General features: G+C 33.9%; 10 protein-coding genes across 13 annotated transcripts; 7 read left to right on the top strand and 3 right to left on the bottom strand.

Annotated features, from left to right (window-relative positions):
- The first annotated feature begins 1,835 nt into the window (after window positions 1–1,835).
- Window positions 1,836–4,948, top strand: LOC112779481 (F-box/FBD/LRR-repeat protein At4g26340). Of its 4 annotated transcripts, none has more exons than XM_072227804.1 (5): window positions 1,838–1,935; window positions 2,160–3,103; window positions 3,223–3,372; window positions 3,455–3,747; window positions 4,693–4,948. In XM_072227804.1, exons 2-5 carry the CDS (start codon window positions 2,828–2,830, stop codon window positions 4,730–4,732), a joined length of 759 nt encoding a protein of 252 aa, XP_072083905.1. In that variant the 5' UTR covers window positions 1,838–1,935; window positions 2,160–2,827; the 3' UTR covers window positions 4,733–4,948. The 4 variants fall into 4 exon arrangements, with proteins under 4 accessions (XP_025679557.1, XP_072083905.1, XP_029151843.1 ...); XM_029296010.2 differs by having other exon boundaries at window positions 4,688–4,948; XM_025823772.2 differs by having other exon boundaries at window positions 1,836–1,935; window positions 3,455–4,948.
- A 1,774-nt stretch (window positions 4,949–6,722) lies between these two features.
- Window positions 6,723–13,355, top strand: LOC112777339 (uncharacterized). The gene is made up of 6 exons (XM_025821693.3): window positions 6,723–7,259; window positions 7,851–9,392; window positions 9,513–9,697; window positions 9,801–9,971; window positions 12,212–12,664; window positions 12,758–13,355. Exons 2-6 carry the CDS (start codon window positions 7,889–7,891, stop codon window positions 13,196–13,198), a joined length of 2,754 nt encoding a protein of 917 aa, XP_025677478.1. The 5' UTR covers window positions 6,723–7,259; window positions 7,851–7,888; the 3' UTR covers window positions 13,199–13,355.
- Window positions 13,356–22,213: 8,858 nt separating this feature from the next.
- Window positions 22,214–28,057, top strand: LOC112777410 (hexokinase-2). The gene is made up of 9 exons (XM_025821777.3): window positions 22,214–22,728; window positions 23,632–23,782; window positions 23,877–24,059; window positions 24,652–24,726; window positions 24,868–25,023; window positions 25,135–25,233; window positions 25,319–25,449; window positions 26,641–26,722; window positions 27,509–28,057. Exons 1-9 carry the CDS (start codon window positions 22,457–22,459, stop codon window positions 27,845–27,847), a joined length of 1,488 nt encoding a protein of 495 aa, XP_025677562.1. The 5' UTR covers window positions 22,214–22,456; the 3' UTR covers window positions 27,848–28,057.
- Window positions 28,058–30,698: 2,641 nt separating this feature from the next.
- Window positions 30,699–37,210, top strand: LOC112777485 (auxin-responsive protein IAA26). Its single transcript, XM_025821868.2, has 6 exons — window positions 30,699–30,977; window positions 31,098–31,608; window positions 33,563–33,888; window positions 34,934–35,096; window positions 36,249–36,313; window positions 36,957–37,210. Exons 2-6 carry the CDS (start codon window positions 31,169–31,171, stop codon window positions 36,992–36,994), a joined length of 1,032 nt encoding a protein of 343 aa, XP_025677653.1. The 5' UTR covers window positions 30,699–30,977; window positions 31,098–31,168; the 3' UTR covers window positions 36,995–37,210.
- Window positions 37,211–57,765: 20,555 nt separating this feature from the next.
- LOC112775990 (lysM domain receptor-like kinase 3) lies at window positions 57,766–63,997 on the top strand. The gene is made up of 11 exons (XM_025819933.3): window positions 57,766–58,865; window positions 59,573–59,650; window positions 60,272–60,574; window positions 61,131–61,276; window positions 61,364–61,453; window positions 61,555–61,660; window positions 62,116–62,267; window positions 62,353–62,450; window positions 62,541–62,688; window positions 63,006–63,113; window positions 63,424–63,997. The coding sequence occupies exons 1-11, from the start codon at window positions 58,265–58,267 to the stop codon at window positions 63,586–63,588; spliced, it is 1,995 nt and encodes a 664-aa protein (XP_025675718.1). The 5' UTR covers window positions 57,766–58,264; the 3' UTR covers window positions 63,589–63,997.
- A 1,225-nt stretch (window positions 63,998–65,222) lies between these two features.
- Window positions 65,223–67,606, top strand: LOC112779611 (uncharacterized). Its single transcript, XM_025823940.3, has 3 exons — window positions 65,223–65,542; window positions 66,069–66,179; window positions 66,271–67,606. Exons 1-3 carry the CDS (start codon window positions 65,327–65,329, stop codon window positions 67,381–67,383), a joined length of 1,440 nt encoding a protein of 479 aa, XP_025679725.1. The 5' UTR covers window positions 65,223–65,326; the 3' UTR covers window positions 67,384–67,606.
- Window positions 67,607–69,661: 2,055 nt separating this feature from the next.
- Window positions 69,662–71,818, top strand: LOC112777732 (protein FAR1-RELATED SEQUENCE 5-like). The gene has a single exon (XM_025822123.1). It carries the CDS (start codon window positions 69,662–69,664, stop codon window positions 71,816–71,818), a length of 2,157 nt encoding a protein of 718 aa, XP_025677908.1.
- A 1,727-nt stretch (window positions 71,819–73,545) lies between these two features.
- Window positions 73,546–75,160, bottom strand: LOC112777317 (uncharacterized). The gene is made up of 6 exons (XM_025821663.3): window positions 75,050–75,160; window positions 74,791–74,964; window positions 74,570–74,707; window positions 74,324–74,448; window positions 74,168–74,243; window positions 73,546–74,086 (listed from the first exon to the last, which is right to left on the bottom strand). Exons 1-6 carry the CDS (start codon window positions 75,128–75,130, stop codon window positions 73,958–73,960), a joined length of 723 nt encoding a protein of 240 aa, XP_025677448.1. The 5' UTR covers window positions 75,131–75,160; the 3' UTR covers window positions 73,546–73,957.
- A 20,930-nt stretch (window positions 75,161–96,090) lies between these two features.
- Window positions 96,091–101,623, bottom strand: LOC112775539 (protein PAF1 homolog). The gene is made up of 12 exons (XM_025819236.3): window positions 100,078–101,623; window positions 99,768–99,836; window positions 98,840–98,947; window positions 98,570–98,750; window positions 98,418–98,494; window positions 98,178–98,297; window positions 97,906–98,011; window positions 97,433–97,519; window positions 97,263–97,331; window positions 97,049–97,120; window positions 96,822–96,965; window positions 96,091–96,734 (listed from the first exon to the last, which is right to left on the bottom strand). The coding sequence occupies exons 1-12, from the start codon at window positions 100,959–100,961 to the stop codon at window positions 96,612–96,614; spliced, it is 2,040 nt and encodes a 679-aa protein (XP_025675021.1). The 5' UTR covers window positions 100,962–101,623; the 3' UTR covers window positions 96,091–96,611.
- Window positions 101,624–104,067: 2,444 nt separating this feature from the next.
- On the bottom strand, window positions 104,068–106,324 carry LOC112776548 (histidine-containing phosphotransfer protein 4). The gene is made up of 6 exons (XM_025820747.2): window positions 106,167–106,324; window positions 105,593–105,723; window positions 105,365–105,436; window positions 104,933–105,004; window positions 104,674–104,746; window positions 104,068–104,510 (listed from the first exon to the last, which is right to left on the bottom strand). The coding sequence occupies exons 1-6, from the start codon at window positions 106,224–106,226 to the stop codon at window positions 104,463–104,465; spliced, it is 456 nt and encodes a 151-aa protein (XP_025676532.1). The 5' UTR covers window positions 106,227–106,324; the 3' UTR covers window positions 104,068–104,462.
- Between the last annotated feature and the right edge of the window lie 12,441 nt (window positions 106,325–118,765).

Here is a 118,765-nt window from a genome sequence, read left to right as displayed (position 1 = left end):
TTCGAGTAGGGGTGATGATAAATTCAGATTTCGATCAACCTGAAAATTTGATCCCGAATGGGTGGTAGTTAGATCAAATTACAAGGAAAGTTACAAACTCGTGAATATGATCTAACTAGATTAAGACTCACATCATGCATAGAGATAAATTATTTATATTATTTATATAATATAAATTTAGAAGTTAATTTGTAAAATTTATTGTATGATATATTTATTTAATTTGTCAATTTATATGATTCAATAATATTATTATTCAATACAAAAATATACAAAAAAAAAAAACCTTTTTAATATGGATAATTGTGTTTAATGGTTATTTTATAATTTAATTGAATAATAATGAATTAAATTTAATTGATTAAGACGTTTAAAATTTTGTCTAGCAATATATCAAAATTAATTTAAATTTTATAACGGTTGATGATAAATGATAATTTAAAATAAAAAAATTAATTTAAAATTTAATAATTATAAAAAGTAAAATTATATTATAAATAATAAAAATATTCAATTAAAATTTATTCTCTTAATTATATATATATATATATATATATATATATATATATATATATATTATTTTTAAATAGTTATTTTTGTTTATTTTTGTTATGTGATATTTAAATACTATGGTCAAGTGATGTTAGTTAAAATATAAGTATAGATATTATTAATGTTTTGATAATTAAAAACGACATTTAATTTTTTAATTTTATTTTGCATGAATCATGACAACATGTATTTTTAATAATATTGTTACAACTAAATAATATTAAAAAAATATAAATTGTTGAAAGAAAAAGAAGTGATATATAGACGACAAATACACTATATAACTTATAAATACAACTACACAAAAAAATAGAAAAATTAATGAATACAATCACATAATACATACGTTTAGCAAATTTTAAAAAAATTATTGTCATCAACTAAATTCTAGTTGTGTAAAAAATTAGCAAGAATGGAGAAGGAGAAAGAGAAAGTGGTATGAAATTATGTGAGAAGAGATAAAAAAAATGTGTAAAGTAAATGCTGATTTATATAATAAATATAAGAATGAGTGATGGGTATGAAATGAGAAGAGAAGGAATTATATTTTAATTAAATTTTTACATGTTAAAAAGAATTAACATTAACATTAAAAACAATAGTGTAACCTACATAAAAATAAAGGGTAAAAGAATATGAAAAGTTAAAGCTTAAAGAAAATCCTATAATATTATAAAAAGATAAGTTATTACGAGGAGATAAAAGTACCATAACAAACCTATGACATAATGCAAAAATAGAAGTTTATGACACCTAGGAAAAAAAATCTTATGTGATAATATAGAGTAAAATCAAATGTCTAAAAATGATTGTGAAATTATCTTGTGCTTTCTTTTAATATATTATAATAAATAATAAAAAATCAATTAAAGTTTATTCATTTGATTTTGTATAATTATTTTTTATTTTAATTTTTTAAATAGTTATTTTTTTTATTTTTTAATTTATATTTAAATATTATAGTACAATGATAAATCTATTAGATAACATACAAGAATGAATATTATTAATGTTTTGATAATTAAAAATAATATTTAATTTTTTAATTTTATTTTTCATGAATCATAATTTTTAATAATGTTATTACAACTAAATGATATTAAAAATATATAAATTGTTAAAAAAAAAGTGATATATATTTTTGGTTCCTAAAAAAGTGATATATATAAAGTGACAAAGATAATATATAACTTACGAATACAATTAGATAAAAAAATAAAAAAACTAATGAATACAATCGTAGAATCATATAAAAGAGGGCCCAAAGGCCCAAAGAAATGCTAAATCCTACTGAGAAAGTAAGAATTATACACTGTTGTAACTCGTGAGTAGCTGCATGACCGAGCAAGTAGCAAGACTCAACCCACACGGCATGATATGCAGGTTCTATCTTTTGTATTTGAGATGTTGATTTTGAATTTGTTTCTTTATTTATCCACTTAATTTTGCATGTTCGGTTCATGTACATTGATTCACGTAGATTGATTACCATTCACACATTTACTTATATGTACACAATGTTAGACTTATGCTGTGCATGAAAAGGTTTTCAATCCCAAACAAATCCAGCTCAATCGGTTCATTGATTCCTTCATTTACATTTTCAGTAGTGTCGTCAAAATTGACAATGCCGAAAGGGAAGCAAAGAAAAGTAGAAGAGGAGGAATCAACAAGAACAGGAACCCCCAAAATAGACCTAATCAGTAGCTTACCGGATTCCCTGCTTTGCCACATTCTCTTGTTCCTCCCAACAAGATGTGCCATGGCCACCAGCATCCTCGCTCTGGAAGGATCTTCTAGTGTTGGACTTAAACAATAGTGAAGAGAATCCTTATTATCTGCCTGGTGGGACACATCGATTCATTGCTTTCGTCAATGCAGTTTTCGCTCAAGGCAAGGCTCCCCATGTCAAGAAGCTTCGCCTCGCTTGTGTTATACCTAGAGGTGAAAAGAAAACCATCAAAACATGGATTCATACTGTTGTTGGACCCCACCTCCAAGAACTATTCCCCTTTCAATGAGTTTGGAAATCAACGTATCAATTGCCTGAAGAGGTATTAACCAGTGCATCACTCGAGTCTCTTGTTTTGAAAGGCCATGTGTTTTTGACTGTTTACGATGGATTGTTGATTTGCCATCCCTCAAGAACCTAGAGTTGGATCTCAACTATGTGGACCCAGACTTTGTTTTACTTGGTTGCCCGGCTCTTGAAAATCTCGAGCTCATTTTACAGGAATCGTTCCCACTTAATGCGAGCCAACCTCCTGAAATCCACATGCCTGATTCCTTGAAGCGGTTAACCTTAATGCAAGATATATTCGGAGAAGATATTAATGATATTGAGGATCTTGTGATAGACACCCCGTTACTCGAATACCTAAGTATCAAATTATGGGCAAGATGCCTGCAGGTTTCAATTAGCGATTATCCCAACATGGTGGAAGCTCATCTTGATATTGATCAAGACCAAGAGCTGGTTGGTTGGGTGCTTCAGCTTCTCAAGGCACTCCGCCAAACTAAACTGTTGGACTTGAGACTTTCCACTATGAAGGTAATATTCTTATTGTAATTCTGTTGTCCATTAAACGGATTACTCGATGTACTTATTCCAGTTTTTGGTGAATTTTAGTTATGTGTTGTGTTTATTATCTTCTTATCTTCTACACACAGTGCTTGCTTCGTGCTCCTGCTTTTGAGTTGCCAGAATTTTCCCGTTTACATAATCTAGAGCTTCAAATTCCATATTTCAACTCCGGATATCTGATAAAATTGCTTCATAACTGCCATATGCTTCAAGTTCTCACTCTTCATAATCGGGAGGTATGATCACTTCTCTAGTTTAGCTGTGTCTATTTATGTTCATTACTTGCATATTTTGATAAGTTTTGTTTATTGTTGCCAGAAATTTTCCACAGTGGAACCTGAGGAACCTAATTGTTGGACACTGCCAATGAAGGATCCTGATTGTGTTATATCACATCTCAAGATTTTTGAATTTAATGGATATCAAGACTCTGCAGATGAATACGCATTTGTTGCATATCTTTTAGAGAGAGGACCTATTTTGAAGACATTGAAAATCTATGCTCATCGAAATCTTGGCCTAAAGTATAAACATTGCATCCGCCAGGCATTATCTACCATACCGAGGAGCTCCAAAACATGCAAATTAAAAGTAGCCATCGGTTACATATGGTACAATCTCTCACCATCTCTATTCTCTCTTCGTGTTTTGCCTTAAAAATAGTATTAAATGAAAGACTGCATCTTTGGTCCAATTTATGCGTCAATATGACTTGTGTTCCTCAAATATTTGTTGAAGCTTTTGATTACTTTTTATAAGGATTAATTTGTCTGGTCTTGTTCCTTGGGCATGGAAAAATGAGCTCTTCAAATCATTGCTAGGGTTTGGTTTGGTTTGGTGGTTCTGGAATTTGCTTGTACCTTCTCCCTCAATGTCATAGAATATCTTTGACTTCTTTGGTGTTTGTTTCGCAAAACATACAGAAATTTTGCCCATTAGAATATGCATAATTTTCACAATTCAATATTTTTTACTTTTTTGGTGGTTGTTTCACAAAACATACAGGCCGTTTTTTATGAATATATTAGCAATGCAGTAAAATGGTTTATTGTTTATTAATTGTGAGTATTTTAGCCCCAAAGTTATGTTCTCCACTACATAATATTTTTCCCCTTTGATATATACTCTGCTGTTTAATTATGTTATTTACTTTTAACATGTAGAGCTTTATATACAAAAAAAACATATATTGTTTGGATGTAAATAGTTATTCAAACTCTAAATGTCATGGTTTGTAATAAATGGGTTCTCTAACTGGGAATTGAATTTATAGTAACTCTTTATGGAAGAATTTCATAGCACAATATTGCAGCCTATATTATTATGCATTTGCCAGTTTTGTTTTAGTCTTCCCCATATCAACATGCCCGTGGTGCAGTCCTTTTCATCATTAATAGAAATTTATCTCGCTGCCTGGTTTGCAATGCAACAAGTCTATGGTCAAAAGATTGTTGTTTAGTTAATCGTATGCTTTTAATTTCAATAGAAATGACATTCAAGAGGCAATAATTATTGTTTAATCTAACTATTTCGGTGGTGAGAATATTGAAGATCAGGTACACAAGCTTCCCTCCTCTTTTGGTTCGGGAAGGGTAGATGCATCAACCTTTCCCCTACAATGCTCAAATCACCATATGTATTTAACACTTTTGAGTAGATGACAGCTTCCTTGCCTTGTAGTAATGTGTAACTAACTATTGCTATAATGAACAATTGGAAATAGATGTAATGGGATTAGAGGAACTTCCACCATATGTTTTGATACATATGAATGATATGATGTATAGTATTAATGCATGCTTTTCAAAACTATGATTATCCATGTCATATAAAACTTAGGAAGAGTTTCAAGTGTACTGGAAATACCGGTGTTCTAGTTGTTTTAACCGTTGAGCTGAATTATAAAAAATATATATAATATATATTAATTAAAATCATTCTCTCTCTTTGCCGAGTTTGCTCTCATTTTATTCCTTTTATTTTTTTCCCTCCGCGTGTGTTTAATTTCAATATGAATAAAATGAACATCACTCATACTATCCAGAATAACCATTTGGGTACCGGGATAATAAACATCTCATGTCATGAAACCACTCATCCCAAAAGCTTAAACTGATAGGAAAAGGTAACACTAATGGTTATATCTCTAATATTGAATCGAACATCTCTAAACCCCCATTGTACACATTGTACAAATATTGAGTTGAAACTCATTTTGGCCCCTGAAATTTTCGACTGGCCTCAATTTCGACCTCCAAATTTATAGTTACCCAATTAACACTCCTAAATATTGGATTGTGCTCCACACTTGCCCCCGTAGCTATCTCCGTTAACGGAGATCTGATATGACACGTTCCACGTGGCACCCAACTTGCTAGAATGGATGTGTGATGAGTGAATGATGTGGCAAAAGTTGAATGAACTCATAGGTTCGAGACTTTGCTTAGGTTCGAGACTTTGCTGGAGAGATTGAGTTCATTCAACTTTTGCCACCTCAATCACTCATCACACATCCATTCTGCCATGTCACGTGGATACACACATTGTTAACTTAACGTGTCATATCAGATATCCGTTAACGGAAATAGCTATAGAGACAAACCTGGGATACAATCTAATATTTGAGGGTGTTAATTGGGTAGCTATAAATTTGAGGGTCAAAATTGAGGCCGGTCGAAAATTTCAGGGGCCAAAATGGGTTTCAACTCTACAAATATTTCATTGGACTACCTAACTTTGCAAAATTGTTTTGGCTTTTTTTTTTGCCGAATGAGATTTAAATCTAAGAATTTATACATATTAGTATATTACTCAATTTTTCACTATTAGATTATTTCAAATGGACTTACAAAATCAAATTTACCACACTCAAATAACGTATCATTAATTACTAATGTTTGCAACGATCACTGGAATCAATATTTCACAAGTGGTGTTGTGTGTATTCGGGAGGGAATTAAAAATTGATTTACGTGGAATAATGGTTTAATAAATTTGAAGACCTTTGTAATTTTACTCAGCATTTATTTGCATTTCTGTAATATAAAAGTTTTTAATCAGTCTTTTATAGCGTCCAAATTTACTTATTTTTTGGTGATTATATACGATACATATTTTAATCATGATACATGTATATTTAAAATTAGTCACTAATTAATTACTGTATATAAAAATATATATATATCTAACATTTCATAAAAAAGTTTTATTATACTATTGTAAACATAGTAAATTTGGTTATTTTAATAGTTGATTATTTAATTAAAAAATATGTAAATTAATATATATAAATATATAAGTATATAATAACTGATTTCATGATTAATTTATGATGTGCATATAATATTTTTATATAATTTATTTTTTATAGATATTAAAAAATAATTATAAAATACAAACATCATAGATTTATATATATTTTTATATGTTTTGTTCTAAATATTTTTAATATATATTTTATATCTTAATATTATTTTATATGAATAATTGATTTTTTTTATGTTAATAAAATATGATAATGTTCAAGTCTCTTTCTATACATACACAATAATTCAATATACAATAGATTCCTAAATTAATCAGCCTCAAAGAAGAAATTGAAATTAAAAAATTAATTTAATCTCATCATGAAACGATATGATGTACCCATTTTACCCTTGTTGTTTTCGGTCTTAGCTTGATAGCTTCCCCAGTGCTTAGCCATTCTTGCACATTCTCGGTGGAGTTGTCACTGTTGATGATGGTTCTGAAAACCGACCGGTTCCTTTAAACGACGCCGTTTTGCTATTTCATCAAAAGGGTTTCTGAATTCAAACCCAGAAACCAGTCTCTCCCCTTTCACTCTCACGCTGTCACCGAGAAACCACTAGCCTCCATAGTTCCATCTCAGCTCTTCCTTGAAAACCCTAGCCTCCATAGCGCCGCCGTTCATCTCACCGTCGCCGCCTGGTTCGTGGTGGTCGTTCGCCAATCCTCCTGGTTCGTTGTTCTCGAAGGCCCTCCCCTCGTTCGCCCAACGCCAGTGTCTCCAGGTCCTGCTCCGCATCTCTTCGCTCGTCGTCCGTCCATCGTGTTCGTCGTCCGGCGATCTCCCTCAAATCTCTGCTCCCTGCCCTCGCCGAAGGTAATGCCAGGATGCACTAGAATTGTTCAGTGCTTTGTTCTTGGTTGATTGGCTTTGCTCACTGCTTGATAATAAATTTTAACTCTGTTACTGGCTTGTTCTTGCGTGTTCTTAGTTGATTAATCTTGTTACTGACTTACTGCTTGATGATAAATTGATACTGATTCGCTGTTCATCCTTGTTTGTTCTTGGTTGATTTAGCTTTGCTCACTGCTTGAAAATAAATTTTAGTTCTGTTACTGACTTGTTCTTGGTTGATTAACTCTTGTTATTGTGCTGAGCTTGTTAAAATTGGGTTGAAAACTTTATTAATCTTTGTTAAAGCATGTTAATTTTTGTGTTGACCTTGTTAAAATTGTTTTGAAAACTTTGTTAATCTTAGTTAACAAAATTATTTTGATATGGATTATATTAAGTCTTAAAATTATGTTAATCTTAATGGCATCCAAAAAATACTGATGGATTACATTAAGTCTTAAAATTATATATGGTAAAAATTATTTTCATAAAAACTATGCAATTTTTATTTTTGCACAGTCGTTACTAGTCTACATCTTCTCATCACACTTTTTCTGCTGCTGCTGTTCTTAGATTGATAAGCTTCCGTATCCGAATTCTCCTCCGCCGTGATGCCTTCATCATCGTCAATTTCTCAGGACCTGTACCCTTCCCAAGACGACCTTCTGTACGAGGAAGAGATTCTCCGAAACCCTTTCAGCCTCAAGCTATGGTGGCGATACCTAATTGCTCGTTCCGAATCTCCCTTCAAGAAACGTTTCGTCATTTACGAACGCGCTCTCAAAGCCCTTCCAGGTTCCTACAAGCTCTGGCACGCTTACCTCCGCGAGCGCCTCGATCTCGTTCGAAACCTCCCAATCACTCACTCTCAATACGACACACTCAACAACACTTTCGAGCGTGCTCTCGTCACTATGCACAAGATGCCTCGAATCTGGATCATGTACCTCCAAACCCTAACCCACCAGAAGCTTCTTACAAGAACCAGGAGAACCTTCGATCGAGCTCTTTGCGCTTTGCCGGTCACTCAGCATGATAGGATCTGGGAACCCTATTTGGTTTTCGTGAGTCAGAGGGGTGTGCCCATAGAGACTTCTCTTCGGGTTTATCGTAGGTACTTGAAGTATGATCCTTCCCATATTGAGGATTTTATTGAGTTTTTGGTGAATTCTTGCTTGTGGCAGGAGGCTGCTGAAAGGTTGGCTTCGGTTTTGAATGATGGCACGTTTTTCTCGATTAAGGGGAAGACTAGGCATAGATTGTGGTTGGAGTTGTGTGAATTGCTCACTAGGCATGCTAATGAGGTCTCGGGGTTAAATGTAGATGCCATAATTAGGGGCGGGATTAGGAAGTTCACTGATGAGGTTGGCAGGTTGTGGACTTCGTTGGCCGAGTATTATATTAGGAGGGGTTTGCACGAGAAGGCGAGGGATGTGTTCGAAGAAGGGATGTCAACTGTTGTGACTGTTAGGGATTTCGGTGTGATTTTCGATTCGTATTCACAGTTTGAGGAGAGCATGCTTGCTTACAAGATGGAGGAGATGGGAATGAGTGACGAGGAGGAAGAAGATAATGGTGAAGAAAACGGTTTTGGGGATGGGGAAGAGGAGGATGTTCGGTTTAAAGGGGAGGATTTTGAGAGGAAGATCTTACGTGGGTTTTGGTTGAATGACAAGAATGACATAGACTTGAGGTTGGCACGTTTTGATTACCTTATGGAAAGGAGGCCGGAGTTGGCTAACAGTGTGCTATTGCGCCAGAATCCTCACAATGTGGAGCAGTGGCATCGGAGGGTGAAGCTTTTTGAGGGTAATCCTACGAGGCAGATACTGACTTATACCGAGGCTGTCAGGACAATTGATCCCATGAAGGCAGTGGGAAAGCCTCATACTTTGTGGGTTGCCTTCGCCAAGCTGTATGAACATCATAAAGATCTTGCCAATGCCCGGGTCATATTTGACAAGGCGGTACAAGTGAATTATAAAACTGTGGATAATCTGGCTAGTGTCTGGTGTGAGTGGGCAGAAATGGAGTTGAGACATAAGAATTTTAAAGGAGCACTTGATCTTATGAGGCGGGCTACAGCAGAACCATCAGTTGAAGTCAAACGAAGAGGTATTCTTGAATTGATGTTGCTTAATACATTGTACTTCCATTCTAGTAGTTTGATATCAATTGTGTTTGTTGAGGGAAATGAACTAAGTTCTATGTTTTTTCCTTATGTTTTACTTTTAGTGGCTGCTGATGGGAATGAACCAGTTCAGATGAAGTTGCATAAATCTTTGAGATTGTGGACCTTTTACGTCGATTTGGAGGAGAGTCTAGGTACTTTGGAGTCTACCCGGGCTGTTTATGAGCGGATATTAGATTTACGAATAGCCACACCACAAATAATTATTAATTATGCCTACTTTCTGGAGGTATGGAGCAAAGACTGTGTTTAATACTTATTTTCTTATTTATTTTCCATGATTTCTAGTGATTTGGGTTGATATTGATAGTTTGTTACACTGATGCATACAGGAACATAAATACTTTGAAGATGCTTTTAAAGTGTATGAAAGAGGGGTGAAGATATTCAAGTATCCACATGTGAAAGACATATGGGTCACATATCTGTCTAAATTTGTGAAGAGATATGGAAAGACAAAATTGGAGAGAGCAAGAGAGCTGTTTGAGAATGCAGTTGAAACGGTAAGTAAATTATTTTTTTTGTGGAAGCCAAGTGTTGTTAAATTATTTGTTCTTTACAAGTTTTATGATGATGATATGGGAACTGGATTATGTTCCAAATTTATCAAAAATACAAAAAACCTCTTTACTTGTTTCCTTAAATGGCCCACTATTAGTTGTCTGCTTAAGTTAGTATTTCTTTGAATTCTGTATGCCTATAATTTACATTATGCAACTTGAATGCATAGAATGTTGGTTACTTCTACATGAAACGCTCAAGTTGTCATGTTGATGTAGATTAATTGTCGGTTAGTTATTTGGTTGGAGCACTGTTCACATGTTCAATGATAGATTTTTTAGCCAAATTTTATGGGATAAGATTAGCTGTTTTACTTTTATTTGGGGTAAAAGGTTAAAAATAGTGTAGATTAAAGCTAAGATGTATGTGCTATGAACTTTCAAGTTGTCATGTTGATGCAGATTAATTGTAGGTTAGTTATTTGGTTGGAGCACTATTCACACGTTCAATGATAGATTTTTTAGACAAGTTTTATGTGATAAGACTAGATGTTTTACTTTTATTTGGTGTAGAAGGTTAATAATAGTGTAGATTAATGCTAATATGTGTGTGCTATGTGTTTTTTATTATAAAAGGGTACTAAGTAATGTGATTAAGCTTGTATGATACTTATAATTAAGGTTTACTGTGCAAGAATATACTCAATATAGTCATCCTCCAAGCAGAAAGAGTGAATTTTGATGGTGTAGGGTCACTTGGTGATTTACTCTTTTAGGGTTTTAATGGTCATTCTACCATTTGGGATACAACTACTCTTTACCTGATCAGTTATACTTCTCGTTCTGCTTAGGTTAAAACGACTTTAAACCATATTTTGGCCTATATACGTAAAATAAAGGACATTAGGAATTTAGGATTCAAGTTTCTATGTTTGAGGTGTTGGACTTGTCTATTATGAAATCTTAGAGGTTGATAGGAACCAAGGAGAATTATTAAGAGAATGTGTGTGCCCAATGAGCTTTGTCATAAAAATGGGGATAAGAAAGATATTAGGGAGGCATTCCTTTGGTGATAGGCTTCAGCATGGATCTCTTTTAAATTTTTGATGGTTTGATTATTTCTTAGTTTATGATAGGGCATTATGTAATATATGTAGCTGGCTCCATTTAGTGCGAGAAGACTAGTTGTAGTCTTGTGATATTTGAAGTTGTGCTTGTTGAAAGTTTGATATTTATATTTATTATAGCAGTACAATTGCGGCCTTAGACTTTAGCTTATGTAGAACAGGGCCTATTGTCTATAAATTTGGAGGCCCCATGGTGTTATACTACCTATAAGTCTTTGGTTTCCTTGAAGGTACTGTCTAAAGGGCCCTTGCTTCTGATTCTGGGAGGACCATTGGATGTTTATTTTTCCTTTTTTTTGGGTTTACTTTTCGTTATTTTTATCAGTTATCCCTCTTTACATAATTCCCCTATCCAGGATTTTTGTGTTAGCGTTCCAATGTATGCAGTAGCATCTCACTTTCTGGTATTTAGACAGATTTTTAGACAAAGATGTTTTTCTAGAGGACTTTCTATCTCTGATATGTTGAGAGATTAGAAAGCCACACACTATTGATATTCATCCTTTTTTTTTTTCTTGTACAGAAAATCTGTTATCCTCCTAGCTTTCTGTAATTATCAATCTTCTCAATATAATTTCTATTTTACCATAATGAGAGTAGGTAGAATTAGGAGGTTAAGCTCAGGATTATGTAGATTCCCTGGAGAATCGCTGGTGTCTATAAAGTATAAACCTTATCATTGCAGAAAGTATTGCTTCTATATACTTATTCAAGCAGTTAGTTCATTTTTTATCTGAGATATTGATAACCGCTTATGTGGGAGATTCTCAGACGGGAAATTTGTTTAGAAAGTCAATCTTCCCTGCATATACAATACTATTATGTACTGCAACCTATTTATGCAATTTATGTTTATATAGTATTATACTATTATTGTATCTAAATGTTTAATGGATTAGAGTAACTTTTACCATTAGCTTGTGTTGTCTTCACATTAGTTGTACGGAAGTTGTTTCTAGTTTGTCAAGGATCATTGTTACTAATCTTCTTTTAATTTCATTATTCAATGTTTTATTCTAATAATCTGTTTGTTTTTGTCAAATATGGCTGTTTAATGCCGAGTACAATATATATGATGGCAAGCTAATCCAAATTTGGGTGCATGTTACCTAACAGGCTCCAGCTGATCAAGTGAAGCCTCTTTACCTGCAATATGCTAAGCTGGAGGAGGACTATGGACTAGCCAAGCGAGCCATGAAAGTGTACGATGAAGCAACTAAGGCTGTTCCTAATGATGAGAAGTTAAGCATGTATGAAATATACATTGCTCGTGCATCTGAGATATTTGGTGTACCCAAAACTAGGCAGATCTATGAGCTGGCAATTCAATCTGGTCTTCCGGACAAAGATGTCAAAACTATGTGCCTAAAGTTTGCTGAGCTGGAGAAAAGCTTGGGAGAAATAGATCGAGCACGTGCAATATATGGACATGCCTCTCAGTTTGCCAATCCACGATCAGATCCGGAATTCTGGGAAAAGTGGCATGAATTTGAAGTTCAGCATGGAAACGAAGATACCTTCAGAGAGATGCTTCGCATTAAACGAAGTGTCTCTGCAAGCTACAGCCAGGTAACCTAGTCTTTTTCCTTTTGGCTTACCATGTAAGTCTGTAACATTGTATGTTTTATTTTTTGTTAACCATTACTTCTATTGTTTCTGCAGACACATTTCATATTGCCAGAGTATCTGATGCAAAAGGATCAGACTGTGAATCTTGATGAAGCCAAAGACAAGTTGAAACAGGCTGGGGTCCCTGAGGATGAAATGGCTGCTTTAGAAAGGCAACTAGCCCCAGCAACAAACGATACAGCGACCAAAGAGAGAAAAGTAGGGTTTGTGAGTGCTGGAGTTGAATCACAGACTGATGGAGGGTTAAGAGTCAGTGCGAATCACGAGGATATTGAGTTACCAGAAGAAAGTGACTCTGATGATGAGGAAAAGGTTGAAATTGCACAAAAAGATGTTCCTTCTGCTGTTTTTGGCAGTTTGGTTCGAGGTAGAGACGAGGGTGGAATGAATGGAGAAGCGGATGGTACTAAAGATCAAGATAATGAGAGTCGGCTTGGTGCCCTTGAGAGAATAAAGAGGCAAAAAACAAAATGAAATGCCTGATCACAAATTTTGTATACCAGTAAAAATATTTGAATCTTTTTTTATGGTTTGTAACTTAGTAATACTAACTAACATCAATCTAACCTCAGTTGTTTAACTGTATTTCAGACGTCTTGTGCATCTTGCAGTAAATTGAGTTGTAGCACAATGCTTTTGTTCTTTTTAAGGTTTCTGAGTTGCAGCAACATTCCATCGTTCTGTCTGATATAGCATCCAGCAGGAGCTGAAAATTTGTGCATGTTTTCTTCAAGATATGTATTTTGTATTCATCTATTATTTTTATAAGTTATGGAAGGGCAATCTCTCCTTAATAGAGTTAGTTCCTACATCCACAGAGAGTGATTAGTATTAGACTGTTAGCCATTAACAAACTCCTAAGTCCTAACCAATCTAGACAAAAGATTGAGGGGTTTCACCTTTCGTCTGGGGACAAGCTTCTCTCTTATTTTTGCCTCCAAGCTCCAAGACAAACCAAATTCATGTTTTATTTTTTGTTTTTCTTTTATCACCTCACTCATTAGTCATTACTTCTTGGACATGTCAACATCACCCAACATTTTCCTATGGACTCCATTTTATTTTCTTAAGTAATCATTTAACCTTCAATTAACACACTGATTTGTGAATTCTTTACAAGATCTCCTAACCACTCAAAGTTCCTCTAAGTCTAACAACAATTTCATTAAACCGGGTCAACCAAGACTTAACCTTGAGCTAGATATTACAAGAAAAGTATTATCGTTTTTTTTTTCTTTTTTTCAATTAAGAAGTAAAATTAAATGTAAAAAAAAAAAATCTAACAACTTATAGCTTTCATCTAGAAAAAATTAAAAAGAACTATTTAATATTTTTAAGCATGAATATAAATAAATTATAAAGAAAATACATTAAAAAATTACACTCTTAATTAACATATTTCTTGATTAATGTTAACTATCACTTAAATTTATACATAATTAAAGAAATCCAAAATAAATGAATAGAAAAAGTGACTAATTTTATAAAGACTAGCAAGATACTCGCGCCATGCGCAGGCAAGATAAATAAAGACTATAATGCGTAAATATAAAATATATTTGAGATATTATTTGGTGTAAAAAATAAAGGAGCATTGATATTGTTTGAAAAAAATATGAACATATTTAAGCAAACAGAAAAAATTGCTATTAAAAAAAAATGCTATGGAGTATTATGTTATGTTGTTATTCATAAGTGATGCTGTCAAAATATAAATGATGTTCTAAATTCTCTGCTAATTAGAAATTAAAATCAGGCATGCTACACATACAAATCTTTTTGGCTTACAAGCTATACAAGTTGCTCCAAGTCCAAGAAAAAAACACGCGCACTACTCTTTTAGAATCAAGCGTCCAACGCACGCGCCTTAATCACCTTTCCACAATACCTTCACTCTTCCTCTTCTTTCTCAATCAAAACGCAAACCGTCAAGATTCAAAGGACATTCGAAACAAACTACGATTCTGCAGAAACGTTCCAACTTCTCGCAAAAAGTAGAAGAAATCAAGAAAAGATACAAATCTCTATAAAAAATCACCAGAAAAAATAAAGAAACATTATTCAAGGTACTGTTTTACTGTTCTTCTAGGTTTTTCTTCTAGATTGTCTCTGCCATGTGCCTCATCCTTAACCAGCAAAACATTAAAAAATTTCAAGAAGAAATATGCTTTAGCAAATCATAGATTATATTAAAGATTAAACTAAACTAAATAAAATACAATAAATAAGCTCAAACAAATATGATTTAGCAAAACATAAATTAACTACACTGAATAAATGATCAAGACTCTGGTATTCATATCCTCCATTCTTCTCAAAGTTCGAGTCATCAGGGGATTAATTCTTCTTGTACAACCTTTTCTTTTTTTCTTGTTTAAAGTATTGGCAGCTTGCTTCTTGCTTCTTGCTTCTGCAGATTCATATATGAATCAAATGATTCACCATTAATCCCAATGATTGGTTTTTGAGATGCCTTCTTACCTGCAGATCCTATCATAATTTTGTTGAAGTGTTAAATTTGAAGCCACCAAATTTTTTTGTTGGTTTGATAGTAAAATTTCTTTAAACAATTTATTTAATTTTTGTGTTTGTTTTTTCTGAATTGGAAAAGTGTGTGTAATTGAATTTGGTTGAGACAATGGTTTGGTGCTGATGAAAATTTTCTTGGGAGCAATGGGAATCGATTGTGATAAGGGCATGTTGATAGTGGGCTGTGGTGTAGGTTGTAGTATGGGCTGTCTGTGGTGTGGGTTGGGTATGAGTTCAGATAACTTGGTATTTGGATGCACAATTGGCTCACTAGGTGGTGTTGGAGTCTCTTGCTCAGTAAAGATACACAGTTGACTTAGAATTATGTTGATTTTCTTAACACAATTGTATTGTTTTAAGTCATTCTTGTCACCTTCTCTACCAATACATTCATCATCATCAGACAGTTCCATATAATCTATAAACAGGGGTGTACATGGTTTGGTTAATCCAAAAATCAAACCAGTTTTTTGGTTAACCAAAAGTTTAATCTTAGTTAATTAATCAAATTGGTTTTACATGATAAAACTGATTATTAACCGGTTAGCAAATTTTAAAATCAAATTTTAATTGGTTATTAAAATAAAAAATGATTTTAAAAAAATAACTGGTTTTTAGTGTAATGTTGCAGAAACACAGAGCATAATGCAGTAGCCAGAACAACAATTCTCCATTCAATGAGACAGATAATTAGAACAACAATTCTCCATTTAATTCATATAAATTAATTAAGTCCTAACCAATCAAAAAGTGAACCACAGTGAAAAAGAAACTTACAACAGGATCCATTGAAATGAAGAGTTCAATAATGAGAGATTTTAAAATCTATGCATTTTCAATCCATTGAAATGAAGAAGTCAAAAGCATACTAATGAAGGAACAAAATATAACAATCAACAAAATAGAAAAAAAAACCCAAATAACAAACTCAGGATAAAACTCAGAAGGAGGAGGCTTACCTCAATTGATGAGCTCCGGTGAGCCACCGACAAAAGAAGAAGAGAGCCGAAAAAGAGAGATACTCCGATGAATCAAAGTGAAGACAGAGTCGCGAATGAGAGGTCGAGGTAGAGAGACAGAGTCGCGAATCAAAGTGAATACTCAAAGAGGTAGAATTCCGACAAACCACCGGCGAGTTCTAGCAAGAGGCAGAGGAGAAGAACTAGAACTGTTGACGGTGGCAAAGAGTGAATTTGGTTTTGTTGAAGAGGTTTTGTCGTTTTGAAATTAGGTTTTGATTTTAATTTGGTTTTGGTTAACCAAATCGAAAAGATATAGTTATGGATTTTAAAATTGTTTTATTAAACTGGTTAATCAAAATGTGGTTATGATTTTTTAACCGGTTAACCATATTTTAATTTTTTTTATGAACACTCCTATTTATAAATTCAGGGATAGAGGGACCATGTTTAAAATAGATTTGGATGACATTATGGCTTTGGCAACAGAGACTAACCATATACCTTAGATCCTGGTCCAGCTTCAACCCCCTCAAACCGTATTCTAAACCATTTTAGGGTCCAAGTACCAACAAGCATCAGCTTTATCATAGCCTAACTCCTTGTAGTAACCAATTATGGCCTAACTCCTTCTTGCCAGCAAATCTTGTCACATATTTTCTAAGTGACTTTGTTGAAGTGTTAAATTTGAAGCGACCAAAAATTTTTGTTGGTTTGGTGGTAAAATTTTTATAAACAGTTTGTGTAATTTTTGTGTGTGTGTGTGTTTTTTTTTTTTTTGAGTTGGGAGAGTGCGTGTAATCGAATTTGGTTGAGACAATGACTTGGTGCTGATAGAATTTTTCTTGGGAGCAATGAGAATCAGTTGTGACAAGGGCATGTTGATAGTGGGCTGTGGAGTGGGCTATGGTATGGGCTGTAGTATGGGCTGTGGTGTGGGATGTGGTATGAGTTAGGATATGAGTCCAGATGACTTGGTATTTGGTTGCACAATTGGCTCACTAGGTGGTGTTGGATCTCATACTCAGTAAAGACACACAATTGACTTAAAATTATGTTGATTTTCTTAATACAATTGTATTGTTCTAAGTCATTCTTGTCACCTCCTCCACCAACACATTCATCATCATCAGACAGTTCCATATAATCTATAAACTCAGGAACAGAGGGACCATCTTCGAAATAGATATGGATGACATTATCGTTTTGGCGGCAGAGGCTAACCATACCCCTTAGATCCTGGTCTAGCTTCAACCTCCTCAAACCGTATTCTAAACCATCTTAGGGTCCAAGTACCAGCAAGCATCAGCTTTATCATAGGCCAACTCCTTATAGTAATCAATTATGGCAAAAACATCCAGGTAATCTGCATCAACTCTAAACCATTCATCAGCGCGATTTGATGTGTATACAAATATTCCATCAGAAATTTGGGTCTCAAACCTCCCTCCATAGTGAAAAATGAGCCTCGACCGATCACTCATCTGAAGAAACACAACAAAATATACAAGAGTTCACCATTACAGAAATTTTTAATTTTCAAAAAATGTTAAACACTCACATACTAACAAACCATTAATTAACAAACCATTAGCTACACACTATCACATATATTTAACTTTGCAAGGCAAAATATCACCACAAGAAATTAGCACTATGGCCAAAATAGAAACTCTAGACCCTAGAACACAACCACAAAAAAAAATGAATAATAGAAAATATTCAAAAATGTTAAATGTAAGTATCAGAATTACAACATACCATGGTAATCACTTAACTAACATCAACAGAGTAAAACAAATAAAAATAAAAAACCTAAACCCTTACTGTTCACCGGAGAAAATGTTTGTGGCTGATGATGTTGATAGAGATGAAAAGTTTCGCTGATCAAATGAGGGGATCGCGGACGACCGCCAATGAGCCGCGACAACGCTGACTTGAGGAAGACGAAAAGGTGATGAGGATGACGAGAACGTATTGCAATTTTTGATAGGAAAGAAACTTTAGGTAATAAGAGGACCATTTGAGAGTTTTTTAATTGGGGAGGATAAATTATGGGGACAAATCGGCATTGTTTTGCTGTAATTGGAGGATCACCACTAAACAATGTCATTTAGTTAAGTACCAACTTGACACTTTACTGTACACTTCAATGCTGTTAAAACGTCTCTTAACTTTTGGACCAATGAAAATTTACGATTTTGAATGTGAAGGACTTATTTAATTATTTTAAAAAATGAAAAATTAATCTAAAGCGAGTTAAAAATTTCAAAGACCAAATTAACCATTTCGTCTTTATTTAAATAAAAAATTCCCTTAAAAATAGTATTAAATGAAAGACTGCATCTTTGGTCCAATTTTTTTTGTCAAGTGTCCATTTACTTGCATATGTGCGTTGTACCGAATTGAGGTATGCAACTTTAATTTTTTAAATTCGTTTCTATTTTTATAATTTAAAAAAGAATTTTGTTATTGTATGTTAGGACATAGGTTAAGTATATAATAAAAAAATATTTTAATGTTATTTTTTGTAAAAATAAATGTTTTACATTTTTAATACATAGAAATAATAAATAATATTAAATTTTTTTTATAGTATGTTTAATCTATGTTCTTAGGACACATGATAACAAAATTCTTTAAAAAAATAAAAATAAAACAAAAATGTCGTTTTCTATTTTCATAATTTAAAAAGTATATAAAAATAATTTAGTATTTTAGTAATTTTCAAGATTTAAAGAAATATTTTTAATGAAAAATTAATTTACAAAATATTTTAGATTGTGAAAAAAAAATTATTACAAAGTAAAACTCACATGAAACCAAATATTCTAGTGTAACACACATAAAAAATTATAGCAAAAAAGCTCACTTGAAACCAAATAACCTAATGTAACACACCTCTTCAACGAATATTAAAAAAGAGTCTAATTATGTACATAAAATCCTAACAAATACCGTTCTATCTTTTTTAATTTATCTTTTAAAATACCACTAATGCTTTTTCCATGAGGCTTTGCCTTTTAATCTAAAATCCTAGAAAAAAGATGATTTAAAATGTTTTTTTTTTTTGAAGTAGAGAAGCTTAACACAACAAGGTGGAGCGTAGAATCTATCAATACTACTGACTATTCAAAATAAAATCACTCCTAGTTATCTTCGGCATAGCCATCAACAACCAAAGAGTTCACCACCATTCCACTCATCAGATAACGTAAATAACCTGGTTATGATGTCCCCCACGCTTGAGCCTTGATCCCTGAAGATCCTCTCATTCCGCTCTAACTAAATTGTCCAGATAACAGCAAAAAAGCCAATCAACCACCTCTTCCTCTCATCCTTTCTTGCTGCGACATTCGTCCAACTTTCGAAATGTTGCTTTAATGTACCTGGCATGGACCATGTCCTTCCAAGAACGAATAGCCATGCACACCACACCTGCCAAGCAACCTCACAACCAACAAACAAATGAAAAACAGACTCCACAGACTTACAACATAAGACGCACTAACAATCATTTTGGTTAATCACACCTAATCTACATAATCTTTCCTTCGTATTCACCCTCCCCACCAATACAAACCAAGAAAACAATTCAATCCTTGGTGGTACGAAACCCCTCCAAATAGCACTCGTGAAACTATAACTTGTTATTTCTTCCGGAAGAACTACTTCTTGCACCTCCTGCACAAACGAGTTAGTGGAATAAACACCAGATCTATCAAATTTCCAGACCACTCTATCCTCCCGCTCAGTTGTTATTTTCACTGACTGTAAGACCACGTGTAGTTGGTTTACGAGTTCCAACTCCCATTGAAATAACTCTCTCTGCCATTGGAAACTCCAAATCCACTCGAGCTCATCCCAAAACTCGCAATCCCCTATAACAGATCCTTTAAGGGTTGAGACCGAGAAAAGTCTTGGAAACAACTCTTTCAGAGAACCATTAGGTAACCAAATATCCTCCAAAATCGGACTGTTCTGGCATTCCCTATATCCATAGACAAGCCTCTGATCATATTCTGTCGGACTTGTGGGTCTCTGATTTGTAGCTGACAAATGTCCTTCCATGGGCCCCCTCTTGTAGGAACACGCTGACCACACAGCATCTCAGAAGGGTTCATGTTATTACATGAGCACACTACTTTCTTCCATAAGGGACAGTCCTCTTTCGAAAACCTCTACCACCACTTAAAAAACAAAGCTGCATTTCGAATCACTGCATCACCAACTCCCAACCCACCTGCCTTTTTTGGAGCCATCACTACCTCCCATTTTACTAGTGACACCCCATGCCTCCCATCCTCTGTACTCCACAAGAAACGTCTTTGGAGAGAGATCAACTTTTTCGCTACTGTCTTTGGCAACTTGTATAAGCTGAGATAGTAAACAGGCAGGCTATTCAGAACATATTTAATAAGGACCAGCTTACCCGCTTTGTTGAGCGACTTAGCTTTCCACAGACTTAGCCTTTCTTCCACCTTGTCAATCACTGGTTTCCATGTCTTCACCAGCCTCGGATTTGCTCCCAATGAGATACCTAGATAACGTACTGGTAAGGATGCCTCCTTACACCCCAGCAACTGACACATCTTACGCGCCCAACGCTGATCACTATTAACCGGAATGAAGCTGGACTTCTCAAAATTAATATTTAACCCAGACATCAGCTCAAAGCAACGCAACAACCGCTTGTAGTTCCTGATAGTCTCTTCCTCCGTAGGACAGAAGAGGATAATATCATCTGCAAATTGTAAGTGTGACAACTCGATGTTATTCCGTCCAACCAAAAGCGGAGAGATACGTCCATTACTCGCTGCCTCCCAATCATCCTATGTAAAATATCAACAACTAGCACAAATAAAAAAGGAGATAATGAATCTCTTTGTCGTAGGCCCCTTTTTATTTATTTTTGTATGATCAATACATACACAAAATCCAATTTCAATAGAACTGTTTTGTTAGGATTTTATGTACATAATTACATAATTTTTATTATATATATATATATATTAGAATGATTGTGATAGTGTTGATATTAGGTGAGATATATGCAATCCTTCTTTCACATGAATTAAGAGATGAATGTTTGGTAAAAATTTATTGATAATGCAAATATGTATGAATCGCAAATCGATATAATGTAAATTGGAATTATAAATGTTGATGACATGCAAAATTAAATTTTAAATCATGGTCAAAAAAGTGCTTAAACGGAGCCTTATTTCTTGCGATAGGAGTGTTGATCAACCTGCCCCATTTGCATTACGAATCACACACATGATATAAATATTGTTTTCTAATAGTTTTTCCTTAATCTGTCTTTTCTTTTTACGTTTAAGAAGGGTGGATTACGTGAAGTATAAGAAGCCTTTACATTGTGCTTTTGTTCTATGCAACCTTTAATCTAAGCAATTAAATTAGTTATAATTTAGAGTCTAGAATTTAAGATAAATAATTCTTACTATATTCTGAATTTTTATATTTATTTGAGTTGAATTAGTTATATTTTTTTTTATAAAAACAGGATATTAAGATAGAAACATAGAGACATAAAATCGTGTTTGATAGATGAAATATAAATAGAGACATTAAATTGGTGTATTTTGTGTTCATCCTGATAAGAAAGATACATAGACACGACTTATTTTTTTATTATTCTTGTTAATTTTTCATAATTATATTTTTTTATTATTATATTTTTCTTTTCAAATTTTTTGAATGAAAAAAAATACGAATAAATTGAATTTTTATAATTTGTTCTAATTTATCACCAAACAAAATGTAAGAACACACAATTTTGTATCTCTATTCGTTGTATTTTGTTCTCGTCTTGTCTTGTTTTATCTTCAAAAACAAAACCTAATAGAATAATAATATTATTTGTTATATTTGAAAAAGAAAATAAAAGGTTATTTTAATAATAACTCTTCTTAACAAGTACAAAAAGTAAGTAAAATATGGATGGTTACAACTTACAACTTAGAAGAGTTCATAACCTAACACAAGTATTTATTTACATTATTATCCATTTTGAATAAAAAACCTCATTTTTTTTTGTTTCATTCTTAGCCATCTTTTATAGGAGATGCATTTTTTTCTTAGCCATTGCCACTTGTAATAAGACGTATAAATAAATCTCAACACGAAAACACTCTCGATCATGGCGATCACATCATATGGCATGTAATTAGACACCACACACAATCTTCCAAATTCGCAGCGATTCTTTCAAGTAGTAGCTATGGGTCGAGTGGTGGTGGTCGCGGCGGTGATTGGGGTGGCGACGGCGGTGGCTGTAGCAGCAGTGGTAGGTCGCCGGTTTGTGAGAAAATGGCGTCGTAGGGCGAAGGCATTGGCGATAGTGAAGGAGGTTGAGGAGAAGTGCGCAACCCCTATCGCCAAGCTGAGACAGGTGGCGGATGCCATGACCGTTGAGATGCACGCCGGTCTCGCATCTGAGGGTGGCAGTAAGCTCAAGATGCTCATCACTTACGTCGATAATCTCCCCACTGGGTAGTAACAACTCTCTCTTCTCTAATCTCATGTTTCTTTTTCAATTTCTTTGATCCGATTAATCTATCTATCTATCTGCATTGATCTTAATCTGAGTCCTATGCTGCATGAATATGAATATGAATATCAATACTGTTGTTGGATACAATGCTGTTTGATAAGCGTTCCTTTTGCTTTTGAATTCCTCGAGAAATTAATGTATTTGGATCTCGAGGAACATATAGAGTGGAAGAGGCATTTGTTTTGGAAAGATGGGAGTGCAAGGCAATGTAATGTTGGATGAAAATATAAGGTTTCAAAATAGCTGTCAATTTGAAAACTTGGTCTATTAGTGTGTTTAATGTATTTGGATGCAATTTACATTATTTTACATTGAGTTATGAATGTATAAGATTTTCAAAGTGATAATAGATGTTTTGGAACGGAAGTTTTGTACTTTTTTGTGTGTCACAGTGGCATTTTGGCATTGGTTTGAGGATTAATGAAGAGTGATAGAGAGAGAAATGGAAGGCAATGTAATATGAAACATATATTTCTATAAGGCAATGTAACATTAACAATGCAATGTATATGGATAAAACTTTACACCAATATTACATGGACTATAAATGTAACAGATTTTCTAAGTCATTCAAACTGAGAGATGTTTTTGAATGGAGGGTCTGTTTTATATACAAATATGATACGCATACATTTTTGACTGTTTTTTGTTCATGGACTAGACGGAAACACATTTTTTATTTTTCTTTGTTTTGAGTTCTTGTTCTTTTGATGAATGTAAATCCATTTGCATTGTCAAAATTTTCCTTTTTTTCCCCCTTTCTTTTTTAGTTGTTCTTCAACATTTTAAAACTATGGAGACAGCGAATGAGCACTGATTTGATGCATCCCTCCCTTTTTTAGGGATGAGGAAGGACTATTTTATGCATTGGACCTTGGAGGAACTAACTTTCGTGTATTACGTGTGCAACTCGGGGGAAAGGAAGGTGGTATTGTTAGTCAAGAATTTACTGAGGTGTCAATTCCGCCTAAGTTGATGGTTGGATCATCAAGTGTGAGTCCTTTGTGTTACCTTAACAATTGTTAATTTCTTTGTGCAAGTCTTTTGAGAAACAATGACTAAAAAGTTTAAACAAACTCTGATGCAGGCACTATTTGAATTTATTGCATCAAAACTTGCGAAATTTGTTGCCGAAGAAGGACCAGATTTTCAAATTCCTACTGGTAGACAGAGGGAACTAGGTTTCACCTTTTCCTTCCCTGTCATGCAAACATCAATTGATTCTGGGAACCTTATAAAGTGGACAAAAGGCTTCTCCATAGATGATACAGTTAATACCGCATCCTGATTCCTTTTCTTTCATTTACTTCATTTCAAGTCGAATCTTCTTGCTGTATATTATGGCACTTTGTGGATATGATTTATTAATGATTAGGTTCTAAATCCTCAATTCTGACTCCCCAACTTTGAATTTACAGTTACATCACAAGTTGATATAATAAATTATTGTTAATAATAATCATCATATTATCTTACTACATTACATAAGTTACTGAGGATATGTTCATGAGGGCCCAAAATTTATTTCCTTCTTGTTCTAAATGTCATAAAGTGTCAGTTCATCTATCAAAAGTAGTTAGTTTGATCACTTCTCTGTTTAAGTCTTGTATTTCTTTCCACTTATTTCTTAAAGAAGTGGCTGAAAGTTTACATTGCCCATGTATAGTCTGTGACTTTTCCATGTATAGGGTATCTTATTGTTAAAAACGTGTTAGAATCCCCTCCTTAGGTGGTTCAAGGTGTAGAGTAACTTGTTTATGTGGAGTAACTCATGCTTAGTGCATAAAGGCATTAGGAGATTTTATTGAGGGACATAGCTTATCTCTGCATTTATACTTTTTTTTTTTGTGTTGTTTGAATAGGTTGGTAAGGATATTGTGGCAGAATTGACAAAAGCCATGGAGAAGCAAGGCCTTGATATGCGTGTAACAGCTCTGGTAATTGAAGTTTTGGACTCTCTAATGACATTCATTCTCAAGAGTTTTGTTTATTCTGAAAATTTTTAGTGTTCCAAAGTCAAATTTCTGTTTGTGGCATTTTTTTTTTCAGTATGTACTTATTTTCGTTGTATATACTAGGTCAATGATACAGTTGGAACATTAGCTGGAGGTCGATACACAGACAAAGATGTCATTGCTGCTGTTATTTTAGGTACTGGAACAAATGCAGCATATGTAGAGCGTGCTCAAGCAATACCAAAATGGCATGGTCTTTTGCCCAAGTCCGGAGAAATGGTAACCAGTTTCTGTCTTACTTTTCTTTAGTGTAAGATGGCTACAGATTATCTGATATGAACGGTAGAATAAACATTCCAACCTCTCTGAATTCATATGAGATGGCTGCAGGTTATTAACATGGAGTGGGGAAATTTCCGGTCTTCACATCTTCCCTTAACTGAGTTTGATCATGCATTAGATATGGAGAGTTTAAACCCGGGTGAACAGGTGAATTCATGTTCTTTCTAGATTCCATAATATCTGCCTTGATAAAGGGGGTTATATGACTTGTCTGTTCATTTCTAATTTCCAGGTTTATGAGAAGATAATTTCTGGTATGTATTTGGGAGATATTGTTCGAAGAGTGCTATGTAAAATGGCTGAAGAAGCTTCCTTTTTCGGGGACACGGTTCCTCCAAAATTGAAAGTTCCGTTCACATTAAGGTTTAAAATTAGCCTTTCTATTACTGGGATCCAGTTTATCCAATTAATTTTCTTTCTGTTGTGTCCCTTTTCCTTTTCTCTCCACCTGCTCAAATAATATTCACCTTGAAACTTGCTTCTGATATCAATAGTTGAATTTGAGCAAATAGACACTTATTGCATGCTTTGTTTATAATGAACAATGAACGTTTGAAAGTATAATAGGAAGGAATAGAATATGTGGTTTCTCATTATTTATTCTGAAATTGCTGTTGCGGGTAAGCATTTAGCCATTAAAGCAACGATCTCTGACTCACTTTGGAAGAGAGTGATTGCGTTTTTTAATGAAATAGGAAATGTGCAAAAGAATGTTTTTGTCGTGTCTACTGGATATAGAAGGATCCTTCTAGGTTTAGTACTTTCTTAATAATAAAATAGGAAATGTGGCTAGATGAGAGATCTTTACAGTTAGTTGTAAAGCTTATGGAGAGATTTTCAAGTTTTCATAGCCATCATAATAGAAACTAAGAGGGGAACCTTATGCACTGACATTCATCCATTCTCATCTGGAGTAGGATTCTTGGTAGTTTGTTGCTGGTGATTTTTAGTGTATCTTCAGTCTGAGAGAGTTTTTGTTAATACACGTATCAAAGGTTTTCTCATGAGAGTAATAACTATCTAAATGACAGCTTTCATTTCCCATGTTTAGTGATCAGAGTCCATTATCAGATTACCACCTGGCACTCATGCAGAGGGATTGCATAATTATGTTTTACCAATGCTTTTTTATATGTCTTATGGTATGTTTGAAGGCTCCAACTTCTGTGGGGCATTAAGAAAGTAGACCTTGGATAGTCCAGGCCTTGAATCCCTAATGAAAGTCTCCAATACTCAGTACAATTTTCATATGAAAACTGTGATTAGTTAGTTAACTACAGGTGTTTATAGTTAATATACTGCTCACTATTGGTTTGTCTTAGGTATCCATTAATAATTATATGGGCTTAATTGTAATTGGGAATTATGTGAAGAGTGCGGGATGCGTGGCATGGGTAAAGTGTGCTGTAACTAAAGGGAATAATATAACTGAATGGAAGAGAATGGGGGGTTTTTAGGGTTTAGGGATTTTACATTATGCTTTAATACAAATCTGAAATTCTACTATTGTTGGGACAAACTTTTATGTCATGACCATGAGTGTTGGATGTGCAGGACACCTGACATGTCTGCAATGCATCATGACACATCTGCTGATCTCAGTGTAGTTGGGAACAAACTAAAGACCATTTTTGAGGTATATAAAATTCTCTATACAGTTTAATATTTATAGGAAAGCTTCTTCTGCATATGTTATGCAAGTTATTTCAACCTTTGGTGATATCAAGGTTATCTATACTCTTATAATTAGGGTACAAAATTCACATATTGAAGAGTTTAATTTGATACATTGTTCAGTGTAATATTTTCTTTTTTTTTGTTTCTTCTTTTACATTGTGATTTGATTAGACCTTGGCACACTGCTGAACGCATGTTAGTTTCTCATTTGAAAACCTTCACACAATGGTTTATTTAGGCAAGGATTTCTCACAGATTTTTGTCTAAACATGGTTTGATATTTTAAACAGAAATCCAAAGATATTCTAAGGGTATAACTATTTACAAAATTTATGTAAAGGGTCAAGCAGCAAGTAATATGTGATTATTTGACAGTACTAAACTCTTAAACTGAAAGTTTATCAATACTAAACTGCATACTGAATACCTTTATTACATTTTCAATATTTTAGTTCTATCTGAACTTGTGATTCATGTTGCAACTTCTAGCTTTTAAAAGTTGTCAGTTCCATTTACACATGGGTAAACTACATTGACCTCCCATATAATTAGGCAATATTATATATAACCTCCCCCCATTTATTGAAGTTTATACTAACCTTTTCGAGATTTAGGTTACATAATACTCAGCACTTATATTTTGCAAAATGTGACACTAACTTCCTCTATAAACATAGCACTGAAGTGTATTTTTCCCATGATACTTTTATTGACTTTACTAATTTTCTCCTTGTACAATATTTAGATACAAGATAGTTCATTGGAATCAAGGAAGGTGGTTATTGAGCTCTGCAACATTATTGCTACACGCGGCGCTCGTCTTGCCGCTGCCGGCATGTTGGGTATCCTGAAGAAGCTGGGGAAAGACACCATCAATGACGGTGAGGGTCAAAGGTTTGTGATAGCCATGGATGGTGGATTGTATGAGCATTATGATGCATACAGCAAGTGCCTAGAGGATACCATGGCTGAGTTGCTTGGTGAAGTTGTCTCACAAAACATTGTCATAAAGCACTCCATGGATGGTTCTGGAATTGGTGCTGCTCTTCTTGCTGCTTCTCATTCTCAGTACCTTGAAGGCTAAGTTACCACTTATATTATTATTTTTTGTGTTTGTATCAATTTTTTTGGAGGTCATTTTTCCCGGCTTGATCCTCTACAGAGTTGACTCTTACACTTCTTGTTTTAAGGCAAATTTTGCTCTTTAAACTTATTGTTTAAGGCAACGTTTCCTTGGCACCATTCCTATACATTCATATATTTAATTCATTCAGAACAATTCTTTACTTTTTTACTTCTTGTATTTGTCTTAACCACATTCTCATCCCACTGTATTTTAGTTATGTGAACAAATTTTGCAGTGCCACAATTAAATTGAAATAGTTTCTTTAAGCAAATTAGTCTCCTTTAAACTTAATTGGCCATCTCATTATAACAAGTGAACTACTCAATTCTTTGCCAATAACAAATTGGTACAGTGATAGGCAAATTTGAAATTGAGTAAGGTGAGGAAATTAATAAACACAAGCAAGGACCCAATCAATTCAATTTTATGACCTGATAACAAGGTAAGCAATATGTTTTTATTTCGTTTCTCTTAATACCTCAAAAGATGTTTAGATCTTGTCTCATACGACCAACTTAACCTGCACTTTACTACTTTGTTTTTGACATTTAACATTAATAAAGATCATTAACTAAAGGCAACAACCTTTACTTTGCCTCCATTTGTGCCATCAAGGACTTGAGTGTACCAAGTGTCTTCCTGTTAATGAAGACTTTGAAGTGTTAACCAAAATTGTTCACGTTGACTCTAAAAAAAGATGAAACAGAAACACCGTTTTAAGAAACAAAACAAGAAAGATATATCTTTATTTAAGAGTCATTAATATATTAGTAGTAGTTTCTTGAGGAAGTGTTTACTTTTTTGTACCTAGTGATGGACACCCAACTTGGTATTTGATAATTACAATCAAAACAAGTTCATACTATTTCAATTGTTATTTAGTGCTGAATGCAAGTTTAGTTAAAGTGGATCTACCCTATTATTGAATACAAATTTCTGATTTGATATTTTCCAGATCCATAATTAATTACATGCCGAATTGGATACCTGAATTATGATATTTAAATCAACTATGCTACGTGTACACCAAAATCAGTCACGAGTATAAAATATATATTGGAATACAAATACACATTAAAAATAAATTAAATCACACATGTATTTATATATAAATACATTGGTGGATAATTTTAGTGGCTGATTTTGGTGTATAAATAACATTTTTGTATTTAAATTAACAACTAAAATGTGTCCATTTATCGACTATGCTAGGTAAACACCAAAATCAGCCACTAGTATTAAATACATGTTGGAATATAAATACACATTGAAAATAAATTAAATCACACGTATTTATACACAAATACATTGGTGGTTGATTTTAGTGTACAAATAACATTTTTAGTCTATTTATATATCAAAGAATAAGACTATAGGCCAATGAGCTATAGCTCAAAGACATAGTCTCCCCATTCTCACTGAGAGATCTCGGATTTGAATCTCATTTCTAACTTAAAAAAAAAAAAAAAACTATACTATGCAACGGTACGTAGTTAAATTGGTATAGATACAAAATACGAAAATTTAGGTCTTCATAAATTATTTCAACAATAAAATTGTATTTTCTCTAAGTAAAAGTGTAAAACAAGACAGAATTTAACTACCAAGTGTGTTTTGAGGGGCATGTAGAGTATAATATTTGGTGTTAGTAGTTAGTAGGCAAAGGCATTATTTGTCAAACGTTTTCAATTGTGAGAGGCAATGTAAGTATCTTTGATGAGAGGTCCTTGCAACTTGCTTTTACTTCTTTGCCAAACAACCTGCTGCCTAACGTTATTATTTTAGGGGCTCTAAGGTTGCGTGTGTAATAATTCCCTTCAATCATGTTTTAGATTTTTGGACATTACTATTTTTGGTATTCATCTACGAACTTAGTCTGAATTCTAGTTCAAGAGAAATTTAGACTTTCTAATAATGAACCATCATTTCTTATTGCCAACATAAAGTACCAGAAATGTTATGTATACAGCAATAAAGTTTTAATACACAGTTGTAATTGTTAGCAATATATATATATATAACTATTTATGTCTTTTTCATATTAAGTCAAATTTTTTAAATAAGTGATTTTATAATATAGTATTAAAAATTTTATGATAAAAAAGTTAGAGTTCGATCCTTGTTAGTCCAAAAAAAATTAGTATAAGATAAATAAATAAAAATTGAAAAAAATGTAAAATTTATGCAAATTCAAAAAAAATTATATAAAAAAATGTATTAGAGATATAATATCAATAATTATTAATTATAGTTACTGTATAACGTGTTTATTAATACACCCTTTTATAAAATTAATACCAAACTCTTTATAATAAAAGATAGTTATGTATATAACTATGCGTATCATAAAATTTTATTGTTTATGAAAAAAAAAATTATGCAGCCTATTGTATTACGTAAATAAAAGAAAAAAACATGCAATTTTAAAATACCATGCATTTTTTTTTGTCCGGCTTCTTGGTTATCTACGAGGATTTGAATTCTCTAAAATTTGAATTTCACTTTAGAGAGTAAAGTGTGATTTTCTATTCTTGAATAGTTTCTCTTTTATATTTATTTTTGGTCCCACCTATGAAATCGAGAGATTACTTTTTATTCTCTAAAGTGAAATTCAAACTTTAGAGTATCCAAATCCGTCTACGGTATCTTTTAGTTCGACAGACTAAGAATTAGTCCGTTACAGATCTAAACTCTATTAAAGGTCTAACCAATAAGTTGCTGCATACACAATACGCGATTTGAAACCAACACTTACGAGTGATTGGTTGCCTTCCTCTCTTCAAAAAGGTGGAAACTGGAAAGACACACTAAAAAGAACCCAAACAAACGTGTGGGAATAAAATATTTGCAAATATAAAATCTAGTCAACAATTTCATGCTATTATATTACATTCCTTTGCTTTTAGTTTGTGTTCTTTTTTTTCTTTGGTAGGGATCTTAATTTGTTGACCTGTGATAATTATTATTTGTGATCAAATTCTTAGTACTAGGCCTTCCAAGGTTAATTACCTTGGCTACAAAAGTTGTTCATATATCAAAGTCTTTCAATTACTTCATCCAAGTTCATTTTAGAAAGAAATTGATTAGGGTATGTGCACTACTACTTACTATTTTGTTGTGTGAGATTTGTATTATTTATCTTAATTCTTATCTTTGTGTTTCTCAATTGTATTGACACTTTTTTTGGGGCCATTGTTGCATGAACCAGTGTGCTGTGTTGTTGCATGAAGGGCAATTCTATTTCCTTGCACACAAAGTGTTTGTTTTAATGCGTAAAAGATGGATGATAGTAGAAGAAGGAGAAGAAGCAGCCACAACAAGTTTTCAGAGGAAAAGGAACTAGAACTAAGACTTGGTCCACCTGGTGAAGAAGAAGATGAAGAAGATGAAGAAAAAGATGAAGATTATTGGTCTCATCACAATGAAAACAAAAGAGAAAGAAACAGTGATGAATCAGATCAATCACCACTCTCTCTTGGTTACTTCTCATCCCAGAGAATTTACAACTACCACCAGGACCAGGCTACTAAGGCTAAAGCTTCATCATTTCTTCAGAACATGTCAATGGTGGGAAAGGAATCAAAGGATGCAATATCATCATCACAACCATGTCGTTCTGAAGTGATAGAGTTTCATAATGGTGCAGTCTGTGCAGAGAAGAAAGCATTATCATCACCTTCTTCTGCAAATACAGCTGCCCCCAACAGCTCTCAGAAAAGGTACTCCAGCTTTTCTCCCTTCTTTCCATATATTGTGTCTTTCTTGAACTTTTAGACATGGAATCATAATTCATAAACATTATGGTAAATTACAATTACTTCCCCTGAAACTTACGTAATATTATGTTAATGTCATAATCTATAAAATATAAAATATACACTTCTAACTGTGACTGAAAAAAATTAATATGGAAGAATTTCAAATGTATATGTCAAAAAATAGCCTTAATTGTGTGATTAACATGTATATGGAAGCAAGTAGTTCGGAAAAAAATTTCTTTTCAGTAGGGTGAAAAGCACAAGTCAATAGTAGAAGAGTTAACGAGTTTTTTGCTCTCAGCAAAATTGCTTTTCCCCTCTAACAAATTCTCGCTGTCCATATTTTTGTATTACACTATTTTGGTCCACCTTTATGTAAAACACTACTTTTACATCCATTTAAAAAATAAAGTGTTTGAGTGTTGTATTATAACATAAATAACAAGAGAGGTTAGTATATATTTTATGAATAGAAGAGTATCGAAAATACAATTTAGTCTAAATACTATTATAGTGTTGTTTGATCAATATAAGTGATCTCACTGATAAAAAGAACAAAGTTTAGTTGCTTTTGATGTTAAACTTTTAGAGAGAATCTTTGCCAGCCGGGTCAGATTTGATATTGTTTGTGGTCCATTGTACTTTTTAGTGCAAGAACCAATTATGAAGATTCCAGCATTAATTGCAAAATGATTTTGGCATATTTGCACAGTACTCATCCTAAAAAGAAGGGCAACTTTAGCTATGAAATCTTTGTGATATTCATTATATATATTGGCTGTTCTTTTCTGTATTGTTACACACACTTTCCATGCGATGCTTTAGTGATGTCTGCATCTGATTGCTGTTTGCTGATACTATCTGTCATCAATTATGTGCCTTCCTTATCTTTTCTTGAAATTTGATATTGTCTTTGCCATGTGAATGCCTGAACCTCTGTCTTGTGTTTTTATTCTTAGTTTCACTCACTCACCAATTTCATTCAGCATAAGCAAATGCTATTTGAACATTTAAAAAATTGATTCAATTAAACTTCTAAGCACCTAACATGACTCAAAATTGGAATTAGACTATTGTAAGCTTATGCTGAGGAAGATTGATATCCTCATGCTATTTTTTTCTAATGATTAATTCTTATTCTGATCAAATTAATGTATATGACATACATGAGTTCAGAAATTTCTGCATTGTTAACTATGTATAATATAATAGATGCTATTCACCAGAAATTTGTATATATTCAGTATAAAGGTTGTAGAAAAATCAGCTTAGGAGAAATATTTTCTGTTTGAACTTTGATGGTGTTACTTCCTCTAACTAAGTTTTCCTTTTAAGGAGACACCATGCCGATTCATTTATGATCTACTATGATCAATTGTTGGATATAGAGTGTGGATTACATTGAATTCAATCCAACAGTAAATGATGGATGATAAAGTCATCACAGCTCTTAATCATAACATAGAGCTTCATTATCTATGAACTGCAGATACTTTCATTTTGGACACGAAGTTCATTTCTTCGGGAGATACACTTAGATACACTCAAATACAATTACATGTTGGTGTATCTAACCTTTGTTCATTCTTAATTTATATTTTTAAAATGAATTAAAAAATGATATGTATTATTAATTAATAATTAAAAAATATCTAAAACTATTTATATAATTAAAAAAGCATTAAATATCAACATATGATTATAATTTATCCAAAAAATTCTTTATATTGTACATGTATGTCATATTTCTGATAATTTTTAGAATCAGTGTGTCGCTGTATCCAGCGATGTGTCGTATTCCGTGTTTGTGTCAATCAATGTGTATCATAGGTCATGTACATGTAGTGCTTAACTACTAACGTATCCTGTTGGTTCTCATGATTAAACTTTGTACATGGAACCACCTCAAAAACAGAAGTGCAGCTGGTCCAGTAGTGGGTTGGCCTCCAATTCGTTCATTCAGGAAGAACAATGCAAGTGGAAGCACTTTTTCTAAGCCCCCTCTTGGGTCCCACCACAACCATCATCATAATCTTAATCTTAATGTTGAAGACAAGGTTGCTAATAATACTACTAATAAGGAACATGTTAACAACATTAGTGGTACCCCTAATAAAGGCATGTTTGTGAAGATCAATATGGATGGAATTCCAATTGGGAGAAAAGTGGATATTAATGCTTATGGCAGCTATGACAAACTTTCCTCTGTTGTTGACCACCTCTTTAGAGACCTCCTTTCAGGTAACGTTATTTTGTTTGTGGACCTTTTTTTTTTCTTTTAGGCAATTTAATCAAAATTGTTTGTTCATCATTTAATATAAGGTGGATACTTTTATAAAAATATTTTCATGTAAAGATTATATTATGAATCGTTAGATGATTTGATATGTTTGACTAAACCATCGTCTAACCGTTCAAAATATAATTTTAACATAAAGATATCTTTACAGAAGTAGCCACCGTAATACTCTTCACAGGGTATTATATTCTCTTGTTTAGTTGTTTTGTTAAGATTGATAAAAAAAAATCAGCAATTTCTTTGGTTTAGTGGATGAGTTCTTGTTTTCTTTAATAAATAAGCTCTTCTATTTAAATTTTATGGATGAAAAAAAATTAGTGATAAAAAAGCTTTATCCTTATAATGAGTTAGACTTAATTAAACCCATAATTAATTAAAATAAGTTGAAGTTTACTTGATGAACTTTGAATACCGATAAATTTAGGCGAAAAAAGATTGACAATAAGACAGACCAAAAGTGAATGAGTATATCGAACTTGTCTTTCTTTTATTATGGGTAAAGTATACTTTTTGTCTCTAAAATTTGACAAAAATTTTAAAAATATCTGTAAGTTTTATTTTGTTTCAATTTTGTTTCAAAAGTTTTCGATTTGCATCAAACATACTCTTGACGGCTAATTTTTCAAAAAATTTAAGATCAATTCAACAACAATTTCATAAGAAAAACCCTCAATACAAACAAATCAAGCATAATTTTCTTGTATTATTGTTAGATTGGTCTTAAATTTTTTGAAGATTTACCGGCAAGGATATATTTGATGCAAATCAAAAACTTTTAAGACAAAATTGAAACAAAATAAAATTTAGGAGGTATTTTTAAAACTTTTGTCAAACTTTAGTGACAAAAAATATACTTTACCCTTTTATTATTTATTTATTATTACTTTTTCTTTGTTTTATAACATCACTTCAAGGTGAGAATTCAGATACAACTGAAACTTGATTCAGAGAGAAATAAATCTTATTTTTGTTTTTGTTGTTGATCAGCTCAAAGAAGAGATTCCTGTGGTGGTGGAAGTATTAAAAAGCAAAAGCAAGAGGAAGAGAAAACAATGATAACAACGGGTGTATTAGATGGAAGTGGGGAATATACTCTTATTTATGAAGATAATGAAGGAGACAAGATGCTTCTTGGGGATGTCCCATGGCAGTAACCATCTATCTCTTCTCTCTCTCTCTCTTCATCTTAATTTTTTATTTTAAAGAGTTACATAAAGATGTTTTTATGTAAAAACAATAACTAAAAATAGTTAAATAATTTAATAAATTTAATTAAATTATTTAATATAATACGTGTTAGTATTTTAATTGTTATTCTTTTTTTAGATGAAAAGATCAAAATAGTCTGTTTTATTTTTATCTATCCTCCTACTATTCAAATTATATTATTCAGTTTTTTTGTGGCAATCTTTGTGTAATGTAGGTGCTTCTTTTAAACACGGGCTTATTTAAAAAGTTAGATGTTTTTCAAAAACTACAATATATATATATATATTTCTCTAGGATAAAGTATATTTTTTGTTTTAAAAATTTGTTAAAAAATTTAAAATACTTTTAAATTTTATTTTTTTTAATTTTGTCCCAAAAAATTTTCGATTTGCATCATATTTTTAAAAAATTTAGGACTAATTCAGCAATAATTTTACAAGAACAATCTTCAATACAAGTAAATTAGACATAGTTGTCATGCATCATTTCTGGATTAGTCCTAAGCTTCTTGAAAATTTAGTTTTTAGAAATATATTTAATGTAAATCGAAAATTTTTGAGACAAAATTGAAATAAAATAAAAGTTAAGAATATTTTAAATTTTTTAACAAATTTCAGAGACAAAAAATATATTTTATCTTTAATCTAAATTATCTATTATTATAAGTTGTATAGTGGAATAATGGGATGAAAATGTCAAAATATAATAAAAAATATTTTTAAAAAAATTATAAGTGTTGTCCAAACAGCCTCTAAATAAATGTATCTTTCTTAACAATCTCTCTCTATTATTTTACTATAGTTTGATGTCCAATGCTTAATTAACATAGAACTAAACAATTATCTCCCTCTATACTTTGTGTCTCTAAAAGTATATGAGCACTATTTATTTATGTCTCTTTCTAATAACTATATACACATAAAATTAAGGTGTCTCTTTCTCACGTGAAAATTTGCATGACTGTCCCTGGCCAATACAATAAACTATAGATCACTTTGCAATAATTGGGTTTCAACATTATTAATTACTAGAAAAATGTTATTGGAAGCTATGATTGTTATTACTATATATGTTATATGATTCCTTTTGGCAGCATGTTTGTATCAACAGTGAAGAGATTGCGAGTGTTGAAGAAATCTGATCTTGCAGCTCTTTCACGTGAGTTTGAATTGATATCTTGATTAATTAATTAATTGGACAATGCTATCATGATTCCCATGCATAGATTTTAATCCTTGGATTATTTTTTAGTTAGTGCATGCATGATGTACTAATTTTAATTAAAATCCTTTCATGTTTAAAATAAATATGACCTTTAATTTATTGTCATATTCATATTTCAAACATTTTTTAAGTAAATATAAGAAAGTTACGAATTACTAATTCCTAGATGATATAATTCTTAATTAAATAATGTCAATGGTACCATGCTGTGATACTCAAGCACTAAAGTAAATTTTTTTTAATCATTCATGCACTAAATAAATAACTTGTTCATGTTTAAAATAAATATAATAATATGACCTTGTTATGTTCATATTTTAACCATTAATTATTTACCCTTTTAGATTTATTTTTATTTTACTCATGTAACCAATATTGATTAATATTTAATGGTGAAGCCAAGATCTTGTCGTCATGTTCTTTTTGAACATTAAAAAAGCAAAATCCAAATTCACTAAATTTAATTTAACGTTGACAACTTAATTATGAAATTTTGTTAATTACTATATTCCCTCTCCCCCTAGTTTGTTTTTATTGCATCAATATGATTAAAAAAACTCTCTTGTTTAATTTTCAGTTGGTGGTAAGCAAGGCCACATACACCACTCAAAATGAAGGTTGAGGCTATGAATTCTTGTTCCATGCTTAAAGCTGAAGAGACTTTGTATTACACATTTTTGTTAAAATGCATCAAGGAATGAAATTTTCTACTTCTAATGTCTATGAATGTATCAAGGAAAAACTTAAACGGATATGCATGTATTCATAATTTCACTAACTTGTTTTGGCTTGTATTATTAATTAATTAAGTCCCTTTTGTAGGGTTGCTCATTTTCTACATGATTTTTTTATGGTCATTTTAAAAGCATGTCTATGATTATTATTGCATTTTTTTTATACCCAATTTATGATCTTATGAAGTGGAAGCTGCATTGCCAAATTGGTTTGGATAATTGGTAAGAATGGATTCGAATTTTACAAAGGCTCGAGTTGAATTTTTGCTACTATTTCAATAAGAGAACCGCTCAGATAAAGATATCTAAAATGTCTTTTTTTTTTAAGATGTTTTCTAATAATTAAAATTTAACATATATAATCGATTAAACCGTATTATTTTTGTTAAAATTAAGCCTGACAAATTAATTTGACTGAAAAAATAGTGAATCAAATATTAAACTGGTCTAAATTAATATTATTTTTTTATAAAAAATGACTACAATATCTTTATTATAGAAAATGACTAAAATACTCTTATTATATATTTTTTGAGAACTCTAAATTCTAGCTCTTTACTTCTCTCTAGTTATAGGGTTAGGATTTAGAGTTTTCAATATATATATATATAATAGGGATATTTTAGTTATTTTTTATAAAAATGTTAATTTAGACCGGTTCAAAATTTAATTTATTGATTTTTTGGTTAAACTAATTTATTCGATCTAATTTTAATAAAAATAACACAATTTAATTGATTATATGTGTTAAATTTTAATTATTAAAAATCACCTTTAAAAAAATACATTTTTGACATCTTTATTTGAGCGGCTCCCTTCCAACAAATATGAGATATATAAATATATAATATTGATCTTTTCGAGAGTAAACTACCAATTTTGTAAAAGATTTTATCATCCTCAATTTTAATTATAAAATGTGTAAGTTAACTTAATATCCATAAAAAAAATAAATTAGTACAATAAAGTTATCTAAAACGTTTGATAATATTACCCAACAAACTACTTCTTTGAAAAATTTTCCACATACAAGCGTTTTTTTATACAAGTCTTTACAAGTCATTTATATTAACGCGCTTCGAACCGTTACTGTACGTTTTCACTGCACCTTATTCTTCTTCTTGCTGCACGTTCTTCTTCCTCTTCCTCTTCTTCTTCTTTTCTTTCGTTTCTTGCCTTCTATTTCTCCTTCTTCATTTACGTGCTTTTCTCTCTGTTTTCTTTCTTTGTTATTCTCGATTTCCATTGTTTTTTGACATCAAACTCTGAAATCGTTTTTGAAGAAGAAGAAGCAGCAGAAGATGAGGAGGAGAAAAAAAAAGAGTTCTGAATTATGCATAAGGTGTACTTCAACGAATTTTTGGTGTATTTCTTAAATCCTTTGAGTGTAGTTTTGTAATCCTTTGGGTGTATTTCTGTAATTATTTGGGTGTATTTCTATAATCCTTTGGGTGAATTTCTGTAATTGTTTGGGTGTATTTCTGAAGTTCCATTATCTTCAAATTTGGCAAGAAACTCATTTTCATGGAAGAAGAAGAAGAAGAGTTGTTCATAATGTATAGTGAATAGCACGCTTTAGAAACAGGAAGTGGTTGAATAAGGTGCGTTTATTTACTCTTGAATGTGGGAATGTAATGCGTGTATTTTGTTGGACTTGTGCCAACTTGTAAGATTTATAAGCCAAAAAGACTTGTATATATAGCAGGCCTCTACTTCTTTTGGATAATTTGTCGAACTAATTAATCAAACTATTGATGTGCATCAAGTTAGTTTATATATTTCATAGTTAGAATTATCAACATTCAAATCTTTCTAGTTAGAAATAAATCAAATAATATATAGTTTACTCACTTTCTAATGCTAAATATACTCCTATGGTTATGTCTAGCTTAGAAAAGACGGATTCAACAATCAAACAAGTAAGTGATTTTTTTTTTCTTTTATTTCTCCTTTTAATCCGCAACCATATTTGTTTTGTTTTGCAAAGTTGAGATACGAGTTGGACTATGATATAAAAACAAATATAGGGTAATAACTAATAAGGATTAGTGATGTATGTATAAATGATGGTTTTCTTTCTTTTTTGAACGCGATAGACACTTGAAAAAATATCACAAATAAAGGTTCACGGGTCATTGTATCCACCCATGTTCTTAGAGATTGTAATGGTGCCTCCAACAAATGGAAAAAGCTGGCTTAGAAAATCAGAAGGAGGCTTAGCTAATGTCTCCAATAGAAAATATATTAAAAAAAAAAAAAGTAAATATCTTGGTATAAGTTTTAAGTTATCGAATTATTTTTTTCTGCTTTTATCCGGAGGCGGAGCCTCATAGTGAGGAAGAGGCAATGCCCCCCTAAATTTTTATTTTTTTTATATAAATTATATACAAATTTTAATTTAATTCTTCTTAAAATTTTTATTTGTCTTATTTTATTATGAGGTTAATTTTTGGCTCCTTTCTATTATTCCATCTAGTTTGGTCCCTGCTTTTATCACCACTATTACTAGTTTTTGGTAAAGTTAAAATCATTGTATTTAATTTTTCGTTTTGCTAAAAAAATCAACTAAGAGTGAACTCAACTCTAGTTAATTAGTTGAAAAATAAGTTATTATTTTAATTTGTCAAATTTCAAAATAAAAAAATAAAATAGAATTAATTTAATTGGTTTATATTGTAGTTCATCTCCTAGATTTTTTCTTAATTTTTTTCTTTTCAAATAGCTTTGTGTCTTTTAAAATTCAGTATTTTTTATTCAAAAACAATTAGGGTTAAATACGATTTTGGTCCCTATGGCTTAGGCCGAAAATATTATTCGTCCCCAAACTTTTTTTTTGTATTTAAATTTATCCCTAAGGTTCAACTTGATTTTAAAATCGTCATTTGGACCAAAATACCCTTCTCTAACCACCCTTCTCCAGCAACCTTCTTCACCAAAATACTAAGTTTTTCTTCTTCTTTGTCTAACAAAAAACACCAACAGCGACAATAATAATTTTAAATCAGAAGCAGGAATAAACAAAAAATACCAAAAGCACAACAACAAGGTAGCAACAAATAATGTAAAAAAGAAAACAGAAGCAGAAATTAGTACTAAAGAATCAACAAATCTGCATTACAAATATCAAAGAATCACCAAAATAAAAAAAAAAATTGGAACCTTAACAGCAGCGAGCACACGAGGAGCAACGGCGAGCGGCGAGCGAGCGAGGAGCAGCAGTGGCAAGGAGCAGCGATAACCAGGCAAGCAGTGAGCGAGCGATAAGCAAGCGATGAGCAGCGATAAGCAAGCGATGAGCAGAAATGGCGACGCCACACGCGACATCCTCCTTCGCCGATCTGCTACCGTCTGTACCCACTCATGGAAACATTGATACGGGAGTAGAAACGGCGACAGCAGCACGCAACGTCTTCCCTTGCCGGCGTCGTCAGTCGCCACCTTCCTCTTCCCCCTTCTTCTTCTTTCCTTCCCCCTTCTTCTTCCCTGTGGTTCTTTCTCTCCCTTAACTTCAAACACTCTCTTTCTCTTATTTTTTTTTATTTTATAATTTTTTGTTAGGAGTAATTTGGTCTAAAATTTTAATATTTAAGTAAAAAAGAACAATTTTAAAATAAAGTTAAACTTTAAGGACGAATGTGAATGCAAAAAAATGTTGGAAACCAATAAAATTTTCAACTTACACCTTAGGGATCAAAATCGTTCTTAATCTAAAACAATTACATAGGTTTTTTATTTTTATTTATTTGGAGCCAAACCAAACATGGAATTAAACCCCAAAGTCGTCTCTGAGATTCACAGATTGCACCAATTTAATCCCTGCCTTACCGATTGCACTGTTTTTGTTCCCGAATTTATAAAAAATGCATCTAGTTAATCCCTTACCTTATTTCCGCCCAATTATCCTGCCGCTGGCCGGTGACATGACAAATGAGTGCCACGTTGTACACCATAAAATGACATCATATGGTTTTTGGCGCTAAAACGCACTAGAACGATATTGTTTGACAAATTTAGAGAAATAAACCCCAACATTGCTGATCACTTCATTTTCTTCTTCTTCTTCTGAACTCAAACGTTTAGCGCCATGAAATTCTCGCGCCTGTAATTGGTGCCTAAGGTTTGAACGGTGAAACTATTCGATTTGGTGGAGTCTGCTTACACTTTGAGCTTTGTCCGTGATCGTAGTCATTGAGCTCGGAAGGAGAAAAAGTTCTTCGCGAAACACAGAGGTAAGTTTGTACTGGATGAAAAAAAATTTATAGCCTTTTGATTTAGGAATGCGTCATTGTGTCTGTTTAGTCAAAATTTTGTGTAGGTTGATGAAAATTTTTCGCTGCTCATTATTTGCTAGGATTTATGTGTCTTTTGTGGGTAATAAAATTTTTTTTCTATGTTCTATTTTCACATAGAGAAGATGGATATTTTTTTCAATACAACTTTATTTGGATTGATTGATGGCTATTTCTAAAATTTTTGTTTGTGTGTGAGTACCATAGTTTATTGTTGTATGTGTGAGTGCATGGCTATTTAGAGTTTAGTTGATCGCATAGAATTTTTATGATGTTGACTTGCACATCTAATCATAATTCTGCTTTTAATTTTAAACAAAAAAAAAAAAAAAAAAAAAGAGGAAGAGGAAAGAACGATGGTGAAAAAAAAGAAAAGAAAGAAGTAGGGGTGTTCATGGTTCGGATCCGATCCGTAAGGGTTTCGGATCGGATCCACACACTAATCGATTGGATTGCGGATTTTGTGTTGGTATCCGCATATCCGATCTGCATATCCGCGTATCCGCAAAAATAAAGAAATAAATAAGTAAAATATTCTTTTTATGTTTTATTTTAACTAATAATTATCATATATGTTAAATTATTTTAATTTATTATTCAAGAAAAGTATGTTTAATATTATTTCAAGAGTAAACATATTTAAAAGAATAGAAAAAAAAAAATTTTATTGATATTTTTTTAATAAAAATAAGCTTTTAAAAATATTTTTGTGTTTTGCGGATATATCTGATATCCGATCTGATCCGATCCGCAAACGTATAGATCGGATCGGATCGGATCCAACCTTAAAAACTGCGGATATTGGATCCGATCCGATCCGATATTTTAGTGCGGATCGGATCGAAATTTCGGTCATATCCGATCCGATCCGATCCGTAGACACCCCTAGAAAGAAGAACAATAGAGGAGTTATACTAAAATTAGAGTTAAAAATTGATAGAAAGACTATATTATTGGATCAACTAGTTTTAAGCTTAGCTAGCTATTATGTACTCCATTATAGCGTGTCAGTATTATGTCATTGGCCCGCGACAGACTAATTGGTTGGTAATAGGATGAGAGACTAAGTGTATTTTTTACAAATTTAAAAATATAAATAATACAATCAATAAATTAAAGGCTAAATTAATATAATTCGTAAATTTTAGAAATCACTTGAAGGTTTAACTCAAAGAGTCATGAAGTATGCAATAAGTCAATAATTATGATAAGATTATTAGGACACAATTTTTTTTTTTTTTGGTCAGAGGACACAAATTTAACTAAACTTTTAACCAAATACAATAAATGGTCTTTTTATTTTGTCAATATTTTACATGGTCTAATAAAGTAATAATGCGCACCAGCAAGGTTTGAAGGTTTTTTTTTTTTTTTGTGGTATTACCGTATTAGCAAGGTTTGAACTTTGAAGCAATATTAGTTTTGGTCGACTCCAATATTCAGTCACAGGCTTGGGCTTGATATTGGGCTTTGTTACACTTTGGAGCATATATTTGTTGAAATTACCTTTTATATTTTAATTTAAGTCCACCAAGTTTCAGGCCCAACCGAGAAAAAAAGAAAATCAGAGCACTAGGGTAATGTCGAAAATCATTAAAAAAAAAAAAAGAAAACATGGATTGTTTATTATTAATAAAAAATTTTAAATATTTTCATTTAATGAATACAAATCAAATATATTAAAAACTTTAATTTTTTATATTTTTAATAAAAAAATTTTAATTTATAAATTTAATATATGTCTTTAGGACATAAAATAGATAAACTCAGAAAATATTATGATTGTCTTTGTTTCTGAAAACAGGATAAGATAAGACACTGAGAACAAGACATAAAGGACATAGACACAGAATTTAATATTCTTGTATTTTGTTTGATGATAAAGTAGAACAAATTATAAAAATTTAATTTATTTTTATTTTTTTATTCAAAAAATTTGAAAAAAAATATAATAATAAAAGATATAATTATAAAAAATTAACAAGAATAATGAAAAAAATAAAAAATAAGTTGTGTTCCTGGTTAGTATCTTTGTATTCTTTCTGTTAGGATGGATAAAAAATACACTAATTCAGTGTTTCTAGACACAATGTCTATTTCCATATCTCATCTGTCAAATACGATTTCATCTCTTTGTAACAAACATAGCCTATGTGATGAGTGTATATTTAATATTTAATAAGTAAGTCTGTCCAAAATTAATTTGGATTGTTGAGTAGTCAGCTCACTTATCCACTTAATTAGAGATCGATAACTTGAATTTTGTCTTGTATATGTAATAATTTATTGACCAATAACATTAGCAATAAATTAATCTTTAACACGAATGATTATAAAATATTATAGAAGACTAAAAAAAAAAAAGTAAGACTGTCCGAGCAAAGAATCTAAAAAATAGAATTTGGATTCTCTAAATTTTAAATTTTTATTTTAGAGGATAAAGTCTTATTTCTTACTTTTGAATAGTTTCTCTCTTATATTTTTTTTTGTCCCCACCTATAAAATAAATGATGAGAAATCATATTTTACCTTCTAAAATAAAATTCAAAATTTAGAGCAAATTTTTAAAAATAAGCTGACCAAATGTATCAAAAAAAAAAAAGTTACCTGAACGAAAAACAAAAAAGGATCTAATAAATAAAAAAGAATGTACATTTAAGATTGTTAGAAATGGACTTAAATGATTTATATCTGTATCTCTAAGACTATAATAACACCAAACCTAAATGAAAGTACTTCATATTTATTTATTATTGAATGTCAACATCTAATGTATGTATTCTAGTTTGGAATAATCAATAATGGTTGGTCCCAACCATGTTAAAAAGGTTAGTTATTATTCATGGTAAGTGGCGCGAGTTGTTCATTATTTGATTGTGATCACATTCCCATGTTATTAATATAATAATAATTTGCTAAATTATTACGTCAATGTCAATCCTTATTTGGCATTAAAAGTACTAAAAACATGCCATGGAAGAGGAAGATGGAACCATGGTCATGAATATGCATTACTCACCACTTTGAAATTCACCAATACCTATTACTCTCTGTGTAATCAATATCCTTAATTATTATTTATAAACTAACCTACCACAACGGCTTGATAGGTATCCTTTTTTCATTATTCTATACATAGAGTTTTATTTTACTTTTAGTATCCTACTCTTCTCAAAGCATATAAGGTATAGTTTCAATTTTTTTTCCCTAACATTGTAATCAAGATTAATTTTGATTAATTGTTACTATGATGGATCAGAATGGTTCTACATATCACTCAATTACATAAATTATTTGTTAGACTTTTAAAACAATAAATATATTAATTATTAAGAGTAAAAAACTTTTACTAATAAGATATTAGATATATATTATTACCGAGTAAATAGTCAATTTGATCTCTGAAAGATCACCCGCTTTCTAAATTAATTCTCAAAAGATTAAATTAATCAAAGTCATTCTCAAAAAATTTAAAAATAATTACGTTAGTCCCTCCATCCATTCTGTCACTAAAGACGTTAAATTTTACTGACGTGGCACGTTAGCTTGACAACTCAACCCGAACCCGGATTATATCCGCATCAAGTCAAACCCAAACCCAGCAAGGAATAGGATTTCCTTCTTCCCACATTCAGCAGCTTCTTCGTCTTCTACCTGAAGCTCCACCACGCCGCCGCCCTACAAGGTGTTCTACGTCGCCGTCAGTCCCTGCACATTCCTCTACCATGACGCCGCCGGTCCTTGTCCGCAGTTCCTCTCTGTCGTGAATAAGTAGATGCTGCTTCACTGAACACCCTCCGCCCAATGTCGTAGAGATCGTTGTTGCTGCGCCGTCCAACTCCTCTCCGTCCTCTTCCTCAGTGACCACCGCTGGCTTCTGGTGGAGCTGTGTGGGTTGATTTCTGATTTTTTATTATCTTGTTTGTTATCGCCGAATTCCTTCCCCAAAAAATATAGTATTTATCTATATTCGCGCAACAATTAAAATCGAATCCAATCGAATCTTGCCAAATCAAGGGCACACCGCCATTAAGTTAATAAATTTATAAACTTTAGCATTCATTGTTGTTGAACAAAATCCTCGATCGCTCACCAAAAAATTCATCATTTACAGGACTCAAGAAACAAGAATAGCAACAACAAGAACAACAGAAAGCTTTCTTGTGGTTTCTGGGAAGCATTAAAGAGAACTGTATATTAATGTTGACATTGGTGCTATCTACCTACTCCATGAGAAATAATCAAATTTTGATCGGTGGGTGATTCCATTTGTTAGTTGTTCCTATTGCTGGGATATGAATTGAAGTCTGAGTTTGATTGGGAGGAGTTACTTCAGGTCTTGCTCATCTTCTTCTGACATATTTGAGATAATTGACCATGTGATCATGGTAGCGGCTTCTGATTTTTCCAAGGACTTCAGGTTGAGAAGGGACTGTATTGCTGAGATGTTCTTCTCTTGCAAGCAAACAAGATGCATGGGTTGTGACAGGGTTGAGCTCTCTTTTTCTGGTGATGACGTGATGGTGCTGATGGCGGTGGTGCTCGTGGTGGTGGTGATGATGATGGTGCCTACAAGATTAGTGGCTTTCAACTTTTCATCACAATCGGAATGGTGTTGTTGAGTTTGAAGTTGGGGCAAGCAAGGAGAACAAGGTGAATAGCTCAAGGGATGATATCGATGATCATGGTGACATGGATGTGAATAGAATCCTTAGCAATTATAGTTTTGGTGAAGCTGAGACGACATTGACTGATGAAATGGAAGACCAGTAAGATGCAGTATTGTTTGAATCACTGAGGAGGCTGCAACTGATGGAGGCAGCAGTTGTTGGAACCGGCATGGAGGCTAAGACGCGTAGAGGAGAAGGAGAGTATGTGACTGCCGGGTCGAATTGTTGGGTTATGCTCCGATTTTCTATTGGTTTTGGCCTGTCTGTGGGTTTGAATCCTAACAAAAAAAAATTAACGTATCACATCAGCAAAACTTAATGTTATTAGTGACAGAATAGATAAAAGGACTAACGTGATTAATTTTAAATTTTTCGAAGACAATTTTAATTAGTTTAATTTTTCGGAATCAATTTAGGAATCAGATAATCTTTTAAGAACTAATTTGGCTACTCACTCTATTACTATCTGATTGAATGGTAAAGAATCTTCTTTCTCTTAGTTTACCAAATTATATTCATTATAATTTCTTATTGAAAATGTTATTTATTTGTATACGTAATAGTTTCATAATAAATGTGATACAATAATTAATAATATATCGAGAAATTCTTTCACTATGCAAATTAAATTATAGAATTAGCATTACTCATTACAAACTACTAATAATAATATGTCAATGCCAATGCTAATGTTATAGTACTCTTGCCACTATATATATGACATTAAATTTCATCATTAAAACTTACCAAAAGTCATAATAAGGACTCCCGTTTTAAGAGATGCGGCATTGGCAGACAAGATCCAAGTGATGTTATATATATACTCAGTAACAGATCTAAAAATATTATCATGAGGGCCAATAATATATATAATATTAAAAATTATGTAAAAATTTATATAATATAAAATATATTACAAAAATATTTTGATATAGAATATATTTTAAAGTACAAAAATGTGTGTACTTTTTACTAATAAAGTAGTCTGATTTTTCGTATTATAAAATTCATCGATAATAGAGTTTGTGTTGAATTTTTCAGCAATTTTCTTTTCAATCTAAATAAAAGACAATTAGCAAGAAATTCATCTTTCATTTTGTTTCTAAGTTATTTTTTACAATATTAATAGTTGAAAAAGATCTCTTAGTTATAGCAGTTGAAACAGAAAAAATTAATATCAAATAAATAAAAAAAAGTCATAAAAAGAAAAAAAATTCACTTTATGAAATTTAAAAAATTTTATTTAATTAAAAAATATTAGTAATAATATCTTTTTCAGATTTTTTTAATATTGTTACTTACTTTTTAGATACTAAAAATTATTAATATTTAAATTGGACTGAACTTTTATTTATACTAGACTAAATATTAAATAATTTTTTTTTAAATTAAATTATACATAATAACTTATTACTATTAATTTGTTTAAAAAAAAGTTGGCTATTCGCTTTTCTTACATCCATCCTTATATATACTATTTTAAATTTTGATAGAACGATGTTTTAATATTTTAACCGTAGATTTCAATTACAAATTAAAATCTACAATTAAAATTATTAAATACGAGTATTTTTAGAAATATTTGACATTTTTTAGTATTTGATAATAGAATGCACATATTAAGGAATCATAGTATTTTATTTACTTATAGAAAAAAATAAATATTTTTAAAATATCAATATTTCAATAAATTTAACTGTTGATTTTAATTAATATATTATATATTTTTTATAATTCAGATCAACCGCTAAAATTACTGGAGCACCGAAATTTTGAAAATACATAAAAATCTTTCCTATCTATATATATGTATACATGTATCACATTTACATTCTGGATGAGGATGCATGATTACTAAATACAAAAACAAAACAACAAAATATATTAGAAAAAATTATGAAAAAATAACAAAGGAAAAACATTAATTTTATAGAAAAGAGGACAAACAAAAATAAAAGAGAATTTAAAGAAATAGAAAATAACAAAAAATTTCATTGTCTTTTGCTGCCCAATACATTAATTAAGAATTCTATAACATGAATAATAATTAGCTGGAGTAAGATGATGATGATGATTCTTGTGACACATGCTGATAGCTTGTGATGGAGGACAATGATTTATGCTTGAAGGGGCTTCCAGCTCAAAATGCACATGCAACCAACGTAAGTGTTGGGTCCCCCAATTATAACTTTTCTTGGATAAAGCTTAATTTGGTTATTATATGTTCCACGTATCAGGTTGATTAGGTATTATAAAATATATCTTGGAGACATAATAACCCTAATAAGTTTCTTCTTTCTCCTCGTTTAAATAAAGCATAATATGTACTTAATTATTATTAGCTTCAAAAGATGATTCCCTTTTATTATTGCAAAATACTTGTCTCATTTTAAAATTCAATCTATTTATCTTTTTATTTAAAAAATTTTAGTATATAATAATTAAAAATCAAACTCTAAATATTTTGATGATATATAATATAATTTTGTGGCAGTTTAAAACCGTTGCTATTACTAAAATAAACTGTCATTATTCGACACATTTGTTGTAGTGTATTACCAAAATTAAAATTATTGTTTTTTGTGTACCTTTTTTTTTTTCAAAATATCCTTCATCTTTAATTAATTGTTTTTTATAAAAAATTTTATTCTAAAAATTAAATCAATTAAATAAAAATGTATATAAATATAAAATAGTAATGTATCTTAACATCTCATCACATTTCTTATTAAATCTGACCTTAATAATCATATATATACTGTAAACATAAACCTATGCACAAATTATTTGTGAAAAGTGAATAATATATGGCAAATGTTTACTATAGATGCTTGTACCTTTTTTTTTCTTTTAATGTAGATGTGATATTTCATTATTATATATTGACTATATGCAACTAGTCTTGGAAACACTTAATTGATTGAATATCTTTTTCATAGAGATACAGCTGAAAAGTGTATGTGGAAATTTATTGATCTCATTTCTTCTTTTTTTTCCCCTTATTTTTTATCAAGCTTATTATTCACAAAAAGTATTTATAGTTTAACACAAGAGATGATAATAATCTCAAACATTTTGATACTATTAGAAAATCATTACGACTTTGCAATGAAAGTAGTTAACTTTATTTATCCACTTCTATGCTTTTTTTTTTTTAGAGAAAATTATTACAAAAGAATGTTAAGAGATCTTAATTTAAAAAAGGATTGACTGAAATTGCTAAAATAGGCTAATTATTATATATTAAAGCTATATAGGAAAAATAGGGGCGAAGCTACATACATAAAAAGAAAGGCAATGGTCTCCCTAATTTTAATTTTTTACATATAAATTATATATAAATTTTAATTTAGCTCCTTAAAATTTTATTTTAATCTTATTTTATTGTATAAATATTTTTGGCCCCTCTAATATTTCATCTAGCTCCGTCTTTGCGAAAAAAGACCATACAAAATTTAACAAGTGAATAATAATATCCTTATCTCTTTCAATCTTAATTGTTCATTTAAGAACATTAATAATTTTATTGGCATCTAACATTTCATATTCTAAAATTTTTCCTTTTTCACAATTTTAATATGATTATAACAGTCATTATTCATTATACTAATTTTTCTATTTTTTTTAAATATTTTACATTTCTTTAGCTTTAGAATAAAATGACAAATAAACTCCTAAAAATTTATATTTTGGATAGACCAATCCTCCCAAAAAAAATATCAAAAAATTTTGTTTAGTTTCCCACAATATCCTCCAATCCGACAAGTCAAGAACTAATCCGTTGCAGATCGAAACTTCATTTAAGGATTTGTCGTCGGGCCAATTGATTAATACATGCACAAGACGAAATTCGAATACCGATATTTACTTAAGTGGACTAATGAGCTAACTATTAGATTAATCTAACTTAGTTGTACCAATAAAATCTTTCATGATAATAAACGTGAACAAATTAATTTAAATTAAGACCTTCTACCATAATTATAAAGGTAACATATTTACATCTATTATTTTAAAAATTAATATATTCAAAATATAAATTTTTTAAAATTTATTTATCAATTTACTCTTAGGGGTGAGCACGGGTCGGTTTGGTTTTGGTTTATGCTAAAATTAGAACCGAACTCATCAAAATATAATTGGTTCGGTTTGGTTTGGATTTGTATTTTTTTGTACATGTACCTGAACCAAACCAAACCAATTAAGAACGGATTGGTTCGATTTGGGTAATTGGGTACTCGAAGACTTTGAAATTTATAAAAAAAAATCAAATTTTTATCTTAAAAATTCAACAAGTACAATAAACATGTAACATCAATAGAAATAATCCAAACATGTTAAACACCAAATATATTAAAAACTAAACTCACGAAAATCCAAACATATTAATAATGAATAATCATTGTCTAATGGAAAAATCATATATATTTTTTTATTTTTTTTATTTAATTAATATATGATCGGGTTCGCGGGTTGGCTCGGGTTCCACACCCCAAAATCGATACACAAACCAATCACTAACAAAAGCTATCGGTTTGGTTTGAGTTGGACTCAATTATCCATTAATTTCAGAACTAATTTAATTGGTTCAGTTCAGGTTCGAACGGGTAATCAGGTATCCGCTACCCGTGCTCACCCCTATTTACTCTTAGTTTTATTATTATTATATTGTTTTGTGAAGTCATTAGATTGATGCAGGCTAAGATCTGGGTGCTGTTTAAACGACAACGTATATTTTACAGTTGTCTTCTGTCCACGTGCGGGCCTACACAACCTAAGCTCTTCCATCAAAATTTGATTATTTTTAAATTTTTTATTTTTTAAAAAATAATGAATAATTTGGATTTTTATTGTTATACTAAAATTAAGTTGCTGTTAATAAGTACTTATTTAGATGCGACAAAAAAAAGGTTGACATTGATAGTAAATATTTAATTAGAATACATTTCATAAAAACACATATTCAAATCTCTTTTAATGGTTGAAAAAATTCTTATAGTAATCGTCTATAACTATACTATAAGTAATTTTATAAAGGCTCATTAAATAAGAAAATATATCTTATTTTTAGTTGGTTAATAAATATCGAGTCCATCTAAACTTTATATTATTGAAAAAATATTTCACATTCTTTTAATAAAATAATTTCATTGCAAGTAAATGAATTATGAAAATAATCGTCAAAATTTACAACAAATGTGAGATTTTCTAACAAATTAAATAAATAAAATAAATATTTCCAATTCTTTTTATATAAAACACTAGTAATATGATAAATATGAATATTATATAAAAATAAATGGTAAAAATTCACGTACAGTTTGTTTTTATATGAGATTGTTAGTTGAAAATCGTTAGATAATTATTTTGTCAAATATATTAAATTATTTAATAATTTTTAACTAACAACTTTATATAAAGATAAATGTATGAGTTTTTGTCAAAATAAATAGCTGCCTGCTACATTGTTATACACTTACACCTATTACAATATATAATACATTTGTTGCACAATATTTTATATACTTTTTAGGATAAAGTATTAAATTAGTCTTTTACGTTTGGGTCTAATCCTATTTTAATCCTTAATATTTAAATTGTCCTATTAGAATCTAAAAAAGTTTCATTTAATCCTGCCGTGAAGTTAATGTTAAATAATTAACATCACCATTCCATCAAACCTTAATGTCCTTTTCTAAAGAAGAGATACAAACTCGAAAAACACAGGATCAACGAATACATCACCACAAGCCATTGACCTTGATTCAAGCACATAGAGAATATTTTCAAAAACTCACTTTTTGTAGATAAGTTTGTCGGTGGCAACGAAGACAAAGCCATCGTCACTTCTACTGCAAGAAACTCTCCTCAGTAACCAAAGAGTTTAGTTATATAAGTTTCTATATTTGAAAACTGAATTTTGTTAATTATTTAATATTAGTTTCACGGCAGAACTATATTAAAACTAATAAAAAAATTTTAGATTCAAATAAGATATTTTAAACCTTATAAACAAAAGCAAAATTAAGTCCAAAGATAAGAGATTAATTTAATATTTTATTTTACTTTTTATTATATATCCGCAAAATTTTATTATTTTAACTAATTTTGTATTTGCAAGTGAAAATGCAGTTGTATTCTGTTATGGTAATGGGAAAAAGTCACAAAAAAAATGGTAAAAGAGGATCTCCTCTTTACTTATGTCGGTTTTCGAAAGTCAAAGAGAAAGAAGGTCAACGATTTATTGACTGGGATCTTCGATATTTTGACAATTTATCGGCGAGTTTTTTGTATGGACCCCATTGACTAAACTGTCTTTTTCCTTTGCCAGCTCTTTCCTCTTTGTATGCCTTCTCTTTTCCGTCACTTTTTTCATTTCCCATTTTTACCCCTCACACCCAAAAATATCTCATATTCTCATTGCCATACACAATTAATATTTCTCAATATATTGCAATAAAAGAAAAAATCTTCTAACATGTACATATTCGATTGACCTTTGAATCAAATTAAATGATCTTTATTAGTGAATTAATGAGCTGAATTAGTACTTTGAAAGTACAAATTATATTGTATTAAATGAATTGATAGCCAAAGAAATTATCTGGATCGCAATTTAGAAAACAAATAAATTATTTTCTTATTGTCATTTTCGTGGCCTTTAGCGAAACTTAACGTCAATATTTTTCATCGTTTTGTACTTTGATTATAAGGAATGGACGAATGGTGGTACAGTCAAAGGGTGTTATAGATAAACGAGATGTAAGATTAAATAATATCTTTAATCTTATGCTAATTGAATTTACATTTCCTTTATATTTTGAATATATAAAATAATTAGCATAATCAATAGTTCAATACTAAAAGAATCATGTGCTCGCCAACGAGTAATAGCTCAAATGACATAGTCTTTCCATACTCAATTAAGAGATTGCGGGTTCGAGTCTTATATCTTTGATAAAAAAAAAAATCATGTGCTCTGAACCTCTGGTTTACATAATGTTTGCATATTTCACCAGGCAAGTTCTATGGTGCTTTTTATTATGATTTCTAAATTGTCTATTTTTTTTTAAATAAAAAATAAAATATTTAAAATTTATTAAATATTATCTATTTTCCTTTTTTAGTAAATTAGACACAATCTCAAAGATACCATAGCATTCACTATTTCACAAATCATGACTTATATATGTCTTATACTTAAAATAAGATTATAGCAAAAATAAAAAAATAACTATATTTCTCAAAAAGAAAAGTATAGGTAAACAATGAAAATAATAAATAATATAAATAATGGATATATCGGATGTTCATTTTACTAGGTGTGTGGATGATTATTCTAATATTAAGATTTATGTGGATAATTTAAAAATATTGTGTTTTTATTTTATTGGTGGTTATTCATATTATTCAAAAAAGTTATTAGTTATCTAGCATAATCCTTTTCAAAAAGACCAAACAAAAAACATAACAAATTATTAAAATATAATTTCATGTGTTTAGTATTTTTTTAGGTGACTAGTCACATTATTTATTGGGCAATTTACGCATCTAAATTGTTTGATCCCCAATATTACGCAAATACATTGTTTCAGTTTTTAATACGCAAATGCATTGTTTTTATATTTTATGTAAACCGCTACTGGCAGTAGCGGTTTACGTGTGAGTGTGTGTGTAAACCGCTGCTGGCAGCAGCAGTTTACGTGAGTGTGTGCGTGTGTGTAAACCGCTACTGGCAGTAGCGGTTTACGTGTGTGTGTCTGAATGGGGCTGCCTATATAAACCATAGAGGGACCAAATGTGGAGAAGTAGAGTGTTATTCACAAATGGAGGGGGAGGATAGTTTTGTGGCTCTGGTTCACTGCTCTGGAAAAATTCAAAAGAGCAAAAGGCATGGTGTAAAATTCACAGATAGAGAACCGCTTAGTGTTTTTATCCGATCTTCGAATACGTTGGCGGAGATTAAGCAAAGCATATTACGGAAGCTCGGTGTGTGTGGGACGAAGTTGGTAAAAAAATTGTTTTACAAGATTCCCATTGATGTTGTCTCAACTGGTGTGAGATATGAGACCTTCGTGATCGGGTCGGATGAAGACTTGCATGTCTTGTTTCACTGCAGGAGTAGTTTTCCGGAGGTGAGAGTAACTGAGCTGTTTGCAAAGTTGGAAGATGGTGTGGATAGCTCAGGGGCATCGGCCCCTAATCCTCAGTCAACCCCAGCCGGTGGTGCCTCAACATCGATGCCTGTGGTAGCAGTGGCAGTTCCGAATCCGGAACCCGAACGTGCTGGGGCTGTTCATGCATATGTTGGTCCTGTTGTTCCTGATTTTGAATGCGATGCCGGACCGGATCGGGTTGAGAATGCACTGTTTGACGATGATTTGGATGAGGAGCCTGTCGATATTGGTGGGGACAGTGATGATGATATTCCAAGAGGCGGACGTTCAGCCCATGGATGTTCCGGTTCTGCAACACAGGAGTACCCTCCCCACCTCTCTTCTTTGAACTTGGAAGCCATCGGCCAACAGCAGAATGCTGATGCAACATTCGACGGGCAGGGGATGCATGATGGGACAAATATGTCTGAATTTCAGATTGGCCAATCCTTCCAGAGTAAAGAGGAAGCCGTGTTGAGTGTGAAGGATTACAGTATTCGGCGTGGAGTTGAGTACAAGGTTATGGAGTCCGACAACCTGAAATACCAAGGGAGATGCAAGGAGTTTGGTAACGGGTGCACATGGTTGATTCGGATAGTCATGCGGAAAAGGAAGAGCACATGGGAGGTTAGGAGGTACAGCGGTCCGCACACGTGTATGGCCACATCGATATCTAGCGACCACAAGCAGCTTGATTATCATGTTATCTGTGCGAGAATCTATCCATTGGTTCGAGCTGATGCGTCGGTGTCTATTAAGGTGTTGCAAGAGGCAACGGAGGCGACTTATGGATTCATGCCTAGTTATCGGAAGGTGTGGTTGGCGAAGCAGAAGGCAGTAGCGCAAATATATGGCGATTGGGAGGAGTCATATGCTTATCTACCTCGGTGGATCCTTGGGGTCACATGCACGATGGAAGGTTCGATTGCTCTATTAAAGACGTCCCCGGTTAGGGTGGGTGACCAAGTTGACGAGGATAGAGTCTTCTTTCATCGGATGTTCTGGACGTTTCCTCCGTGTATTGAGGCTTTCCGCCACTGTAAGCCGCTAATAAGCATCGACGGCACACACCTGTATGGAAAATATGGCGGGACGTTGTTGTTGGCGATCGCACAGGATGGTAACTCGAACATTTTGCCTGTTGGGTTTGCACTCGTGGAGGGAGAGAACGCAGATTCTTGGTCGTACTTTCTTTCGAACCTTAGAAGGCATGTCATTCCACAGCAAGGTATCCTCGTGATCTCTGACAGACACAACGGCATCAAGGCTGCATTAGAGAGCCCCGATAGTGGTTGGCTACCCCCCATGCTTATCGGGCATTTTGTATTCGGCATGTTGCTGCAAATTTTGCCCTCACTTTCAAGGGGCAGGATGCGCGGAGGTGGCTGGTAAATGCCGCATATGCGAAGACGGAAGCAGAATTTGACTATTGGTTTGATATAATGAGGACGGAGAACCCGGCCATGTGCGAATGGGCAAACAGAATGCAGTATGAGAGGTGGACACAGCATAAGGATGGTGGGAGAAGATACGGTCACATGACGACCAACATCTCTGAGTGTGTGAACTCTGTCTTGAAGGGCACAACCCCAGCTATACCTCCCCATGCCATCAAGGTTTGCCACAAATGGTAACCATCGTATATGAACCCGGTTCGCACTCTTGTCCCCAAATAACTGAGTCGATAACAGCATCATGATGTAGGCCCGTGCGTAGATGCGGACAGTCTCCTCACTCGTATCTGGTGGTAGCACCCTAAACCTCTCGTGGAACCATGTAAAGTGTACTGTCATCTGCTTGACCTTATTCGGTGGGGGCCGCTCACCGAATAGGTCCTCAAACCACTCCCAAGCTGGTCGGCCACCCTCCATGTATTTCTCAAACTCACCAAGGCAACCACTCACAGCCTCCCCATCCACAGGAAGCCCTAGCTGAAATGCCACGTCCTGCAATGTCACTATGCATTCTCCGAAAAGCATGTGGAACGTATGCGTCTCAGGACGCCACCTCTCAACGAACGCACTAACGAGTGGCTCATCCAACCAGAACCATTGGCTATTTAGCCTAGCCAAATGGTACAATCCAGCCCGCTCTAAATACGGGATGATCCTATCATGCATGGGCATATTCTGTTGCCGTCTCACACTGTATATACACCTATTGGGCTGCACAGAACAACAAATGAAAACAGAGTCCAATTAAATTCTCCTAACCTTAAACAAATTTCCATATCTAACCGAATACGAATACCTTAAACCATCAGCAAATTCTCCTATATAATATTTAATAAAAAGTTCCTACTCACGATAGGGTAAATAACAACACAAATAATTTACTTATTAACATCCAGAAATTTTAAAATATTGTAAAGATTTAAAATTTAAAACTTCATATCATACAAATATCCTAAACAAACTATAATAATTCAGGTAACTAGGCATATCTATAACTAACCAAGAAAAACTAAAAACACTAAACCAAGATTAGTGAACTAACATCCTAGCATGCGAACCCTAAATTCAAACTACAACGATTAATCTATAAATTCTAATTCGTCTACCTAACCTACCGTTTTTCTGACTAAGATATGCAAAGACTAGAAAAAAATAAATATTAACTAACATCGTCACCAATAGAACCGGCAATATGCGCAACGCCGTTCAGTCGGTACAGGTTCTTGCCGGCCATGATAACTCGCTAGAAGTTGCCGCTGAGGAACCTCGGGCCCGCTCACAACTTGCTCTGACTTCTCTCTACAATTTCCTCTCTCTAGAAAACTCCTCAAACCTTCTAAACACATAATCCGCGGCTGCAACCACGGTTTATATAGGCAAAGCATCACACGTAAACCGCTACTGGCTGTAGCGGTTTACACACACGCACACACACACGTAAACCGCTACTGCCAGTAGCGGTTTACACACACGCACACACTCACACGTAAACCGCTACTGCCAGTAGCGGTTTACACACACACACTCACACGTAAACCGCTACTGGCAGTAGCGGTTTACATAAAATATAAAAACAATGCATTTGCGTATTAAAAACTGAAACAATGTATTTGCGTAATATTGGAGATCAAACAATTTAGATGCGTAAATTGCCCTTATTTATTAGATAATTTAGATAAAAATTTCACGTACCGTTATTTTCATAACATATTAACATATTTAATAATTTTTAATTATTAATTTTACATAAAAACAATTATATATAAAATGTCATCAATAATTTAATATATTTAATTTTAGTTAAGTAACTAGTTTAAGTATCAGGATTTTAATTATTTTTTGTATATATAATATTTTATTAGCTAATTTTTATTTTAGATAATGTAATATTATATAATTATATATATATTTATAAATACAGAAATATTTAAAAAAAATCTAAATCAACCAAAAATTATCTTATTTATATCTTTTAATTATTTTAAAATAAATATAATAAATATATAATTTTAAATATTATTTATAATATTTAAAAAAAATTAAAAAGTATTATATATAAATATTATTTGAGAGTAGTGGAGACATGACACAGGACAGAAGTGGTAATAATATTTAGTGTAGCGTGTCGACCAGGTGGGTGTTTTCTGAAAGATTTTGATGTCGTTTTCTTCTTTTTACTGTTGTGGTTTTTCAGTAACACTAAGCAGTTTCCTCTCTAAAATACTCAAATGCTATTATTATGTTTTCACTCTCTTCATTCCTTTCTTCTTCTTCTTCTTCTTCAGAGCACTCTTATTTATTGCTTTGTTCCTACTATTTCTGCTTAATATATGGATTATTTTTATTCTCTCTTTCTCTTGGTTGATTTTTTTCTGTTCTAGTTTTACTATTGTCAATGATTTTGCTTCAAACTTAGATAAAGTTGTCTCTTTTAGTTTGAGCTAAGTTTTATTCTTGGATCAAGCTCTTTTTTATTTTTTATTTTTTGCATCCCCTTGATTTCACTTTGATTCTAGTTTCTTGCTATATTCTGTGACCCTTTTGCCCAAAGTTCCAGTCTTTGATTTGCTAAAAAGCAAAGTATGGTTCTTGTACGGATACCCCATTTGAGGTTCTTTCTGTTTCTGCTTCTTCATATTCACTGCATCAGCTGCTACAACACCACAACAACACCATTGGGCTGTACGGACACAGGCCGTGTCTGCACCTCTTTCTTGGCCTTTAAGCCTCAGAACCAAAGCTTAGCTGTGATTCAAAGCATGTTTGATGTGTTACCCGGTGACATCACTGTTGAGGATAGTGGTTGGGACTATGTGTTCATAAGGAAGAACTGTTCTTGTGCCTATGGCCTCAGGAAGTATGTGTCTAACACCACTTTTACTGTGAAATCCAATCAAGGGTATGTGTATGATTTGGTTATGGATGCTTATGATGGTCTTGCTTTGCCTCCAAACACAACAAGGAGGGCTAAGAATGGTGCTGTTGTGTCTTTGAGGTTGTTCTGTGGCTGCTCTAGTGGCTTGTGGAACTATCTGATGAGTTATGTTATGAGAGATGGTGACAGTGTTGAATCATTGGCAAGTAGATTTGGGGTTAGTATGGATAACATTGAGAGTGTGAATGGCATTGGTAATCCTGATAATGTCACGGTTGGTTCGGTTTATTATATACCTCTTGATTCAGGTTAGTCTGTTGAATCCTATTCAAATCCCTTACTGCTTTTTAAGGTGATTGTGTATTGCAGCATATTTATGTATGTGAATATCTGTTTGAGATTGGTGTTTGGTTCTATATTGCATTATGCAGATAGAATATGAAAGTAGGGCTTCTTTAAATGAAGCCATAGATGGGAGTTTAATAATTGGGATTTGGGAATACTAATTCAATTGTAGTGACTTAGTGCTTTTAGAGAAAGGGATTTCAACCACAGAGGCCTAGCATAGTTGGTTGTTAGGTGGGAAGGATCTCATGGCCAATGGTTTAACGGTTTACCCCGTTAGAGGAGCTGCCATTTCGAAAGGATTGATTACTGTTATTAGTAGTAGGATTAATTACTGATTTCAAGACAGGTCATGCAACCACCAGCAGATGAGATGTGTTAACTTTGAAGTTTATGTGTCTATGTAACAAATTGATTGTTAAATAAGAGCAACTTCATTTGGAGTGGGGTGGGGTGGGGGATTAACATTGTGGTGGGAATTTTCTTGGATGAATTTGATGTGTAAAATTACATGGACCTTATGTCCTTATCCACTTCATCTTTGTCCAATAACTGCCAAACATACCCTTAGTGTTAGTAATGAACCAATGTCGAATTGCATATACGAAATGCAATAAAATTATGCAATCCTAATCCTGACTGCATTTTGAACTGTTTGATTGAATTGCAGCTCCAGGTGATCCCTATCCCATTAACAATACTGCTCCTCCAGCTCCTGTTCCCGCCCCATCTGTTGAGAATATCTCAGGTATGGATTAGCACATACTATGACAAGGAAAATTGTTCTTTTTTCCTTTTAACTTAAGCTAGGATTTCACAGTCTATTTGTCATTTGTCTTATGGATTCTTAAACCGATAGAGATGTTAAACTTAAGGTTTCATTTGCAGGCATACTGTTTGCTGTCTTGTGCTTTTTTAGTTTACATTGATACCCAATCTTTCTGTTTAAACTTCAAAATTGTGGAAGGAAAATTTAATCATGTGGATGCATATGCCTAGTTATAAGTCACTTTGCTTCAAATAAAATAAATCTATCTTAATGGCTTCATTGTCTAAATCTAACACGAAGTTTAGGTCTTGTGAGGGATTCTACATAAGTTCTGGTGGGTTTGGTTATTTGGATAGTGGTTTTGAGTAAGTTGAGATGCCATAAGCCTTGTGTAGAATCTTATCACAAAAATTAAATGATAAATAAAATAAGTACAAAAAGTGTCTTGTACTAATTTGGTGAGAAGTACTTTTCCTCCAATCTCTAATTTTATTTTTTATTGCCTTTCTTTTCCTTGTAAATTCTCAACTTAGTTGCAATATTTCAGCTACTCGTGCAGTAATAAAATATGCATCTCTTTCCCTTAAAAAATTATTACAGGTGATCAAGTCGGTCGTAAGGCTCATGTACCTTACGGATGGATCATTGGGGGTTCAGGGGTTGGTCTTTTTATGGTGTTATTAGGCATAGTTCTCTGTGTTTCTCTGAAGTCATCAAATTGTCGCTCTGAAGCCAGAAGTAATGAAAAAGATGCTGAGGGGAAGATATCTCATAAGTTCCATATTCTTAGAAATCCAAGTTTTTTCTGTGGTTCTGGGAGGTATATATGTGGCAAAACTGTAGAACAGAAGCAAACTGATGCCGAATCCAGTAATCACACGATTACCGTTCCCAAAGTTTCAAGTAACCATATCTTCTAACTAAAGTTTTATATTGTACCTAAGATTGCAGCTTCATGTACTCTTTTTTCATGTACTGCTTAGTGAGCTTGAATATGCATAGTTTCTGTTTCAAGTACCTACATGTACATGCACACACTCCACAAGTATAATTAAAATAAAATGAAATGCTGAATACGAGGATGCATGTTTATCCGAATGCCTGGAAGCTCTAGGTATGAAAAAGCTCATTTCTTCAGGGTGTTGTATAATTAGCATGCATGCTTATTCAGTCATTCTGGCTGGTAGTTAAATTTGCATTGTTTTGATAAAGCTCAAAGTTAACTTGCACTGTTATTCAACTTATAAAAGCAACACCTTATTTTTCAGTTTTCATTATTTGATGAACTTGCATTTTTGGCTTCCAACACTGTTAACTTCCAAAATGCAAGCAATCCTTTGAGCTTGGATGCGTCACCTTTGGTTTTCTCATAACTTGGTTCTTCATTATATGTGTATGCCAAAATGAATTATTTGTTGTTTAAAAATAGAATTTATAGATTCACCCTTTTCGATTGCAGCTCTTGGCCCTGATGTGTTTGACATGGATAAGCCTGTAGTTTTTACATATGAAGAGATTTTCGCCACAACTGATTGTTTCTCTGATTCAAATCTGCTTGGTCATGGAACCTATGGTTCTGTTTACTATAGCCTTCTTCGGGATCAGGTTCGCGGTTGTACAAGTCAATTATAATTATAGAATGAGACTAGTATCTTACTCATACTATATCTATATGTACTTGAATTCTTATAGGAAGTTGCTATCAAAAGAATGACTGCTATGAAAACAAAAGAATTCATGTCAGAGATGAAAGTTCTATGCAAGGTCCATCATGCTAATCTGGTAATATTTTCTAACCCAAATAAATGCATGCTTTAATTTTGGAATCAATTGCTTGGTTTATTCCAAAAGTTTGAGTTGGATCTTTGGTTAATTTTGTCAAGGTAGAATTGATCGGCTATGCGGCTAGTCAGGATGAGCTTTTCCTTGTTTATGAATATGCTCAAAAGGGTTCACTTAGAAGTCATTTGCATGATCCTCAAAATAAGGGTAAGATTAAGATTATGCATCTATGTTTTGGCGTGTGATTCTTCTTCGGAGTAATTTTGGAACCTTGCTAATTACAGCAATTGTCTGTTTCATTGTGATGATTGATGAGATGCAATGGCATTGGAAGTTTTCCAAATAGGTTAATGTGTTGAACTAATGCTAATTTTTGAATGCACTCTTTTGAATCCTAAAATTATTTGTTTGTCCTATTGTTCATCTTGTTCTGTCTTTGTCTCATTTGATCTTATGGAGTAATAATGTGAGAAAGTTGAAAGGGAAAGATTGACATATTATGTTGAAGTGGTTGAATGAAATTCCTACTTTTGTTATTATTCAGAGAAACATACTGCATTTTTCAAAATATGAGGCTTAAAATTGGTGTCAAGATTGCCAAGTTGGCATGCTTTGTATCATTCGTTCAAGATGGTGGTTGTGATCATTTTTTGTTTTGCTAGGTCATTCCCCACTTTCTTGGATCATGAGGGTCCAAATTGCTCTTGATGCCGCTCGGGGACTTGAATACATACATGAACACACTAAGACTCATTATGTCCACCGGGACATCAAGACGAGCAACATTTTGCTCGATGCTTCCTTTAGAGCAAAGGTACCAACCGTTTTTAGACATCCTTCCATCATTTCTGAATTACTTGCATTTGTTGATAGTCTCATATCACTCCCTTTTTCTTTAGATTTCGGATTTCGGGTTAGCAAAACTTGTTGGGAAAACAAATGATGGCGAAGTTTCAACAACCAAAGTTGTTGGTACTTATGGATATCTTGCACCAGAGTAAGTATTTTTCCCTAACAATTTTTCCAATTTACACCTGTAGGGTAAGAGAACTAAAAGAAAAACGTTTTGTTTAAAAAATTTCTGCAGATACTTGAGTGATGGCCTTGCAACAACAAAGAGTGATGTCTATGCATTTGGTGTTGTCCTTTTCGAGATCATATCGGGGAGGGAGGCCATTATTCGAACAGAAGGAACGATGTCCAAAAATCCGGATAGGCGTTCATTGGCGTCTGTGGTAAGTGCAGCTTATAAGGCATCTTTGTGACTTATAGTTTAACATGCATATTAAACTACACATGTATTTATAGATAAATACACGGTCGATGACTTTTTTTGTGCCCATAGCATTTTTGATGGTCAGGCCTCGATTTTTGGAAAATTTTATTAAGAGTACTCATGATTATGACCTCATCATATAGTCATGTATTGCATTTTATATTCAAATTTTGGCTGCAATGTACTTTATGCATTTGAATTATGAAAGCATGCTATCATATTTACACTGCCGCAGCATTTCGTTGGACTTTCGCCTTAACATTGGTCAAATTGCAGATGTTGGCAGTCCTTAGGAACTCGCCGGATTCCGTGAGCATGTCAAACATGAGAGATTATATTGACCCAAATATGATGGATCTGTATCCCCATGATTGTGTATTTAAGGTTAGTTAGTTTATCCTTCACATATTATGAATATGGTTTAGGATATTTTGATATTTTAACCAAGAAAAATATATAGGACATTATTCAATTAGGCTCTTTTAGCTTTAAATATTTATAATCAAATCCTTGTACTGTATCGATGTTTTTCAATCTAGTCCCTCTAGTGTTGAAAAATGTTTATACAGTATAAGGTGACTTAACTAGAATTGTTTAAATTACAAGGACTTAATAAAAAATTGTACAACAAAAAAGGACCCTTTAGAGTTTAGACTCATTCTTTTCTTGTTCTTTTGGGGTGTGTGTGTGCTAGATGGCCATGCTGGCGAAGCAATGCGTGGATGACGATCCGGTCTTACGGCCGGACATGAAACAAGTTGTGATATCTCTCTCACAGATTCTTCTTTCTTCAATTGAATGGGAAGCAACTCTGGCAGGGAATAGCCAAGTATTTAGTGGCCTTGTTCAGGGAAGATAGATAGTTTACACACTCAACATATCTCACTCTTTCACTCACCATTTCTCAACAGGATTTCTGTTTTTTTTTAATCTTTATCCTGCCCTATACTCCTTCTTATTTTGTTTTATTTTATTTTATATATTTTTGGTTGATAATTATGTGTCCATAGTAGATACCTACCTGTGATTATGGACCTATAGTGGGTCAATATCTTATTTTTGGCCATTTATTTTTCATGAATGTCTTAGCTTAAGCTATATACAATTATACATATATATATCATGGTTTCCAATATTTAGAAAATTTTGGATGTAACTAAGGATATATTATGATGATAATGTTAAGGAAGGAAAATATTAATCTTGGGTTTGTAATGATACTGGAAGTTGTAATTTGACATTAATCTATGCATGTTTATATTCTTTGATCCCTTGCATTTTTTCTTCTCTAGTAGTGTTTACTTTTGCTTTCATTTTGTGAAGATGAAAATTATCTTAGTAACTGGAAATTTAAAGTAATGAGATTTAAATAAAGGTTAATGGTATTATCAAAAATGTTGGTTGTCTAAAATACTTCAAAATCCATATAAAAAAAAAAATAAACAAACATTTGGGTATAGAAAAAATTAATTATTTGTATAAAATATACGTTAAAAATATATAAAATAATATATGTATCTATATATAAATATATAAAAATTGATTTGATAACTAATTTCTTATATATACATAATATTTTTTATATACACAAAATATATAAAACAACACATGTGAATACGTACCATTTTGGTAACCCAACAAGCAATAAAAAAAAGTAAGTTCTTTAAAAAACTGCAACAAATATATAAGTCTTTAAAGAAAATAAAGTATAAAGTAAATTCATGAAAATAATTTGTAAAGAACTTGAAACTTAAAGGTCTTAACAAAGAAAGTATCAAATTAATCTATAAAAATTACATTACACATGGTTTCTATTTTGTTAATGACTTGTTTATAGGTTGCATTGGTTACAGATACGGGATACTCAAACACAAATACAGAGCTATAAAATTATATTTGACAGATAAGACATGAACAGATATTGTATCCAGAGCAGTGGCGGAGCCACACTATAAGGAAGGGGGCAATGCCCTCCCAAATTAATAAGTTGTATGTATAAGTCTCTAATTTTTTAATTTAGTTCTCTTTTAATTTTTAAATTTTTTTTCTTCTTAACTTATATTTTTTATGTTGGCCCCTACCAAAAAAATTTCTAGCTCTGCCCCTAATTCCAGAGATATTAAAATAATGTATTTTGTGTCCATCTTAATAGAAAAGATACAGAGACACAATTTATTTTTTATTTTTTATCATTATTTTTGTTAATTTTTTATAATTATATTTTTTATTATTATATTTTTTTCTCAAAATTTTTTAATAAAAAAATAAAAATAAATTAAACTTTTATAATTTATCTTAATTTATTACCTTTGTGTTTTGTCTTGTCCTTTTTGCATAACCAAAGATAGCGCTCGCAAAATTTGTTCAAATGCTTCATAAAGTACATTGCAAAATTTGCCTTTATTTTTGTCTTAAAAATCTATAGATCAATTACAAAATATTTAAGGGCAAAATAGTAGATAACAAAAAAAGACAATTGATAACAGATGACGAAATGGAGTGAAGGGCAAAATAGTAAAAAGGGGGAATGAGTTTCATGAATTGAAAGCCGCGTTGGCCGTTGGTGAAAATTCAAAAAAGAGAGAACGAAGAAGACAATGATGAAGTCCAGGAACCCTCTCACTGATTTATCGAACAATCATAATCGCACTGCACCACCACCAACAACTACTATGAAGATGAAGATGAAGAAGAAGAATAAGAAGATGGAATCCGAGAATGCGAATGGCGGTGAATCGTTGAAAGATGAACAGGACAACGCTCTCGATCACTTGCTTCTGGTTCAGTCCAATCTCTCTTCACTTCTCCATCAGGTACCTACCATTTCCCCTAATTCAATTCATTTCACAACTCCTTTCGCTTTGTGCTGTAACATTCTATGCTTTTTGCTTAGTAGCTTTAGGAAATGGTAGAGTTTACTTAATCCCTCTTAATTAGTTTGATTTGAATCTGTTAATTGTTGTAATATGCCGACATTGGCTTGTTCGAATGAATCATAGGCAAGATTGTTCCCTTTTTAGTGGTTTTGACTTTTGAGTTTGAGCCCTAGGGATGAAGGGGAAAAATTCAGTTCGTTACACAAAAAAATTGAGTTTAGTTATAGTCTAAATGCTCTTTTCGATGTTAACTTTTGCTATTCACAAAACGTATGGAACCGTATGATTGAGTATACTAACTTTCCGAGGAGTTTCAAAGCTGATTTTTATTTTGTCCTGCTCAATTTGATAGGAACACAGTTCATCTATCCAAGTGATTTGTTTATTTAATTACAATTTGGCATTTTATGCTTGGTTACAGTAGAACAACACATGAATCAATGGGTTGAATTTGGATTGGCAGGTTGATGAGCTTGTTGTTCAAGCATTCAAAGTCAAGAATTTAAGCAATGAGGGGAGAAAAGAAATCAAGTCTTTCTCCGATTTCTTGTCTGATATGCATTCATCTTTGAAGGTCAAAGCTCTATCTTCTGTTGCACTTTATACTCTTGTTTCTGTTCATATTTCAAAACTGAATGCTAGGGGTTTGTTGTTTCCAAATGCAGCCTTGGGTGATCAGGTTTGAAAATGTGCTTTCTTCGCCCTCTGTAGAGCTCAAAAGTAAACCGCATCAAGCTTTGAAGGGTAATTCAGTTTCTTCCGATGATAGCGATGAGAGCAATGTCAGTGACAGTCTCGAAGAGCCCACAATGGACTCTCTGATCTCTCCTTCTCCCCTTGTTTCATGGCATGCCAACTGTACTATTCAAAGAGGTAGACAAATGTTCATGCTCACACCCCTTCCGATATCAAAGAAATTATCATCTAAATTCCGGGAACCATCAAAATCGGAGTTCAATAAATTGGCTTCCACCAATGATGTTGGGACATCAACCTTTTTAGCCGTCTCTAGAAATATGAATGATTTGCTGGACAGTGTTGTAGTGAAGTCAACTCCAGCTAAGCCTGCCCCTTCTCTTGCAAATGAAGAAGCAAATAATCAAGAGCCCAAAAGGGATAGCTCCATACTTGTTATGATGACTCCCCGTTTTAAAATGTCACCTCCAAAATCTTGCGTCTTGCTTGAACCTATATCTGAAATCCATCATCTTGGTGACATAAAGTCTCGCAAGTCCACTCCATTTCCTATCGGGATTCATTACAGTGATTCAGAGGATTCTGAGTCTCCTAGTAGTGGTAATGATGCTTTACAGGGTTTGGCATTAAAATCTACAGAGCTCAAAGAAACACAGAAGATTCCTAAGTCAGGAATTGGAAAGAAAATAATAGAAGCATCACCATGCTGGCTTACCTCACCCCCGAAATCCTGTGTTTTGCTGGAGCCACTTGATGAGAAATCAATGGACATGGAGAATGCTGATAATGAGTCATCTATTCAGATATCTGACTTGGTTCTTAGCCATCAAATAAGCAAATTGAAAGATGAGGTTGGTCACGGCCTATCACGTATTGAGAACACTCCGATGTGGCGCGAACCTCAAAGCACTTTCCGAACAGGTAAACGTCCTGGTGAAAATACTTTGAAGAAGGAACTATGGACTAAGTTTGAGGCAGCATCAAGTTATGGGTTTCAACCCAAGTTGCCGGCAGTTGAAAAGGATGCTCCAAAAGGGTTCCTTGACCTGCTGGAAGAAGCTTCTGGTGATGAATTGAAATGAAATATGAAAATGTCAAAGATCTAAGTAAACAAATAAGTTCTCTCATTAGAAAAATTTTGATATGTACTTTCTGGTTTATATTGGCATCCAATTCGTCTAATGGGACAAAAGCACAAATGTATACTTGGGGGGAATGCTTGCTAAAAACCTGCATTGGCTTCTAATGTTGTATTTTATGAATTATGTTTTGCCTTTATCATATAGATATTGATATTACACTTTCCCCCTTTCTTCTCTAGCTAGTATGCTGTGAGCCTGTGACAGAGTCATGAGTTCAAATTTAAGAAACAATCCTAAAGCTACTTTTAAGAATAAGGCTGTGTCCACACCTAATCAAGTGTGAGCTTACTTTAAGTAGATGTTTGATATTAGAATAACATATTTTAAAATTATCCATATTATATTTCAAGTGGTCATCATCACACCTCTATGAAAATTGAAAACTATAAAACTATCAGAATGACCATCTAACCGGTAAATTTTCAAATATTACATTAAAGTCTATAAATTATAGGAAAGTTTTCAAGTGGTCCAGACCACTTTTCTGGATCTCTGATGATCCATGTACGGCCGGTAACGTTTTTTTAGTTTGTCCTGTAGCGGTTTGTGAAATTACGTTAATGTCCCTGAAGAAAGGCAAAAATGACGACAGGAGGAGTGCTCAGCTCAAAGGAAAAGTGAAGCCGAGTAGCCCCTCAGCAAGCTGGCGTAAGAGGTAGAGTGCTTGGGCTGTAATACGCTGTCGTTTTGGAAAACCCCATATGCCCTAATCTGATAGTGTGGTCTCACCCATGGAGGCTTCGAGGTCGTCTTCATCCGTCATCGTTTGTGTTGTTTGTGTATGTAGTTAAAGTGACGGTGGCCTTCGACTTGTGGATCGGTGATAACGGCGGAGATTGGAATGTAAGTAAATGGCTATCGCAGCGGAGGCGTTGTTTATCTCACCCGCCCGATTGCACGAGTTCTCACCATAGATCGCGGGTCGTGTTAATTAAAGGCGGTGGAGATCGCGCAATTTTGTTCGTCGACGCGTGGGTCCGATCGCCCTGTGTAAGTCCGTCGATGCGTGGAACTCATTCTGCCATTTTCCGTTTTGTTTCCAATTTAATTTTTCCATTGTGACATTGTTGCTGAAAGTTTAACCTGTCTCTGAAATAATGGAGTTTTTACTACCCTAATTTGATGTTGTTGTTGTTCTTGATAATTATGAAAAGATATCGTATGAGGTTGTTGAAAATTTGTGTGATGTGTTAATGTTGTTTTAACCCCATTCTTGATCTAATGAGATGATTGAGCAAAAATTGTCGTCTGAAAAAAGTTGAGGTAATTGATTTTGTTGCTTAATCCGGTTACAAACCCTTGAATTTGGTGCTCCAAAGAATGCGTTATTGTACTCTGTTTTTTTAAGAAAAAGCCGTCGGCATTTATTTTTTTACAAATTGCTTTGTACCTACCTGTATTGTTAGTAATGTTAGGAGTTAACGGTGAACGTGTTTGCTTCTTTGTGTCGTAGTTGTAATGCATGTGGTGTTTTTGGAAGTTTGTGTATGTAGTAGGGAAGTGGAGGCTGTGAGGATGTTGGAAGCATGTTGGATAGTAGATGTGGTGGTAAAGTAAGGGTTTTTGATGTATGTAAGTGTCATAATTTTTCATTGATAGGCTGAGTCAGTTTTGATTCGGGCAAGTTGATTATAGTAACTGTGGCAAAGAAGTTTGTGCAATCCCTAGTTTATTGTTTGTTATAGTTTGACATGTTTGGCTTTCAGATAATAATGGCATCAAGTAGCAAGTTTTGCAAGGATGCGTGTATGTGGAATGAGCCTCTTGTGGACAACTGAATGGAGGGCAATGCTGGTGTGTCGAATCCACAGGTACGACGGGTATACGTGCCAATCTGTATAGTGTGTGAGTGGATTCGAATTGGATGGGAACGGTCTGTTACACCAGCTGGGTGGTATTGTTCATGGAGTTGGTTTTACTCTTAGCAGGGGTGAGGGTTATGCTGTGAGAAGTTATATTCTATGTGGTGACTATGATGTGACGAGTCTGATGCGTATAAGATTGCATCTGCAAAATATACATTGAGACTAATTTAAAATGCAAGGCTTTGATGTTATTTAGTGTTAATATGCATGGATATGCAATATTTAAACAGAATGCATTCCACATAATGGCAGCTGGTAGCATAATGTTTGTCTTCTTATTTCAGGACACAATGTATGATACCAGAGTGGAGGAAGATGCTGAGTCATCCGATTGAGAAGGTAGGGGGGCTTCAATGTTGCCCGTTTTTTTGGGTTTGGATGGGTTGCGAGCTGAAGATGTTCTTGAAATGGAGTTCTCTTCACCTCAGGAGGCTAGCGGCTTCTATAACAATTACAGCCGACTAAAGGGCTTTGCATCAAGGCGAGGCAAGACGGTTAGAAACACTGCCGGAGAGATAGTGCGGTACACGTTTGTTTGTAATAGGCAAGGATTTCGAGAGAAGAAATGGTTGGAAAAGGTTGATCGCAAAAGGGAGCATAAGGCTGTAACCCGATGTGGATGTTTGGCGGAGATGAGGATAAAGAGGAAAGAAGGTAGTGGGAGGTGGTATGTGTCGCGTTTTGTCGAGGAGCATAACCACGAACTTGCGTATGGGAAGCTTGTTGATTATCTGCGGTCACACAGGAAGATATCTGAGGTAGAAGTTGCTCAGCTAACAAGCATGAGAGAGATTGGGATTAGCATACCTAAGATTTATGAGTCCTTCGCAGCACAACTAGGGGGTTTTAACCTGGTAACATTCACAAAGCAAGATATGTATAATGAGATACGGAAACAGAGAGGTCTGCAAGGCGGAGACGTAAGTGCAGCTGTTAGGTACTTGGAAGGTCTGGCACGCATGGATGGGAAAATGTTTTGGCGCTACAAGTTGGGATCAGGGCAACACCTATGCAACTTGTTTTGGAGCGATGGTCGTTGTCAGGAAGATTATGCGATATTCGGCGATGTGCTAGCATTCGACGCTACCTATGGCCGCAACAAGTACAACCTACCTGTTGTAGTATTTTCCGGAGTAAACCACCACAACCAGACATGCGTATTCGGAACAGCAATGGTGTCATGCGAATCGCAGGAGTCATATATTTGGGTTCTTCGCCAGTTTCTGGAATGCATGCAAGGTAAGGCACCGCAATCAGTCATCACGGATGGCGACCCGGCCATGCGTATAGCAATCCGCACCGTTTTTCCTGACGCACATCATCGGTTGTGTGCCTGGCATCTGCTGAGGAACTCGACTGCAAACATAAGCGACCCGAGATTCACACAAATGTTTAGACACTGCATGCTGGCAGATATGGAAATCGAAGAGTTCGAAGCGTATTGGGAGTCAATGGTCAATGAGTGCGGTGTCAGGGAGGTTGAGTGGGTTAAGGACTTGTACACCAAAAAGCACGCTTGGGCAACCGCATACATTCGTGGTAGATTTTTTGCTGGAATACGGACAACCTCTAGGTGCGAGTCACTACACGCCAAACTAGGGAGGTTTGTTGAGAGCAGGTACGGGGTGTTAGAATTTGTCAGAAATTTTCAAAGGTGTGTGGATTTTCTGCGTGACACCGAGGATGAGCTAGACTTTCGTTCATGGTACGGAACACCTGTGCTACAAACGGAGTTCGTTGAGCTGGAAAAGTCTGGATGGACTATGTTCACCCGCGAAATGTTTCTCAGATACCGGGATAGCCTGAAACGGTGTGTTCGTGTTAGAATATGTGAATTTGATGATAGTGACAACCCTCATGCATATACTCTTCAGAAGTATCGGAGGCCTGAGATGAATTGGAAGGTTTATAGGGACCATATCTCGAACAGATTTACTTGCAGCTGCATGCGCATGGAGTCGTTTGGCATTCCTTGTGTGCATATCCTTTCCGTTTGTGTAAGGCTAGACTTGGTGGAAATCCCTGAAAGCCTGGTGCTGCGTAGGTGGTCTAAGGCAGCCAAATTGGAGATACATAACCAATGTGGTGAGCAACACATTGTTGAACCAAGTGTGACCTATAGGACACGATTGGGTGCTTTCTCCCAGCTGTGCAAGCGTTTAGGGCGCGTTGCTTGCATGAGCGATGAAGACTTCAAGGTTTACTCAAACAAGCTTATGAGCGATGCTCTGTTCCTTGAAATAAAGTACGGCTTAAGACCATTAACGGATAATATGACAACAGCAAATGACTGCGGGGTGAAGGACCCCATTCGTGTCAGGACAAAAGGCACGGCTCGGATGAGTCAAGCAGGCGGTTCTGCGCCGAAAACGAAAAGAAAGTGCAGCACATGCGGGAAGCTCGGGCACCGGAGGACTAGATGCCCCATCGGAGGCGCGCAACCTTCAACGAGGAACAAAGAATCACTTGCTGGCAGAAATAAACGCAAGCGAACGAAGGTTACCACCTAACTTATTCCTGCATGGTCTATTTAGTATACGACGTTACCAATAAAACTAACTCTATGGAACGGTTTAATATTAATGCCATTTAAATCTCTGAACTCAACTAAACGGTGTTTTTGGAGCAGCAGTAGTTATTTCATTATTATGTTCCTGCACATATGTTTTCTAAAAATTTTAGAAAATTAGTGTGTGCGTAAATAAAATACAGTTAGTGATTAATGCACGCAGGCCATTCTCTATGTGTAAATTTTTTTATTCCCATTGAACTGTGTGTTAACATGTTACCTGTTTTGCCAGTATATACAATGCCCGACGATGGTATAGCGGCAGTCCTCGTTTTAATAAGATTAAACTCACAAGATACTACTGGGCTTTTATTAAGGCAGCGTGTTTACAAATCGTTCATGCTAATCATTGTGTGCATAAGTATGATTTAGCCACTACAATGTTCATGCTGCAAGGCGTTCCCTTATCATTGCCTAATTAGTGTCTTAACAGCCATGTGGTTTGACATGCTTGTTAATATGCAATAGGCACCCGTCGTTGTCCCAGATAATTGTCCGCCTGAAAATGCATGTCAAGCTGGATGCGACTTATGGGAACAATTTTCGCTTGCAGACCCGTGACGACGGTCGACTTAGTTGTGGGCTGTTATTCCAACTACGATGTTAAGGACGACATGTTAGCCTGAAACTGAATATTATCTGATTTCCTATGTTTGCATATAAGGATGTTGTTAATAATAAACTGGTAAATCTAATTTCTATGTTATTCGGTGGCTACAATGTTAGACTCTGCTCGTACTGACGTTTATTCATATGAACACTAGGTCAGTTGTGGTTTCTTATAATAAATTCCATAATGGACGGGATTATGCGGATTAGTTGTATTTTATGTGCTGTATTACCCATGATTTTGACGTTCTGCGTTGAGAATTCATGCATGAAGGTATTGATTTAGGTAATGTAAACCGTGATGTGTTCCCATATGGCCCCAAAAGTGACATAAATCGTGCATGAAGGTTTGCCCTTTCACCCATTTGGGTTTATTAATATTTATATATTCAACGTCATAACCGGTAAACCGTTTCAGATGGGGTTTGTCCAGTTACCCAATGATCGGTGTTTCATTGGTCCACGAGTACACCGATCCAGATTCAGTATTTTAACTATATGCATTCATACCCTAATAGTTAAAAAAAAAAAATCATGTGAACAATTCATTAAATGCAGATATTCTAATATGGCCTATTTTTTGTTTTTGCAAACATATATAATCTGAAATTTTTTATCTATAACATTCAAAAATAAAGAAGCTTTAGCCTAGAAGAGCTGATTGTTATTGTTAAATATCATAATAGGTTACAGTTTCAAAGCAATGAAATTGAAATTTAAGAATATTAAAACTTTAGAAGAATAAAAAAGCTTTAATCTACCACAGCTTGCATTTACGGTAGTATTACTCTAAACAGATTAAGCTATGATTATTAATAGTGAACCAACATTTATTGTTTCCTAAATGTTATTCATATAATCAATAGTCGTATGGATGAACGAGTGTTGTGTATTTTTAATTAGATCTAAAATTTATTCCAAAACTATTTTTATGATTATCATTTCATACTATACCGTAATATTGCTTCAGATTGGATATAGCAACAATTAGATATCATCGTTAAACCTTTTCTTGTTCGACTACCATGTAACAAATGCAAAATGACACAGGTTCTGCTATTACTTCTAAAATAGCCATAACTTCATTCATTAATAAACTCCATACGGTTCACATAGTTTTCCTAGCAAAAGCAGGCAGCAGCCATATATAACATCAAGGGCAATGAAATTGCCATAACCTACGTACAAATATGTTTTGGCCATAGATCCCCATTCAATACCAGTAGGTGTACCTCGGGGGGTGTGGATGTTGTGCTCTAGTCTGTCGACAGGACCACTAGTATCCACACTCAAAAGTAGCCATCAAACACATATAGAACCAGACATACATGTACCACACAGTACGAAATAGAAGTTAGCCAAACAACTAATACGATTTCTACTTAGATCACAGTTTCCTGCTTGTAATCAAACGTTAATCTATAACAAAATGCAGTAGTCATTCGTGTTTCGACCAGATTTCGAAAGTTTTTCAGTCCTTCATGCGAATAACCTTCCTCCACGCTGCATCTGCCTTGGAGGCCACTGTTTCCTTCACCTCGTTACAGTCCAAAAGGACAATCTTTGTTGCAGTTTTCATCCTTAATTTCAACGGGTCCATCTGCTTGTAAGGAAAACATAGGGTCAAAATGCATGTACTCCTTCGTAGAGACACAACATGCTAACATAATGGAGGACGAACCTGCCAGGGAAGGTTTGAAACTTTGAATTTGCCTTCTGTTTGGATCCAGTTCAAAATCCACAGACATGAATCATCGCTGCAAATTCGGAACATGTCATTTCAATCACGAATTACGTTGGCCATGTAGAGATGAGAGGTTATAAAAGAAATCATTACCATTCCTGGTAGCTTGGGACTCCATCGGGATACTTAATTGGTCCCCAAGTGGTCGGATCAGCACTAACATGGGAAAAGCTCAGCATGTTAGATTCCAGCATGAAAAACTGGGCGAGCAACAGTAGCTGCATTCAAGAAAAGCAGAGGGGGGTAAGATGGCACGGAATGATAACCGCATTCACGTCTGTAAAAGTTATGGAAAATTTGCAGTGAGGTAGAATGTTGTGCAAATTCTATTAGACTAACAATGGTTCGCATGTTGCGTTCCCTCCGCTCCTTGTACTCTGGAGCTCTTGTCACATCTAGGCAGTAGACCCTCCCATGCTTAACGTCCACGACCATCAGGTACCAGGTGTATGTTTTTTTGCACACCGGGACCAAAACCTGTCAACACAGCAAATATTAATGCTAGGCTATAAGTTGAATGAAAAATGGTAAAAATTGGAGTTAAAGGTTACGTTAACAACGTGTTCGAGACGACTAGTTGCCGGCATCCATCTGTTCATGTATTTTCTCCTAATGACCTCGAATGGCCTCATTGCTATGACGTCATCGGCAAACAGCGAAGGTGTGTACCAAACACGAGGTGGCAGAACGCAGCAGGCTCGCATGGAGGCGCTCATGAGGATTATGTTCATAATCTGTGCACAAAGGAAAAACAACTGTGTCAGTCTTCTTATCTATCTCATCTTTCTAATATTTTCGGCACCGTCGGGTTGTACTCACGTCAACATTGGGCATATAAACCGGCGATAACGAATGGAATCCTGCTCTAGGAACTTCCAATGTTGAGAACTTGAACAGCATTTCCCTGGAATTTGGGGAACAACATTCAGTTCCATTACAACGTTATCTACAAAAAATATATTAGGTACATTATAAAGATTCTAATAACCACAGATTATCCCTACAAATATTGATCATTTTTTCCAAAAATGTAAGCGGCCATCTTGCATTCGTCAAGTGTCAGGTCCATGTGAACGGTTGGCCTAAAAACCATTTGGAATCCCTTAAGAAGAGGCAATATAATGTTAGTTAGCCACAGCATACGATGTTCTAATAAATTAAATGCGTTATTAGTAGTATACTGAGCATTCAACGGTGGGGATTCTTGCCAGTGGAATTAGTAGAACGGGAGACTCCATTACGTTCATCATTCCATACGGTTTGAATGCACTCCCAACCCCTACAGCAGAGACATTAACATTCGCCTGGATATTCTGCTGAGTCGTTGCGGGCTTCCTACAGTCAGTCTGTTCTTCCCCAACGATATGGTTAGAATCGATTGGCTCCAGTTTTGGAATTTTTAGTGGAATGCCGCATGTTTCTGTGGGAGAGAACATCTCACATACTTTTGTTGTGCACTCAAGCTTAGACATGCTCGGTAGGTCCCTGTAAATCTGCACAGCCCCCGTTTGTTTTTTTAGTGGTTTGTTTATAAGACAAAGAAAGGCAGTTAGGTATGCTAGCAAGTGTGTAACTAACTTTTTCACAGACTCCGTCAACTGAGTCGAGTGTAATGGTCGCAGAGTGGGTGGTCCTTTTAGGCACACCAGAGCACCAGTACTGCGCAAGTGGTCGCTTTGGCTTTCCTGACCTGTCAACGCCCTTAATAGGGCGAGGAGTTAAAAGTGCCTCGTCTATGATGACGTCGTCGTCAAAACCAGGAGAGTTTGGCACGATTATGTCTAGCGACGGAGTAACAGATGTCATGGCCAACCACTTTCCTTTCTCCAGGCTTTTCACTTGTTCTGCTGGTGATCCAATATCCTTAGTAACAGCTGTTAAACTTTGTCTTTGCCCTATTAGGTTGGGTTCAATCTCCGGGTAACGATCAGTTGCCATTGTGGTCTTATCTGTGGATGGTTTAGCGGTTGCTGAAGTTGGACTCGCCCCTTGGGTGGTTAGTAGTGAATGGATCTCAGTAACGGACTTCCCCGTCTGGTACGTTGGTCGCTCCAGCGCCGACATGCGACCCTCCAAAGCAACTGTCCGCGCATCGATCTTCTGTGTACTCAGTCAAGAAAGCAAAAAACACAAACATCAAACAACATCGCATTTGAATACCATTTTCGACCTAACCACCATGTTAGAATGGGTCAAATGTGGTGTTGGTATGACATGGTCACGTGGGATATTTTTGTTGCTCGGGTCAAACAATAGACATTAAAATTATTTTGGACGATAAATGGATCACCACATGTTCATTGAAATAGGGCATGTCAAATATATGTTAAGAAAGGTGGTGCCTTTGTTCCAAACCCAGGCACATTTCATAAATATGTCTTCGAACATAGTTGGACTAAAATTTCTTGAACGAAAAAAAAAACGGGTCACGTACCTCGAGCAGCTTCACTGCGAGGAGCAGTAGTCCATCATGTTGGGTCTTGGGATCTTCAGGTAGGTTTTCTCCCTGACCACCATTAGGGCTCTGTACCAAAAAAAAATGTTACACAAACATTATAACACACTCCGGTTTCGTACAAAGGTAAGAGGGTAGACCAATGTTAGAAAGACGGTTCAGTCGTACCACGTTCATCGTTAGCTCTAGATTAAGGGTCGACGTTCCATCTGCGACCGAGGCCTTGGGAAGGGTTTCCATGTCTATCGCGGGAACAACGCTGGAAAACAACGTCAAAATTGTTAGTAAATTAAACAAAGTGCTTAACCGGAGAACAAACACACTATTTTGAGAAACCCTTTAGGCCGAAGAAGGTGTAAGCTTCTGAAGACCCACAGGGGAGAAGCAACATAGACGAAGCAACATTTAACTTACGCATCATTGGTCTCAGTCTCCTGGGACTCCTCCGGCAGATTCTCCCCGTCGTCCATTATCGCCATTTGTTCGTTTAGGGTAATGTCTGCCTTTGGTAATTGGCTGGAGTACCGTGGTTACGCTTTCTTTTTGGTTGTGTGTTACACTCTTGCTTAAGCTAAGATTTGATTTTATACAGATCCCATGACTGAAGCGTTTGTGCCAACATTGATTGATGTGACCCTTTCAGGTTGACCCACCTATTTCTGTGCTACCCACCCCTTGACAATCTGTGTGGAAACACTCAATGTTCACAATATATTTCTTGATTCACTTGCAATTTTGTGTAGAGTTCGAACAGTCTTGCCTTCCACAGGTTGCCATTTCCAACGATAACATAACATAAGATCAAAAATATATAATTGTAAAACTAAATATTAAATAACAATTTTAACATTAAATTTTAATTCAGTAATTCTCATATATGCATAATGTCAAAGACATGTTTACTAAGCTAAACATTTAATAATTAAAATCTTAAGTAATGTGTTAATATAATAATATAATCAGCCATTGTTCGGTTTCGATTGGATTGGAATCTTTATGAATAGTCGATCCGAAATCCGCTCCAATTCAGCCGTATGTACAAAAATCCAATCAGATCAAATCTAAACTATTTCGGTTTAAATCGGTTCTGGTATGGGTGTAATTGTAATATCGGTTTCATTTGGATCGACTTTGACTTTAAGACCATTCGAGCAAAGCTTTTAACTTTAGTAATAAAAAAACTTTTCGCAGTTTCATTGTATTGAATTTCATCGGTTATTCACCAATTAATAAGAAAAAGATGATTTTGCTGGAAAGCTATTTGGGCCCAATTATTGAAATAAAGAGAGTTTTTGATGCAATTCTGTTTAAATAAGTATTGGATAGATGTTAAACATGTTTTCCATGCAACAATAATATTAATTTATGGCTGAACGTGCAGCACCTTCGAAGGCAAATAAATATTTTGAAATATATATTTACTTTTGGTTAAATACTTAACTTGTTCAAAAAAGGATTTAATTTTACCGAAAGTCACAATTTTAACAAACACATCCCTATCATTTTATTGAATGTAGTAAATTCAATATAAGCGTGGATAAATACTACAATTTCATTCGGTTCGTTTTGAACACTAACAAGCCTTAATATAATTAAATTTGCAAATACAAGTAAATCGTAATTGATATTTTCAATTTTATTGAACTTTTGTTAACCGAACAAAGTATATGCATTTCACAACAAATTAAACTCTGGACGTGTCTGTCATTCAACTATTCCCTCCGCCAACCTGGCTCTCACAGAGGATAGCAACAACTTGAGTGAGAAGTTAAGAACACTGCTAACAAGGAGTGCCTTAGGGGGCCAACCCATCCCAACCCATGCAGCCAGGCGAATACAATCTCGACAAACGGGGCGGACTGGCTATAAAATCAATTGTACATGGGGGTGGAAACAGGCCGGGCCAGGTCAGGGGTTACATCTTAACAGGCTAGGCCTGTATTAGAGTATATTGGCCATAGCCTGAGCTGTTGCCTGGTACAGGTTTTTTTATGAAGATTGTGCCTGGCCTGTTATTAAATCTGGCCTGGCCTGAAGCATGTCAGTAGGCCTGTTTTTTTTTTTTTTAAATCATAATTAAGTTTAAAAAATATTTTAATGTTTAAAGTTACAGAACATTAACTTAATAAATATATGGATAACATTGATGCAAAGTACACATATCTAATTAAAGAGACAAATGGCTTAGTTGACAAAGGTATTATTATAAGAAAGCAAACCCAATATCAAATCTTTTTACTAGCATTTCAACTAGTACAATAAAAGTCTCTATATATATATTTGCTGGCACATGCCGGCCTGACAGGCCCAAGAGCCTATTTCAAATGACTTGGCATGGCCTTTTAAATAATATAGACTTATTTAATAGCTTGAGCCTAAAACTATTTCCTATCAGGCCAGACTAGACCAGGCCAAACACATGCCAGGCAGCAGGTCCCTCGCAGGCCGCCTTGCCTATTTCCACCCCTAAGCACATCTTAAAATAATTCCGCATACATGTCATCGGTTTAGGGTTGTATAGTTAATTAAAGATAATTTCATAAACGCAACGACATAAATGAAACATCATTTGTAATAACTGGACCGGATCACCCTATTGGGCTAGAAAAGACCAAAGCACGTTTGGTGACCTCGGTTCGGTTGCCTCTGTTATTATAATAAATACTCAAACCGCTTAAACTCTGGCAGCAGTTGACTAACTCGATGAAACCTGCCGGCTCTATGTAGTTTCCAATTTCAAAAAATGAATGCTCGCATTGTTGAACGCGGCACTACTTGGGTCGTTCGAATAATTTACGCAACCATGTTGGGGTTCTCTTCTGTAATTATATTTGAAAATAATTTAATATATGTTATATAGCACAACTGCTTTAAGCATTGAGCCAGTGACCCACTCACCATACCGGTTCAATAACAGGTTTGGTTTTGGCAACTTTCGGAGGAACATTAAAGAAAAGAGACTCGATTCACATATCAATATTTCAGTCGGGTTGTCAGTACGGTTGGGCTATCTTCAAATTTAACCCTTAATTGGTGGGCAATGTGCTACAAACCAACATAATCACCCAATAATATCTTACTCTAAACGGCCAAAAACCGTAACCATATATGTCATATATCTACACTTACAGCGAAACGTAACTAATTGTTTGTCCACGTTTGCCGAACTTTACTATTGAACGTAAGTCGTGTTTAACATCTTCAAATTATTTTTTCATCTTGTGTTCCTTGCTGACTCTACTTGTTATACATAGTAAGATAAAATAAGTGACACTTTAAATTAAAAAAGTTATGTTTGATGAGTAGTTTATTATCGACGTTGAAGTGATGTGTACGCCCCACATTATGAAGATGCCTCCCGAGATATTTATTAACACTTCTGGCTTGTTATACAGTTACTTGTGCTGGGTCTGGGCCATTAACGTTTTAAAGCGTTTAAATGTCTCGGGCCCAGTACGTTTTTTATAACAGACCGGAACACGCCATGCCAAACAAAGGCCGTGCTGCAGCTCCCTACCAGGAAGCCTTGCCAGTTTCCAACAAAATAATATTGCAGGCCTCGTTATAAATATGTTTCCATCATAACCATTTTACTATCATGCTTAAATTATCTGGTTTCTTTAGGTTAAAATTGAAATTTGCTTTCGTTACAGTAACGAAGATAACATTTGTTAGCGTAACATCACAGTTACTGCCAACATTCTCGTATTAAAAATTACGATCCGCTTAAGTTTCATTTGTAAGCTGTACTTTAATCACCCATTTATTAAAAAAAGTTACACAGAAACAAAAAGAAACATATCCAACTAGATGTACTGTTGTTTTAAATTTATGTATACATCCAAAATCAGAGTAAATAAAAAGAAGGTAAATTTAAGCAACTAAAAAATTTACAATCAATTAATAATATTGAAAGGTTTTAAATATTAAGACACACATGTAAGGTCCGATTTGTTTTATATGGTGTTTTATTCAAATCGGACGGTCCGATTTGTTTCATAAAAAAATAAACCACAAATCGGAGGGTCCGATTTGCTTGAAGAATAAAATAAACACGAAATCGGAGGGTCCGATTTGTATTTTTTATTTTTTTTAATTTGTTGAAATGGAAATCGGACGGACCGATTTCAACATTAAAATTTTTTTTTATTTTTTAAATTACAAATCGGACCGTCCGTATTTTAATTTTAACTTTTTTTATTTTTTTTCAAACTGAAAACGGAGGGTCTGTTTTCTGCTAGCACCATATATATGTAAAATATCTCTCTTCTCCACATTGTTGTATCACTGCATCCTCTTCTCCATATAAAATAACAAAAGTTCTTCAAAGAACCAATCTGAAAATAAAAAAAATTACTTTAAAAAAATCGTTGCTAACCTTTACTTTTTCTTTCGGTTGTCATATCTGTTCAGTGTAGATATAACGTTTAAAACAATAAAACAAGGACAAACAGAAAACAGAAAGTAATATCTAAGGTTTGAAATGGGAATTAATATAAATTACCATCATCGTTACATACAAGTTACAAGTAAATATCATTAGTAAATATCAATATGCAATTTGTTGTCTCCAAATTATTTGAAATTCTGTATAATTTTTTTCTTCGAATGTATATAAATCTCGAATTGAAGTGGCAACTGTGTTCAATACAAATAACCGGATTTGAACCAAAATCCCTCCTCCTAGCACGAGTCTGTGGCCCATAAAAAAGCATGGATTTGCAACCAAGCATCGTCTGCACTCACGTACCGTAGTTCCCTTTCAGGGAAATTAACTCTGATAGCCTTTACCAACCTAGTTGCCAAGGCCTGAACGCAACCCGGTACTTTTAGGGGAGCAGTAGAAGTAGGCATTAAAAGTTTCATTACACGTCAGCACAAACTCTTGTATCAACTTGGCCAACACCTACATGAGCCGGGAAGGGTACGTGTGTCGAATTACCACTGACACATCAATCAGATAAAGATTTTGATGTGACGCGAGTGAAGAGAGGAGGCGCTGATTTCATGCTTTTGAGGGTGTTGTTACCCAAAATATCATTTTCAAAGCTTCCCCAGGAAGACTGCTTAACCCTACAAAGACATTATTTCTGATGACGGGGGCGGAAGCAAAACCAAACAAAATTTGAATCCCCAAATCCTCCCACCGTAAAAACCCAAAAAGTAAGTCAGCCTCCCTTAGCTTGTCTTGACCCAATGGAGGAGACCATGAAGCAATTCACCTTTTTCGTTGTCACGAAGGGTCACAACACGGGAGTATACATCTCCTTTGAAGAAGCCAACAAGCAGATTCTCGGCCACCCCGAACCAGAGTACGCAGGGTTCAACAGTTACGTCATGGCACTTCACGCCTACGAATCAAGGATGGAAACGCTGCAGGAGGACAAGGAGGCAACTGCGGAAATGATGTCCGAAACGGGCACAGTCGAATCACCGATGCGGACGCCCCGAACCCTACCAACATTCGAAGGGCGCGTTGCCTGTGTTGTTGGTGGTAAAGTTCAGAATGACCTTTCCATGAATGTCACTATATTCACAATTAGTTTATTATTGACAGGCAAACAATTCCAAATTCAGGCTAATTTTTTTTTAAAACTTACAGGAGCACCAATGATCCCGGCGGATGAGTGTGTGTCGCATAACTTCGCCCTTAGCAACAGCATGGAGCTCTGGCTATCAATGTATTGCTACGACACTAAAATACCCAGCCCGTGTTTCTTTCGTGAGGAAAAATTCCACCGGGAGCTGGGACCAATTTATGCTTTCAATGTTATAATCCCTGGAAACCCGTTTGGGCCAAACCTACGGGCGAAGGGTCGTTACACGGTTCTGGAGGATGACGCGAGGGAGGACGCTGCGTTCAGCATGTTGTGGGTTCTTTTAGCATACACGGGTAATGACGTCAGAGACTTCAACTATCTTCGTGCTAAGTCTCTGGAGAGGGAAAACGCGGTTCTTCGGGAAGAGATCACGAGGCTAGAGTCTAAGATACACATGCTTGAATCTATTTGCGACAATAGCCTTGATTGTATGACCCCATAGATCGAAGTTAAAATCATGGCAACAACCCAGCGATAAAGGTTGCTTTATTCCTGCTAATCCCTTGGTTACCTAAAACTTTGTTATTTCCGTGTCTCTAGGAGGAGGTTTATGTAGGGTTGTCAAGACTTTTATGTTTGACATATTTTGTATATCATTGTGTATCTTCAATGTCCTGATGAAGCATGGCATCGAGAAACACATTACGTTAGGGTTAATCTGCTAATGATTTCCCGTGCTTAGATTGTGAAACGATAATGGTGTGCAACGGTAATTACTGGTGTATTAGTGTCTCCCAAAAGTTTTTCTGATTAAAAGATCGTTCGTTGAACTAATGTGTTGCGAAAAAAGAACATAAAATTGATGTTGCTTAATGCTCTATGAACTGATTAGACGAGATGCAACTATGCTATGCAACTGTGCCAAATTAACATTGTAGTGTTGAACCCAACGTTTTACACCTGCAACAACTAAGCAGAGATGAAATTGTGCATACCAAAGTGTAATCTGCAAAACGATAAACAATAGATATTAAAAAAAATTTGTGGGTTACTTCCAACCGAGGAACCTGTTTGTTTGCATGCAAGTAAACTAATCGGAAAACTCATGCCTTGTAATCCGGATCAAATTATGGTGACGCCATTACAACAATTAACCGAACCTGCACCCTCAACCAATGTAGAAGAAGAAAAACCGATGAGAAAGATGGAAAGCTTCCACTTTTACCCATGTTAAACAGTAATAGTCAAGCACGAAGACAAAACAGTTCAGAAATATGATGCGCTTGTCCAATGCTAACTAAGGTTTCAATGCCAAACATATAACATAGCAGAATAATTGGCTCTTCCTCACAAAAGTGCACACAGTCGAACAAAAATGGAGAGTAACAGCAAAAACAACTACTAAAGAGATGATTGCACCGCGCTGGAGAAATTCATATGGTAGAGTAATCTAAGGCACACAGATTATGTCAAAACTACTTAGTTAAAGGACAGAAAAACTTAAGAGGAACAAAATGAGTTAAGCGTAGCCGTCGCAATACAATCACCATTCACAACGCAGGACAAAAAGTTTTTGACAAATGAAACAGGACAATCCAAAACAAGAAAGTCAGCATCCTATTTAACCCATGTTGATTCATTCAAAATCAACAAATTGGACCAACAGCTCCACCTCAGGTTGGGTACGGGAGATCTCAAAGACGGCCAGCTTGGGGACAGTTATGTTGCACTTCCTCAAGAAATCCCCCCACCCTTGACTAATGCTGCCACAATTGCGCCTTCTTTTGCCCACGTATCTTCCGTAGACTGCCTGGACGGAGATCTCCCCCGCTCTCAGATTTACAATGGCATCATCGTTGACGTCGTCTCCAAGGTGCGGCACATTTGGCTGACCAAATCATAATGGACAATCATATGTAATTAAGGGGAATAAAACAGATAATGTGGTCCCCAAACTTAAAGAAAGAAATAGGTGTATATAGAGTGTAGAGACAAAGCCATTACCAGGAAGTGGATGCCCAATAGCCTTTTTGTGATGTGCATGATGAAAAAGGGGTGCTCGGACTGAAAAGTCTGCTCCACCTCAGCTGCAGCCGAGCTCCTGGGGACATTGATACATCCCATTCGACGCCGGGGCGTTTCAGTAGTGGTTGTGCGTTTCCTGGGCGCCTGGGGGGGTGTTTCGTCGCCGGAGTCATCACCCGTCGTATCATACGTCCTTTCCACACCCGGCGACTGAAAGATGCGAACGCTGAAGTCGTCTCTGCCCTTGTGCTTGAACAGCAGAATGTTAGATGGATGTAGCTTGTATTCATGATAGAACCTCTGCCATCCCCTGCCGAGAGTGATCTCTTTCCACCCATTGGGGGTGCATGCAATCTTGTAAGAATGGTTTGACCCATCGGCGACCGTAATGTATAGATGGTTGCTATCTTTGGGGAGGAGCCCATTCGGTATAGGCAGACGCTGCATAAAAGGGAACATGAGGAGTGCGAGTAAGAGATAAAACAAAATCCCGCGATTAGAGTAAGAAAAAATCGCAAAGATAAGAAGCGGAGTCGACAACCTACCATCGGCCGCGACATCTCTCCGGCCGCTTTGATAACCCTAAGGCCGTCACCTTTGGCGTGAGCTTCGGCCATCTCTTCGTCAGGGCACCAACACAGTGGATGAAGGGGATATTCTGAGTTAGAAGAACCTGTTCAGAGTCGATAGCTTATGAATCAGGCGGATATGAGGTGGAGATCTTATCTAACTCATTAGATGTATTGAGAATTGCAGTACCTAGAAGAATGTGCCGTGGGCTTTTGATGAAGTCTTCTGCTAGAAGCCGATTGGTTGCCTGCCTCGTGGGACCCAAGAAGAAATTATGGTGTAGCCAGTTGCCACTCAAAATTAATAAAACAAATTTCTTTAAATGGAAATTTTTTATTTTCGGATATATGAAAAATTTTAATTTGAATTTATGTGCTTTATTAGGTTATTAGGCTAAAAAATTTGTAATGTGATTGAATTTAATAAAAAAATTACTAATAAATGAAGACATTATGTTGGTAATTTGCACTATTTATAAATTAGAATTTCCTTTTTACTCTTCTTATGTTGTAAATCACCCTTTAATTAAACATGGGAGAAATAAATTATAGTTTTATACGAAACTAAAATCACATTATAACTACAATATATTTAACCAAACGTAGCGATATGCATGTATTTTTTGGAACGTTAATTACCCTATAATATATAGTTAACTCTTTCAGTTTCTACAAACTCGATAGTCACGGATCCCTTTACATTTTTTTTATTCCATCGATTTTTTTTAGCAAGCATATAGAGAACAAAATCTAAAAATTTATTTGCGTTAGTGGCTTACGTTGTAACTTTTTTAAATTTTAAGTTATTTACAACTTATTGTCTTAAATTATAGACATTTTTTATTTAGGTTGGTATTTTTAAATTTTAGGTTATGTTGTTAGGTTGTTATTTTTGAATTTTGAGGTCATCCACATAAATGGTAACAGTATGAATTTTAAAAGGGAAGTTCTATGGTGGCATTGGTTTTGATGGCTAAGGGTGGCATAAGTTTGACTAACAAATTAAATATTAACATAGGGTAAAAAAAATAAATTTAAAACTAAAATGATTCTCTCTTTCTTATAATTTCTTATCATTATTTTTATCAAAATAATTTCTTATAAATTTTTTGTAATAACAAAAATAACTTAGTAAAATATTAAAATAATTTTTTAAATGTATTTTTAATTATAACTTTATTATTATTTTTATTTATAAAAAAAAAATTCTTATAATTATTTTTACTAAAATAATTTTTTTATAATTATTTTTATTTTTAATTATTTTAATTATTATTTTTTACCAAAATAAATTTTTTTATCATTATTTTTTTTGTAATTTTGGAAAACTAAAACCGAAATAATATTCTTTCTCTTGTCATTTTGGTGTTAGTTTTTCGAAATTACAAAAAAGTAATTATAAAAATTAATTTTTAGAAATAAAAATAATAATAAAAATGATTAAAAAAATAATTTTTTATAAATTACTAAAAATAATAATAATAAAAAATACTAAAAAACTAAAAATAATTATAAAAAATTATTTTAGTTCAAATAATTATAAAAATTCTTTTTCAAAAAAAAAAATAATAATAATAAAATAATTATAAATATAATTATAAAATTATTTTGGTGTTATATTTTTGAAATTATTTTTTATAATTATAAAAATAATTATAAAAAATTATTTTGATAAAAATAATCATAAAGAATTACAAGAGAGAAAATCATTTTTATTATAGATTTAATTTTTTTGCCAAATGTCAATATTTTACTTGTTGGTCAAACTTATGCCATCTTCAGCCACCGAAACCAATGCCACCATAGAACTTCCCATTTTAAAATTCACGATATGCAACCCGATTTCGATATTTAATATTTAAGGTTCGTTACGTAATGTTTGCGTGTTATTTTTAAGTATTAATTTCCATTGTTCTTTACCCATCCAGCATCATAGTTATATTGTATTTTAACCACAATAAGAATGTTATTTCTAACTTTATTTGTTTCATCAATAAAAAAATTCAAGCATCGTTACTATCCATCTCTTGAGACAAATTTTAGATCGAATAATAATAAACTCAACAAACCTAATCATTTTCATGTTGCTAACACATTTCACATTATTAAAAATGAAACGCAAAAAATATCTGAACTTTCAAAAAACCTGTGCAGCATATGTTTACAAAATTGTGAGGTAGACAACGTGTTAAAAACAATTTTATTGTTATTAGCGACCCGGGTACTTAATTTAGAAAATTACTAATAACAAAACTAGGGATATATTGACTACATAAACACCAAACACCAAACAGCAAAGCGCAAAACACGTCCTAACCGTCTCCATTCCAATTGGAACTGCCTAATGATACCAGTTCACGAGGGAGTTATTGCAATTCCATAATAAATACAATAATTGTCCATAAACTGTTTTCACAAACTCCAACTAAACACTTTCTGCCGTCTCGGCTTCCACATTTATGATAATAAGTTGTATGCTCTTCAATTTACTCCATATTAAATGGTATACTACGTTCTCAAAAAAAATTTTCTACCATCACTGGAATCACTTTAAATTTAACATCATTTGAAAGCAATGCACTGTAATCTATAACAAAATAACGCCTACCTTCATGACTATATATGGACTGAAAATAATATATCATATAGATTGTAAGTATTACATATTATTGTAATAACTAGATTGATGTTAGAGTCAGGAACCAAAAACATGAATAAGAAACCCTTGACCACAAACCCTAAAACCGTCAACCACGAACCGTAACCAACAAACCCGAATCCCCAGAAACTGTTAAGGGTATGCCCAACACCAAACCAACCTTATCCACGGCCGTGCAAGGTCTCCCAAGAAGCCAGGCGCTCCCTTAAGCGAGCGTTCTCAGCCTCCAGTTCAGCGACACGGGAGTCCACTGACAGACTACATATCCGCTCCAACTCCACAACACGTTCCCTGCAACTCTTAGCCACGTAGTAATTGTAGTCGAGGATCTCCTTCCCTGACTCTCCAACAACCGCTTGTAGGGATGATAAAGCGGCATCTTGCCTGGCCATGCGTTCATCGCGCGAGAACCTGCCGTAGGCAACAAAGTTGATTCCGTCGGGTGGGCCCACCACATGAACCACAAACCCATAGTAGCGGACGCCATGGACGGAAACGCAATCGCGGGCTTTAAACACTGGAGGCCCTGTCTTAAGGGCGTCGCATGCCCTCCGCAGCGTCTGCTCAAGGTCCTCCGTGATGACAAACTGGTCAGGACTCACGGTGGGGACAACTTCTAGACTTCGAAATGACAAAAAACAATAACAATGAGCAGACGTAAAGGAAAACCGGGAAAGAAGATAATGTGAAACCGCCTACCGTCGTCGCCGAGAGGGTCGCTAGGGCCAGGTCCTCCGGAAGAACCACTTGCATCACCAACGCTGGGGCTCCACATTGTTCCAACCCAATGAACACCAACTCACTCACTGGAGGATGTATAACAACCTTCGATCTTATTAACAAATTCCGCAACAACGAAGTAATCTCAAACATCAAACTTATATATATTTATATATGGCGTGCCCCATCACATTCTCCAATCCAATTATGTATACACACTTATCTCATTAGACAGTCACACCGCTTCCCCAGGGCTTTAAATTGGATAATAAATGCATTAACCTCACCTAACCGTTTTTCCCACCCTCCACCAAATATTGAACGCTTTTTGATCTCTCATTAGACGCGTCTCATCATCTCCTCTCTATGTGATAAAGAAAACAAATTTCAAAAACACGAAGTTCAAATACGTGATATTAAACTACCGTGCACTATGCAGATAACACAAGTAATTAACGATTAACTATTCAAATATTAAACGGCTAAGTATCTGCCCGAAACTTTAACATTCTACTAGTTGCACGTGGAATAATGTATACAACAACAGCTTAACAAAAATAAACTCATATTTACAACTTTTGTTTAAGAACGGGTGAACAATGTATTATAATAGAATAACATTAATAGAGTTAATTTAATTAGGATAGTGCTAGGGGAACATTGTTAAAACATTTTCTGGTTCATCTATTCTTTTCCAATAATTAATACCATTCCCCATACAGTTTTCAGTTTTCAAAACACTACACTTACGCTTACTCTAACGTTTAATATAACGAATGCGATACTCACAACGTATCCGCTACACTCAGGTTCAGGTTTCCAACGGGATAGGTGGACTTATAAATATGGAGCCTATCTACACTCCTATGCGACACTCAAAACACCATACTCTAACGACGTATCCCCATCCACATCGAAAGAGGAACCAACAGGAACAAACTGAAAATGACAATCGACTGTTGTTCAAATATCGCTTTCATTCCGGACGACATATGGGAAGCAATAACCATTAAAGTTGCGACAGACTCCATCCGATCCCTGTGCAGTCTCAGAATGAGCTGTAAGGCTGCACACGATGCGGGAGAGGCCGATATCGTTCACCGGAGTGTTTCCATACCACCCCCGCATGCTACGCCCTGGTGGTGGTGCCTCAACCCGGAGGCAAATAGATTCTTTGATCGCTGCATGGCAGCTGGCAACCCAGAGCTTCTGTTTCGGGAGGCACTGCGGGAACTCTTCATCAGACGCAACGAAAACGTTGGCATCCGGATGCTGAACAGTGCATCAAGTAGAGGCCATGCAGCAGCCAAATACGCAATGAGCATGATGTTGATGCTTCGCACGGACAACAATGTAGAAAAACAAAAAGGGCTGGAACTGTATCGGGAGCTTGATGCGGCTGGTTTACTCGCTGACAGTAACGCGAGGTGCTTTTCAATTCTGACAGTATCGTGGCCAGGTGAGGTCCAAATGCCCCGTTTAGAAGAACAACACACTGTCTGTGCCTCACCTACGTGCTCCACCAGGGGCCACATGCCTCTTCTATATGATTATCGCAGACGTGCGGCAGAGCGAAACTCCGTCCATGCTTTCGGCAGGGCCTCTCATATCCCCTGCATCCAGTGTCGCGCAGACTACGACCTGCAAGCCTTCGTCAATCTCCCATGACTTAATACAATTTAATTACAACCTGCATATTAAACATTAAATAAATGACTTGCTACAATTGAATTTCCCACTTGTTTTATATTTAGTTTTGGTAATTAAGTTTCGAAGTTTATAGATTATTTCATAATATTTAATTTCAATAGCAACCCTGCCCATCATCGAAGCAAAATTAGGCAGCTTTATGCTCCTATCAGAACGACACATGTGAGCCCCACATTCGCTAACTTTCCTACCGTTGGAAATATTACAGTTGCAAAATTTTAATTTCCCGTTCAAATCACAGGCACATTCGTCGTTGCCTATAAAAACCACCAAAACCAACCTCCCATCTTAAACATGCGCAACCTCTTAACCTCCCATCTATACTCTCACTTGGAATCTCAACATGGTCCGTGCCAAGAAGAAATACTATGTTGTTTTCATAGGGAGGGTCCCTGGTATCTATAGTTTCTGGCCGGGCTGTCATAGGCAAGTTAACGAATTTAGCGGCAACCTCCATAAGTCTTACGAAACCTTCGATGAAGCTCGTTTGGCGTTCGAACAATTCGTATCTGCCAACCAATTACAGACTCAGTTCACCGACAATGGTTCTGTAGTGCATCCAATGCATGCAGCATCCATTCGACACAACCCATCACAGATCCCTGAGCAACTACTACCTATCGACCAAGGTATACAGGAGCAACGTCAAATTGAAGGAGGGGACAACCACTCAACTGTCCGTCAAAGCAACCGATCCAACCAGAGCCGCCGCCAACAAAATCCCTACCACTTTATCCTGTTTATCTTCGTAAACATCCTCGTCCTATTCTTAACTCTGGTTAGGTTGGTAGGCTCCTCTTAACCTTACATGTAACAGCACCTACAAGCATGTGTTACCTGGTTTGTAGCAGTCTTACTTTCGAATGTCTTGCCTTGTTTACTTATCTATCGTATATTCTATTGTATTAATTAGTCTAATGCTCAGTTCACGCAGAACATCAGCTTATTATTCGACGTGAACTGTTATTAACTCAGCGAAGTCTAGTTTTTCATACGTGATTTTAGCAACTTAATCCCTTAATCCATTTACCCTCCTCCTCTGTTCAGGACATCTGAACATTTGCCGGTATATGCAAGCTAAGATTTATACAAATCGACAAGTTTAACTTGAAAAGCGATGATTTTTTGTTCATTCTGATTTTTTACATTCCTATTATGATAGAACGTAACGTTACTTCATAAAGCTTCTTTTTTTTTTAAATATAAAAAGACAAAACGTCGTTACTGAACAATGAAAGATTGCTTCTAATTATGAAAAGCGACTACGTCATACGCGTTTTGTTAAAAAGACAAATTTGTTATACTGAAAACAAAATAACTTACCCAATGTAACTAACGACAAAAAACCACAAGAATCATACGATCTGGTGCAATTGGGGATTGAGAATGACACACACTTAATTAATGATAATAATTTGAAGAATCACGCACAGCGACAAAAAATTTTATAAACTGAAAACTGCCATACGAAAGGCAAACTGCATAAAACATTATATCGTAGTGCAATGCAACGATGCAAGTAAGGGAAAAAGACGACTACATTCTTTACCCACTCTATGACACCTACAACTAATACGCAGAGATTATTAGCGGAATAAAAACATGAATGGCGGAAAAATGTAAAAAACTTCCATGACAAACACAACTGCTTCACTTGCTAAAAGCTGCGTGAAAATGTATAGCACAAAGTAGAGGTGTAATTCATCTTTCAGCCCGACTGGGAAGTAGAAAACGAGAGTTGATGAAATGGACGGGAGGAAAAGGAATGGCATGTCATGAACTTTCCAAGTTAAAACACCTCCATGATGGTTAGATTATTGACAGTCATGGATCCGATTGAGACTGTGTTCCTTCATTGAAGAGATGTCTAAATACAAACAAATTCCGTACAACCCGGTTGTAACATGAATAGGAACCAGACATTTCTTGTATAGTTTCACCATTCTGTAATGAATTGGAGCAGATCTTTCACCAACCCCCTGTCATGAAAGTGACACATTTGAGTTAAAAGGGTTGAAAATTTAAGGCATGTTTGGAAATCTAAAAAAATATCAACGGAAAACGACAATACAGAAGATTTAGTTGGCGAAAACCAAGTCCAAAACAGCTAAAGTGGTTCATCGGCTTCTTTATTTTCTTCATCAAATAAGAAGAATAGTTTTTGAAAGGGACAATACAAAGTCAAAGGAGGTTCTTTAAACGATTCATAAAAATATATAAATTTTCAAAAAAAGGCAGGAAGAAACATTGGCATAACGATGGAAAAAACAACAAAAAAAAAACAAGAACAGAACATAAGCATACCTGAACCGGATAAGCATAGAAGACAAACATGGGTTCCAGCCAACACAGCAAACCGTGTCTTTGCCTTCCACTAAACGAAACACAAAACCCGTGGTTTGTTTTACAAAGCAAAACAGAAAGAACCAGACTTGAACCTTCAAACAATGTAAAAGAACAGAAGCAACCGAACCTATGCTTGCCACTAAAACTGAAGAACCAAGGCAAAGCAATGCAGGAAGATGCAACATTAGTCTGATGCTAATAAAGCTTTCACTGCAATAAAACTAGCAAAACTGAACAAAAAAATGGGCCACAAGAAGATACACAATCTAAACAAAAATGAATTAACGTTATATTCAGTAAGTTTATTTCCAACAGAGAAAAAAGGATGAATATATACAGCCTCATGGCCCCAGCGAGGTCAACAAACACAGTCACCTGTTCGGCATGTCACGTGAATGAAATTTATAAGGTACAAATACTGAAACAACATGGCAACAACATATATGTACCTCTCCAACAAAATATCCTTTTCATGTTGCGCAGAATGTAAATCCCGTTTCTGACATTTGCTCACTTTAAATTGCTTCGCTCTTGCCTTCCCTCCTGACGAAAACAGGATTTATAGCCAAAGACGACGGTACATGTCGGCATAAACTTTGCATTCTTCCCCGTATTTTCCAATGCGCGCACGCAACATTTTCTAATCCCCCGTTGTGGGCCTCGTCCTCGGGAAGTCAGCGACAATTACATGCACATCAAAAAAAATTTCACTGTATATATTATTTCTATTGCGTAATTTTTCGACGGCAAAAGAGATTATACATCATATCAGTTTCAATTTCGTGCATTCCTATTGTATTTTCGTGCTAACAACAATCATTAGAAGACCATGTTGGCAACATCACGAGGTACCATCGAATTTCTTAAAACAGAAATTTTCGAGTAGCCTGCGGAAACAAATATTGTTGGAGCTACCAACGGGGATAAAATAGAAGTAAAATGGAGCAAGAAAAAAAATGACAGTGTTTGACTGAAAGAACGCTGAGACAGAGTTGTAGAGTGATCGGAACTAAAGCAAGAGTTTCTCGTGGCATTTAAGTACAAAGGAGAATCCAAATTTAAATCCGCGGCGATTCGTTTGGCTGCCTCCGAAATTGATTACTCAAGTTTCAGAGGTTTCCATAGTGATCACCATCATATGAATCGGAAAATTATTTCCCACACAGCGGTCATCTTCATGGAAACTTATCAAACTTGAATAATCAATATCGGAGTCACTCAAATGAATCACCAGGAATTTGAATTTAAATTCCCCGTTGTTCTCAAAAACAACGAAATAATCTTGCTTTAACTCCGATAAGTATACAACTCCGTAACGACCTTCATTCAAACAAACGCTAAAATCTTCTCTCTACCTCCATTTTACTTCTATTCCATCCCCAGCTGGTAGGTCCAACAATATTCAAGTTTTCAAATTACATTACAATAATTCTTTGATCTCTAACTGGCATAATAAAACATAACCAAAAACCCAGCAACTTCTGATGCAACATGAAACAAACCAAATCATCAACTTATACACCCTTTTCGGGCACCAAACAACTATTTCTAAATTTATTTACCAGCACTAATCCCCTTAATTAATTATTTAATATTTGTAAGGCAGTCATCAACTGATTCAAAAATATAAATGACACAAGGACAAACTTCAACGTCACTCACCTCGCCAATTGATACACACGAACTGAATGCCCTATGGCAGAACAATATCGGTTTTGCATCCACATCTCTCATCCCATACATTACGGCAGTATTCTATAACCAAAAATTTATATAAAATAAATTCAAAAAACGAATAAGCTCATTCATAACCAAAATTAGAACTTCAGGATCTCCGAATACAGGTGGTTATACTTACAGATTTTCCAACGTCTGGGTGTGCTTCCTACACTTGTCCCACCACACTGCACACTCGATCGGTAATCGCTGACATAAACACTCGGGATTTCATCCACCAAATACAACCGACTTCCAGATCCGTCGGAAGGCATCTCTCTCAACCTCTATCAAACAGATTTCAGATTAACCAAATTTAGAGGAAGTTTGACATCAACAAACATAAAGATCACACACCTGAATGGGAGAAGATGGGCCCCACAACTTACGTAGCAAACAACAACGGCAACCCATTTCTATCCGTATCATGCATGCAGCTGGAACTACTAGATCTGCCAGGTATTAAGTTTCAATTACAAACACTGTTAATGACAATCAATCGGCTATTTGAAACAAAATAAAATGACAAATTCAGAGAAGTTCAAAAATTCAAAAACCATGATAACAGTAACAATTACCAGGAAATTCAAAGAAAGCTACACTGGATTACACACCAAACAAAAGAAATCGTCCAAATTAATACCTAACTTGGAGCCTCCATATCTGGAGTCGAACGGGTTCGGTTCGCCGGTATGCCACTGTTGGGAGGGGATGGTCCACGCTTCATCTTCGCTGTCCGGCGCTGCTTCGACGCCGTTCTTCAACGGGACTCCCATGGGATTAGGGGCCGTCGGTTCCTGGGACTGGGAGTGGCTGTGGGGTGCTGCTTCCGCGCGACTACGACGGTTTGCGAGGGACTGGGATGACTGCGTCGGGTTGGGTATCGCGTTTAGAGAGCGGGGTTTCTAGTTTCTTCTACCATGGCTGCGCTAGGTTACGACTACTGATATTTAGGAAATCAAATGGGGGTGGGACATGGTTTTTATACCTGACCCGATCCAACATCAACAACCAGGCCCATGCCTTTTACTGCACAAAAAAACCAACTCCATGCTACCACTCTCCACTACCGCGCTGGCTTAATAGCTGCGGCTCAACTCCATAATTTAACAACACACCACAGCTGGCTCTGGCTGCCCCCCATAACAACAAATTCCTGTGGGTTTCCTGGTCACCTTTTCAATATGTTTTCAGAACACCTTGCACCATTTTTCTGTGAGTCTACACCATAATAATCCCAATAAATCTACACCCTCAACATTTTTAATGATATATCTCAAGGGTACTGCATCCTGGTTCACCAAAGATCCAAAAAAGTGGTCTGGACCACTTGAAAAGTTTCCTAAATTATATAACAAATTTTAAATATGATAATTTCTTGAAAATTTTTGTTAACATAACTTCATAATTAGCAATTATTTTACTAGTTAATGTGCCAAATACTCTTTAAATATGGTAACTTCATATTTATCTTTCTATCTAATGGAATTTCAAACAAAACTTAGGTTGCGTTTAGAAGAGAGATTGAAACTGAGAGACAGAGAATAGGAGACAAAAATTGATAGATCGAAACTAAACTAAATTTATATATTATATTTGATGTAAAATATCTGTTTGGTTCAAGATAAATATAGGGATATATTTACTAAAATATCTTTAGTTATTAAAAAATATTAAAATTTTAGTCCCCATCCTCAGAAATTTTAATCTCTTATATCTCCACTTTTTGGATGTACCGAAGGAATTGAAATATTACTCCTTAAAACTGAAATTATAAATTGAAATATTACGCCTTAAAACTGAAATTTTAATTTCAATTTCTAACCACCAAATACAATATTAATTTCAATCTCTAACCACCGAATACAATACTGAGTCCCATTCCATGGACTGGAAACAAACACTACCTTAGTTCCACTAGATAAATTGAATATATAGATTATTAAACAACGTTATTATGTCCTGTCATCCATCATATTTTAAAGCCCACATATGCTAGTCGTGAGATTTCATGTCAAAATTCATCCACTCAAGTTATTTATACATATCAACAAAAATTTTATGACTTGAGCTCATCCCATGTACTTAAGGTAATTACTAATTAGGGTGTCAAAATATCATAATCTACAACAGCAACAAAAACTGCTAAAATCTGCATTAGAATCAGAATGCTACAACACTAGAAGCCTAGAACTGATAAATGCCAAAATAACACATTCATTGGCAAGCAAAAGCTTAAAGCTGTTCAGTGTTCACCAAGTGAAAAAGGCATTCAGAGCAATGATAGGATTCGTGAAGGATGAAGGATAATAGAATCTCCTTACCATTTTTTTTTTTTGTGACATGCCTTTTTCTCCTTTTTTTTTATTTTTACATATAATTGTTTCTCAAAAATTTCTATTTTTTGTTGTATTAAAATGAAATTCTATATTAACTTTAAAATCTTCCTACAATCTGAAAGTATATCCAGTGAATTGGGTTAAAAACGAACATGAAAAAAAAAATGGGGTTTTTCATTGGTTTTCCTTCAGCGAAGCAGCAACACCTCTACAAACTCGGCCATCGGCGCAATCTGCCGCCAACCAGCCACTACTTTGATGAGCAAGTTTGCATTAAAGACAGTAGCATTTGCATAAAAGAATTAATCAGACATGTCATCTTCAGCTCCACTAGATTGATAATTGTGTCGATGATGCTGTTCGAGATCATCATCCATTTCTAGACCCCTTCTCTTTGAAGTACTGGCTTTCGAACTTGTATAAACCTTCACAGCATCATTGATATATAGGAAATTATTTTGCAAATTCTAATTAATGCAATGACAAGCTTAACGAAAAATTCAGTGCCATACCTGTGAATCCTTTCGCTCGATTGCTGCAACATTCGACCTTCGCCTTACAGTCACTCTTGCAGGTATTGGAAATTGCTCGACCTCATCACTTGATCTTCCCTCTTTAGCCCTCTTTTTTCTTAAAACAAGTTTTGTTGGAAGAGGCTGCATGTGAAACTTAATTTAAACACAGCGAAAACCAATAAACCATTATTAGTTGAGAAAGCGATATTGGTTCCATAAAATACCAAATAACGTGCTTCTGACTCATCAAATGCAACTAAGAATGTTGTAGGGTCATCTGCATCATCACCCCGAACCTATCGAGACCATAAAAAGAAAAATTGGCAGCTTAGTTTAAAATGAATTTTTTTCAAAGGAATTTTAAATTAGCTATCTAAATTTAAAACCAAATCATGATGTGATTTCACTCTTTTTAACTATGAAAATCTTGCCACATACATCCCAGTGATACTCGCGAACCCAAGAATATGAGACATCTTCATTTTCATCATATATATCCTTTGACAGCTGTCAGCACAAAGTACAGACAAATAAAAAGTTAATCAAAACTGTTAATAAAAAGAATGAGCATTTCAAAATTGAAATCCATATTTAAATGTAATGCATACCTGTCCAGGTGTTGGGGTCATGTAAGCCAAAAATTTCTCAGGATTTGCAGGATCTGAGCCAGTTGCAACATAACTTTTCATAAGTGCCTGCATACAACAAATGGTAAGAGTTCTCTTCAATTGCATAACAGTGATACAATACTCCTAATTCTACCAATGAAACCATAAGAATATAACACTCCTAATCCTACCAAATAAACAAATGTTAGAAGATTACTTCAAAAGTCAATTCCAGGCAACACTAAGTATTCGTTAAAAAACCACGAGAACAATTTAACAAGACACATAAGGTTGCAAACAGTTGCAGTAAAGGCATAACTGCTTTCTATATTGCCATATGTGCTATTTTAATTTTTTGATCAGCCTTTCTCCAGATTTTAAACTTGAAACGAAAATGAACATTTTTTTTAAATAAAAACACAGAAACCGATTATGAATGTAAATCATCCATGCAAGTATGCAACATAGCTTACCTTTGATTCACAGGCATCACGAACAGATTTGTCCAACTTACCATACATTTCTGAATCAGCTGTAGGAGCATTATCAAATGCAGCAATAACAAACTGTTCATCATACCTGCAAAGCAGTATAGAAGGCAGCTCAATCAATATGATAAGATATAATGTCATATAGCAGGTCTTCCTTCTAGTATGAAAAACTAAGACTCTACATTTTTAAAAATGACAAACTAATAGCTTGGCAGGATAAGTAATAATCTCGCGTATATCTGGTGGTGCCATACCTATCAAAATCAGGTAACAAAGGCAAAACCTCAACAGGATACAAAGATTTGTTGGTTGCATGAACAGGGCGTGACTTAGCTGCTTCAAATGATGCTTCGATTTCCCTGATCTGTCTTTCCCTAAAAGAGAGAATTCAAATATAATTGTTAAATATAATTATCTTTCACATATTAATTTCTTTATCAAAAATAACTTACAAAATTTAAATTACTCAGATGGATCAGCTGGTATATGCATACCTATTGTTACGACTGTCCAACATGCTGCGGCCTCCTCTCATCTCTCTCAGCTCCTTAGCTTGTTTTTCAGTTAAAGACTACAACAGGATGTTCATAAACTATTGTCCATAGAGAGAGTAATGCATCATCATATTTACATATATGTGTGTTACCTGTTTTGTTGAATCCATGCTGAGGGGAGATATATATTGTGTTTTGACAAGCCAAGCTACACCTTTATCAGTAGGCCTGTCTTTTCTTTTTAAGCCGTCTTTCTTTATAGGAGTAGCCGCAACATCATCTCGCAACAAATCTTCGTCTTCAGGAGCAAGAGGTAGTCTGACACTGGGAGGGCTGAGAGGCAAATAAAAGAGTTCGTCAAACCTTCTGATTCAGCATATCATTGAAGTATTCAAAATTATTAAAGGGGTTAGGAATAATACTTATAAACACTGAGGTCAAGCAGGTCCAGAGGAATCCCAAGATCTGGTTCCACAAAAAGTTTGGGTTTGTACATTTTCTCCAGCGATGTGATTGTATATTTCGTATATCTGGGCAATGCAGATAAAATTTCCAAAGGTACATACATTAGCACAAGTATACTTAATTGTTGAAGTACTATTTTGAAACAAAAATCAGTGCCTAATGGCTAATACATCACCAGAAATCCTTAAGACTTACAAATAAACAAAAACAAATTTCCATCCTTACATCATATCTTCTTGGACAATGGACTTCTTACAACTTTACAAGTAAGCCCAACAAAACAGAAGATGAGCTTGGCCATTTACAAATTAACCACTGTTAGCTTATCCCCAGTTTCCCCATGTCTCTAGCACTCTATTAACCAAATGGAGAACCATGCTTTCATCAAACTCTATCCCAGAAAGCATACAGGGAATGGAAGTATCAAGTGACAGACGACTAGAACATGATAGTTAAGAAAAGTAAATCCTAAAGGATTGGTGAAAATTATGTCTAATTTAGATGTTTAAAAGTGGCTACATGACAATCAATAGATCAAATTATCAACCCTTGACTTTCATTGATTGCCAAGAATCACTGCTCCCACGAAGTATGTCCTTGTAAATTGCAATATACTTGCAGGGCATATCCAAAGAAGTACCTCACTATTTTACATCATGTCTATAAATGTTGCAATAACTTATATGTTTTCCAGCTCTCTCAACTGAGAAAGGATAGTCCTCTTCGTTTCCTCCCACACTTGAGAACATTTATCACTTAACAGCATAATTGAAAAAAATATATATACTTATTAGATAGGTGAAAGTAGCACAACACAAATCAATATTATCTCATCAATAGGATAGAATTTCTATAAACGTGAAAGAGAGCAGCAAATGTACATACTGATCTTTATCCCTCTTGAACGCCATAAGCTTAGGTTGTGCACTTGGATCTGGAAGTTCATTTCGGAATCTTAAATGAGAATACACATTAAAAATGAGTCAGTATTTGAAGTAAACACTAGAGGAGATTTAGGATCATCCACAACAACAATCCATTTGTCTGCTTATGAATCATCAGTAACACTGAGTAATGTAACTCAATTGAGAAAAAGCAAAGGATTCTTAAAGACAACACAATCATACATAATTCGAGATTCTCATATCCAATCAGAAATTTATTTATCCACCAACAGCAAAATCTACATACTCACTTCATTTTGCACAAAAATGTTGTTGGCTTTTTCAACCTATTTTCAATTCTCTCCGCACTCAATAAGGGTGTAGTTCTCTTCTCTGCTGCCATTCGAGACCCTGCAACCGAACCCGAACCATGCCCCTTCCCAGATGACATCATCTGAGTCTTCTGCAAGACACTGTTCTGTGATTCCTTCAGCTGCTGCCTATGCTTCTCTTCTTGCCTCTGCTTCTCAAATTCTCTCTTCTTCCTTAACCTCCTCTCTTCTTCTGTCTCAACCCTCCCCTGCACCCCGTTCGGCTTCTTCACTGGCATTGGAGGAACAGCAGAAGGCTTCTGCTGTTTATGAGGATTTCCATGATTTGAATGCTCATAACCTTCCTTTATCGGCCCTTTATCTCGGCTATGCATCCGTCTCTCATCCTTTGGTGGCGGCGGGGGAGGAGCTGAAGCAGGAGGAGGAGGTGGCGAGGAAGGTGGAGGGGGTGGAGGTGGGATAGAATTGCTCGGCGGAGGCGAAGATGGAGGCAGAGGGGGAGGTGGTGGAGGTGGCTGCTGCCCATACTGAGAGTATTGACTAGAAGGGTAAAACATAGGAGCACCATGTGAAGAAGGTGGTGGTGGAGGTGGAGGCGGGTATGAATTTTCGGGTGGTGGCGGTGGAGGTGGTGGATAAGGGTAGGGGTGATGGGAAGGAGGAGGAGGTGGTGGTGCAGCACCCCCACCATGAGAATGGAAATTTGAATTTGGGGGCATTTGGTTATAAGGTTGTGGAGGGAATGAATTTGAAGTAGAAGGGTCTCCACCACCACCACCACCATAACCACCACTCCAATTCTGATTATACTGATGGTTAGGGTTTTGACTAGATTGCGGAGGGAAGGGCCTGTAAGAGGCCATTCCTAATTTCAATTTCAATCACCACAAAAATTCACGCACAACAAAAAAGCTCAACTCAACTGAATTCCCAAAACAAAAATCACACTATCTAGGTTTAAATATCGCTAAGGTTATCTGGTTATTCTTCTTCTTGTTCTTATAAAGTTCCTTCTATTCTCTTCAAAATTTGAAATTCAAGCTTAACAGAGGTAAACCCTAAAAATAATAATCAACGACAAAACTTGATTCCGAAACATAAAGCTCGCAGAAAGTAATAATAACAAGTTGTAAAAGTAACCCAAAATTGCAAAACTGAAAATTGGTGCACGGATTATAATGGGGTAGAATAATGTACAGAATGTGAAGACGACGGGGAAAATTGGAAGAAGCAGAATCTGAAGAATGTACAAAGAAATCTATGAATCGATAAGAGATAGTGAAGAAGAAGAAGAAGAAGAAGAAGAATGGGAATTGGGAAGTGGGTTTTGTTCGTCGGAGTGTTCTTGAGAACTGCGAATGAATGCAGCTCGGTAGTCGGTACGGTACGATCTCTAACAAGCTCTATTTTTCGTTTTCAGGTTTTCTTTCTTTTTCTTTTTTTTAATAATTTGGATTTTGTATAAAGTATTTCTTGGAGGGTTTTAGTATGAAATTTAATTAGAGATTGTGTTTGGGATTTAGATAGAGTATTTTAAATTTTTGAACAACTTTAAATGATATTTTTTTTGGTGACTGAAATAAATTAAACAAAGAAAAACAAAAGAAACAAAATAAGGAACTGCTTAAATAGAGGGACAGTCCCGTTTAAGACTACTCTTAAACTCCTCCCAAGGTGAAAGAAGCTCCACATGCGAAAGTTGTAACTTCATCGCCATCTTTGCCATAGTATCTGCCACCGTGTTTGCATCTCTCATAATCAAACGAAAGTCAACACGCCAATTCCAATGCATGATATCTCTTATTTTGAGCACCAGTGGATCAATAAACCCAAAACCATCTTGAGTAATAAGATTAAATGCTTCCACACAATCCGTCTCACAAATAACATCTCGTTGACCCACATCCCAAGCTAAGAGATATCCTCTCCAAATAGCAAACAATTCTCCTTGAAGAATACTATTACTCTCAATCATTCCCAAACACCCCCTTTGCCAGCTCCCATTACAATCTCTAATAACACAAGCAAAACCAATACTATCACCCGAACCAAAATAACTAGCATCACAATTAATCTTAAAAGTACCAATGGATGGGGGATTCCAAAAACCATTTAGAGTAGAGGGAAGGGACATACGTTGTAATTCAAAAATATTTCTAAGCTCCTTTTCTGAAGTTAATGCCAGACAAATGACTTTTTCCGGAGGCCAAGTTTCATGGGGATTAAAGATGTCGTTATTCCTTGCTCGCCATATCCACCAAAGGCCCGAAAAGAACTTGAACGGGTGCTCTCTGCTATGATACAAGAACCAGTTCTTCAAATCCAAAGGATGACAAGGAATATCCAACCTTTGCCAGACAAGCTGAGCTTTTGGACAATCCCGAATACAATGTATAACCGATTCCTGGCTAGAAAGACATCTTGGACACCTATTCGATGATGACATCCCTCTTCTAAAGCGAAAACTTACAGTAGGAAGAGCCTCCTTAAGACACAACCAAGCCAAAAACTTATGCTTTTCCGGAACAAGCTGACGCCAAAGCCAAAGCCAATTCTCCCTCTCCTCCCAACCAAACAGCTGCTTACACAACCACAAGTAACCATTGCGTGAGTCATAGACTTTGGCAGTAGACCCACTCCGAACAACTTTAAATGATATGTAATTAAATTACTGAAATATATATATATATATACAATTTTAAAATATTTTGTTTGTTTATAGGATAAAAAAATTTATCTATGACAAGTTTGATTTTAAAATTTTTCTTTTTTTATTAATAAATTTGTAAGAAAGAAATCTGTTTTTGAGATTTTCTTCTCTCATTAGAGAGAGAGAGTATTTTAAATTATCATTTTAAATTAAATAAAATATTTCATAAAAATAGTTAGAATTTTGTAAATGGTGAAAATATATATGCAATTAACATCATATAAAATTAATAAATAAGAATTATTAGATAACAATTTCATTAAATATATTAAATAATAATTTTTAATTATCAATTTTATATAAAAATAATTGTATATAAATTTGTACTTTTATAAAATATTCTTATTAATATTCAAACAAAATATTTTAAGAATACTTTTAAAAGTACATTCTTCCAAATGTCTTACACTATTATTTAAACACATTTTGAATCTTATTCTGTTTTTTTTTTTTTTTTGGATTTGATTAATAAGAAAAAGGAAAATTTTTATAAGCTATTTGTCCTAAACAAAGTTTTAACTTTTAACATTGTTATGAATTTTAAAGGGTTAATTTAGTTATAAAAAAAACTAGAAAGCAACATTAATTAAATAAACTAAATATGTCTTAATTAGCACAAAATATAATTAAGGATTTTTAACTTGTATCCTATATTTTTTGGAAAAAAAAAATCTAATAATAATAATAATAATAATAATAATAATAATAATAATAATAATAATAATAATAATTGACTCTATTATTATAATAAAATATTTTTACATTGAAAATGTCAATATTTTATTAATTAATTAAAAATAAAATATGAACGAGATGACACCTAATACATCCCAAGTTTGGGCTTAGTCTCTGGGCTAAAATAATTCCCAAAATCGTATCTTGACAATTAGATCATGAATACTCATGGGCTTTAATTTGTTTTTGGAATTGTTAATTCTTTAAGCACGTTCACTCTGACCTGGACAAAAACTATAGTTTTTGTTGTTCATGTTATCTTCCCAGCCCAACAAACCAAAAACTAATATATCCCATATCTAAACTTCATTTAAGCGTCTATCGGATCAATAAATTACTGCAATACTGTTATATGACTTGGCCGTTTTTAGTTAAGTCAACACAATACTACAAATGATCTGCACTTCTAAGCAATGAAATTACGTTAACAAGAGAAAAAAAAATAATACGAAATTTTTGTCTCCAAAAAAGAAAAGAAGAAAGAAAATATCACTTTGAAGAGTATTCGGATGACAATAGCATAGTTTCCAGGCTGGAATAATATTACATTATAATACCATGTATATATATATTATAATATAGTATAAAGTACAAGAACAAGATTCCTACAACATTCGAAAACAAAACTGATATTTGGAAAACCAAATATCTAGAGGAGCCACATCACTTTCCTACTCTTAGCTTCTTGGTGAATTTTTTTTTTTTGCTTTTTTGTTACAAAATTCACCAATTACATTTGCCCTTATCATCTCCTGATTTTCTTGATTGATCTTTTTCTTTTTTATTCAAAAATATTATATGTACATTAAAAACCAGTCATTATATATTTATGTATATTTACATATCTTATTTCATATATTTTTGATATACATATTTTTACATATGACTGATTATTAATATACACCCAATATGATAGTTTTTATTTTGGACGACATGCTGTCTCCATGGGTCCGGCTTGCCTAGCCAACTGCAAAAAAAAAAAAAAAAAAAAAAAAAAAATTATTGATATCATGGGTAAGGTATTATTTTGAATCATATTTCATTTAAATATATTTTTTTAGCAATATGAATTACAAGATATTTTTTTAGTAATATTATATTTTACATATAACCTACTTACATATACTAACCTGAAAATAAGCTTCAAGTTTCTTTCTAAGTGAAGCATATTCCTTCTTCAATTGTTGGAAGGTCTTCATGCATCTGAATATTCACACAATAACATTACTATTATTACTTAGGATAATTTACAAATTAGGTAAGTGGAAAATGCCATATCTTGTATATAATAATAAATAATTTAGAAAAAAGCATATATAAGCAATAATTAAATGCTAATTATTTTCTTAACATAAGATATATAGGAAACTTGTGTGAAAGATACATTACCCTTCAGCATTTCCTGTCCTACAATATTCCCTAAAGAGAGTGCACTCTGCTTTCACCTTTTTGGCTCCGATGCTACAAACCATTACAAAAAAAGAATGAGTCTAATTATATGATTAAGATTCTTTGTTGTGATAAAGCCAACACAATAGTATGTACTTGATGATACTTTTTAATATTAATCAACTTAGTTAATTTATTATAATAACTAATAGTAAATATAGTAATCAATCATATTTGAGAGATTTTAAAAAATCAGCTCAAATAACTTAAATTTGTCTTATTTAATATCATTAATTGTCGCTAAAATAATTATATAATTTTAGACGTAATAAATATATAATTACAGATGTTATATGTATGAAATTATGAATATTATGTTATATAAGATAACTTTAAATATTGTCTCTCTAATATTTTCGCACAATAATTTACCTTGAACTGCTTCCTTTGAACTGATGCATAAGTGTGTCCAGTTTGTTGAAATCCAATGTGTGTCTTTCCTTCCTAATAATAATAATAATAATAATAATAATAATAATAATAATAAGCACAAGAATGAATATAATGAAACAACAATAATATATATTTTATACATTTTTCTTAAAAGCAGATAATAATTAAGAAAATGATATAAGCAATATTATTAATTAATTAACTTACAGTGCTTGTTCTATGCTTGAGATAAGGCGAGATGAATCACGATAATAAAGGGTGACAATTTCTTCAACAAAGTTTGGATTAGCATCATCTGATAACTCTTCCAACTGGATAAATTGTTCATCCAATAATCCCTATACATACACGAAACTAATGTTCAAAATTCAACTCAAACTAATAACAGAACAATATTTATGATAAAATTTCTTAGTGATCTCTTATACATTGTTATTCCAATCATGTTTTTTTGTTGTGTGTTTGATAGATAGACTCCATTATTATCTGTTATTATTAACTCAAATTCTATTGCATATTATATATTATTGTATTTAGTTTCTCTTAGCATGAATTAGAAAAAAAAAAACCCAATGTTATTGTGGTGTGTTATAAAAAATCAAGTGGGTCTAATTTACTCCAAAAACTAACATAAAAAGTAAAGATTATCTCACACTTATAAAGACTATCAGACTTTTAATTTTAGACAATGTGGGACTTAATATGTGTTATCATAAATTATATATGTATAGAAACAGAGTCATTAGATTATGCAAGAAAAGAAGATATAGATGTTAAGAACCTGATCAAAAAGGGATTGTTTCATGGCAGCAACTTGCCTCCTTGGTTGGCTTCTCTCCATTGCAGGAACAATTGGGAATTGAGAGGAGACAGAGGACTATATATTATATTTGATTTTCTGAAGGGTTAGGTAATGATATGATATGATATGGAAGGTGTGGGGAACTGAAGGGGTTTTTATAGCAGAGGAAAACATCATATAAGTCATGTGTCTAAGAGAGAGAGAAGCAAGAGACAAAAAGATTCACTTTGTTCTGTTTTTTTTTTTTTGTTCTTTACCTTTTTTCCATGATTGAGGGGTGGGGCTAGCTTATTAGTTATTACTTATTAGATTGGGAATTGGAATGTTTCATGCATTTTTATTTATTTATTTTGATAGAAGGAATGTTTCATGCATTCTGTTTAGGACATTTGAGAATGCCCACTTCATTATATTATGGGTAGAGTATCTACTTCTATGGCCATGCAAATTTGAATCCAAAGTACCCATTAGTGGAATTATCTCTCTAATTATATGTTTAATATCACTCATCTTTAAACCCTTTTTATTAAAAAAATATGGATAAAATATTATTTTAATTTTTAATATTTAGATTAAATATTAATTTCATCTCTAATGTTTCAAACGTTATATTTTAATCTCAAAAAATTTTAAACGAGTTTAATGTTATTCTACTATTAATTTTGACATAAACAATTAACATATTAAAGATGCAATAACGTTTAATTTTAGTATATAAATAAAATTGGTCCTCCAACAATTTTTTATATAAACAAATTTTCTTAGATTTTGGAGATTGATGATTGATTGTTAGGGTTTAAAGTTTTATACGAAAAAGAGAATAAAAAGAAAAAGTGTTACAAAAATATTTTGGTTATATTTCTCTAATATGTAGAAATAAGAAGATATGATTTAATTAAAAATGTTGTTAATATTTATTACTCACTCCATTAATTATTCTTATCAAATTTAAAAGTAGAACAATATTGAGTTTATTTAAAATTTTTTAGAACTAATCTAGAACATTTAAAACGTTAAGGACTATTAGAATTTAGGCCAAACACTATGAACTAAAATAATATTTATCTAAGAAATATTGTACTTTTCATTAACTAAACAAATAATAATTTCTCATTTTGTTATGTTTTACACGAGTAGTTGAAATTTAAAAGAATTACCTGCTAATTAATTTAACCATATTTTTTATTTTAAATTTTTAAATAGACTAAATATATTTTTTTACAAAAAAAAAAACGCATAACCTATTTTATTTATTACTTTTAATAATATATTTTTTTAAGGAATACTATACTCTTTGTAGGGGTGAAAATAGGCTAAGTTGAGTCGAATTTTAGTTTTGACGAATCTGACTCATGTTCCAGATTGGATCCCGGTTTATTTAAAGTCTAACAAACCCATAAACCTATTTAAAAAGCCTGATTCATAAATTGAAACTCAAAATAATAAATTTAAAAAATCTAAATTGACATTAAATGCATTTTAAAATTTATAATTCATAGTTTGTAAAACATAATTTATTTATATATCAAATGTTAGTCATATGTTATAACCATATTTACACTTCATAATCTTTTTTTTTTTTTTGAACCAAAACTACAATTTAAATTAGTCTTAGTTATTGATTCTTTTTAGTTTTATTTTGTATTTAATATAAGTGAATAGTTGAAAGTCTAAACTAATAATAATTTATTTTTATAAAAAAATATTTTGACGAACTAATCCAAGGAGTTTTATATACTTTTTTTAACCCATGACATATTCTTTTTAACTAATACTTTATAAAAAAATTCAAATTTAACCTATTTAATAAAATGAGTAGAATTATAAATTTTTATGGAATAGTCCAACCCACTTATACTCTAACTTTCTGATTCATCTAAAACACATTAGTATTGTTCACCAAGGGGGAAAAAAAACACAATAGTATTCGCCATTTAATTCATATATACTTACCAGAAGTGTTAGGAGCTAGCAATTTTTATGTTTTGTAATCATTAATTAGTCATTAATAATATTTTTAATAATGTAAGATTAAATTTAATAGTATAAAATCATTCAATTTTTTTTATAGTTAAATATTGGCCAATTTTTTAAAAAATTACTAGCTCCGAAACTTTTCCTATACTTATTGCTAAGTTTTATAGTAAAATTTCACTTAATTTTAGCTATTATGGAGGAACTACAATCCTAGCTTTCAAAATTTTACTCGATTTTTTATGTACTTATCTTATATGGCACCGTATAGGTATTAGTTTTGTTTCCTATATGCGTTTTCATTCTAACTAGTTTGTTCTAGTGGTTGATCTATTATCTCCCATTTCTTACTACAAGATTAAAGCAACCGCCGCGAAATAAGCACCGGTGAGGTAGGGCAGGATGAAGAACTCTATCTACTCGTATTTCAAAATGATGAGCATTTTAAAAGTCATCTTTTAACTACACATGGATAAGTTTTTCAAAAGGTTGTCACTTTTTTGCATATAAATATGTGTTGGTCTTGAGAAGAACTCAAATAATTAATCAATATATTAATTAAGTGACACAACCACCATAGTATCAATTGTATATATCTCTTAAAACAATATAATAAAATAAATCTTTCAAAAAGTGACGGGACAATTATTTTAAAACGGAAGAAATACCTAGCTAATTCTAACTTTTATTATATTGAAAATTAAAAAAACCTAGTAATCTAATAAGGCTTAGTTTTGTAAAATTTTTTGTACTTGTATTTTTTAAAAGTATAAGTATCTCTTTTACGTTTAGTAAATTAAAATGTTTATGTGATTATGTTTGCAATTTTTAAAAATTAAGGGTATTTTTAAAAGTGTTTAAAAGGAAACTTTTTAAAGTTGGTTTGTACTTATCAAAATTAAAAAATCTAATATAATTCTGTACATTAATTAATATTCAAATTTAATTCTTATATTAATATTTATTATAATATTTTTAAATTTTAAAAGTTATTGTATCAACTATTAAATACACTTGTTGTTATTTATATTTATTAAAAATTATTTTTAATTTAATTTACCAAATATAAATACTATAACTTTTAAAAGTTAACTTTTATAAACTACTTTTGAAAAAGCAAAAGAATCGAGTCTTTCACTAATTTAAAGAGCATTCAAAGTTTATGTGATTGTTCCTCCATAATCCATATTATTCAAACTCAAATCTAGAAATCTACCAATCCACTTTAATTTTTGTGAAGTGAATGATTGCCTAACCCCAAATTCTGATGATGCTACTTAATTCAATTTTTACAGTTGCGTTAAATACACACTAGCATCTCTAAAAAGTCCTTAACTCTATTTATTTAATTTACTTTTGTAGAATCTGTAACGAAGAATAATAGTAGAAGAATGGTTGAGGCAAGCAATGATGATAGTTGTGGCCAAAATGACAAGCCGCTATCATCAGGAAAAGAGTTAGTTACTGAGGTAGGACATATGGCAATTGATTTGCAACAAAAGGATCGTAGAAAAGGCATGAAAGAGAGAGAACCTTAAATAGAAAGTTAAAAGGCTATGTGAGACAGCGTTGAGTGGTATTGCTCTCTCCCTCTAAAATTTCTTCTCTGACTTCTTTTTCCTTTCTGAATATTGCTTCTTCATTCCTCTTTTCTTCCATCATTCAGGTGTTGCTGTGACAATGGATGCGCATCAATAATTCTCTCTTCCCTTAACACTATCTACGTGGCCTCCCTTATACTACTGATTATGCTTTTTCTTGCCTTCTTTTATACTGTTTCATTGCTATTAGCACTCAATGGTTCTTGTAATACTCTTCTATGAGGCTTTCATACTCTCTTAATTAATACCACGAGATCTTTACCCTTCCATTTGGTACTCTCATTGATCATGGCCGACAATACTCGTATGAAGAGTATGGAGGCTGACATCAGGCGTTTGTATCAGATGATCGAAGCGGCCACCGAGGAGGGTAGAGTTGAACGCGCGCGCGCCACAGAGGCTACGTATCTGAAGCTAGAAGCGATCCAGTCCTTTCTCACCCAACTCCTCTCTAATCCGAATCGCGGTCATTTCGTCGTGTGTGACTCCCCGCAAGGCTCGTACTCCAGAGCCGATCATCACCAAGGACAACTACAGCCGTGCAGAAGGGTGAGCTTTGATCTCCCAAAATTTGATGGAACGGATGCGCTAAACTGGATATTTTCTGTCGACCAATACTTCGATTTCTTTCGAGTTCTGGTGGAAGAGCAAGTCGGTCTCGCTGCAATGCACATGACCGGCATGGCAGTGTCGTGGTTTCAAATGGCTCAACGCTCAGCTCCTTTCCAATCATGGGCTCAGCTCAAGTGTGACATTGAGATCAAATTTGGACCCTCTCTCTTTGAGTCCCCGCGAGAACTCTTATTTAAGCTTCAACAACACAGCTCCGTGTCCGATTATTATGCCGAATTTGTTTCATTGGCGAATCGATCTAGCATCGAACCTCAGGATGCACTACGTGATTGTTTTATCAGTGGATTGTGGGTGGATATTCGCCGCGAAGTAAAGGCACAGTGCCCCCCATCCTTGATGCGAGCGGTCAGTCTTGCGCACTTGTATGAGGACAAATTCTCGTCCACCATAAGGAACACGCACGACCCTTCTAACTATAGGCCCCCCTCTTGCTTCGCCACAGCATACGACACCGTCGCGACCACCACCCTGCAGCACTCTGCCTCTGTTACTACCTACACTGCCGTAGTAGCCGACCCCTACGAGAGGAGATTTGGTGATTGGCACCCCGTGGTTTAAGACCCTACGAGCTCATATTGTGGATTACGACGCTGCTTTTCTTCATTTTTGGCATGAGGGACAATTTGCGACAGTGCAGGGTGAGACTTCTTCTGCCCTGTCTCAAGCTCAATTTCACCATATTAGGCGATTGGTCAACACCGACGCCATATCAGAGGCATTCACGGTTCAGCTTCAGTAAAGTGATGAGACAGCGGAAACACTTTTACAGCTTCTGGAAGGGTTGGACCCAGAATTAGCCATCCTTCTCCACACTTATGGCACACTTTTTGCTCAGTCCAAGGGACTGCCTCCACAATGGGTGCATGATCATTCGATTCCTCTGACTAAGGGTGCCGAACCGGTCAAGGTGTGGTCATACCGGTATCCTCATAGCCAAAAGAATCAAATTGAACTGATGGTGAAGCAAATGTTGGAGGAGGGAATCATTCAACCCAGTAAGAGCCCATTTTCTTCTCCAATTCTATTGGTAAAAAAGAAAGATGAAACATGGCATTTTTATACTGACTATAGAGCTTTGAATAACATTACTATCAAAGACAGCTTCCCAATCCCAACTGTGGATGAGTTGCTTGATGAACTATTTGGTGCCACTATTTTTTCTAAACGTGATTTAAGATCCGGGTATCATCAAATCTTGGTTACACCCGAGGATAGGCACAAGACAGCCTTTCGCACCCACCAAGGCCTTTACGAGTGGCTTGTAATGCCGTTTAGACTTACCAATGCCCCAGCGACCTTCCAACATTTGATGAATGATGTCTTTCGGCCTCACTTATGGAAGTTTGTACTTGTATTCTTCGATGATGTTTTGGTTTATAGTTTCTCTTGGGCGTTGCACCTACAACACCTTGAGATGGTCTTACAAATTCTACAACGGGAGTGTTTATTTGCCAAGCTCTCTAAATGCCTATTTGGCACCACATAATCGACTATCTGGGGCATACCATTTCTGGGAATGGAGTGCACATGGAGCAAGCCAAAGTGAAGGCTGTTTGTGAATGGTAGCAACCTCAAAATCTCAAGCAGCTTAGGAGATTTCTATGCCTCATAAGTTATTACCGCAGATTTATCAAGGGTTATGCGACTTTGGCAGCACCCTTTACTGACCTATTAAAGAAAGATGCTTTTCTATGGAGCACTCAGGCATCAGCGGCTTTCCAACATCTCAAGGATGCTATTACTTCCCAACCTGTGCTAGCACTACCCAATTTTGAGTTGCCTTTTGAGTTAGAGACGGATAGGCCTTGGTGCAGTTCTGAAGCAAGGCAAGCACCCAATTTCTTATTTTTCTAAGAAATTATCTTCCACCATGCAGCAACAATCAGCTTATGTCAGGGAGTTTTATGCAATTACAAAGGCAGTGGCTAAATTTTGACATTATTTATTAGGGAGGCACTTCATTATCCTTTCGGATCAGCAAAGTTTGAAAGCATTGGTTAACCAAACATTGCATACACCAGAGCAGCAGAAGTGGCTCCACAAGTTACTGGGTTTTGACTTCGAAATTCAATATAAACCAGGCTAGGAGAACGTCGCAGCTGATGCTCTCTCGCGGTGCTTCTTTGCTGCATTTTCCACACTTTAACTCGATTGGATCATGACTTTAAAGGAGGATATTCAAGCCGATGATTCACTGAAGGCCCTATTGCTTCAGTGCAAGAAAAATCCTCAAGGTGAGGGTAATTACTCTTCAAAGAATGGCCTCCTTCTTTGGAAGAACAAGCTCGTTATTCCTTTAGGCAGTAGCTTGATCAAGCTTATTTTAAAGGAATACCATGATAGTGTGATCGGTGGTCATTCGGGCATTGCCAAAATAATTGAGCGGATCGCCTCCAATTTTATTGGCCTAATATGCAGTGGAACATCCGGCGTTATGTGCTAGACTGTGCCATTTGTCAACAAGCCAAAACCAAAGCGAAGCGACCAGCTGATTTATTGCAATCGTTGCCCATTCCTGCTCAAGTTTGGGACCAAATTTGTATGGATTTTATCACTGTTTTGCCTTAGTCTCACGGGCATTCAGTTATCATGGTAGTGGTGGACAAACTTTCTAAATTTGCCCATTTTATTGCACTGAAATGTGATTTTGATAGTAGGACAGTGGCTGAAGCTTTCATAGGAAACGTTGTTAAATTGCATGGGTTTCCCAAATCCATCGTTTCAGACAGAGATCGCATTTTCATCAGCAAATTTTGGCAGCACCTATTCAAGATACAGGGCACTGAGTTAGCTATGAGCTCTGCGTATCACCCTCAAACCGATGGCCAAAGCGAAGTTGTCAACAAAACACTGGAAATGTACCTTAGATGCTTTTGTTTCGACAACCCAAGCAAGTGGAAGGACTTACTTCCTTGGGCTCAATTTTGGTACAACATATCGTTCCACAGTACCATGAATATGTCATCGTATAAGGCCTTTTATGGTCGGGACCCCCTTCACTGATTCGTTATGAAGTGTCTTCTCAGGATGATCAATCTTTGCAAGACATTTTATTGGAACGTGATCGCACTATCGAGCAGCTGAAATGCAACTTGGCCCACTCACAGTAATTCATGAAGGCTTTCGTTGACAGAAGAAGCCGACATGTTACTTTCAATGAGGGAGATTAGGTGTTAGTTAAGCTACAACCCTATCGGCAACATTCGGTCGCTCTACGGAAGACTCAGAAGCTTGGTATGCGCTACTCCGGTCCATTTCAAATTGGCAGGAAAATTAATGAAATTTCCTATAAGTTGAATTTACCGTCAGAGGCCTGGATACATGATGTATTCCATGTTTTAGCTCTGAAACCATTTAAGGGTGAGAACCAGGACCAGTACCTTCCTTTTCTACTACAGACATTGGAAATTGGGCCAGTCCTCCAACCTTCTGAGATCTTGGACAGCAGAACGGTTATTAAAAATGGACATGAAGAACCCCAATTGAAGATTCACTGGGGTCCAAATCAGGTAGCAGAGATAACTTGAAAATTTGCTACAAATATTGCTAGTGCTTTTCCTCTATTTAACCTTGAGGGCAAGGTTATGCTTAGAGGGAGAGGTAATGTAATGAAGAATAATAGTAGAAGAATGGCTGAGGCAAGCAATGATGATAGTTGTGGCCAAAATGACAAGCCGTTATCACCAAGGAAAGAGTTAGTTACTGAGACAAGACAGATGACAATTTATTTGCAACAAAAGAATCGTGAAAAAGGCATGAGAGAGAAAACCTTAAATAGAAGGTTGGAAGGCTATGTGTGGCAGCGTTGAGTGGTATTGCTCTCTCTCTCTGAAAATTCTTTTCTGACTTCTTTTCCCTTTCTGAATATTGCTTCTTCGTTCCTCTTCTCTTCCATCATTCAGGTGTTACTGTGACAGTGGATGAGCATCAATAATTCTCTTTTTCCTTAACACTATCTACGTGGTCTCCTTTATAGTACTGATTGTGCTTTTTCTTGCCTTCTTTTATACTATTTCATTGCTATTAGCACTTAATGGTTCTTGTAATACTTTTTTTGTGAGGTTTTTATGCTCTCTTAGTTAATACCACGAGATCTTTACTCTTTTAGAATCATATATACTATATACATCAATCATCAAATTAATTATTTGTACAGAATACATGCTGAAATATAAAAATATATACTAAATTATTTATAAAAATAATTAATTTTTAATGTATACATATATTTTTTCATTCTTAAAATATATAAATGCGGCAGTAATTCCAAAAAAAAAAGTTATAATAGCTTTTGCGTTGGTACTGAAATTCTTTAATTTGGATAATATACCTAGAAAAATATCTAAATTAATTTATTTTGTTTAATATATTAAGATGCTGAGTATTGAAAATAAAAAATTTAAGAGACAAAACTACTGAAATATAATAGCAGTAAATACAATAAATAAGATTCTTTTTAAATTTAAAATAAATCTCAATTAAAAACTTGAGTTTACAAAAGAAAAAAATTATTCAATAATAAATATTTAGTATTCACTTAAAATATGTCATGATACATAATAATTGTATGTCTAAAAAAAGTAAAAATCTTGTGGCTAGCCTGTGTCTTGTTTAAGGAACTATTAAACATACAGAATTCAATTATCTATTTCTCTGTAGAAATTCTTCTAATTACATACACTTCAGAAATAATAAAAAAATATAATATTAAAAAGATAAAAAAGGTCTAAATTTATTTTATTTAATATTTATTATTTATAGTAATAATTAAAAAAATATTAAATAAAATAAATTTAGACTATTTTACCTAATTTTTTTTTCAAACATTGTTGAAAAGCAAAATATAGTTTGGTAAGAAAATAAAGCAAAAGAAAATTAGTTTAATTAGCATGCACTAGCCGCAAGATTAGTGGATGTACGGAACTTTGTGGTGCCATGATTTGGGTATCACGTTACTAATTTAATAGAGAACCTTTAATCCTTGCTCATTATATATGCAGCAACTTTTGAAGTTAAGAGATAAAAAAAAGTTTAGAATGATGCTGCTAAAATATATATTTGTATTGACTATTAATTAATCAATATCATAATGATTAAAAAAAACTGATGTAATGAGTTAAATTTCAGGATATATTATATTGAATTCTCAGTTTATTAGTTGAATTAATTTCTTAAAAAAACTCATGTATAAAAAATATTATATATGTAATGTCTAAAAGGACGAATAATTTAGATAGATGAATGTCCAAATTATTAAGAATTTAACTTGAATGCCTTTAATTTCAATAAAGAAATTAATATATATATATATATATATATATATATAAACTTGTGATACTATATTTATAATGGTATCAATAAAAATAATTTATTTAAGCACACATATATGTATTTAATATCTCAAATTCAGACTAAAATTTAATTAGACAATAATGTTAATTATATTGGAACTCTTAAAAAAAAAATCAATGTACAACAATAAAACTCAACATTCAACGCCTAAAATAATTAATTTGAGTTAATCGAGTGGCCACTACACTCGTCTCTTTAAGTAAGTGTCGAGGGTTCGAATATCGTATTGTATATGCAGCATTAGCCAATAATAGATCATTAAATAGAGTTTAAATTAGCGACGGATCAGTTCTTGACTTGTCAAATTGAGGACGAAGACAGAACGCCGTAGGCAACCAAAAAAATTCAATACCCATAATTAACATTGTCATTATCAATTTATTATAATGTCATCATTATGCTGCAAACAAGCAAATGCAAAGTGTCTGAAAATGAGATAAGAGAACAAAGTTATGGATGTAAAAGAAGAATAATTACAAGTTCTATCCTTTTTTTTCTATTTTACAAATAAAAGGAGACGTATACCAAATTAGCATATGCCCTTTCCTCTCAAATCAAGTTAGTTATTTATTGCGGCAAATAAAATTTAATTAAATTAATAAAAAGTTCCAAAAACTATACTGGCATCTCATGCATTTATGGGACAAAGAATTTATCCTGAAAAGAGATCATAAATAAAGTTTGCTTACATCCACCAAAGCACATATAAATAGGACCATAATGTAAAATCAGAAATTCTCTTGCTCTTTATTTGTTGCTATTTAATAAATGTTATTTATATATGAGAAAGTCTAGAGGACAGCACTTTTGTTGAAATCTGGTCAGTACTTAACCATTAAAAAAAATGATTAATCTTACACCATTAGATGTCATCTCACACCATTAAAAATATTGATGATGGCTAATTGATGGTTAAACATCACAAATTCTGCTGGCCCTCTAACACTTCTCTTTTTATATTTCTGATCTACAGTTTTTATTATTTAGGCTGAATTTAATTTTAATATATTAATGATATAAAAAAAATTTATATTATTATTTTTCAATCAAATTATGAATTTTCATAACTAGTTTTTTAGTAGTAAATTAAAAAATTAATTATTTTTACTTATATAATAACATATAATTAAATATCTGTGTAAACTTTTTTTATACGATTAGTGTATGAAAAAACAATTATGGTTGACTTTTAAGTTTTATCAAACTAAAACATTTATGAACAAATATTTATATTTCATCATTATTTATGGATTTGTTTTTCTCCTTTGACAATTTTTAACGAATTTTATATATAGAAAAAATTACATAATAACTGAAATTTTTTTAAAATTATCATTCAATATATGCCATATTAATTATAGTATTAAAGAATATAATCAAAGAAATTAAAGTGTATATAGTTATTACAATTATATGTATACACACTAATTATCATCACTTCGTATTCTAATATATATGGAAACAAAAAATTAAAGTTGTATGTAGGATCACGTAAAGTGAAGAAAGCCATAAGAGTCCATGAAAAGACAATGATACTATATAGTTTATTTTTTGTAGCATATAAAAAACATTTTCATGTTTATTCTCATAAGTACTATCATAAAATGTTTATGATGAATTTCACCATCCATTATTTTTCCCAATAAAAAAAAAAGAAAATAATGGAGGATATATTATGTCTTGATTAGTACCAAAGTCAACTCCTTTCACACCTACTAATATTTAACAGGACAGGTGGCACATTGGCCATGGTTCTAAGAGGGAATTCAAAGAATTTAACACAAAGTTATATATTCATGGCACATTTGCAAGTTGAATGTGACTGCAACGGTGAAAAGTGACCTTAAATTTAACCATGTTTTGTGGATATTATTTGTTGAGTCCAAAGGGCTACATGAGTTACAAAATGAACATCTTTCATATTATCTAGAATAACCATCCGAGTACATCTTTCCAAAAGCTTAAACTGATTTTCGGGTTTATCAATGATCGAATTCTTAACCTTTCGGATCTATAGTTCTAATACCATGTCATGATACCAATCATCCCAAAAACTTCAGCTGATGGGAAAAGATAACACTAATGATTATATCTCTAATACTCTGTAAACCTCTATTGTACACATTATACAAATATTTCATTAGCTCCTCATACTTTCTCTTATTTGTTATATACTTTGTTGATTTTTTTTGGTAATATTAGAGAGAAAAAAAAGTAAAAATTTTTGCTCTTCTAAAATATATCTATTAACGTTGCAAGTGTGAGGAGTGTATGAAGTTAGTCCCACATCAAAGAAAGCAAGGAAGAGTGAAGAGTTTATAAGATGAGAGACCCATTAAGGTTTTGAGTTGGATGTGGTGTCTTCTCATCTTATGTTCTCTCGCTTGATTCCTCCATGAAGTTTTCCCGATGGTTGAGAGCTCCCCACGGTCTGATGGTTTTAAGGAGTATTCAAGGTGAAGCATAAGATGACCCAACAATATCATCTATTTGACATTATTTATTCTTATTTAATCAAATTATATTTTTGTTAGATATATGATTAGTTATATCTTTTTTAGTGGCTTGATGAATTTTTAAAAGAAATTATTTACGATGACATGTTATTAGAATTTTAATTATGATTAAAAGGACGAATATTAATGTTTTTTTTTTCAAATATAGTAGATTATATTTCATTAATTATTGAAAAATGAAATATAAAGATGTCTAAAAGCAGGACAACATAATAAAAAGTGAAAATTTCCTAAAAACACTACATTAAAAGTATTCATTCAACGGTACGTAGTGAAAAAACGAAGAAAAATCTTAAAGAAGAAAGAATGATAAATTAAATTGAATGAAACTAAGAGTTTGCCTCATGGAGAAGACAATCTAAACTCGGAGTTCTTTGGATTTCACGGAGCAACTTGACAGAGCTTGCTAGAATGGCAGACGGCATTGAAGTAGAACTTTCAAAAATCAACTGGTTGTGAGCTTTCCAGCAGTTTCAGCAAATGATGGCAAGTAATTGAGGAT

Source organism: Arachis hypogaea, chromosome 19 (assembly GCF_003086295.3).
Source record: "Arachis hypogaea cultivar Tifrunner chromosome 19, arahy.Tifrunner.gnm2.J5K5, whole genome shotgun sequence".
Taxonomy (NCBI): domain Eukaryota; kingdom Viridiplantae; phylum Streptophyta; class Magnoliopsida; order Fabales; family Fabaceae; genus Arachis; species Arachis hypogaea.
This window is presented reverse-complemented; position numbering and strand designations above follow the sequence as displayed.

Excerpts from the sequence above, each read along its gene's own strand:
- LOC112779481 (XM_025823772.2), top strand. The coding sequence starts at position 2,828 with ATGCCTGATTCCTTGAAGCGGTTAACCTTAATGCAAGATATATTCGGA. Across the intron at positions 3,104-3,222 it reads TGAGACTTTCCACTATGAAG|TGCTTGCTTCGTGCTCCTGC; the intron begins GTAATATTCTTA and ends TTCTACACACAG. Across the intron at positions 3,373-3,454 it reads TCACTCTTCATAATCGGGAG|AAATTTTCCACAGTGGAACC; the intron begins GTATGATCACTT and ends TATTGTTGCCAG.
- LOC112777339 (XM_025821693.3), top strand. The coding sequence starts at position 7,889 with ATGCCTTCATCATCGTCAATTTCTCAGGACCTGTACCCTTCCCAAGAC. Across the intron at positions 9,698-9,800 it reads ATTATGCCTACTTTCTGGAG|GAACATAAATACTTTGAAGA; the intron begins GTATGGAGCAAA and ends TGATGCATACAG. Across the intron at positions 9,972-12,211 it reads TTGAGAATGCAGTTGAAACG|GCTCCAGCTGATCAAGTGAA; the intron begins GTAAGTAAATTA and ends GTTACCTAACAG.
- LOC112777410 (XM_025821777.3), top strand. The coding sequence starts at position 22,457 with ATGGGTCGAGTGGTGGTGGTCGCGGCGGTGATTGGGGTGGCGACGGCG. Across the intron at positions 25,024-25,134 it reads TGCCCAAGTCCGGAGAAATG|GTTATTAACATGGAGTGGGG; the intron begins GTAACCAGTTTC and ends AGATGGCTGCAG. Across the intron at positions 25,450-26,640 it reads AAAGTTCCGTTCACATTAAG|GACACCTGACATGTCTGCAA; the intron begins GTTTAAAATTAG and ends TTGGATGTGCAG.
- LOC112777485 (XM_025821868.2), top strand. The coding sequence starts at position 31,169 with ATGGATGATAGTAGAAGAAGGAGAAGAAGCAGCCACAACAAGTTTTCA. Across the intron at positions 33,889-34,933 it reads CTTTAGAGACCTCCTTTCAG|CTCAAAGAAGAGATTCCTGT; the intron begins GTAACGTTATTT and ends GTTGTTGATCAG. Across the intron at positions 35,097-36,248 it reads CTTGGGGATGTCCCATGGCA|CATGTTTGTATCAACAGTGA; the intron begins GTAACCATCTAT and ends TCCTTTTGGCAG.
- LOC112775990 (XM_025819933.3), top strand. The coding sequence starts at position 58,265 with ATGGTTCTTGTACGGATACCCCATTTGAGGTTCTTTCTGTTTCTGCTT. Across the intron at positions 62,451-62,540 it reads TATGGATATCTTGCACCAGA|ATACTTGAGTGATGGCCTTG; the intron begins GTAAGTATTTTT and ends AAATTTCTGCAG. Across the intron at positions 63,114-63,423 it reads CCCATGATTGTGTATTTAAG|ATGGCCATGCTGGCGAAGCA; the intron begins GTTAGTTAGTTT and ends TGTGTGTGCTAG.
- LOC112779611 (XM_025823940.3), top strand. The coding sequence starts at position 65,327 with ATGATGAAGTCCAGGAACCCTCTCACTGATTTATCGAACAATCATAAT. Across the intron at positions 65,543-66,068 it reads TCTCTTCACTTCTCCATCAG|GTTGATGAGCTTGTTGTTCA; the intron begins GTACCTACCATT and ends TTGGATTGGCAG. Across the intron at positions 66,180-66,270 it reads ATATGCATTCATCTTTGAAG|CCTTGGGTGATCAGGTTTGA; the intron begins GTCAAAGCTCTA and ends TTCCAAATGCAG.
- LOC112777732 (XM_025822123.1), top strand. The coding sequence starts at position 69,662 with ATGTTGCCCGTTTTTTTGGGTTTGGATGGGTTGCGAGCTGAAGATGTT.
- LOC112777317 (XM_025821663.3), bottom strand. The coding sequence starts at position 75,130 with ATGCTGTTCAAGTTCTCAACATTGGAAGTTCCTAGAGCAGGATTCCAT. Across the intron at positions 74,965-75,049 it reads TTTATATGCCCAATGTTGAC|ATTATGAACATAATCCTCAT; the intron begins GTGAGTACAACC and ends CTTTGTGCACAG. Across the intron at positions 74,244-74,323 it reads GTCCCAAGCTACCAGGAATG|CGATGATTCATGTCTGTGGA; the intron begins GTAATGATTTCT and ends CCGAATTTGCAG.
- LOC112775539 (XM_025819236.3), bottom strand. The coding sequence starts at position 100,961 with ATGGCCTCTTACAGGCCCTTCCCTCCGCAATCTAGTCAAAACCCTAAC. Across the intron at positions 98,751-98,839 it reads CTTGACCTCAGTGTTTATAA|CCCTCCCAGTGTCAGACTAC; the intron begins GTATTATTCCTA and ends TTTGCCTCTCAG. Across the intron at positions 96,966-97,048 it reads AGTCAGAAGCACGTTATTTG|CCTCTTCCAACAAAACTTGT; the intron begins GTATTTTATGGA and ends TTTCACATGCAG.
- LOC112776548 (XM_025820747.2), bottom strand. The coding sequence starts at position 106,226 with ATGGAGAGAAGCCAACCAAGGAGGCAAGTTGCTGCCATGAAACAATCC. Across the intron at positions 105,724-106,166 it reads AACAATCCCTTTTTGATCAG|GGATTATTGGATGAACAATT; the intron begins GTTCTTAACATC and ends GTGTATGTATAG. Across the intron at positions 105,005-105,364 it reads TTCAAAGGAAGCAGTTCAAG|CATCGGAGCCAAAAAGGTGA; the intron begins GTAAATTATTGT and ends AATGGTTTGTAG.